The sequence below is a fragment of the Ovis aries genome, chromosome 6 (genome assembly GCF_016772045.2).
Source record: "Ovis aries strain OAR_USU_Benz2616 breed Rambouillet chromosome 6, ARS-UI_Ramb_v3.0, whole genome shotgun sequence".
Lineage (NCBI taxonomy): Eukaryota > Metazoa > Chordata > Mammalia > Artiodactyla > Bovidae > Ovis > Ovis aries.
In genome coordinates this window covers 89,537,920-89,665,589 of record NC_056059.1, presented here as the reverse complement: position 1 = coordinate 89,665,589, position 127,670 = coordinate 89,537,920, and the positions used below count along the sequence as shown (strand labels likewise).

At 39.1% G+C, this 127,670-nt stretch overlaps 4 protein-coding genes, 3 long non-coding RNA genes and 1 other non-coding gene across 12 annotated transcripts in view; 2 read left to right on the top strand and 6 right to left on the bottom strand.

Annotated features, from left to right (window-relative positions):
* Positions 1-726: 726 nt before the first annotated feature.
* Positions 727-2,036, bottom strand: LOC101104401 (platelet factor 4). The gene is made up of 3 exons (XM_027971072.2): positions 1,769-2,036; positions 1,338-1,506; positions 727-1,192 (listed from the first exon to the last, which is right to left on the bottom strand). Exons 1-3 carry the CDS (start codon positions 1,866-1,868, stop codon positions 1,105-1,107), a joined length of 357 nt encoding a protein of 118 aa, XP_027826873.1. The 5' UTR covers positions 1,869-2,036; the 3' UTR covers positions 727-1,104.
* Positions 2,037-8,685: 6,649 nt separating this feature from the next.
* Positions 8,686-10,514, bottom strand: PPBP (pro-platelet basic protein). Its single transcript, XM_004009905.5, has 3 exons — positions 10,325-10,514; positions 9,873-10,008; positions 8,686-9,750 (listed from the first exon to the last, which is right to left on the bottom strand). Exons 1-3 carry the CDS (start codon positions 10,443-10,445, stop codon positions 9,648-9,650), a joined length of 360 nt encoding a protein of 119 aa, XP_004009954.1. The 5' UTR covers positions 10,446-10,514; the 3' UTR covers positions 8,686-9,647.
* A 4,883-nt stretch (positions 10,515-15,397) lies between these two features.
* TRNAS-GGA (transfer RNA serine (anticodon GGA)) lies at positions 15,398-15,469 on the bottom strand. The gene has a single exon. It is a non-coding gene; the product is annotated as a tRNA-Ser (tRNA).
* A 13,638-nt stretch (positions 15,470-29,107) lies between these two features.
* On the bottom strand, positions 29,108-31,262 carry LOC101103238 (C-X-C motif chemokine 6). Its single transcript, XM_027971406.3, has 4 exons — positions 31,083-31,262; positions 30,810-30,942; positions 30,599-30,682; positions 29,108-30,247 (listed from the first exon to the last, which is right to left on the bottom strand). The coding sequence occupies exons 1-4, from the start codon at positions 31,186-31,188 to the stop codon at positions 30,232-30,234; spliced, it is 339 nt and encodes a 112-aa protein (XP_027827207.2). The 5' UTR covers positions 31,189-31,262; the 3' UTR covers positions 29,108-30,231.
* A 136-nt stretch (positions 31,263-31,398) lies between these two features.
* On the top strand, positions 31,399-73,856 carry LOC121819875 (uncharacterized). Of its 3 annotated transcripts, XR_006060255.2 has the most exons (6): positions 31,399-31,626; positions 46,263-46,403; positions 47,662-47,847; positions 48,296-48,416; positions 63,374-63,406; positions 70,249-73,856. It is a non-coding gene; the product is annotated as an uncharacterized LOC121819875 (long non-coding RNA). The 3 variants fall into 3 exon arrangements; XR_006060254.1 differs by lacking the exons at positions 46,263-46,403; positions 63,374-63,406 and having other exon boundaries at positions 70,249-70,477; positions 72,494-73,856; XR_009601064.1 differs by lacking the exon at positions 63,374-63,406.
* On the bottom strand, positions 48,452-86,043 carry LOC121819876 (uncharacterized). Of its 3 annotated transcripts, none has more exons than XR_009601068.1 (6): positions 85,910-86,043; positions 79,896-79,957; positions 75,057-75,114; positions 73,304-73,479; positions 71,391-71,479; positions 48,452-52,986 (listed from the first exon to the last, which is right to left on the bottom strand). It is a non-coding gene; the product is annotated as an uncharacterized LOC121819876 (long non-coding RNA). The 3 variants fall into 3 exon arrangements; XR_009601069.1 differs by lacking the exon at positions 48,452-52,986 and adding an exon at positions 65,988-66,740; XR_009601070.1 differs by lacking the exons at positions 79,896-79,957; positions 85,910-86,043 and adding an exon at positions 78,763-79,261.
* A 21,530-nt stretch (positions 86,044-107,573) lies between these two features.
* Positions 107,574-111,051, bottom strand: CXCL8 (C-X-C motif chemokine ligand 8). The gene is given in 4 exon segments (NM_001009401.2): positions 107,574-108,699; positions 109,136-109,219; positions 109,502-109,637; positions 110,906-111,051. Coding segments are annotated over 4 exon segments (306 nt in total). The 5' UTR covers positions 110,970-111,051; the 3' UTR covers positions 107,574-108,677.
* Positions 111,052-117,054: 6,003 nt separating this feature from the next.
* The window catches only part of LOC121819874 (uncharacterized), a 12,666-nt gene continuing 2,050 nt past the window's right edge, over positions 117,055-127,670 (top strand). The window contains exons 1-4 of the long non-coding RNA XR_006060253.2: positions 117,055-117,102; positions 117,377-117,504; positions 122,334-122,492; positions 125,979-127,670. The exon at positions 125,979-127,670 is cut by the window's right edge and continues 2,050 nt beyond it. This is a non-coding gene — a long non-coding RNA (uncharacterized LOC121819874). The remainder of the gene's footprint in view (positions 117,103-117,376; positions 117,505-122,333; positions 122,493-125,978) is intronic.

Genomic DNA, 127,670 nt, shown 5'->3' with positions numbered 1-127,670 from the left:
AGCCTGCCTCTACACAAACACTGCCACCTTAGGTTGAAATGGCGTTAGCTCATGAGGCAGAGGAACCAGAGATCAAATTGCCAACATCTGCTGGATCATGGAAAAAGCAAGAGAATTCCAGAAAAACATATATTTCTGCTTTACTGACTATGCCAAAGCCTTTGGCTGTGTGGATCACAGTAAACTGTGGAAAATTCTGAAAGAGATGGGAATACCAGACCGCCTGACCTGCCTCTTGAGAAACCTATATGCAGGTCAGGAAGCAACAGTTAGAAGTGGACATGGAACAACAGACTGGTTCCAAATAGGAAAAGGAGTACGTCAAGGTTGTATATTGTCACCCTGTTTATTTAACTTATATACAGAGTACATCATGAGAAATGCTGGGCTGGATGAAGCACAAGCTGGGATCAAGATTGCTGGGAGAAATATCAATAACCTCAGATATGTAGATGACACGTTCAGAGTTTTAACAACTGGGTTCCCAGGGAAGACACCAAGAACTATTTTTAACATTTCATTTTTGTGAAATATCAACATTATTAAAGGATCAATAATGAGTAAAATATTTTAATATCATGCTCTGGAATATATTTCCATTAAGTAGTAGAGAATTCTAGTCTCATTTTTATCAATTTTCTATCTTAGGGTGCAGTATAAATTTTAAGGTGATAAAAGCAGAGTCCAATATATTTAATTTTTTTTTTAGAAAAGCAGACCAGAAAGTTTAAGTGCAATTAATATTTATTGGCAAAGTTAATTGTGACATTAATAGGTAAATAAGTAGTTATTAAGAAATATAATCATGGAAATATGCAAATTATATCAGCCAACATATACTAAGTAAAATCAGTCTTTATTAAACCAAATCTTCTTTCAAAATATATTTTTACTTAAAATTCTGGAGATTTTTCTTCATATGAAATTATGATGTCAATGTTATTTCTTTGCTCTATTGAGGCATGCTATCAAAACTTCATTTCTTTTATTTATGTAGAGTTTCAAGGGTAATAAAAACATCAGATGATTTGTTTTCCACAAGTAGATTGAAAATTTAAAAAGAAGAAGAAACATTTTCTATAGCAACAGTAGGGATTTAGGCAGCTAATTCTTCAAAAGCCTCTTGATTATTTTCTTATACAGAGGATTCTGCTGGTCCAGGCAAATTTTCCTCCCCGTCTTCAGCGTAGCTCTGCCAGAGAAAGAAGAGAGGTTCGTTTCAGTCCTGGGGATTTGAATTTAGAATTAGGCTAGCGGGGAGATGGCGGGGTTTAGAGGGACGGTAGGGAAGGGGAGAGCAGAGGGTGGGCACGAAAGCAGCAAGTTCCAGGACTCACATCAGTTGGGGGCTGGGGCAGTGGAGCCCGGCTCCGATCACTTCCAGGCTGGAGATGTGCCTGGGGTGAATCCCCGAAGTGGTCTTCAGGCACACGCATTGCAGGTCCTCCTCCTCTCCACCTTCAGAGTCCGCCGGGAGCGAGACTGAGGCGGCAGGGAGTGACGACTCTGTGAATAGTCAGAGGGACCGTGGGGATCTTCTCACTGCCTTGCACCTTCATTTCCTCATCCACAAACCACATCCCTCTGAAAGAGTATTGCCGGCTAGGTGATCGAGCGCCCCGGCCAGCACGTGGCACCGCGCCTTCACACCTAGCAAGCGCTTGGGAAATCCTAGCTGGGATCCGGAGATTACGGACTCCGTTCCCGGGACTTCCCGGACTCTCTGCTGCCCGGGACCTCTCCCCGCCCTGCTTCCGTCAGCGCTCACCTTGGGCGAGGGCGATGGCCGGCAGGAGCAGCAGCCCCAGGAGCAGCAGCCCCGGGCTGGACCGCGGGCGGGAGGCGCGGGTTCCGACTGCCGGATTCATCGCGCTCAGCAGTGCCAGCCGGAGTCAGCAGGGCTGGGGCAGCAGGGCTGGGGCTCCGCAGACTCGTGGTTCCCCACCCTCTCCAGACCCGTTTTATCCCCGCCATCTGTCCACTTCTGAAGCTTGCGGTGGAGGGTGGGGAACCGCGGTGCGGAAACCGACACTTCTGTAGAATTTGGCTCTGGACAGACAAGATTAGGCCAGAAAAAAGAAAAAAAAAAAAAAAAAAAAGCCAGAGACCAGCAGTCTTATTGGGAGCTGGTGGCAGGATCCAACCCCTACCCTGAATTCACATACATTCCTACAGTTAGAAACAGTACTTGAACCTTCTGAAAATGTCTTTATTATTCATTTATTTATTGGCTGTGCTAAATCTTCCCTAACTATGTAGGGGCTTTTGCCAGAGCAGGGGCTACTCTTCCTTGCAGTGCTGGGGGAGCCTCTCATTACAGTGGCTGCTCTTGTTGGAAAGCACCGGCCCTAGACACGGAGGGGATGGGGGGGTGTTGAGCAGTTTCAGTGCACTGGGCGTAGTCGCCCTGCAGCATGTGGAATCTTCTGGATCATGGATGGAACCTGTGCCCCCTGCATTGGGAGGTGGATTCTTAACTGCTGCATGACCAGAGAAGTCCCCCAAACTGTCTGTTTTCTTTGTTATGTGCAATAGTAGAGTCACTTTGCAGTCGCTGTGTCGCAATTTGTGGAGCAGGAGTTTCTGTTTCCTCCTCCCAACGGCCTCCTCAAGAACTGCTCCTTCACTTCTGTTTCTTGTGGATGGCCATTGAGTTGAAGCTGACAGCTGTGTGCCTTCAAGATGTGCGTTTTGTCATGGTATTCTGCTGCTAAAAACTTGAATTTGGTCTCTAGGTGAGGACTTGGTTCCAGAAGTTAGGTGAATGTGGAAAGCTTCCTTAGACTCTTGAATGGGATCTCCCTAGCTTTATCAACCTTCAACCAATACATCCCAGGAAGCAAAATCTGTTGTCCTCATAAGTCCTCTTATTCTAAGAAGAATTGTACCATGAATATTTGGATTCATTCTTTCTGTAAAAACTTTACTGCCCAGGTATTTCTTCATTTTGCTCACCCTGGAAGAGAGACCAAGGAGAGTGTTCAGGTTTTCCAGCCCCTGCTGCCCCCAGGGACAGGGTGAGTTGGGCTGCACCATTGACAGGAGCAGTGGTGCTCTCAGGAGGACACAGAGCATCTAGGAGCTGACTGTGGAAAAGATGCACCAGAATCCTGCACAAAAATGTTCAGGGATCAATGTGGACTGATCTCTGCTGGCCTCAGCCTGCAGCAGCTTGAAGTAGGGTTTTGGTTCCCGGCCAGAAATTAAGGTCGGGTGGTGGTGGGGAGAGCACCAAATATTAGCCGCTAGACCAGTGGTCAGTGACAAGGCACTGGCTTTTCAACTTTGCACAAAAAAATTCCCACAAGGAGGAAAAGTAGTGAAACAAGTGAAGTGTTTCTTAGGAGGAAAAAAAGAGTAGAGTATGTGTGGCTAGACACACGGGTAGACTCAGTGAGCGAGTCATGCTCTCGTGGTAGTTTAAATCACTTACATGGGGCATTTCTTCCAGGTTTCTTTTGGCCAATCATTTTTATTTTCCTGGTTCAGAGTCTGTATTTGGTATATCTCAGAATCCTCCCATGTGTATGCATGCATCACTTAACCAACATGGATTCTGCTGAAGATGTCTATGGGTAGTGAGCATCACTTAATATGAAAGGGCGCCTCCTCCCTTTTTGACTTCCAAGGAGCTTTTCTGTATATGACTGTAGCTCAAATCATGTACTCCTTATTGCAAAATTCAGACTGAAATTGAAGAAAGTAGGGAAAACCACTAGACCATTCAGGTATGACCTAAATCAAATCCCTTATGATTATACAGTAGAAGTGACAAATAGATTCAAGGGATTAGATACAGTGCCTGAAGAACTATGGGTGGAGGTTCATAGCATTGTCCAGGAGGCAGTGATCAAAATCATCCTCAAGAAAAAGAAATGCAAAAAGGCAAAACAGTTGTTTGAGGAGGACTTACAAATAGCTGAGAAAAGAAGAGAAGTGAAAGGCAAAGGAGAAAAAGAAAGCTATATCCATCTGAATGCAGAGTTCCAAAGAATAGCAAGGAGAGATAAGAAAAACTTCCTAAGTGAACAATGCAAAGAAGTAGAGAAAAACGATAGAATGGGAAAGACTAGAGATCTCTTCATGAAAATTAGAGATAAAAAGGGAACATTTCATGCAAATATGGGCACAATAAAGGATAGAAACAGTATGGACCTAACAAAAGCAGAAGATATTAAGAAGAGGTGGCAAGAATACATAGAAGAATTATACAAAATAAGATCTTAATGACCCAGATAGCCATGATGCTGTGACTACTCACCTAGAGCTAGACATCCTGGACTGCAAAGTCAAGTGGGCCTTAGGAGGCATCACTATGAACAAAGCTAGTGGAGCTGATGGAATTCCAGTAGAGCTATTTTAAATCCTCAGAGATGATGCTGTGAAAGTGTTGCACTCAATATGCCAGAAAATTTGGAAAACTCAGCAGGGGCGACGGGACTGGAAGAAGTCAGTTTTCTTTCCAATCCCAAAGAAAGGCAATGCCAAAGAATGTTCAAGCTACTGCACAATTGAGTTCATTTCACATGCTAGCAAAGTAATGCTCAAAATTCTCCAAGTGAGGTTTCAACAGTAAGAGAACTGAGAACTCCCAGATGTATAAGCTGGATTTAGAAAAGGCAGAGGAACCAGAGATCAAATTGCCAATATCCATTGGATCATAGAAAAAGCAAGATAATTCCAGGAAAGCATCTACTTCTGCTTCATTGACTATGCCAAAGGCTTTGACTGTGTGGATCACAACAGCCTGTGGAAAATTCTTCAAGAGATGGGAATATCAGACCACCTTACTTGCTTCCTGAGAAATCTGTATGCAGGTCAAGAAGCAACAGTTAGAACTGGACGTGGAAAAACTGACTGATTCCAAATTGGGAAAGGAGTACATCAAAACTGTATATTGTCACCTTGATTATTTAACTTAAACACAAAATACATCAGCCAGACTAATGCCAGCATAATGCCAGACTAAATGAAGCACAAGCTGGGATCAAGATTGCTGGGAGAAATATCAATAACCTCAGATATGCAGACGACACCACCCTTATGGCAGAAAGAGAAGTGGAACTAAAGAGCCTCTTGATGAAAGTAAAAGAGGAGAGTGAAAAAGCTGGTTTAAAGCTCAGCATTCAAAAAATGAAAATCATGGCATCCAGTCCCATCACTTCATGGAAAATAGATGGGGAAAAAATGGAAACTGAGAGACTTTATTTTCTTGGGCTCCAAAATCACTGCAGATAATGCCTGCAGCCATGAAATTAAAAGACGCATGCTCCTTAGAAGAAAAGCTATGTCCAACTTAGATAGCATATTAAAAATCAGAGACATTACTTTGCTGACAAAGGTTTGTCTAGTCAAAGCTATGGTTTTTCCAGTAGTCATGTATAGATGTGAGAGTTGGACCATAAAGAAAGCTGAGTGCCAAAGAATTGATACTTTTGAACTGTGGTGTTGGAGAAGACTCTTGAGAGTCCATTCAACAGCAAGATCAAACCAGTTAATCCTAAAGGAAATCAGTCCTGAGTATTCATTGGAAGGACTGATGTTGAAGCTGAAATTCCAATACTTTGGCCAGCTGATGCAAAGAACTGACTCATTAGGAAAGACCCTGATGCTGGGAAAGATTGTAGACAGGAGGAGAAGGAGACCAGACAGGATGAGATGGTTCGATGTTATCACCGACTCAATACATGAGTTTAAGCAAGCTCCTGGAGTTGGTGATGGACAGGGAAGCCTGGTGTGCTGCAGTCCATGGGGTTGCAAAGAGTTGGACATGACTGAGCGACTGAACTGAACTGAGTTCAGGCAGGGCTCCTGAGTTAGAGAATGAGAAATACGTGGCCTCTCATCTTCTATGTGGGCAGGGCCCAGCCTCCTCCCTTCAGTGTTCTTGCTATTTTTATCTTGGGGTATCAGTCCACAGAAAACAAACTCCAACTCTTTACTCCGGGGCCCTTCTATCTCCTGCCTCAAGACCATCTTCCCTTTCCTTAGAAAGAATGACTTTGGTTTTGATTAGGGAAAAATACACCCTCATCTCAAAGCCAGAGGCTCTCTGTCATACTGATTAACTGTGGTGAAGGGCCTTGGAAGCCTACTGCGTGGACCAAGCTGACCTCTTCAGGCTCAACAGGACCTGACCTCTGCAGGACCTGCAGGGATGTGCGGTGGAATTCTTCGACCTGGAATGTGCTTTCTCTTACTCTCTCACCACCTGTTCTTTCTTCTAGCTAAGTTCTCCTCATATTTCTGACGTCAGCTGAAATATTACCTCCCCAGAGGGATCTTCCGTGACAGCTAAAGCAACTCATGTTCCCTTTTGTTGACATGTAGCACCCACTGCTTCTCCTGTTTGTCACAGCTCATATACACACGTGCACATGATACTCAACACAAGACATGCATATATATTTAAATGTGTTTAACATGGGTTCTCTTCCTAAATGAAAAGTTCCATGAGCTGTGAGATAGTATTGTCTATCACTATTACAACTCCTTGTTAAAAGGAAAAGTGAAGTGTTAGTCTCTGAGTCATGTCAAACTCTTTGAGACCCCTGGACTGTAGCCTACCAGGCTCCTCTGTCCATGGGATTCTCCAGGCAGGCATACTAGAGTGGGTTGCCTTTCTCTTCTCCAGCTCCCTGGTAGGGACTCAATATAAAGCACTACATTAGTGAAGATGATGAATGTTGAAAATGATAATGATGAGGTTTTGACATGTTCAAGTGCCGTTTCTTTGTGCAGTAGGAGCATACCTCTATACGAACGTGTGGTTGTAATTATTTGTCAGCCTGTCTGCGTCTCCCACCAGACAGTTATCTCTTCAAGGGCAATTACCCATGACTTACAGGTCTTTGAATACCCAGCATCTTCACAATGGCTAGTACAGCATGTGGTGTAAGTCATATATATTTAAGGAACTGAAACTCGAGATCCCATTTGGGTTAGAACAGAAGGAAGAGTGGGATAGAAGAGTGGTTTAGCATATGGATGGGCAACATACTGGATTTGTACAATCTGACCCCCAGATTTCAATATTTGCAGTGTAAAGAAACTCAGGGAGTAGTGGCAGTTAATTCATTCTTTCTCTGCATCTAAATAGAATAATTCAATATGTGCACACAAAAATAAAAGACCTATGCATAATGAAGGAGGTATTAGCATAGTGTAAAAACTATGTCATGTCTCAGGAGGTGGCCCTCCTGATTTCAGTAGGAGATCCTAGAGAAATGAATGAGATGCTGAGCTATTTTAAGTTATTGGTGAAAAACTGATGACCGTGAGCCCTTTACTTATTACATGTTTATTTATTTGTATTATTTGTTAACTATTACTTAATAAATGTGTTTATTTTGTACACAAAACATTTAAGACATTAAATCTATAATGATGAGAACATAATAAAAAGAAACCTAATAATGCATAGATTGTGAACTAAATGCTTCATACATGAGTGCTCCCTAAACTCCATGTGCAGGTTGGGGTAGATGAGCTGATGTCCACTATAATCAACATAGGATGTTTAGTATGCTATTTATGTATCAAGTCTTATTTTCTGTGTCAATAACATTATGTGAAACATAATCTCTTTATTAGAGAAAGAAAAATCAAGCAAAGTGTTAAGATGTTGTGGTTAATAGCACAGTTTCAAATCGCCCCTCTGTCACCTACTTAGTTATTTGATTCTAAGGCAAATTTCCTAATTTCTTTGAACTTCAATTTTCTTCTCTGTAGCACTGCTGCTGCTGCTGCTGCTGCTGCTAAGTTGTTTCAGTCGTGTCCGACTCTGTGCGACCCCTTGGAGGGCAGCCCACCAGGCTCCCACGTCCCTGGGATTCTCTAGGCAAGAACACTGGAGTGGGTTGCCATTTCCTTCTCTAATCCATGAAAGTGAAAAGTGAAAGTGAAGTCGTTCAGTCGTGTCCGACTCTTCGCGACCCCATGGACTGCAACCTACCAGGCTCCTCCACCCATGGGATTTTCCAGGCAAGAGTACCTGAGTTGGGTGCCATTGCCTTCTCCCTCGAGCACTGGGGATGCTAATTATAATAATAATAAATACTAACATTGGCCTATGGATTATTGTGTGTCATGGATTATTTTCAGCACTTTGAATTTATTAGCTCTTAATTTTCACATTAACTCCATGAGATAAGCAATATTATTATGCCATTTTAGAAATGAAGAAACAAGGCAGTTTATGCAACCTGACCAAAATTACACAGCTAGTAAGTGGTGGACTAAGTAACCCCGTTATTCTCTCTTTAGAGGATGTGCTCTTAACCACATCATAGCTATCTTATAAGAATTATTTAATTCTTTACAATTATTTAATTATAACGCATGCAAAACAATGATTTTCTCTGGGATATTAATATTGTTATTAGTATTATAACATTAATAGTTATTAATAAAGTTTCACTATTACTATAGTACATTAAAAACAGCACAAATCATCAACTAGTGAATTTTGTTGTCCATATTGTTAAATACCAAAGTTTTTTAAAAATAAAAAGATAATTAAGGCTTTTCCCCCTAATAATTCTGTTAAAAGTAATAATATAAGACAACAAAGCAATAATAAATTTGATTTTATGTGAATATTTCTGTAAGAATAGTATGGGTATATTTTAAAGGATTAGAGTGAAAAAAATTCTGTTGATCATAAAATAATAATGAGTAGTCTGGTAAAGTTTAAATTCTCTCTTGTTTTTATTTGCAAGGCTGATTCTAATACAGAAAATGTAACCATATAGATATTAAGTAAGCAAAAATGTACAGACATGTTGGGGTAAAATATTCAACACCAAGGAGAATCTGTTGTTATTATTAAAAACACTGTATCGTTAAAGATATATATGATATCATATGCAACCACATATTGTTTGCTCTACTGGTATTAAATGTGTCTCCTTTAAAGTAAATAACCACTGCTCACAAGACTCACATTCTACAGTTTTATTATTGTTAGGATTTGAAGGCTAAAGTAAATATTGGAAAAATCTTTCAGACAGTGTTTTGAAATAAGACATCCTAGGACTAACACAATGAAAAATCTATTAAATCCCAAAATGTGTTAATAAACATTGATTGAGCAAGTGCTCCATGCTGGGCTCTGTGTGGCTTCTAATATCACTGACCATTATGGAATCATCATGGTCATGTCCAGTCTATCAGTACAGTGGAGCATGATAAGTTAAGACAAATATATTTGGAAAGAAACTTTTAAAGAAAGAAATGCAAAATACATTACCACATTTAGCCAAGAGTTAGGGAGTAAAGCATATATTGTATTTTGAAACAAGCTTTGGTTACTTTCTTTTTTATTAATTTTTAAAATGTTTATACTATTTAAAAAGGTTACTTTCCATTTACAGTTATTACAAAATATTGGTTATATTCCTCCTATTATACAATACATCCTTGAGACTGTGTTACACCCTAGCCATGCTTACTTTTATCTTCTCCCTGTCATCTATTAACCAGCCATCTCAGAGCAAATTGTGACTTTTTGAGACAGAATGGAAAACATATCCAAAGTTTAATACAGTATGGCTAGGTATCCTGAATAAATAAAAACTCTAGAAAGCCAAGATTTCAACTTCTGTTCTTCTTGGGAGATAAAAAGGTTTGACAGAAAGTGAAAAAGATTAAGCAGCTGACCCACCATCTTCCAATATTTTCTGGACTATTTTCTTGATTCTGGGGGCTTCCGGATCCAGGCAGATTTTCTTCCCATTCCTTAGCACGGCTCTGGAAGAGAGAGAATTATCTGTGAGCATCCTGGCAATCATCGGAAGGGATCCAGCAGTGGTGGTAGGGAGGAGGATGGAGGGCTTCCTTAGCGAGGCAATACTAGAGAAGCAGAAACTTACAATACTTCGACATTGGCACAGTGGGGTCCAGCCCTGTTGACCTGCAAATTTTGGATGTTACTGGAATGAATGCCAGAGGTGGTCTTCAGACACAAGCAGCGAAGTTCAACATGGAGCAATCTCTCTTTGCTGCTAACTAGGGCAGAAGATATGATTCTATTAGTGGTCATGATTATCTCCCAGATCTTATCTATCAATGAGTACCCCCCTCACAAGGCCATTGTGAATATGATCGACCTGTCAACCTTTACTAAAGCACCAGCAGAATTCCTGGCACAGGTCAAGTGCCCACAGAGTGCAGCGTCTCCATTTGTAATTATTCATATAGTTCCCTTCTCTAGTCCCAGGGGCACTAAGGCAGTCTCTCCCCCAGACACAGCTGCAGCAGAAGCAGCCTCAGGTTAGGAGAAGCAGAGAGTCTACTATCCACCTCTCCCTAAAGTTTCTCTTACGTTTTCCATTGGTGGAGGGAACCAGCATCGTCAGGAGCAGTGACATCAGCAGCAACACCTGTAGGACAGGAAGTGGGCTGCGCACGGTATATGAGGAGGTGGTGTGGAGTCTGAGGCTCATGGTGGAAAAGACTTGAGTTAGAGTTGTTCCCAGAAAGGTGAACTGCTGCTCAAGAGTCCACAGCTAAGTGGTTTTCACAGTCGCCTGATGTCTTTTATACACCCTGCCTCAAGGCCAGTAAGGAAAAAAAGGATAGGGATAGGGGAAGTGAGGGTGTGTGGTAACACAAGTGTAAGAGTGGTCAAGTTGTGCCCAACCCAGATAAATGCCAGGCAAGTCAAATGCCTGCTAAATTTCATTTGCTGCATCCCTGCACATGCTCGCTCCCCCTTTCTTTCTCAATATCCATCTCCCTTACACATATTTAGGCAAGAACTAGACTGAAATATTACATATATTTTCTTTGAATAATTATGTAATATGCCCTGCCTTTCCTATAATGCAATTTAGAGGCCTTATAGATGTTTTAGGTATATCTGAAAGCATAAATGTGTGGCCCTCGGAAAAGAGAGTTATCTTCCTTTTCCAGTTGCCAAGGAAAGCATATGTTACTATCTTGGTTGTTGATAAGCACTGAGATTCGTTTGGAGTATGTGGATAAAATAGGAACCAATTATTATCAAAACAACTTTATGTATTTATGGACTCCTTTCTGTCTTCCAAATGTATTATCTTTTATAATTTCATCCAGAAACTAGAAGCAAACTCATCCTCCTTTGTGTTATAAAATAAACTTTTTACTTTTTTCTATCATCTGAGTCCACTTAATCTAACAGAGAAATGTATGATACAATTCACTATAAAAGATTTATAAACTGCAGATAAAATATGCAAGTTCCTCTTCATCATTGCTCCACATTCTGAGTCTCCAATGGTAACCACTGCTAAAAATTTAGCATTAGTTTTCTATTCTATCTACATATATATATATATATATATATATATATAGAGAGAGAGAGAGAGAGAGAGAGAGAGCCATATAATACCTAAAGATATACATATATAGAGATAGACATAGATCATTTTTTATACAGTTGAAATTATTATACAGCTTTTGTTCTCTAAAATTACATCATCATCCTTTCATGTTACCTCAATGTCACTTTTCTCCATTCTTTTCAATGTCTGCATAATGTCCTATAGATAGGCAATTGTCACCAACCTCTGTCCTACTGGCAACCTTGTAGGTGTTTCTGGTTTTGCGCTTATGGATTGCAGTAAAATCTTTATTAAAGTCTCAAACTCTAATTAAGTGTCTTGATCTCAAACCCCATGTGATATGGACAAAGCCTGGCAGATGTACAGGAGGGGCCCACAATGCACATACTGGCTGGTGTACGCTGTCATCTGGATCTCTGACTCATCTATGAGATTGCTTCTTCAACAGGTCTGTACAGTTTTGTGGTTTTTTTTTTTTAAGGTTTTAAAAAATGACATTTCTTAAAAGTTCAGTTCAGTCGCTCAGTTATGCCTGACTCTTTTCGACCCCATAGATTGTAGCACGCAAGGCCTCCCTATCCATCACCAACTCCCGGAGCTTACTCAAACTCATGTCCATTTGGTCAGTGATGCCATCCAACCATTTCATCCTCTGCTATCCCCTTCTCCTCCCAGCATCAGGGTCTTTCCCAATGAGTCAGTTCTTCCCATCAGGTAGCCAAAGTATTGGAGCTTCAGCTTCAGCATCAGTCCTTCCAGTGAATATTTAGGACTGATTTCCTTTAGGATGGACTGGTTGGCTCTCCTTGCTGTCCAAGGACTCTCAAGAGTCTTTTCCAACACCACAGTTCAAAAGCATCAATTATTTGGCTCTGAATTTTCTTTATGGTCTAACTCTCACATCCATACATGACTACTGGAAAAACCATAGCTTTGACTAGATGGACCTTTGTCGGCAAAGTAACGTCTCTGCTTTTTAATATGCTGTCTAGGTTGGTCATAACTTTTCTTCCAAGGAGCAAGCATCTTTTAATTTCATGGCTGCAGGCACTATCTGCAGGGATTTTGGAGCCCAAGAGAATAAAGTCTCTACTGTTTCCATTCTTTCTCCATCTATTTGCCATGAAGTGATGGGACTAGACGCCATGATTTTCAGTTTTTGAATGATGAGTTTTAAACCAGCTTTTTTACTCTCCTCTTTCACTTTCATCAAGAGGCTCTTTAGTTCTCTTTCTGCCATAAGGGTGATATCATCTGCATATCTGAGGTTATTGATATTTTTCCCGCCAGTCTTGACTCCAGCTTGGGCTTCATCCAGTCCAGCATTTCTCATGATGTAGTCTGCATATAAGTTAAATAAGCAGGGCAACAATATACAGCCTTGACGTACTCCTTTCCTGTTTTGGAACCAGTCTGTTGTTCCATGTCCAGTTCTAACTGTTGCTTCTTGACCTGCATATAGATTTCTCAGGAGGCAGGTCAGGTTGTCTGGTATTCCCATCTCTTGAAGAATTTTCCACAGTTTGTTGTGATCCACATATCAAAGACTTTAGCATAATCAATGAAGCAAAAGTAGACTTTTTTTTGTGGGACTCGTGTTTTTTTGATGATCCAATGGATGTTGGTAATTTGATCTCTGGTTGCTCTGCCTTCTCTAAATCCAGTTTGAACATCTGGAAGTTCACAGTTCATGTACTGTTGAAGCCTGGCTTGGAGAATTTTGAGTATTACTTTGCTAGTGTGTGAGATGAGTGCAATTGTGTGGTAGTTTGAGCATTCTTTGGCATTGCCTTTCTTTGGGATTGGAATGAAAACTGACCTTTTCCGGTCCTGTGGCCACTGCTGAGTTTTCCAAATTTGCTGGCATATTGAGTGCAGCACTTTCACAGCATCATCTTTCAGGATTTGAAACAGCTCAACTGGAATTCCATCACCTCCACTAGCTTTGTTCATAGTGATGCTTCCTAAGGCCCACTTGACTTCACATTCCAGGATGTCTGGCTCTAGATAAGTGATCACATCATCATGGTTATCTGGGTCATGAAGATCTTTTTTGTATAGTTCTAGGTATTCTTGCCACCTCTTCTTAATATCAGCTGCTTCTGTTAGGGCCATACATTTCTTAAAAGTTAACATGTGCATAATAGGAAACTGAAAAACACAAGAAACAAAAAACAGTCATCCATAATCACAAGCAGTTTATCGTTTGATACTAAGCATCCATTTTTATGTAAATAAGATCATGCAGTTATGTATCATGCTTTCTCACACATCATGAATACTTACCATTTCACTATCCAACAGTTATATGAGTGTTTTGATAACCAAGAATATACTATACCAACTCAATGCGGGAAAAGAAATGTAATCCTGCCTTGGCAACAAATATTTCATAAGAGACAAAAATAGCAACAGCTCTCTAGATAAAGATATTGGTTAGAGTTATGATTAAAATACTACATTCCCTTAGCGCTCGATTAAAAATGGGACATAGAGCAACAGAGTACATGAAGTATAATGCTTCTAAGAGGATTCATTATCCAAGCTAAACTATTAAAGTGTTAGCGAGGAAGTATGTTTGCATTGAATTTCTTAACAAAGTGTTCCTGTGATACAGCCTAGAGATGTACACACATCAGCGGTTATCATCTAAATACAAGTATGACACACTCATATACATCCTTCCTTTGATACTTCCTTCTGCTGCCGACCTAATGAGCAAGTCCTGACGTACATTTCTCAGAGATGGTTTAACCATTCCATATCCAAGATGATTTATTTTTATCAATTATAGCAAAAATATTTGAACTTCCCTGGTGGCCCAGAGGTTAAGATTCTGCTCTCCAAACATAGGGGCCAAACATAGGGGCCAAGGGTTCAATCCCCGGTCAAGGAAGATTGTGCATGCCTCAATGGCATGCCAAATATACACACACACACACACACACACACACATATATATATAGATATATATGGGCTTCCCAGGGGGCACTAGTGGTAAAGAATCTGCCTGCCAATGCAGGAGACGTAACAGACAGAGTTTCAATCCCTGGGTCAGGAAGATCCCCTGGAGGAGGACATGGCAACCCACTCCAGTATTCTTGCCTGGAGATTCACCATGGGCAGAAGAGCCTGGCAGGCTACAGTCCATGGGGTCCAACAGAGTGCAACATGACTAAAAGAACTTAGCATGTATATATATGTACATATATATATATTTGAAGTGAAAGTCGCTCAGTCATGTCCAACTCTTTGTGATCCCATGAACTATACAGTCCATGAAATTCTCCAGGCCAGAATACTGGGGTGGGAAGCCATTCCTTCCTTCAGGGGATCTTCCCAACCCAGGGATCGAACCCAGGTCTCCTGCATTGCAGGAGATTCTTTATCAGCTAAGCTACCAGGGAAGCCTATATATATGTATATATAATATACATTATATATATAATTATATGCATCATATATATAATACATATAAATATATATATACATATATATTTTCTTAAGTCACTGAGTTGTGTCTGACTTTGTGACCCCATGGACTGCAGCCCACCAGGTTCCTCTGTCCAATTCTCCAGGCAAGAAACAAAGATATTTACAGATTGGTTAATTCATTAGCTCTACTTTTTATCATACACTGTCACCTCAGGACATCTAAAAATCTTAGATGTTGCAAAATAATGAACCTTGTCCACAATAAACATAGGTGCTTTACAAAAATGAACATATAAATCTATGGTTACAACCTAAAACTGTCTTCGAGATATGGAAACGCCAGCCAGGAACCCTTCCCTTCACCCTTTCTCTTACCCCTCCTCCAGCTTTCTGGGTGACAGGGCTACATCTAGCTCCAAGGGGTGATTAACAGAGACACTCCCAGAAAATCTGGGCTTCGCTGGTAACTCAGCTGGTTAAGAATTTGACTGCGATACAGGAGAAAGTGAAAGTGAAGTCGCTCAGTTGTGTCTGACTCTTTATGACCCCATGGACTGTAGCCTACCAGGCTCCTCTGTCCATGGGATTCTCCAGGCAAGAGTACTGGAGTCGGTTGCCATTTCCTTCTCCAGGGGATCTTCCCAACCCAGGGATCGAACCTGGGTCTCCCGCGTTCCAGGCAGATGCTTTAACCTCTGAGCCACCAGGGAGGGTTGGGAAGATCCCCTGGAGAAGGGAATGGCTACCCACTTCAGTATTCTGACCTGGAGAATTCCATGGACTGTATAGTCCATGGGGTCACAAAGAGTCAGACATGACTGAATGACTTTCACTTTCACTCCCAGAAAACACAGCCCTTCCTAAAAATTAAGGAAAGGGAATCAGTTAAGGGGTTATTTTACTACCTCTGCTTTTAATATACTTTGGGCATTAGGGCTTACTTATTTTTTAATTCACAGCAGTATTAACTAAAACGCACAAGTAGAACAATAATTACATAATCTGAATGTCTGTGACTCGTGAGCACTGACAGACCCTTCTCTGTCCACTTTTGAATGCAGAGGCATGTGGAAGATTTCTTTGAATGCCTCGTGTATCCTGTAGTGTGTAGGATAATGCAATGTACAGTAGGTCATAGCTAAATAGTGTTAGTGAATAAATCAGCTATTCTCATTAAAGGAAAGTTTCTCTTTCTTTTCTAATCAGTCACAGTTCTCAAACTAGACTTCACATGAACCCAAAGTGCAAGTGGTATAAAAAAGTGATTTGGAAGAAAGGATGGGCCCCCAGACACAGGTCATCTTCCTCTTACAGCTTTGTAGAAATCTGATACAATATTCAAGCTTCCTATTTTCCTTTCTGCTTATTTATTTATACCTTCAAAATTCTAGAAGAAACTCTTAAAATGTTAAGTGTATAAAATTACCTTTTATCATAAGAATGATTGTGTAAATAATTTTTCCAACTTAAAAAAAAATTTTAAGCCATTTTTTCCTGTTTATCAGTTCCTAACTATGTCTATTAAGTTCTTAATTCCTGCTTTACAATGTATTCCTTATTTTTCTCCACCCTAATAGTTTTCTTCTTATAACTTGCAGTCTAACAGTAGAACATATTAAATTAACATGATTTCCCCCCTCTTCCAACCCCCAAATTCATAGTCTAGCAGGTAAACTCAAGGAAAATCTTAAACTGAAAATAAGTATTCTTCTAAGAGGGACCATGTGAAGTGAATTACAGAGAGAATTTCAACAGGAAATAGGACCAGGGGAATAAATTTCCTTCTAGTTCTTCCTGAGTGATGACTGTATGACCTTTCCCCATTATTGTGATTAAAATGTTGCAATATTCACAAATACTGTGAATTAAAAATAAGACGCAAAGCAACCGAATACAGACTATATTGCCTCTAAGAGGATTCATTATCTCATCTAAATTGTTAAAGCGCTAGCAAGGAAGTATGTTTTCAATGAATTTCTTAACAATGTATTTCTATAGAGCAGTCAAGAGACGTGCATGCCAATGCGCCTGCACTGACTCACAAATCAGATCTATCTGTATTCAAATGTAAGTTCAAAACCATTTCCAGAGTAAGACATAAAAGGTTTTGGCATTATTCATAGTCTTTCTTTTTCTGTCCTTCTCATCTCTTCCTTCCACAACACATGCTGTTTACTCTTCTTTTTAGTTTTTGTGCTTCCCCGGTGGCTCACAGTGTAAAGCATCTGCCTGCAGTTAAGGGAGACCTGGATTTGATTCCTGAGTCGGGAAGATCCCCTAGAGAAGGAAATGGCAACCCACTCCAGTATTCTTGCCTGGAGAATCCAATGGACGGAGGAGCCTGCTGGGGTCGCAGAGTCAGACACAACTGAGCAACTTCATTTTCTCTACTTCTTTTCCTCTTACGAATACTAACCACATTTCCCTCCTTGTTCGCTTCGATTAGTCACAAGTTCCTAATCCTTTGGGGGAAACTGTATGGAATGTCTTCTGAGCTAACAATGCTACTTGAGTTAGTTGATACCAGGAAAGAGGTAGCATGTAGCAGAGGATCGTCAGCTCGTTGTCTTGATCAACAAGTGTATTTTGTCACAAAAGACACATTGTCAGCAAGGTTTGTGAGGCAGGATGAACATATTTCTTGAGTCACTAAAATTTCACAAGCCTATTAGTCAGCATTTGAGGTAAAATGCTTTCAGCTAGTTTTCATTTATTCAATAAATATTAAGTATCTGTTATGTGCCAGACAAAAAATGAGACCTCAAATATTTGTGCAAAGCAATGGGATATAAATACTAATTTACTACTGCTACTATACACTGCTACTGCTACTATTGCTAACTGTTCTTACTATTGTGTGCATAACTTTTTTAATTTCCATGAGGAGAAACAATACTGACACTAATAAGTGGACTGTACAGAAATGGGTAAAAAAATATTTTAAATAAGTTATTTAAGCAGAAGAAATTAGCTTATACAAAGTTACAACTTAAAAGAATGCTAGAAAATTAGTGTCACAGGTTCTTGTGTTTAAAAATAATTTGACAGCTTTTTATGAAACTTACTTTGTCACCCTGTTTGTGTGTGTGTGTGTGGTAACTTACTTTATCTCTTTTTCCTTTAAGCCATTGTATTATAAATAGCGGTGTCATTCAGGAAATTAGCAAGGTTTCTAAGACTCAAAACAGAACTTATCTGTTAGCTATTTTAAAAAGAAAATATCTAAAGACACTGGAGGAACATTAGTCTTTAAAATTAAGACGTATGTTATTTCTGCTTTATGTAGACTGTTTTACACTGACATCTCCCAAGTATGAAGGGAATAAGCTATCACCTACAAATTAGTAATAAAACAATTGATACAGTAGATCTTAAGAAATGAGAAAATGGAGAGTCAGTCTGTTAAAGCACTTAATCAATAAGTTGAAATACTAGCCAACAAAATATTTCCTCTAAGTGCTGAAATCTAATACGTTTTCTGTATAACTTTAAGTGGACAAAAGTGATCCAGACCTCAAATGTTGTTGTCTTAGTCAACTAAGTTGTGTCCGACTCTTCTGCAACTGCATGGACTATAGCTCAACAGGCTCCTCTGTCCATGGGATTTTCTAGGCAAGTATACTAAAGTGGGTTGCCATTTCCTTCTCCAGGGGAATCTTCCTAGCCCAGGAATCAAAGCCACATCTCCTGCACTGGCAGGTGGACTGTTTTGTTTTGTTTTGTTTTGTTTTTTACCACTGAACTGCCAGGGAAGCCTTGACTTCAAATACTCTGGCACTAATTTAATTGAGGCAATTTCCTACCCAGGGGTGGTGAGGCATGGGGTAGGAGTGGAGGGAGAGGGGAAGGTGAAGAAGTGGGAGGCGGAATATCTTCCTGGGTGCTATTACACAAGAACATTGCAAACTTCTGCAGGCATGTAGATTTTTAATGATGTTGATTGCTGCCATTTGTTGAACATTAGATACATGATGATCATTTTTCAACTCCCTTTCACTGCATAACAAGCCATTCCCAAACTTAGTGGCTTACAAGTCTGTCATTTCTGATAATTCTGTGTGCTAATGAGAGGCTGAAGAGCTGACTCATTGGAAAAGAGCCTGCTGCGGGGAAAGACTGTGGAAGAGGGAAAGACAGAAGAAGAAGAGGGTGGCAGAGGATAAGATGGTCAGATAGCATCACTAACCCAATGGCTTCCCAGGTGGTGCAGTTGGTAAAGACTCTGCCTGCTCAGTGTAGGAGACACAGAGATGCAGATTCAATCCCTTGGTTGGGAAGATACCCTGGAGGAAGAAATGGCAACCCAATCCAGTATTTTCACCTGAAAAATCCAATGGACAGAGGAGTCTGGCAAGGTACAGTCCATAGGATTGCGGAGCCTGACACGATGGAGCATGCGTGCACCCTGCACCAACTCAATGGACATGAACTTGAGCAACCTCCAGGAGATTAGTGGAGGACAGCAAAACCTGGAATGCTTCAGTCCCTGGGATCCAGAGTCTGACATGATTTAGTGACTGAACAATAACAAGAAGTACTTTTGCTTTCATCTTGCCTGAGTACACTTGAGTGGGGGTGGTCAGAGAGCAACCGGAAGGGCTGAAAAGTCCAAAATGGCCTCATTCACTTGGGAGGTGGTTTGTCCTGGCGACTGACTGAGATTTCTGCTTCAGCACCTGGGTCCTCCTGTTCCTCCTTCTATAGGTAGTATCATGATATTTCTCAGGAATAAATGAAGGAGGAAGGAAGGAAGGGAGCAGGGGAGAGAAGTGAGGGAAGAGAAGAGTAGGAAAGGGAGAGGAAGGAGAGAGAAAGAAATAAAAGACAAGACTGCGACTTCTTTGGTGGTGCAGTGGTTAGGAATCCATGTTCCAACGCAGGGAACTCGAGTTCAATTCCTGATGGGGAAGCTAAGATCCCACATGCCAAGGGATAACTAAGCCCACATGCTGGAATTACTGAGTCCATGTGCTTCAACAAGAGTAGCTAGTGCACCTCAGTGAAGACCCAGTACAGCCAAAAAAAAAAAAAAAACACACAAAGAAAAAGGACAAGAGCCTTCCACTCTCCTCCCCTTCCCATTGCCTCTCCTTTCTCCTCCTCCTCCTGCTCCTTCCTCATGAAGAACGTCCAGCATGCCTTTTCAGGATCCTCTGAATGGCGCACCATGGCTTTTTTCCGTATCTGTGGTGGCCCCAGATAGCACAGAACAAACATCCTCTCTGGGTTCAGGTCACCACTTGAGGACACTGTCTTGCCCAAAACTATGCCCACTCACCGCAGGTAGCCCACATCAAATGGCTGGCCAGTGGGGGGATTCAGAGGTCTGTCTGCCTGCCACAGTTCAGAATAACTCTACAAGGCCATCCCAGCTCCAGAGCTTCTCATAAGCTCCCCCTGAATCTTCTGTTACAGCAGCAGTTCTCCATCTACCCACTGCTGCTTCCTTACTTCCTAAGAGACGTTGCTTTTTAGAGCAGTTCTAAATACATTTCCCACAGGGAGATCTCCTCTCAGAGTTTGATTCTAGGCAATGTCACCTAAGATGCTATTTTTCTCTTAAAAAAAAAATCTAGTTCCTAAAAAAAAATCTAGTTCCTTTTCCTTCAACTTTCAAGAGAAGCTTTGTCAGAGAAAACAGTATCTTTGCTGCCAAAGGACCTTAACTAAGGTTGAGAGCTTCTCATCTTTGTAATCCTAGTATCATAAGGATCCCATACAAGGTCTGGTATGAAACAAGATTATCAATAAATGTCAATACTGATGTTTCATTGATTTATCAATGATAAACATGGATAAACATTCAATATGGATGAATGTTTATAGAAGGGAAATACATCATACATTTTTTAAATGTCGTCACATCATTGACAGAAAATATGTAGCATTGTTTTCAGAGGCTTTCTGAGAAAGACTGGTGGAAAAAGAAAAGATTTCTTAGAAGCACTAAAAATTAATCATTCACACACAGGTAGAAAGGATAGCAATAAATATGAAAAAAATTTTAAAATTGAGCTTTCAGTTTTCTCATTTAAAGAGGAATTTGAATTAGGACACTCAAGAAAGGAACTAACATTTATCAAAAAATGACTTTGTTCCAGGTTAGTCTTCATTGCCTGAGAGATAGATATTATTGTACTGATTTTACAGATGAGAAGACTGAGGGATGCAGAGGTTAAATAAATTGCCAAAGTCAGATAGCTAAAAATACAAACTAGACTTGAGATACAATTGTTTTGACTTTGCTCTTCATCACAGACTACAAAGAAATATCGCTGGTCTCTCTTACTGGGAGTGAATCAAATCAACTGTTTTTCTTTTTTTCTTTTTTCTTTTTCAACTGTTTTTCTCTTTGTCAAATCTGAGAAGTGGGTCAGAAATAGTCATCATACATTTATGTGGTAGTGGAAACACATCCATTAAGAAAATGGATTTTTCAGAGGGTGGGGGATGTTTTCCCAATTTCTCAATATTCAGGAAATTGGAATCTATAGGCTTTGTAGAAGCAAAGTTTTGAAACTAAACTCCATTTCTCTGTGTCATTATTTCACTCTACATATCTGAAGTATGAGCAATCCTTTTCAGGAATATATTATTAATTTTTTCTGACTAAAAGCCACTAAGGACCATCAGTCAAAATCAGAATCACATGCATGCTCCTTGTCTTCCGTGACTTAGTCAGTGAGGCAAGTTGAAATCCCCAGATGCTTCTGCTGCCTGGTAAATTTCTCAGTTTGTAACATCCAGGAAAGAGTTAGAAGTTATGAACAACATGAGAATTAACCACAATAACTCTTTTCCTTATGCAGGAATTAAAACTATGATAGAAAAACTAAACCACTAGTCATAGTTTATCATAGACCTTGTCATATCTTCAGGAATTGAAGGATTATGCGAATGTGACACACCCAGAGGCAAACAAGAAAATCTGGTAGAATGAGCAGCATCGATTGTACACTGAAAACTGTCTGGATTGGGGGAGTAACATACAATATATTTTAGCTGAGCATTTGTTCAATTCCCAGTGATTTCATATATGACAGTGAATTTCAGAGGGATAACAGAGTGAACATAGTATGTAGAGACTTGGAGGGAAATATAAGGTATATCCTTAGAAGACATATATTAGATTAATTTCCCCTGTATGTGTTCCAGTATTCTTGCCTGGAGAATCCAATGGACAGAGGAACCTGGAGGGTCCATGGGCTCACAAAGGGTCAACACGACTAAGCGACTTAGCATGTGCATATGTTATTTTTGATTTTGCTAGTGTCTTTGATTGTCTTTGTTTTTGATTTCTGCTGGTGGCAGGATCAAAAGTAGCAGCAGGGTTGATGAGCAGTAGCTGTCACTGAGGTTCTTGTGTAGATTATACTTTGGTAATATACTGTGATCAATTTTATTTGTAGAACGGCCAGTTATGGCAAGCCCATAACAAATACAGCTTGAAGAATATTGCAATGAGGTCTTAGTCTATGATCTATAAGCAAACTAAACTTTTAAATCTTGCTGCTGGGGAAAACAGATCTTGAATTATGATAAAGAAGTAATTAGTAATGTTTATTTCTTCACATAGCTTGTGTTTTATCCATTCAAAAGGAATTTAATACACTTTAATTGGCCATGATCAAGCACCTAATGAGTATTTTGGAGCTGATATAATAAATGAGGGATTGTTTAAAACACTGAAATTTATAATTCAAACTTTTATAGTGACTTGGTGTGAGTTTTTAGTGTTTCCTTAGGATAATGATATAAATCATGGATTCAAAGGAAAAATGCTATTTGAGAGAGCAATACAATACTACAAAAGTTTAATTTTTTTTAATTTGAGGTATCTTGTGCTTTTTAATATTGCTGAAAAAAATTGTCAGCAAACTCATCTCTTTGAATCTGCTCTAGGTGTTACCATGTCTTTCTATCTCTGCTTGTCTCTTACATACACTCTATTATATAGATATATTGATATGTAATCATACAAGATCTGTTAACCTAATTGATATTTTATATATATGGAGAGATGGAAAGATATAGAATTACTTAGGTGAAATATGGGTATATTAATAATATATTAGTATACACTATTAAACATACATACATGTTAATATAAGCATCAGTTCAGTTCAGTTCAGTCGCTCAGTTGTGTCAGACTCTTTGCAACCCCATGAATTGCAGCACACCAGGCCTCCTTGTCCATCACCAACTCCTGAAGTTTACCCAGACTCATGTCTATCGAGTCGGTGATGCCATCCAGCCATCTCATCCTCTGTCATCCCCTTCTCCTCCTGACCCTAATCCCTCCCAGCATCAGGGTCTTTTCCAATGAGTCAACTCTTTGCATGAGGTGGCCAAAGTATTGGTGTTTCAGCTTCAGCATCAGTCCCTCCAATGAACATCCAGGACTGATCTCCTTTAGGATGGACTGGTTGGATCTCCTTGCAGTCAAAGGGACTCTCAAGAGTCTTCTCCAACACCACAGTTCAAAAGCATCAATTCTTCGGCACTCAGCCTTCTTCACAGTCCAACTCTCACATCCATACATGACCACTGGAAAACCATAGCCTTGACTAGAAGGACCTTTGTTGGCAAAGTAATGTCTCTGCTTTTCAATATGCTATCTAGATTGGTCATAACTTTCCTTCCAAGGAGTAAGCGTCTTTTAATTTCATGGCTGCAATCACCATCTGCAGTGATTTTGGAGCCCCCAAAAATAAAGTCAGCCACTATTGTCACTGTTTTCCCATCTATTTGTCATGAAGTGATGGGACCAGATGCCATGATCTTCATTTTCTGAATGTTGAGCTTTAAGCCAACTTTTTCACTCTCCTCTTTCACTTTCATCAAGAGGCTTTTAGCTCCTCTTCACTTTCTGCCATAAGGGTGGTGTCATCTGCATATCTGAGGTTATTGATATTTCAATATTTCAATATTGATTCCACCTTGTGTTTCTTCCAGTCCAGCGCTTCTCATGATGTACTCTGCATATAAGTTAAATAAGCAGGGTGTCAATATACAGCCTTGACGTACACCTTTTCCTGTTTGGAACCAGTCTGTTGTTCCATGTCCAGTTCTAACTGTTGCTTCCTGACCTGCATACAGATTTCTCAAGAGGCAGGTCAGGTGGTCTGTATTCCCATCTCTTTCAGAATTTTCCACAGTTTGTTGTGATCCACACAGTCAAAGGCTTTGGCATAGTCAATAAAGCAGAAATAGATGTTTTTCTGGAACTCTTTTGCTTTTTCTATGCTTTTTTTCAGCGGATGTTGGCAATTTGATCTCTGGTTCCTCTGCCTTTTCTAAAACCAGCTTGAACGTCAGGGAGTTCACGGTTCATGTATTGCTGAAGTCTGGCTTGGAGAATTTTGAGCATTACTTTACTACCATGTGAGATGAGTGCAACTGTGCAGTAGTTTGAGCATTCTTTGGCATTGCCTTTCTTTGGGACTGGAATGAAAACTGACCTTTTCCAGTCCTGTGGCCACTGCTGAGTTTTCCAAATTTGTTGGCATATTGAGTGCAGCACTTTCATAGCATCATCTTTCAGGATTTGAAATAGCTCAACTGGAATTCTATCACCTCCACTAGCTTTGTTCATAGTGATGCTTCCTAAGGCCCACTTGACTTCACATTCCAGGATGTCTGGCTCTAGATTAGTGATCACATCATCATGATTATCTGGGTCGTGAAGATCTTTTTTGTACAGTTCTTCTGTGTATTCTTGCCACCTCTTCTTAATATCTTCTGCTTCTGTTAGGTCCATACCATTTCTGTCCTTTATCAAGCCCATCTTTGATTGAAATGTTCCCTTGGTATCTCTAATTTTCTTGAACAGATCTCTAGTCTTTCCCATTCTATTGTTTTCCTTGATTTCTTTGCATTGATCGCTGAAGGTCAGGAACGGCAGCAGTAAGGAGATACCCCTCATCCAAGGTAAGGAGCAGCGGCTGTGCTTTGCTGGAGCAGCCGTGAAGAGATACCCCACGCCCAAGGTAAGAGAAACCCAAGTAAGATGGGTAGGTGTTGCAAGAGGGCATTAGAGGGCAGACACACTGAAATCATACTCACAGAAAACTAGTCAATCTAATCACACTAGGACCACAGCCTTGTCTAACTAAATGAAACCAAGCCATGCCTGCGGGGCAACCCAAGACGGGCGGGTCATGGTGGAGAGGTCTGACAGAACGTGGTCCCCTGGAGAAGGAAGTGGCAAGCCACTTCAGTATTCTTGCCTTGAGAACCCCATGAACAGCATGGAAAGGCAAAATGATAGGATACCGAAAGAGGAACTCCCCAGGTCATTAGGTGCCCAATATGCTACTGAAGATCAGTGGAGAAGTAACTCCAGAAAGAATGGAGGGGTGGAGCCAAAACAAAAACAATACCCAGTTGTGCATGTGACTGGTGATAGAAGCAAGATCTGATGCTGTAAAGAGCAATATTGCACAGGAACCTGGAATGTCAGGTCCATGAATCAAGGCAAATTGGAAGTGGTCAAACAAGAGATGGCAAGGGTGAATGTCGACATTCTAGGAATCAGCGAACTAAAATGGACTGGAATGGGTGAATTTAACTCAGATGACCATTATATCTACTACCGCAGGCAGGAATCCCTCAGAAGAAATGGAGTAGCCATCATGGGCAACAAAAGAGTCCGAAATGCAGTACTTGGATGCAATCTCAAAAACGACAGAATAATCTCTGTTCGTCTCCAAGGCAAACCATTCAATATCACAGTTATCCAAGTCTATGCCCCAACCAGTAATGCCGAAGAAGCTGAAGTTGAACGGTTTTATGAAGACCTACAAGACCTTTTAGAACTAACACCCAAAAAGATGTCCTTTTCACTATAGGGGGACTGGAATGCAAAAGTAGGAAGTCAAGAAACACGTGGAGTAACAGGCAAATTTGGCCTTGGAATGCGGAATGAAGCAGGGCAAAGACTAATAGAGTTTTGCCAAGAAAACGCACTGGTCATAGCAAACACGCTCTTCCAACAACACAAGAGAAGACTCTACACATGGACATCACCAGATGGTCAACATCAAAATCAGATTGATTATATTCTTTGCAGCCAAAGATGGAGAAGCTCTATACAGTCAACAAAACCAAGACCAGGAGCTGACTGTGGCTCAGATCATGAACTCCTTATCGCCAAATTCAGACTGAAATTGAAGAAAGTACGGAAAACCACTAGACCATTCAGGTAGGACCTAAATCAAATCCCTTATGATTATACAGTGGAAGTGAGAAATAGATTTAAGGGCCTAGATCTGATAGATAGAGTGCCTGATGAACTATGGACAGAGGTTCGTGACATTGTACAGGAGACAGGGATCAAGACCATCCCCATGGAAAAGAAATGCAAAAAAGCAAAATGGCTGTCTGGGGAGGCCTTACAAATAGCTGTGAAAAGGAGAGAGGCAAAAAGCAAAGGAGAAAAGGAAAGATATAAGCATCTGAATGCAGAGTTCCAAAGAATAGCAAGAAGAGATAAGAAAGAGTTCTTCAGCGATCAATGCAAAGAAATAGAGGAAAGCAACAGAATGGGAAAGACTAGAGAGATGGAAAGATATAGAATTACTTAGGTGAAATACAGGCATATTAATAATATATTAGTATACACTATTAAACATACATACATGTTAATATAAGCATCAGTTCAGTTCAGTTCAGTTCAGTCTCTCAGTTGTGTCCGACTCTTTGCAACCTCATGAATTGCAGTACACCAGGCCTCCTTGTCCATCACCAACTCCTGAAGTTTACCCAGACTCATGTCTATCGGGTCGGTGATGCCATCCAGCCATTTCATCCCTTCTCCTCCTGACCATAATCCTTCCCAGCATCAGGGCCTTTTCCAATGAGTCAACTCTTTGCATGAGGTGGCCAAAGTATTGGTGTTTCAGCTTCAGCATCAGTCCCTCCAATGAACATCCAGGACTGATCTCCTTTAGGATTGACTGGTTGGATCTCCTTGCAGTCCAAGGGACTCTCAAGAGACTTCTCCAACACCACAGTTCAAAAGCATCAATTCTTCAGTGCCCAGCTTTCTTCACAGTACAACTCTCACATCCATACATGACCACTGGAAAACCATAGCCTTGACTAGAAGGACCTTTGTTGGCAAAGTAATGTCTCTGCTTTTCAAAACACTGTCTAGGTTGGTCAGAACTTTTCTTCCAAGGAGTAAGCGTCTTTTAATTTCATGGCTGCAATCACCATCTGCAGTGATTTTGGAGCCCCCCAAAAATAAAGTCTGACACTGTTTCCACTGTTTCCCCATCTATTTGCCATGAAGTGGTGGGACCAGATGCCATGATCTTCATTTTTTGAATGTTGAGCTTTAAGCCAACTTTTTCACTCTCCTCTTTCACTTTCATCAAGAGGCTTTTGAGTTCCTCTTCACTTTCTGCCATAAGGGTGCTGTCATCTGCATATCTGAGGTTATTGATATTTCTCCCAGCAATCTTGATTCCAGCTTGTGCTTCATCCAGCCCAGTGTTTCTCATGATGTATTCTGCATAGAAGTTAAATAAGCAGGATGGCAATATACAGCCTTTGCATACTCCTTTTCCTATTTGGAACCAGTCTGTTGTTCCATGTCCAGTTCTAACTGTTGCTTCCTGACCTGCATATAGGTTTCTCAAGAGGCAGGTCAGGTGGTCTGGTATTCCCAGCTCTTTCAGAATTTTCCACAGTTGATTGTGATCCACACAGTCAAAAGCTTTGGCATATATAACATATTAATGTAAGCATATATAACATATTAATCCAATTGGAGTTTGTGCGTATGTATACTAATTGGATTAGTTGCTCTCTTTTGTTTTCTTGCTTTTCTTCAGAATGAGCTATTTATGTTAAAGTGCTATTTCAATACCAGCGAGACAGTGGGATTTGCTTAGGTCACTAACCTGTTTAAGCCCTACGTGTTACTATGCGTTAGTCACTGTCTTAAGAACAGAAGCGAATATGATAAATATAGTCTTCCTCTTATAAAGTTTACAGTGAAGTTGGAATAGACACTAAATAAATGACCACATGTGTATAGTCTCCATAGGCTCTACAGTCATGTTGGTGACAAAATATTATGAAGAAAAAGAACAGTCATATGACAGGATATAAAAGGGGCTTTAATCTAAGTGGGAGAGAAGGGTCAGAGAGGCCGTGACAGGTAAACTGCCTTTGGAAGAAGGATGGGAGTTAGTCAGGTGAGAGTGAGGGTTCTGTGTTATAGGTTGAAGGGACTATACTTACCAAAGCTCTCGTTGGATTATTTGTAGACAAGACAGGAAAAAGGGTAAAGGAATTACAATTTATTCAGCACTTACAATGAGCCAGGTGATTGATTTTAGGATACTATCTACAATCTGAGTTCCAAGATAACTTATTTAATTAAGTCAATCTGTATCAGGTATTGAAGATACAGAGATGAATGAAATGTGGCAGATGCTCTGGGAGAACTCTAGTAGAGTAGGGTAAAAATCCTTTTATGCAACTAAAAGCAATGTAATATTGGCTATTCCCGTGAATTCAAATACTTAGAAGACACTATGGGAACATCAAAATGGAAACCATAAATTCTGCTGGTAGTGCCAAGGAAAACTTCATGAAGGAAGTATTGTTTGAATAGAACTTTGAAGGGTGAATAAGCTTCCTTCTAAAGATAGAAAAAGATGAAGGCCTTTCCAGGGAGAGGTCCTACCAAAGGCATAGACCTGGAAGGAACATGCCCAGTAGGGAAACTAAATTCTTGACTGCAATTATGCTACTGAAAAATGACTCTGAAGTAGTAATCAGGAGTCATAAGACAGAACCTGGTTTGTCATGCTTTGCAACTTGTATTTCATGTTTAGGAAATAGGGAATCAGTAAAGGATTTAAGGTAAGGAAGTCTTACATATTTGTGTTTTCTAAAGAGCCCAAAGGTTGTTGGTGCTATGAAGGAACTGGCAGGGAAGTGAGCCTGGAGATAGGCTGAACTAACACAAGGACATTGGGAAATGAGGGTCCTGTCTGCTAGTCAGAGAAGAGCATGGTTAATTTTTACAATTTGGTAATGTGGAACTGGGGGCCTCCCCAGTAACTTAGCAGGTAAAGAATCCACCTGCAAGGCAGGAAACACAGGAGATGCAGGTTTGATCCCTGGGTTGGGATAATCCCTGGAGGAGGGCATGGCAACCTACTGCAATATTCTTGCCTGGAAAACCCCATGGACAGAGGAGCCTGGCAGGCTATAGTCCAAAGGGCCTCAAAAAGTCAAACATGACTGAAGTGCCTTAGCAAGCACATGTGCAAAGTAGAATTAAGGAGGAATGGCATTGTTGTAACAGTACAATAAACTATGAACTTGAATAAATTTTATAAATCTTTTATTTTTTTCCAAAGGACAAAAGAAGCACTATAAACCATTGAGATACATTTAAAAAGTACAATTTTAACATAGTAATTGTGATGCATATGTAATTCTTTGTAACAAAATGGTCGAATACTTAAAAAGATACAGTACATGTGTCTGCAAATTTTAGCAAGGCTGTGCATTTTTTTTAAACTACATAATGAGTTTATATTCAAAGACCTTGAATACGTTTTCAGAACTTTCAAAGTATGGATCATTGTTAAGATTACCTTTACTCTTAAAAAGCTAAAGGGATGTATTTCTATAAAAACTAGAAATAAGGAATTTACCTAGTTCCTAGCTTCTTTATTAATCCAAAATACATACTTAGTGGCTAGAAATATAATACTTCTAATAAAATAGCTAATAAATACCACATAAAATCAAAGGTTTAATGAGTAAGTCATGACATTATGCCATACTAGGAAGACATCAAATGTCTAAATTTATAGAACAAGAATATATTAGTCCTTATAGAACTCATATATTTAGAAATTCTAAATAAGGAAATATATTCTACACAGATAACTGTAAAACACTCAGATTTCTAATGCAGTATAACTTAAATATCTTCCCAGGGTCAAGAGTAAGAAAATTCTCTAATATATTCCCCAAAAAACAATACTAAAGTAGTTCCTATTTCATAAGAGAGTGAGGATAACAATATATCTCCATATACAGCATTCCAGTCAAATTCCATTCACTCTCACACAGCTTTTCCCATGGCAGTATAAGAACTACATTCTAGAAACAACAGTAGTCACCTTGAAAGGATTAACAATCAGTGATTCCTTGATTCACAATTTAGTCAACTCTTAAAGAATTCAATAGCATAGCAGTTAAAATAACAGCAAATAAGGAGCAGAAAATACTATGCTAAACAGGACATAAACTGAGCAGAAAGCTGCAAGAACAAGCATAGATTCCCTCTTCCTTTGTCTCTTTCATAGTGGGGAATTCATACAGAAACCTAACTCATTGGAGAAAATGAGCTCTTGCTTCTTGTCTTCAGTGGGTCCAGAGGTCCCCAGAAAATTCTGCTGAAGAACTGGGCAATTCTTCCAATGCACGGTCCTTTCTTTTAATTGTTCTTTCCACTGTTGAAAAAAGAATTATATCAATTTAACCAAATTTCCACACATCTGTCTACCCCAACTTGTTTTCAAACCAGGGTTTAGGATCAATAAAAAGCAGACGGTAGAGTCCTTAACAAACAAAATACATCTCAGTAGTGAGTTCTGTGTAACCTCTTAGGCAATTCATGTTGAGATTCATGATAAGAGTTTTCCCAGGACTTTGGAGAATAACTTTCCCTTCTCCGGAACATCCTTTTTATTTTAAACATGGTCTGGAATGTGGTCGCCAAATCTCAGACATAGGGTAAGGACTTTGACAAATCCACACTCCAAGATAGATTAAGAAACCAGAAAGAGCAAAGTGACAGATACCTGTCCAATATTTTCTGGACGATCTTCTTGATCAAAGGAGCTTCTGGGTCCAGACAGACTTCCCTTCCATTCTTCAAGGTGGCTCTGCAGAGAGAAAACGAAGATGCCCCCATGAACGTGGGGGCTGAAGACTAAGGCGGGATGGTGGGGTGGGGGAAAACCTTCCTTCTTGCAAAGGTCACGGTGGACAGCGCCGCGCACTAGGACTTACACCACTTCCACCTTGGAGCACTGCGGTCCCGCGGCGGTCACCTGCAGATCACTGACCATTTTGGGATGAATTCCCGGGGTGGTGGTTAAACACACACAACGCAGCTCTCTCACAACGGCCGCGACAGGACCAGCTGGGGTAGGAGAGACACCGTTATAGGGCAGGTTGCTGGGAGAGCTCTTTCCCGGTCCGCCCGCCTGGGACACTTCCCCACGCCCGGGACGCCGCTCCGCTCCACCCGCCGGGTGCGCTCGGCTGGTCTCGCGCTCTCACCGCTGGCGAGGGGCACGGGCGGCGTCAGCAGCAGCAGCGCGAGCAGCGCGCACAGGGAGCCCGAGGGGCCGGAGAGGCGGGCGGCGCGGCTGGATAGCAGTCTCATAGTGGCGAAGAGAGGACTGCGGAGGGTTCCGAAGGAGGGAGAAGGCGCGGGATTCGAAGCTCCAGAGCGCTTGTGACTGCCTCGGGTCTTCAGCATACCTTTTATATGCCCTGGCCCCTTCCTCCAGGCAGGAAACTCAACCTTTAGGATGCTTGGGAAATTCCCTGAACTAAGGGGGGCGGGGAGAGGGGGCCGGGTGGAGTGGGGGCTGGAGGAGCGGGGTTTGAGGAGGGTGGTTGGGAGGAGCAGCCCGCGGTGGATCTGTTAGGTCGCCCAGCGGTGGCTGGAGTGGATGCTGCTTTCGCTGGAAGTAAGAAGCAATCCTGCGGAGATTTTGTCCACCCGGGCCAGCCCGGGCTAGCGAAAGCCAGTTTCTCCAGGATGACAGGTGTCTTTTCAGAGATGCCCCTCATCTTCATCTAAACAGAAAGGCACAAAGTAAGCCACTGGAAGTGTTCTTTAGGGGGAGAGGGGTTGTTTTTGTTTTGTTTTTCTTTCTTTTTTCTTTTTTAAAATTAATTTGGCTCTGCCCAGGGCGAGGGGGCGGGGGTGGTGGGGCGGACATGCGGTATCTTTGTTCCGCATCAGGGATCCAACCGCAAGCCTGCTTTGGCAGCATGGAGTCTTAACCACTGAACCTGCAGGGAAGTTTAGCTGACAGGTTAGATTTTAGAAAATTTTCTGAACCCTTTTCTAATTATTATTATAACTGTAATAATTATTACTATTCAGTTAATGTAAGCTGTGTCTCAAACTACACCAAACTGAAAAACCTTTCACTCCTGCTTGCCGGCAAACCATTCTAGCTTCCTCAGATTAGTTTGTAATTCTCTGGACTTCAGCCAGCAGTTAGAAGCCAAGATAAGATGATGAAAGTATCTGTACTCCTACTTGAAGTCAGTGGAAGGAATAGGCTGCAAAAGCAAGTCCACTTTCTGGGAATTTTATACATAGTTTTGCAAACATGCATGTCAAGGTGGTTTAACAAAAATCATCCAAAAAATCACCCACCAAATTGCCCTGGGAAAAAATGCCTTGCTTTCAGCAGTTCAGTACACTGTGGAATTGGAAGACTCTGTGGTCTTGGTTGGGGGTGGGATGAGTGCAGATTACAGCAGTGCCCCAGAGACCATCCTCTTGGTATGGCTCCAGACCTAACCAGATGTGTAATTGACCCAGTTTGGAGAAGCCCTGGAGTCTGATGAGTTTAAGGGGCTCATCTGGAAGTTTGGTTCTAGGGATCTGAATCAGTTTGGCAGTGAGATGGCACCCACTCACTTCACTCAGCTAACTTCATGAGATGGGAGGATGACTCACACACACAGGCTTCTGGAACCATCCAGCTTCATAATCAGTGGTGTGACCAAGCCTGTTTCCACAATCCTGCTCTAGTCCCAGTGAGCCTACAGCTGCTCCCTGAAGCTGTGGGCGAGGTAGCTTTTTATCTCCTCTGTGGAAGCAGTTAGCTTTTTTGCTTGTTTTCGTTTTTGGCTGCACCATGTGGCATGTGGGATCTTAGTTCCCTGACCAGGGATTGAACTCATATCCCCTGCACTGATAGTGTGGTCTTAACCACTAAACTGCCAGGGAAGTCCATAGAACTCTGAAGTTTTAATGGCTGGGTCTTTCACATGTTCAGTTTCATAGCAGGCATGGCAACAATATTGGAATGGCGTGTAGACTTCCTTTCATGGAAATCTCACTAGATCCTATTCTGGATTGTTCTCAAGACTTGTGTCCTCACAGTTGGCAAGCCAAGGCAATCAGGGAGCATGATGACAATCAGAAACCAGTCATGGAACAAAATTCTTTTCCTTGTCTCCCGTGACCCTGGAAAATTTTCTTCACACCTCCACACATCTTCCTTGGTAGGCTATCACTTCCATTGGTGAGCAGGGAGGAGGTGTCATAGACTTTTAGAACTTTTAGTCTGGAAGAAAACGTAGGAAATTCCATAGTTAAGGAGGGCTGAGAAGTTTGACCTCATTTTGTGGGAAATTAAATGAGATCTTCTCTATCCTGTGTAGCTTCCTGATCCCATCAGCATTATACCTGACTCAACTAATGCAATCCTTCGTCCTTCTAGGGAGTGGTGATCTGGGAAAATAGCTTCAGACTTATTATATTGCCTTTTTAGACATTGTGTGTGTGTGTTAGTCCCTGTTTTTTCCGATTCCTTGCCACCCCATGGATTGAAGTCTGCCAGGCTCCTCTGTCCATGAAATTCTCCAGGCAAGAATCTGCAGTGGGTTGTCATTCCCTTCTCCAGGGGATCTTCCCCACTCAGGGATTGAATCTGGTCTCCTGCATTGTAGGCAGTTTCTTTACCATCTGAGCTACCAGGGAAGCCCTTTTAGACATTCAGTTCAGTTCAGTCATTCATTTGCGTCCGACTCTTTGCGACCCCATGAACTGCAGCACGCCAAGCCTCCCTGTCCATCACCAACTCCTGGAGTTCACTCAAACTCATGTCCATCGAGTCTGTGATGCCATCAGACTGTACTGATGTGGATCAGATAAAACTTCAAAAATGTAATTAAAAATCTTGGATAATTAAATGCAACTTAACCACGGGGGGGGGGAGGGGGAACACAGACAGTATAAGATTTTGTGGGAGGAAATTGTTTAATGACTCAAATAGGTTAAAAAATGTACTTATGTGTGTGTGTGTGTTTCAGATCCAAATAAGCTGTTTTAAGTATAAAGGAACATATGAATTTGTTTTGGCATCAAATGGTAAGATCATAGAAGGGTCATGAGATATAATTTCCATTTCCTCTGAACACTCTTACAGATTGTATGCTTCACCTGGTTTGCACCCTGAATCAACTTACCTTGAATTGCTTTCAGAGTATAAGGCAAAAATAAATATTTCTATAGCTAGAAAGTAGGTAATAGGAAGTCCTCACTAGAAATTGGCTGTTGGGTTGCCAAGAAGCAGCAGGTAACTTAACCTAAGTTCTCACTGAAATCATTCAGGCGCATTGCCCATTCTGGCTCCTGTCTAGGCATTCCTGATGTAGACCTTGTGCAAAGGCAGATGGGAATGTGGCTGGTCTGAAGACTCCCTGCAGTTGACAATGACATCCAGTACCACAGGAGGCAGAGCTCTTCAAAAAGTAATTGCTTCTTTATTGTGAATCTAAAGGGAAGCCATTTTGGCCTGCCTGCACCCACGTGCAGGTAGTAGAGAAAGACACTGAGTTACTTTTCTCTCAAGGTATAACAAAACAATCCACAAAATGACATCCTGATAGCCTGAAAGGTTGACTGCTGGTCAAGACCAACCTTTAGTCCTAACACCACAGAGGTATGTGAGAGGAATTAAATCATTCTTAATGGTTTGCAGCCCTCAAAACACATTCATGATCTTTTGAGCCTCATATTGCTTCTCAGAGGCAGGTAAGAAATATTTTCTTATCATTTTTCAACTTGGGATAGAAAGGCCAGAGAGTTAAGAAATAGAAAATTTAAGATTGGAAGTCAAGCACTAGAGAACCCATCTCACGAAAATTTTAATAGTTTCCAGATTACCAAGCACTTTCTTCATAGTACTGGCAAACACCCTGTGGCTCTCCACATCTGGTTAACCTCTTTACTTTATTGCCCAATAATCACATTTTAAGCTGTTGAAATCCACAGTTTATCTACTCCTGAGGTCACAATGATGTCAAACATCCAAGAGGCTTTCAGGCTAACCAGTCAAAAACTGCTGCCTGCTTTCTAAGTCCTTTTCTTTCTTCATGACCAGTTCAAAGTCTTAGCTTCTCAGAGAAAGTTTATATGACAAAGCCAATGGAAATGTATTCCTTCCACTTTTGATCTTTGAACAATTAATGTACTTATAAACCTATCTCCTGAGACAGAGTTAATTATTAATTATTCCATAATTTTTCTCTTGTCTCTCCCAAGTTAACCATAAACTTTAAAATCAGCCCTGATGTTTTATATTTCTCCCATGACCTCCTGTAAGTTCCAAGTTCAGTAGCAAGCAGTCTATGAACATTTGATGGCAAATATTGATAACTTTTAAATTTTGTAGTGGTAAGTTACAAGTAGATCTTAAAGTTAATGAGGAAAGAATAGGGTGGTTTACTGTCATTAATCATTTGAACTTATCTATTTGGAATTGGCTTTTCTCGATGTTGGAAATTGTTTCTGCTTAGAGACTGTACAGATGGTATTTTCAGTCTTTGGACTCCGAACTATTCAAAAGAATATTCAGAAACGAGCAGGATATTTGATATTAAAAGAAAAAATATACTCAACAAAAGTATTGACCAACATACATGTTTTGTGTAGCTTAGTGATTGTTGGAGATAAGTGATCAGGGAAGATTCTGACTAGATTATACTGTGTTGAATGTTAACAGTATTTGGATTTTATTCTAAATTGATCTCTTCCAACAAATCAGAGAGGTCTTTAATGATTTAGTATATGACCTAGGCCATTTAGTTTGTGACAGGCCATTTCACATATTTTTCTAAGTTTCTATTTTTTTTAATGTCTCCTATTCTTTATATTACCTTTGCTAAGTTATTTCAGTCATGTCCGACTCTGTGCAACCCCATAGACGGCAGCCCACCAGGCTACCCATCCCTGGGATTCTCCAGGCAAGACCACTGGTGTGGGTGGAGTGGGTTGCCATTTCCTTCTCCAATGCATGAAAATAAAAAGTGAACGTGAAGTCACTCAGTGGTGTCTGACTCTTAGCGACCCCATGGACTACAGCCTGCCAGGCTCCTCTGTCCATGGGATTTTCCAGGCAAGAGTACTGGAGTGGGGTGCCATTGCCTTCAGAAATGGTATATACTGCAGTAAGAAAAGATGTAGACATATCATTATCAAGTTAAGCACATCTAAGATATCAGTTTATCAATCAGTAAGAGCTGAAGTGGAAAATAGAGTTACTTGTTTGCACGCAAGTAACAAAAGAAAAGGAAAAGGCCAGGTACTTTGGGGTTAACTTGGCAATATCAGTGCAGTTTGTCTCCTTCCACATTGGGCTTGACAGACCAAGGGAAAAGGAGCATCATTTAGGGATTAACTTGGCTTCAAAGTTGCCCCAGAATTACTGTAGGTCAAGAATGTTTTTCCTACTTTTGTTCATTATATAATTTTCCTGCTACCCATTTACAATTAAATCTGCTTGAGAAAGGAGTAAATGAGTACTGAATTTTGATTGAGTCTAGACTAAGCAAGGCGCCAAGTAACAGTAGGTGGGCTTTTCCTTGCCACCTCCTGGGCATATCGGGTAGCTAGTTATTTTTGTTCAGCCTTGCAATCCTGGCCTGCCAGAAATTTCTTTGACAAGAGATGACCACACAGAAAATAAAGAAAAGATAAGCATTAAAATGTTAAATGTTGTCAAAAGCTTTGGGCTTCTCAGAAATGGGAAGTTTTCAGATATTTGGTCTGGGCTCAGTAAGAAAAGAAAATCTTAGAAGGGATCATCTAGTTTAAATAACTTCCTTTTTTTTTTTTGATACTACAGAGATCCTTTGTGGAAGTTAGACTTCTAAGATTGCAGTTAATAATGGTCATGTACTATACTGCTTTTGCCCACCATTATCTTCGTAACATTTTTAAGGAGAACATCCACTTCTGCATGAACTTACAATATCATTCATTCTTATTTAATATATATTAGAACAAATTGATTGCTGTTTTAATAAGAATAATTGTGATGTGCTTATATGTGTGTAATTTATGTACTTCCTAGAGAATCAGAACTCTCTGTTGGCCTCCCTTGTCACTACTTGAACAAATAGTGAAAGACTCAACATTTGACAAGTAATACTTTGGCCACCTGATGCGAAAACCTGACTCATTTGAAAAGACCCTGATGCTGGGAAAGATTGAAGGCAGGAGGAGAAGGGGTTGACAGAGGATGAGATGGTTGGATGGTATCACTGACTCGATGGACATGAGTTTGAGTGAGCTCCAGGAGCTGGTGATGGACAGGGAGGCCTGGCGTGCTGCAGCCCATGGGGTCCTAATCCTGAATATGATGATATTAGGAGGTCAGATCTTTGGAAGGTGAGGAGAGCTGATCTATCATGAATGGGTTTAGTGTGCACATAAGAGAGGCTCCACACCACTTCCTTACTCCTTTTCATTGTGTGATGATAACACAATGAGAAGGCACCATCTATGAACCAGAAAACAAGATCTCACCAGACACTGAATCTTTTGGGACCTGGATCCTGACCTTCCCAATGTCCATAGCTGTAAGCAATTTCTGTTTTTTATGAGCTACCTAGTCTATGGGACTTTGTTATAACAGGCCAAAGGGACCAAAATGAACAGTAGCAACACCAACAAAACAAAATTCAAAACAGAAAACGAGGAATGGACTATATAGTGACGTTTACCACAAAATTTTCCATAAACCTTATTATAAATAACCACTTTTATGAATTTTTGAAATATTATTTTCATAAGAATTGGGAATTAGGAAATTGAGCCCAGTGACATAAGAGGTGTTGCAATGCCAAACCAAAAGTCACAAAATCCTAGAAATTCTGGCTAATTATGGACTATGAGTAGCTTACTAACCTGTTGGGATTTTAAAGCATGGCTTCCTCTGGAGAGTAAACTGACGAGACCATTAATAAAATGTTTTGCTTTGAATCATTTTGGTTTAAAAAAGTTTTTCAGTTTTAGTAAATCAGATGGAAGTAATTTTCTTTGGAACAGAATGTTCCTTGGGAACAACTTTTATTTTTCCCTAGTTTAAATTTGAGAACTAAACTGGTAAATGCTATGACCAAGGACTATGTCATAGAAAAGAAAAAATAATAGTGGCTAAGATATTAGAAATAGACTAAAGCTGGTTTTGCTTACAATATGATTATGCATAAGTAATTTTTTAATAACAAATGAAAGTTTTGAAAGTTTTATATGAAGTATATCCAATTAGCTTTCCATGATGGTTTGCAAATAAAATCATAACTTAGATTGAGGGAGTACAGTTAATGAAGGGAAGAATTGACAATCTGGACTTCATTAAAATGAAAACTTTCTTTCTGCAAAAGATACTACCAAGAGAATGAAAAGTCAGACCACGGACTAGGAGAAAATATTTGTGAAAAACATATTTGATGAAAGACAATTGTCAAAAATACCCAAAGAATTCTTGAAACTCAAAAATAAGAACACAAATAGCATGATTAAAAAATAGGAAAAAAGATATTTAGAAAAACTTTACCAAAGAAGATATACAGATAGCAAATAATATGATACTAAATATTATTAAAAGATATTCTATATTGTATATCCTCAAGGAAATGCAAATTAAGACAAGAGTGAAATACCACTACACATCTATTAAAATGATCAAGATCCAGACACTGACACCACCAAATGCTGGTGAGGACGTTAAGTAACAGGAACACCCGCTCATTGGGCTTGGGAATGCAAAATGGCATAACCAGCTTGGAAGATAGTTTGACAGGTTCTTATAAAACAAAACATATTCTCTGTTTACAATCTCTCAATCATTCTCCATTACCTAAAGAAGTCAAAAACTGTCTACACAAAAACTTGCACACAGGTATATACAGCAGCTTTATTTGTGATTGTCAAAACTTGGAACCAACCAAGATGTCCTTCAATAGGCAAATGGATAAAGTATGATATAGACAGACAATGGAATATTATTCAGTGCTTAAAGGAAATTATCTATCAACCTACAAAAATAAGGAAACCTAAATGCCTATTACGTGAAAGAAGCTAACCTGAAAACCCATGCATACTGTATATTTCACTATAAGATATTCTCACTGGAGAAGAAGGCAAACCATCACTTCATGACAAATTGTTGTTGTTCAGTTGCTCAGTCGTGTCTGACTCTTTGTGACCCCATGGACTGAAGCACACCAGTCTTCCCTGTCCTGCACCATCTCCCAGAATTTGCTCAAACTCATGTCCATTAAGTTGGTGATAACATCCAACCACCTCATCTTCTTTCACTCCCTTCTCCTCCTTTCCTCAATCTTTCTCAGCGTAAGGGTCTTTTCCGATGAGTTGGCTCTTTGCATCAGGTGGCCGAAGTAGTGGAGCTTAGCTTCAGCATCATCCCTTCCAAGGAAATCAAGGGGTTGATTTCCTTGAGGATTGACTTGTTTGATCTCCTTGCTGTCCAAGGAACTCTCAAGAGTCTTCTCTAGCACCACAGCTCAAAGGCATCAATTCTTCAGCACTCAGTTTTTTTTATTGTCCAGATCTCACATCTATATATGACTACTGGAAAAACCATAGCTTTGACTATATGGACCTATGTTGGCAAAGCTTTTTAACAATGTCTCTGCTTTTTAATATGTTGTTTAGGTTTTTCATAGCTGTTCTTCCAAAGAACAAGCATCTTTTAATTTCATGGCAGTGATTTTGGAGCCGAAGAAAATAAAGTCTGTCACTACTTCCATTGTTTCCCCATTTATTTGCCATGAAGTGTTGGGACCGGATGCCAGATCTTCATGTTTTGGATGCTGAGTTTTAAGCCAACTTTTTCACTCTCCTTTTTCACCTTCATCAAAAAGCTCTTAAATTCCTCTTTGCCTTGTCATAAGGATGGTGTCATCTGCATATCTGAGGTGATTGATATTTCTCCCAGTAATCTTGATTTCAGCTTGTGATTCATCCAGCCCAGCATTTCACATGATCTACTCTGCATATAAGTTAGATAAGCAAGGTGACAACATGCAGTCTTGATGTATTCCTTTCCCAATTTGGAACCAATCTGTTGTTCCATGTCCGGTTCTAACTGTTGCTTCTTGACTTGCATACAGGTTCGCAGGAGGCAGGTAAGATGGTCTGGTATTCCCATCTCTAAGAATTTTCCACAGAATTTCATGGCAAATTGATGGGGGAAGTGGAAATAGTGACAGATTTTATTTTCTTGGACTCTGCAGCTTTTAAATCACTTTGAATGGTGACTGCAGCCATGAAATTAAAAGACGTTTGCTCCTTGGAAGGAAATTATGACAAACCTAAACAGCATATTAAAAATCAGAGACATCGCTTTGCCAACAAAGATCCATAATAGTCAAAGCCATTGTTTTTCCAGTAGTCATGTATGGATATGAGAGCTGGACCATAAAGAAAGCTGAGTGCTGAAGAACTAATGCTTTCAAATTGTGGTGCTGGAGAAGACTCTTGAGAGTCCCTTGGACTGCAAGGAGATCAAACCAGTCAAACCTAAAGAAAATTAACCCTGAATGCTCATTGGAAAGACTGATGCTGAAGCTGAAACTCCATTACTTTGGCCACCTGATACAAAGAGCCAACTCATTGGAAAAGACCCTGATGCTTGGAAAGATTGAGGGCAGAAAGAGCAGGGGTGACAGAAGATGAGATGGTTGGATGGCATCACCAACTCAATGGATGTGGATTTGAACAAACTCTGGGAGATGGTAATGGACAGGGAAGCTTGGCATGCTGCAGTCCATGGGGTTGCAAAGATGACTTAGCAACTGAACAACAATATTACATTCTGGAAAAGACAAAACTATGGAGACAGTAAAAAGATTAGTGGTTGACAGAGGTTGAGGGGCTGGGTAGGGATAAATAGATATAGCATAGAGGATTTTCAGGGCAGAGAAAATACTCTGTATGATATTGTAGGGATGGATACTTATCATTATGCATTAGTCCATACCATAAAATGTATTTAATACCAAGAGTGAATCTTATTGTAGACCAAGAATTCTGAGTGATAATGATGTACCAATGTAAGTTCATCAATTGTAATAAATGCACCACTCTGATGGGAGAATTTGTTAATGGGGAAAGCTGTGCTTGTGTAGAGGCAGGAAATTTCTGTACTTTCCTCAATTTTCTGTGAACCTGAAACTGTTTAAAAAATAAGCTTTTTTATTAGAAAAAAAGTTTTGAACAGAAAAAAGTGTTTTTTAACCATGATTGTTGCCCTATCTAGATTCTACTTATGTATCAATGCCACTAACTTTCTGTGACATCTTAACTTATCTTCTTTAAGTGAAAATACCAAGACCATCTTTTTCTTCATATGACTGTTGATAAGAAGAAAGAGGGTAGCTCTTATTTTGTATATTTCTGTGTACTATCACGTAAGAAAAAAATCACCAGTCTATGTTCAATACAGGACACAGGATGCTTGGGGCTGGTGCACGGGGATGATCCAGAGAGATGATATGGGGTGGGAGGTGGGAGGGGGGTTCAGGATTGGGAACTCATGTACACCCGTGGCTGATTCATGTCAATGTATGGCAAAACCAATACAGTATTGTAAAGCAAAATAAAGTAAAAATAAAAATAAAAAAAATTGAGATAAAATTTACATGTGAAATGCATACATCTTAAGTGTACAGTTCAATGAGTTTTGAAATATGTAGAGAAGTAATCAAGATATAGAACATTTCATCACCTCAGAAAATCTGTGCTCTTTTCTGTTCAGTCTCTCTTCTTCAGAGGAACCCATTACTCTTATTTTTAGTTTGGTTGTACTTAAATTTCACACGAATGAAATCATTCAATACATATTCTTTTGTGCCTTGTTTCTTTTGCTTGACTTAATATTTGTGATATATATCTGTGTTATTGTCAATATTAGTAGCTTATTCCTTTTCATTCAGTTGGATGTTCCTTAAATAATTCAAATGAGATTCAGGTGTACAAATATACCAAAATTTGTTTGCCCATTCATCTGTGAATGGACAACTGGGTCATTTTTAGTTGGAGTTAACAATTTGGCTTTATGAGTAAAGTGTCCATCAGTTCAGTCAGTTCAGTCTCTCAGTCGTGTCTGACTCTTTGTGACCCCATGAATTGCAGCACTCCAGGCCTCCCTGTCCATCACCAACTCCCAGAGTTCACTTAAACTCACGTCCATCGCGTCGGTGATGCCATCCATCCATCTCATCCTCTGTCATCCCCTTCTCCTCCTGCCCCCAATCCTTCCCAGCATCAGACTCTTTTCCAATGAGTCAACTCTTCGCATGAGGTGGCCAAAGTATTGGAGTTTCAGCTTTAGCATCATTCCTTCCAAAGAACACCCAGGGCTGATCTCCTTTAGAATGGACTGGTTGGAACTCTTTGAAGTCCAAGGGACTCTCAAGAGTCTTCTCCAACACCACAGTTCAAAAGCATCAATTCTTTGGCTTTCAGCTTTCTTCACAGTCCAACTCTCACATCCATACATGACCGCAGGAAAAACCATAGCCTTGACTAGGCAGACCTTAGTCGGCAAAATAATGTCTCTGCTTTTGAATATGCTATCTAGGTTGGTCATAACTTTCCTTCCAAGGAGTAAGCGTCTTTTAACTACATGGCTGCAGTCACCATCTGCAGTGATTTTGGAGTCCAAAAAAATAAAGTCTGACACTGTTTCTCCATCTATTTCCCATGAAGTGATGGGACCAGATGCCATGATCTTTGTTTTCTGAATTTTGAGCTTTAAGCCAGCTTTTTCACTCTCCTCTTGTACTTTCATCAAGAGGCTTTTAGCTCCTCTTCACTTTCTGCAATAAGGGTGGTGTCATCTGCATATCTGAGGTCACTGATATTTCTCCCAGCAATCTTGATTCCAGCTTGTGCTTCTTCCAGCCCAGCATTTCTCATGATGTACTCTGCATAGAAGTTAAATAAGCAGGCTGACAATATACAGCCTTGACGTACTCCTTTTCCTATTTGGAACCAGTCTGTTGTTCCATGTCCAGTTCTAACTGTTGCTTCCTGACCTGCATATAGATTTCTCAAGAGGCAGGTCAGGTGATCTGTATTCCCATCTCTTTCAGAATTTTCCACAGTTTATTGTGATCCACACAGTCACTGTATAAATAATTTTGTGTGTTCTTAGAATAAAGATGGTCATAAATTACTGCTGTTTCTCTCATTTTAATATGGCACCTATTTTTCATACCTTTGAATCTGAACTGTTTCTGTGAATGCTTTGGATCAATATAATTTGGCAGAAGTGTTGCTATGTAACTTGTGAGTATTTATCTGCTGTGTCCACCATTGTCTTCTGGAAAGTTTCCTCTATGAACTCAACCACTCTGCTGTGAGAGGCTCAAACTATGTGCAGAGACCACAGGAAAGAGAATCCAGGCACTCCAGTTGATGCCCACAGTTGGGTTCCCAGCTAAAACAAGCACCAGTTGACATCCATATAAATGATTATCTTATGCATTTCAGCACAGCCAAGTTTCAGAAGACTGCAACTCCACCTATATGGAGCAAAGAACTACCTGATTGAGTTCAATCAGCTCAGATAATTCTGAGACAAAAAGCACCTATTGTTTGAAGTCATTAGATTTTGATTTTTTTTAACACAGGAATAGATGAATAAAATAAATGTTTTTATTTTTTGAATTGGTACATAGGAGTGGAATTGCTAAGTCATAGGATATGTATATAGTCAGCTTCATAAAAAACTTCTAAATTGTTTTTTATATTCCCACCAGTAAAGTAACAGTGTTCTGATTATTCCACATCCATATATATATTTTTTAATTTTAGCTTCTGGTAGAGACATTAATTAATTTTTATTTTTTATTAAAAAAGTATTTTGATGGTGCCACAAGGCTTGTAAGATCCTAATTTCCCCATCAGGGATTAAACCTGTGCCCTTGAAAGTGAAAGCATGAAATCTCAACCACTGGACTGCCAGGGAATTTCCTGGGAGAGACATTTAATGGAAACTCATTGTATTGTTAATTACTATTTCATGATTATTAGTGATGCCAAACACTTTTCCAGGTGACTTGCTACTTGTAAGTTTTCATTTGTGCAATATATTTTTGAATATTTTGGCTATTTTGTTCTTAACTAGTGTGTCTTTTTATTATTCATTTTAGAAGTTAATTATATATTCTAGTACAAGTCCTTTGATTGATCAATATAATGTGACAATTTCACCCAGTCTACAGTTTAAGTTTTTATTTTCTTAAGAATGTCTTTAAGCGACAGAAATTTTAAATTCTGATGAAATTCAACTTAACCATATTTTTCTTTGTGTTTGCCTGCTCAGTCATGTCTGACTCTTTGTGACCCCATGGGCTATAGTCCGCCAGGGTCCTCTGTCCATGGATTTCCAGGCCAAAGTACTGGAGTGGGTTGCCATGCCCTTCTCCAGGGGATTTTCCCTACCCAGGAATTGAACCCGTGTCTCCTGCATCTCAGTTGCAGGTGGATTCTTTACCACTGTGCCACCATTTTTCTTCAACGATTAATAATTCTTTGTATGACCTCTCTAAGAAATCATTATCACTCCAAGGTTGAAACATATTCTCCTGTGTTTTCTTCTAGAAGCTTTACCCTTTTAGCATTTTTTGAGTATAACTGACTTATAATGTTGTGTTACCTTCTGCTGTACAAAGTGAATCAATTATACATATGCATATATCCACTCTTTCTTAAGATTCTTTTCCAATATAGGTAATTACAGAGTATTGAGAAGAGTTCCCTATACTATACAATAGGTCCTTATTAGTTATCTATTTTATAAATATTCATGTTTATATGTCAATCCCAATCTCCCAGTTTTCCCTCCCTCCTTTCCATCTTGGTGACCATAGATTGTTTTCGATATCTGTTACTCTATTTCTGTTTTTTAAACCAGTTCATTGTACTATTTTTTAAAGATTCCACCTATCAGTTCAGTTCAGTCTCTCAGCCGTGTCCGACTCTTTGTGACACCATGAACCACAGCACGCCAGGCCTCCCTGTCCATCACCAACTGCCAGAGTCTACCCAAACTTGTCCATTGAGTCGGTGATGCCATCCAACCATCTCATCCTCTGTCATCCCCTTCTCCTCCTGCCCTCAATCTTTCCCAGCATCAGGGTCTTTTCAAATGAGTCAGCTCTTCTCATCAGGTGGCCAAAGTATTGGAGTTTCAGCTTCAACATCAGTCCTTCCAATGAACACCCAGGACTGATCTCCTTTAAGATGATCTGGCTGGATCTCCTTGCAGTCCAAGGGGCTCTCAAGAGTCTTCTCCAATACCCCAGTTCAAAAGCATCAATTCTTCTGCGTTCAGCTTTCTTTATACTCCAAATCTCACATCCGCATATGACTACTGGAAAAAACCTAGACTTGACTAGATGGACCTTTATTGGCAAAGTAATGTCTCTGCTTTTTAATATGCTGTCTAGGTTGGTCATAACTTTCCTTCCAAGGAGTAAGCATCTTTTAATTCCACCTGTAAATGATATCATATTTGTCCTTTTCTGTCTGATTTACTTCACTCAGTATGACCCATCTCATGGCCCATCCATGTTGCTGAAAATGGCATTTTCTCATTCTTTTTTGTGAGCTTTTATGTTTATGTATATGGACCAAGTCAAATTAAATTTTATGAATTGTTCAAAGTAGTGGTTGAAATTTATTGCTTCAATTTTGCTCCCACGTAGATATCCATTTATTCCAGCAAGTTTTTGAAATGTTTTCCCATTGAATTTCCTAGGAACCTTTATCAAAATTCAATTAGTGGTATCTATGTGTGTCTATATTTGTATGTATTTGATTTCATGGACCTACTCCTCTTTCCTTATACCAATCAAAGTGTCCTTATTAATGTACTTTTGTAAGTCTTGAAATCAAATAGTGTGATTCTTTCAACTCTGGCCTTCTTTTTCATAATTGTATGGATAGTGATAATTCCTTTACTTACCTACATAAATATTATAAAGGATATGTCATTTTTTCAATAATGAGCTTTTCAGAATTCTTGTTTGATATTATACTGAATATATGTGTCAATTTTGGGTTAATTTTTATGTCTACAACATTTAGTCTCCTAATCTGTGAACATGATATTGACATCTTTTCAGTTTTTAGATCTTTTCTTCTATGTTTTATAATTTACAGTACAGAATTCTTATATATATATTGCAAAATTTATTAAATATTTTATTGTAAATGATATTTAAATTTTGAATTTATAATTATTTGCTACTGGAATACAGAAAAATAGATTTAAACACATTGACTTTGTATCCTAAAATCTTACTGAATTCACTCATTAGTTCTGGTAAATTTTGTAGTTTTCTAATTCTATTTCTCTTTTTTCTTTTCTTTTTTCTGTATATTAGATCTTTCATATTTATCTTGTAACTGGAAATTTGTACCCTTTACCAACATCTCCCCACTTCCTCCACCCACCCACCGAAACCATGATAACCACCATTCAACTCTCAGTTTCTCTGAGTTTGGCTTTTTGTAGATTCCATAGGGTAAGTGATATTATACAGTATTTACCTTACTTTGGCCGACTTATTTCACTTAGCATAATGTTCTTGAGTCCTTCCATGTCACAAATGGCAGAATTTCCTTTCTTATGGCTGAATAATACTGCAGTGTCTGTGTGTATGTACGTATATATCACATTATATATCACATTTTTTATCCATTCTTCTGTCAGTGAACACAAACAAGCCGTTTCTATATCCTGGCTATTACGAACAATGATGCAGTGGACAGGAGTTATGCAGATATTTCTTTGAGATAGTGATTTCATCTCCTTTGGCAGAACTAGGATTCCTGGATCATATGGTAGTTGTATTTTTAACGTTTTGAGGAGGCTCCAAACTGTTTTACATAGTGGCTCCATCAATTTACATTCCCACTAATAGTATGAAAGAGTTCTGTTTTCCCAGATCCTGCTAATACTTGTTATCTTTTGTCTTTTTGTAATAACCATTTTAGCAGGTGTGAAGTGATAGCTCCTTGTGGTTCTTATTTGCATTTCCTTGATGATCAGTGTTGTTAACCATGTTTTCATGTATTTTTTGGCTATTTGTATCTCTTATTTGGAAAAAAAAATGTTTATTCAAGTTCCCTGCCCATTTTAACATCAAATTATTTATTTTTTTAGTTGTATGATTTTCATGTATATTTTAAATATAATAAATTGTGTTTAGTTTTTAACTGTTTCTGGCAGAACAGTAGCTCCATCATGGCTAGGAAAGGAAAGCTTGGAAAGCTTTTTATAAAGAGCTAAGTAGTGTAAACTATTATCTCTGATTACTTTATGTTAGTAAAGTTGCATAAGGTGATATTTAAGAAAGAGTCTTCCAGGGTAACTTCATGGGTTCAGAAAGTTAATATGTTCATTCATCTGGGAGTGTACCTAAACATTAACTATTTTTTACTCTCTGTCCCTTTCAGCCTTTTTATCTCTCAAGTTTGTTTGCCAGATTCTAGAAAGACTGTCTCATTTCCTTAACTTAAAACTTGTTAATTTTACTTCTGTCAGTGGCAAGAGATTTTCATTATATGTATAATTATGCTCATTTCATTTTTTTCCTCTTCATTGTATATTGATAATATGCCACACCATGTCATGACTAAGGGTGAAGTTTTCCCATAGTCAGCTCTTTTATGCCTTAAATTCTATAACTGTCCAGGGTACAAATATTGAGTTTTACTGAGGAAAGAAAAATTGCTGTGTCATTTTGTAACAGTGTTGGATTCTGTTGGAACCATCTTTAGGTCTTAAGAAACAAAACCACAATGGATGGCCTTGTAAATGTGGAAATGTAGAAAAGCAGACAGTTACAAGAAGAGGAAAAAACACATTTCTGAAAGGAAGTTGGAAAAAGATAATCTCTAAGTTTAAAGGCAATCTCTAAGTGAAAAGGTTCAAAGACATCTCCATCTAACCTGAACATCCACTTGGTGAGTGATTTTTTGGTCTATGGTGATAGTAGAATAAAAAATGTCTAGATTTCTTAAGCTGTCCTTAACACTCTCTGTGATCCAAGACTAGTTATAGGGCAAGTTTATATATAAAAAAGCAGTCTTCTTTGTGGAAGAGATTATCCTAGGGAAAAAAATTCAGGACCAAGTTATAACTTTTTCTTCTATATTGCATCTCTGAGCATGTTTTTATGCTAGCCTGATAAATAATCAGAGAAGCTGTTTGGGATATAAAAATTTGATACAGAATATTTGAATCTAATCAAATGTACTATAGAATTCTCTATTGACTCAAATCTTAGAATATTAATCTGCTTTTAATAAAACATTGTAAACAAAGTTTTTTTTAAACCTTTCAAGTAATTTGCCTAGAAAACAAAGATTTTGTACCTTGTCAAAATAATTTTCTGTGTTTATTTTTTTTAAGGTAAGAAATGGATTCATTTAGAGAGACACCGATTTTATACACAGAGTGTGGTCCATTTCAAAAGAGGAGAATGGCCCTGGGAGAAACACACTCCACAGACAGATATGGGTCATCTCAGAAAGTGAGAGGCTTAATTTCCTGTTTCATATTAAGTCTTTGATTACTTAAACAAGCTAGGTCTTACAATTATGTAACTGTCCGTATTTGCCTACAAAGTCTTTATTATCATTTTGGTTAAATGAATGACAAAGTATTATTTGTACAGTGACTCATGATCTTATCTGACCAGATGTCTTGATATTTTTGACAAAATTCTTAAAATCAATTTTTCCTTATAAAAAAGGAGATATTAAACCAATTAGATGGATTCAAGAAATTACCTGAGAAGTATTGTCAAATAAGAAGTCATACTAAGCATTCTGATGTCTTATATGGATTTATAAGTGCTCCAGAAATTATGTAAAATTCCTGGAGAATCTGATGTGTCTTAATATAATGTTAACTTTGACAAGTACATTTTCCCTGATAACTTTAAGATCATAAAACAGAACTGGGTAAGGATTTTGTGAACTGTTAGAAAAATTGGATTCAAGCAGAACAACAATAATACAGGCCTGAATAAAATAAGGAACCTAAAGATAAGTGCTAAAACTGTATAATTCTAGAAGAAAACTGAGATTCCCAAGGTGTTAGTCTTTATGTTCTTGGATTAGGCAATGGCTCCTTAGATAAGACACCAAAAGGACTAACAACCAAAGAAAGTAGACAAAGTAGATTTCATTAAAATGAAAGCCTTTTGTGTTTCAAGGGATATATTAATAAATACAATGAAAAGACAGTCCATATAATGGGAGAAAATATTTGCAAATTATATGTATGATAAGCATCTAGTAGACAGAATATTCAAATAGCTCTTACAACTTAATGATAAAGAGACAAATAATCCAATTAAAAGTGGACAAAGTATTCAAAAACACATTTCTTTAAAGAAGATATACAAATGGCCAATAAGCACATGAAAAAATGTTCAACATTGTTAGTGCTTTAAAAAAATGAAAACTAAAATCTACAGTCAGTTCAGTTGTTCCGTCGTGTCCGACTTTTTGCGACCCCATGAACTGTGGCATTCCAGGCTTCCTTGTCCATCACCAATTCCTGGAGCTTGCTCAAACTCAAGTCCATTGAGTTGGTGATGCCATCCAACCATCTCATCCTCTTGCCCCCTTCTCCTGCCTTCAATCTTTCACAGCATAAGGATCTTTTCCATTGAGTCAGTTCTTCACATCAGGTGGCCAAAGTAAAGGACCTTCAACTTCAGCATCAGCCTTTCCAATGAATATTCAGGACTGATTTCCTTTAGGACTAACTGGTTCGATCTTGCAGTCCAAGGAACTCTCAAGAGTCTTCTCCAACACCGCAGTTCAAAAGCATCAATTCTTTGGCACTCAGGTTTCATTATGGTCCAACTCTCATCTACATACATGAATACTGGAAAAACCAAACCTTTGACTAGATGGACCTTTGTCAGCAACGTAATGTCTCTGCTTTTTAATATGCTATCTAGGTTGGTCATAACTTTTCTTCTAAGGAGAAAGTGTCTTTTAATTTCATGGCTGCAGGCACTATCTGCAGTGATTTTGGAGCCCCCAAAATAAAAGTCTCTCACTGTTTCCATTGTTTCCCCATCTATTTACCATGAAGTGACGGGACCAGATGCCATGGTCTTCGTTTTTTGAATGTTGAATTTTAAGCCAGCTTTTTCACTCTCCTCTCTCACTTTTATCAAGAGGCTCTTCAGTTCCTCTTCACTTTCTGCCATAAGGGTGGTGTCATCTGCATATCTGAGGTTATTGATATTTCTCCCAGTAATTTGACTGCAGCTTGTGTTTCATCCAGTCCAGCATTTCTCATGATGTACTCTGCATAGAAGTTAAATAAGCAGGGTGGCAATATACAGCCTTGACATACTCCTTCCCCAATTTGGGACCAGTCTGTTGTTCCATGTCCAGTTCTAACTGTTGCTTCTTGACCTGCATATAGATTTCTCAGGAGGCAGGTCAGGTGATCTGGTATTTCCATCTCTTTAAGAATTTTCCAGTTTGTTGTGATCCACACAGTCAAAGCCTTTGGCATAGTTAATAAAGCAGAAGTAGATGCTTTTCTGGAATTCTTTTGCTTTTTCTATGATACAACAGATGTTGGCAATTTGATCTCTGGTTCCTCTGCCTTTTCTAAATCCAGGATAGGCAAATCCAAAAGACAGAAATATTAGTGGTTTCCAGGGACTAGGAAAGGGGAGAAAGGAAGAGTGACTGCAAGTGGGGATGGAGTTTCTTTTGGGGGTGATGAAAATATTTTGGAATTAGTGGTGATGGTTGCACAAGTTTGTGAACATATTCAAAACCACCAAAAGTGTACACTTGAAATGGATGAATTTTATAGCACAAGAATTTTATGAAGTATATCCCAATAAAACAATAAGTAAAAAAATTCTTGGGCCCTGCCCTAGAACTATTAAATCAAAATGGGGCACATGATGGGGGGAGGAGTTGCCATCAATCTGTATTTAACAAACTTCAGGAGATTTCTGTGCATACTGTTTGAAAAGTACTCTTTAAAAATACTAGATAACAAAAAAGAGACTCTAGCTGACTCATGTTTGGAATGGCTTTTTGGCTTCTTTCACCAAGGATTCAGAGAATCAGTTCAGTTCAGTCCATTTCAGTTGCTCAGTCGTGTCCGACTCTTTGCGACCCCATGAATTGCAGCACGCCAGGCCTCCCTGTCCATTACCAGCTCCCGGAGTTCACTCAGACTCGTGTCCATTGAGTCAGTGATGCCATCCAGCCATCTCATCCTCTGTCATCCCCTTCTTCTCCTGCCCCTAATCCCTCCCAGCATCAAAGTTTTTTCCAATGAGTCAACTCTTCGCATGAGGTGGCCAAAGTACTGGAGCTCTTTATAGAGTTTCATAATAATAAAATATCAGCCAAGAACAATAATAAAAGTAATGGCTACTATATATGCTGATGATTTTCTTGATGGCTAAGTGAGTAAAGAATCATCTGCAGTGCAGGAGACGTAGGAGACAAAGGTTCAGTTCTCAAGAAGATCCCCCAGAGAAGGAAATGGCAACCCACTCCAGTTTTCTTGCCTGGAGAATTCCATGGACAGAGGAGTCTGGTGAGCTACAGTGCAAAGGGTCACAAAGAGTTGGCCATGACTGAGCGACTAAGCACACACACACACCATATGTGCTATGCAGATTTTTTTGAAGTCATATAGCCATTCAGATGACAGCACCCCGCATTCTCCAAGTTCTTTCTGCTGACTAAATGCCATATAAAAGCTTTTGTTTGTTTGTTTATTTATTTCTTTATTTTTGGTCAGCTCTTTCTACTGTTCCCCTTCAACAATAGTTTGAAATTTCCTTGGTTTGGTCTCTTTGAGTGTTCTTTCTCTCTTTCTCTCCCTGGTAGAAATTTTCTCAATTCAGATGTCCCTGTTTTCAGATACTTATATTTGTACCTGACTTTGTTTACTTCCAATTTGTTCATCCATATACTCAATTTGTGTTTGTTGAAAACCTTCACTGTACTACGAGTTTAACATATAGTGATGAATAGGGCTGGTCAGTTTATAATCTAGTAGGAGAGGTTAAAATAAAAGAGACAAAGAAACAAGATAGAGTTTGTGATAGATGCTGTAACGGAGGTTGAGTAAATTTCATAACTTGATAAAAATAATATAGACTGGGAATATTTATATTAAAATAATGGGCATCAAAGTGTTAACATTTAAGCTGACACCAAAAGCATAAAAGTGACACAGTCCTGTAACCAATCAACAGAAGAGGACTCCAAGCAGAAAGAGCAATAAGATCAGAGGTAGGAAAGAACTTGTTTTTTTTTTTTAAAGAGGACGCATGTATGTCTATGGCCAACTCATGTTGATGTATGGCAAAAACCATCACAATACTATAAAGTAATTATCCTCCAATTAAAATAAATAAATAAAAATTTTAAAAAGGTTGTTGGTGGTTGGAGTTTAGTTATAAAGGGAAGATCACTATATGTGAGGTCAGATAGATAAACAAGTGTCAGGTCATGCAAGAATTTCTAGGCCAAGGTTAAGAGTTTATATTTTATTTTACTTGCACTGAAATGTCTTTCAAGGATTTTATGTGGCAAGAAGATATGATCTGCTTTATGTTTTTACAAACTTTTGGTTCCTGCATGGAACCATAGTAGCATAAAATTTGGACACAGAACACAATTTGAAGGTAATTATAACAGTTTATGTAAAAGGTAGGCAAATTATCGTCCATGGGCCTGCCTCCTGTTTTTTTTTTAAATAAAGTTTTATTGAAACACAGTCAAGAGTAACTTTTTGCACGGGCGGCTGCGACAGCACACAAGTGCAGCCGAGAGGAGCTGCCCGACGTCCGAGGTTAGGGGCAGCGGCAGAGAGTACCAGGCTGCCACAGTGCAGGAATGGCCGAGAAGAGCTACCCCACACCTGAGGTCACAGGCGGAGGCCGAGAGGAGCAACCCCACGTCCAAGGAGCGGTGGCTGCGTGGACACAGGAGAGCAGAGAGGAGCTACTCCACATTCAAGGTCAGGAGGGGCGGCGATGAGGAGATACCCCTTGTTCAAGGTAAGGAGCAGTGGCTGTACTTTGCTGGAGCAGCCTGTGAAGAGATACCCCACATCAAAGGTAAGAGAAACCCAAGAAAGACGGTAGGTATTGCAAGAGGGCATCAGAGGGCAGACACACTGAAACCATAATCACAGAAAACTAGACAATCTAATCACACTAGGACCACAGCCTTGTCTAACTAAGCCATGCCCTGTGGGGCCACCCAAGACAGGTGGGTCATGGTGGAGAGGTCTGACAGAATGTGGTCCACTGGAGAAGGGAATGGAAAACTACTTCAGTATTCCTGCCTTGAGAACCCCATGAACAGTATGAAAAAGCAAAATGATAGGATACTGAAAGAGGAACTCCCCAGGTCAGTAGGTGCCGAATATGCTACTGGAGATCAGTGGAGAAACAACTCTAGAAAGAATGAAAGGATGGAGCCAAAGCAAAAACAATACCCAGCAGTGGATGTGACTGGTGATAGAAGCAAGGTCCGATGCTGTAAACAGCAATATTGGACAGGAACTTGGAATGTCAGGTCCATGAATCAAGGCAAATTGGAAGTGGTCAACTAGGAATCAGTGAACTAAAATGGACTGGAATGGGTGAATTAAACTCAAATGACCATTATATCTACTACTGTGGTCAGGAATCCCTCAGAAGAAATGGAGTAGCCATCATGGTCAACAAAAGAGTCCGAAATGCAGTACTTGGATGTAATCTCAAAAATGACAGAATGATCTCCAAGAATGTTCATCTCCAAGGCAAACCATTTAATATCACAGTTATCCAAGTCTATGCCCCAACCAGTAACATCGAAGAAGCTGAAGTTGAACGGTTTTATGAAGACCTACAAGACCTTTTAGAACTAACACCCAAAAAGATGTCCTTTTCATTCTAGGGGACTGGAATGCAAAAGTAGGAAGTCAAGAAACACCTGGAGTAACAGGCAAATTTGGCCTTGGAATGCGGAATGAAGCAGGGCAAAGGCTAATAGAGTTTTGCCAGGAAAATGCTCTGGTCATAGCAAACACCCCCTTCCAACAACACAAGAGAAGACTCTACACATGGTCAACACCGAAATCAGATTGATTATGTTCTTTGCAGCCAAAGATGGAGAAGCTCTATACAGTCAACAAAAATGAGACCAGGAGCTGACTGTGGCTCAGATCATGAGCTCCTTATTGCCAAATTCAGACTGAAATTGAAGGAAGTAGGGAAAACCACTAGACCATTCAGGTATGACCTAAATCAAATCCCTTATGATTATACAGTGGAAGTGAGAAATAGATTTAAGGGCCTAGGTCTGCTTGATAGAGTGCCTGATGAACTATGGAATGAGGTTCGTGACATTGTACAGGAGACAGGGATCAAGACCATCCCCATGGAAAAGAAATGCAAAAAAACGAAATGGCTGTATGCGGAGGCCTTACAAACAGCTGTGAAAAGAAGAGAAGTGAAAAGCAAAGCAGAAAAGGAAAGATATAAGCATCTGAATGCAGAGTTCCAAAGAATAGCAAGAAGAGATAAGAAAGCCTTCTTCAGTGATCAATGCAAAGACATAGAGGAAAACAACAGAATGGGAAAGACTAGAGATCTCTTCAAGAAAATTAGAGATACCGAGGGAACATTTCATGCAAAGATGGGCTCGATAAAGGACAGAAATGGTATGGATCTAACAGAAGCAGAAGATATTAAGAAGAGGTGGCAACTACACAGAAGAACTGTACAAAAATGATCTTCACCACCAAGATAATCACAATGGTGCGATCACTCACCTAGAGCCAGACATCCTGAAATGTGAAGTCAAGTGGGCCTTAGAAAGCATCACTACGAACAAAGCTAGTGGAGGTGATGGAATTCCAGTTGAGCTATTTCAAATCCTGAAAGATGATGCTGTGAAAGTGCTGCACTCAATATGCCAGCAAATTTGGAAAACTCAGCAGTGGCCACAGGACTGGAAAAGGTCAGTTTTCATTCCAATCCCAAAGAAAGGCAATGCCAAAGAATGCTCAAACTACCACACAATTGCACTCATCTCACATGCTAGTAAAGTAATGCTCAAAATTCTCCAAGACAGATTTTAGCAGTACATGAACCATGAACTTCCTGATGTTCAAGCTGGTTTTAGAAAAGGCAGAGGAACCGCAGATCAATTTGCCAACATCCGCTGGATCATGGAAAAAGCAAGAGAGTTCCAGAAAAACATCTATTTCTGCTTTATTGACTATGCCAAAGCCTTTGACTGTGTGGATCACAATAAACTGTGGAAAATTCTGAAAGAGATGGGAATACCAGACCACCTGACCTGCCTCTTGAGAAATCTGTATGCAGGTCAGGAAGCAACAGTTAGAAGTGGACATGGAACAACAGACTGGTTCCAAATAGGAAAGGGAGTACGTCAAGGCTGTACATTGTCACCCTGCTTATTTAACTTCTCTGTAGAGTACATCATGAGAAACGCTGGGCTGAAAGAAGCACAAGCTGGAATCAAGATTGCTGGGAGAAATACCAATAACCTCAGATATGCAGGTGACACCACCCTTATGGCAGAAAGTGAAGAGGAAATAAAAGTCTCTTGATGAAAGTGAAAGAGGAGAGAGAAAAAGTTGGCTTAAAGCTCAACATTCAGAAAATGAAGATCATGGCATCCGGTCCCATCACTTCATGGGAAATAGATGGGGAAACCGTGGAAACAGTGTCAGACTTCATTTTGGGGGGCTCCAAAATCACTGCAGATGGTGGCTGCAGCCATGAAATTAAAAGATGCTTACTCCGTGGAAGAAAAGTTATGACTAACCTAGATAGCATATTCAAAAGCAGAGACATTTCTTTGTCAACAAAGGTCGGTCTAGTCAAGGCTATAGTTTTCCAGTGGTCATGTATAGATGTGAGAGTTGGACTGTGAAGAAAGGTGAGCGCCAAAGAATTGATGCTTTTGAAGTGTGGTGTTGGAGAAGACTCTTGAGAGTCCCTTGGACTGCAAGGAGATCCAACCAGTCCATTCTGAAGGAGATCAGCCCTGGGTGTTCTTTTGGAAGGAATGATGCTAAAGCTGAAACTCCAGTACTTTGGCCACCTCATGTGAAGAGTTAAGTCATTGGAAAAGACTCTGATGTTGGGAGGGATTGGGGGCAGGAGGAAAAGGGGATGACAGAGGATGAGATGGGTGGATAGGATCACCGACTTGATGGACGTGAGTTTGAGTGAACTCTGGGAGTTGGTGATGGACAGGGAGGCCTGACGTGCTGCAATTCATGGGATTGCAAAGAGTCGGACACGACTGAGCAACTGAAATGAACTGAACTGATTTTCCAACTACGATGGAAATATTTGGATAATTGTGATAGGGACTGTTGACCTGCAAAGCGAAAATATGTACTGTTTTATCCTTTATAGAAAAAGTTTGTCAATGCCTGGTCTAGGTGAGAAATATTGATGGGTAGACTAGGACGTTATCAGTGGAGATGTAGAAATGTCAGAAGATAATGAATATATGCTTCATGTATATACTTCATGAGTTGGATACAGCCAACTAAATTGAAGAAGAGCTAAAGAACCTCTTGATAAAGGTAAAAGAGGAGAGTTAAAAAACTGTCTTAAAATTCAATATTCAAAAAATGAAGATCATAGCATCTGGTCCTATCACTTCATAGCTAATAGATGGGGAAAATGTGAAAACGGTATTAGATTTGATTTTATGGGCTTCAAAATCAACACAGACCATGACTACAGCCATGAAATTAAAAGATGCTTGCTCCTTGGAAGAACAGTTATAACACACCTAGACAGTATATTAAAAAACAGAGATATCACTTTGCTTGCAAAGGTCCATCTAGTCAAAGCTATGGTTTTTCCACTACTCATGTATGAAAGTGAGAGTTGGGTCATAAAGAAGGCTGAGAGCCAAAAAATTAATACTTCTGAATTGTGGCAATGGAGAAGACTCTTGAGGGTCCCTTGAACTGCAAGGAGATCCAATCAGTCCATCCCAAAGAAAATCAGTCCTGAATATTTATTGGAAGGACTGATGCTGAAGCTGAAGCTCCAATACTTTGGCCACCTGACATGAAGAGATGTCTCACTGGAAAGAGATGACTCACTGGAAAAGCCCCTGATGCTGGGAAAGGAGAAGGGGACAAGAGAAGAAGAGAAGGTTGGGTGGTGTAACTGAGTCAATGAACATGAGTTTGAGCAAACTCAGGGAGATAATGAAGGATAGGGAAGCTTGGCATTCTGCAGTCCATGGGGTCACAAAGAGTTAAACATGACTCAGCGAATGAACAAACAAAAATTCAAGAATTATTCCTAGTGGTTTAATGAAAATAACTGAGTGTATTGAGATGCCATTTATTGATGGGGAAGGAACTGGGGAAAGATTGGGGAAGGAACATGTTTAGATGGTAGTAGAATTAAGAATTCTCTCTTAAGCAGAAAAAATTCAAATACCTGTGAAATATCCAAGTGGAATTGTCAAGGAGGTAGCTGTATATCAGTGTGGAACTCAGGGAAGTGTCTGTGCTGTAACTGTTGTATGGGAGACATCAGCACAGAGAACTACGTATGGAATCTACCTGGTGAGAGATCTGGAAAGAAATCATGGTCCAGAACAGTGCCTTGAGGACCCCAATATACAGTGGTCTCTGGTGTCAAAGTACTGGATTTATCCTCATGTTTTTTTGTTTTGTTTTTAACTTTAAACACTTATTTATTTTTTTTTTGGCTGCTCCACCTGGTTTGTGGGATTTTTAGTCCCCTGACCAGGAATCGAACCTGGGCCCTCGGCAGTGAAAGCATGGTATTCTAAATGCTGGACCACCAGGGAATTCCCTTATCCTCGTATTTAAGTCATTTCCTTCTTTCTGCATTACCCAAGCTTTCTCATCTTCTCTAGAATCTGGCACATTAGTTCATATCAATTTTTAAGTAATTTTTATAATATCCTGCAAAACGAATGCTACTATTCTCTGTACACCTAGAAGGCAAAAAAAAAAAAAAAAAAATCCCAGAGTGATCCTAACATCTTGCTGAAGATAATAATGTCATTAGTTACAAAGAACAAATCACAATATAAGCAAAAAAATAAATGTGTTGAAAAGATACTGGGAGGTAACAAAATTTCTGGCAGGATCAGAAGATGTTCGTCAAGAAGAATATCCTAAACACACAGCAGCATGGGGCTGATGAAGACAACCCAAGCTTCCTCTCTGGTCACAGACACCATGGCTTTCATTGCTGCCACCCACTTGCCATGCTGAACAGTGGATGCTTTTATGAAAACTACTGCAGTTGAAGCAAGATATGTCTGCTTTCACTGCCCCTACGTGTTGCTTGGGTTACAGTACCTCCTCTAGCTGGATTTCACCACAAAGCACCCAGTTCATGAGGTGCTGAAACCTACTGAGGCCTTCTGATAACATTTCCTGAAACATCTATTTAAATGCAAAAGAAATTCCACTGAGAAGACAAAGTGGGTTTCCCCTGTTTCTTATCACCTGTTGGTGCACGCATGATAATACTGTCTCAAGTATGAACACCAATTTTGTAGCAAGTCAAAACATTAGCTTTGCTTGACATGGGGGACAGCTTTTTACTCAGCTTTAGATAGACAGTTAACAGAGTCAGACTCAAAACTTTCCTAGTGGTCCAATGGCTAAGACTCCACTCTCCCAATATAGGGGGCCCATGTTTAAAAGCTACTTGGGGAACCAGGTCCCATATGCCACAACTAACAGTTCCCACAGAACAACTGAAAAAAAAAAAAAAAAGATCCTACATGCCATGAGCTTCTCAGGTGGTGCTAGTGGCAAAGAATCTGCCTGCCAGTGCAAGAGACATAAGATACACGAGTTCAATCCCTGGGTGGGGAAGATCCCCTGGAAGAGGGCATGGAAACCCACTCCAGTATTCTTGCCTGGAGAATCCCATGGACAGAGGAGCCTGGTTGGTTACAGCCCATAGGGTCGCAAAGAGTCAGGCACGACCAAAGCAACTGAGCATGCACTCACCCACATGCCCACAGCAAAGACTGAAGATCACTTGTGCCACAACTAAGACCTGGGACAGTTAAATAAAAAACATTTTTAAGAAGAGTATCATACTCAACAGACATTCACGTGCCTTTTTCCAGACTTCTTTTTCAGTTAGTGAGGCATTGGAATGGTGGGATCTTATAACTCTTCTAGCTGCCTGATGGGCTACAGTCCATAGTGTTGCAAAGAGTCAGACATGACTTAGAAACTAAATAGCCTCAGCAGCTAGGCAACTGTTAGCCAGCAACTTTTTAACAGATATTTTAAATCATTAGTCTCTAAGCAGTTATCCAAGATTTCTATTAACACTTCCATGTGTCATTTAACATTTTGATGTCTTATTTGCCTTGCGAATAGCCAACATTCATTTCATGTACTGAAAGTACAGTAACCCTTGTCATGAATTTCCCTTCAATATACCCCACTATCCACAGGTAATGAAGCTTCCTTAATTAAAAACTGTTTAGACTCAATTTGAGGGGCCTTCTATAAAGATATTCAAGATAAAATGGAATTATTGACACTTTTCCTTTCTCCTCACCTCTAACTTCTAGCAGCCAATGTGATTACTTTTTTCCTTAGACTACTCTGGTGATATGGTATCAGGACCTTAGAGAAGATAAAAATAGTCTTGTCAATGTCGTTATAGTTCACATTGAATTCCCTTGCAATGAGGTACCCATGGCCATCTCTTCCTTTAATGTTACAATTTTACAATTTCTTCAAAGAATTACAGTCTCTCTATAATGTACCCTCCCTTGAAAAACACCAGAGCTCAAACCGCAAAGGTCTATTGTTGCTAATTTATTAATGCATTATACAAACATTTTGATCACTACCTTTGTATGAGAAGCAAGACTGTTCCCTCATAATTTTAATGATAGGAAGGGAAAAATCAGGAAAGGTCCTTCTATCCTCTGTTTGCTTTTTAACTGATAGAGGCATATAGTTAGAGTAAAGACTTTAGTGGTTCAGAGTCTAATTTGTCATTAGATGAAACCTTTTCTATCCCTATGGCACCTTTCTAACTGTTTCTGAGAGGCCGTGTTCTTAGTTCTAAACAGTGGTTCCTCAGATAGATAACTAAGTTGCTTTGTGGAGTTAGCAGAGACACAAGCATGCCACTGGATTTTGGTCTTTCAAGAACTGAGTATATGTACCCTCCATTTAGGGAAGGAATCCTGGTTACCCACAACCCTCAAAGCTTTTAATGTGGAAGGCATGCCTTCAACACGCTGTCATGACTTCAGAACCTATAACCAAGATATGAGCTGAGATCCCAGGACTGATTTTGTGGTCTTCTTTAGTCCCTATTTTAAGGGTCTAATACTACTTCCCCTCTTGCTTCTCCCAATTTCTAATTACTCCTGCTGAAGAACAGAGAAACGGGATGGTCACTCACATTCTCAATTCAAGTATGTCTCCAAAGAAGCGCTTAGCTGCTGCTAGCATCTGATCTCATATTTTCTTAGAGAACTTTATCTACCAGAATCTGCTTTGTTGCTCCTCTCGCCACTATCCTCAGAAACAGCTTTTTCAGTATCCACTCCTAAGAGGTTTCTACTTCTCCCTGATATTTAGTGAGTATTTTAAGAATTAAATATCCATATCCCTTCTTTTGTTCACTTTCTTTCTCTTCCATTTTCTTTCCTTCTCTTCTCCAAATTCTAAATATCCAGGCCAGAGTCTCAGAGGTATTGATAATCTTTGGTCACTGAAAAACTTCTATCAGTTCAATTCAGTCACTCAGTCATGTCCGACTCTTTGCAACCTCATGGACAGCAGTATGCCAGAAAATCTCTGGTCACTGAACAACTTCTATAGGAAGACATTTGCAACAGATTCGCATCAGTGTCCTTCTCATTTAATTATTCTGCCTGTATTTCTCTAGGATGATTGAACCAGTGAAGTTGCTCAGTCATGTCCAACTCTTTGTGACCCCATGGTCTGTAGCCTACCAGACTACAGACCATGTAGGCTCCTCCATCCATGGGATTTTCCAGGCAAGAGTACTGGAGTGGGTTGTCATTTCCTTCTCCAGGGGATCTTCCAGACCCAGGGATCGAACCCAGGTCTCCCACATTACGGTCAGAAGCTCTACCGTCTAAGCTACCAGGGAAGATTGAGCCCCTATCTGAAAGATATAATTCTATAACTACCAGTACAGTTTTTGATACTTCAGCAATTCTGCCATGAATGTTAAGACCTATCCAATTACTGAACCTGAACTATAGCCCAAACTTCATAGAAGCCTACCTGAAAGCTAAGAAAAAGCTGAGGCTTCTAGCTAGAGAAAAAATTTCCTCTTTGGGGTTTGCTTTTAAAATTTGGTGATCACTGGCCCTGATTTATAGGTTAGCCTAGGGATCTTCCTCCCCTGATATGTTGGACAGTTCCCACAAAACCTAGTCTCCTTATCTTTTAAATATATATTCCTCTAAGGGCTCTGATGCAGGAAGAAAGGTGGTTTAAGAGATGCCCCATCATCTCTTGGTGGTACTGTCAAGACCAGCAGATATAGGATGGGTCAATATGACCTTTTGCTTCTCTCAGTTCATAGAACCTCTTATGTTACAGTGTGGCAGCCATGGGAAGGATGCTCCCACTAATGCTACCAACAGATAGTATATCTGAGATGGGGAGATGCAACTCCTCTCTTATGCCTGAGACATCATGTGAGCCCCTGTAATACACAATGTTGAAAATCTTCAACATAAGCATCAAGGCTATACTAAGTTAGGTAGGCATTTGGTGTATTAGATGCTATTAAGTTACAAAATCTGCTATTCCCTAGAAATGACTGATGAATTTACATCATCCTTCACCGCTAAACCATTTTCGGATGTGTTTGTCTCCAGGCAGTTAAGTTGCCCTGGTTATATTTGATTTATCAGGATTCGGAACAGCACTGTATAAAGATAATGTGCTGTGGCAGTGTGTTTCATGCTAGCCTTTTTCTTGTTCTTCCTCAGTGTCTAGGCCAACAGTTTGCTTTGTGTAAGGAGTCAAAAAGGACCAGAAAATTTCCTCCTTATTTATCATTAAGACAGCCTCATTCACTTCTTTCTTTGTCCCTTCTTATCTCAGAAAGACCTTCCTGAGGTGCTGGTCCACTTAGCTCTAAGGCTGGTTCCAGACTTCATCCTGGCCCAGCGCCTGTTGGCTGATGGCTCTTTTATGTAAACTACAGCAGCGCATCTCAAGATGGGGTGGTAAAGGCCCTCTTCCTCTATGGTGGACATGCTTAGAGGGAGACTTTCCATGAACTTCATTCCAGCCATCTTCAGAGGGGAGACATTTCCCTGGAGTCCCATAGCTGATGTGATTTAAAGGTTGAATTTTACAATGAAAAAATTGTTTCATGTCCAACAATCAGTATTTTTGGCTTCAGCGTCTGACTTAAGGATTCCTTTGTTACTCATCAACGTATCTAGCTATTGGGGTTTGTAGAAAACCCCTGGCACTTAATGAGAGAGGTAAGAATGGCCTATCTGTTGACTTTGTAGTATGAGATGTTGCAGCGCCAAATCATAGAGCCCCAATTCAAAACAACATTAATGCCCAATTGCACATTTCCGTGTCTGTGATCAGCCATTTCTGAGAGAGTTTTCACCAATCTGATTGCCTTGATCATATTGATACCTATGATATATATTTTAGCATTTAATGTTTTGATACATATTAAAATTGTGAACTGGCTCTAAATCTATTTAAGCATTCTTTTGAATCATGGAAACCTTAAATGATACCACTGGATATGAGCTAATAGGAGATTTGCATGTTCAGTCTCTTAGTCATGTCCGACTCTTTTTAACCCCATGGAGTGTAACCTGTCAGGTTCTTCCATTCATATAATTTTCAAGGCAAGAACACTAGAGTGGGTTGCCATTTCTTACTCCAAATTAGGAGTTTTAAAAATCTATTAAAGGTGCCATATATTGGGGTAGAGAAGGCAATGGCACCCCACTCAAGTACTCTTGCTTGGAAAATCCCATGGATGGAGGAGCCTGGTAGGTTGCAGTCCATGGGGTTGCGAAGTCGGACACAACTGAGTGACTTCATTTTCACTTTTCTCTTTCATGCATTGGAGAAGGAAATGGCAACCCACTCCAGTATTCTTGCCTGGAGAATCCCAGGGATGGGGGAGTCTGGTGGGCTGCCATCTATGGGGTCACACAGAGTTGGACTGAAGCGACTTAGCAGCAGCAACAGCAGTATATTGGGGAAATAAGAAACGAGAGACATAGCAGAGTTAGTATATAAAAACATCTTACAGAATTTTGGGTCTTTTTATTATTGTGATTGAATGTAGAAATAAAGTTCTGTATCTATATGATGCTATAATCCATCTATCATTTCTCTGAATGCTGGTTATCAAGAGATTCCTTGCTTGTATTTTTCTAGCTCATTTGATGGCCATATCGACTAAAGCAGAAGGTGCTTGTCCCTGGCAATGGTTGCTGATGTCGAGTAAAATTAGTCTTAACTGTCCTTGTGCTGCTGGGATACATGATACTGGTTAACAGCCTACAAAAATAACAGGATGTGGTGTAACATGACGCACTAAATCCTCTGCTAAATCAGTTTTTTTGTTTTTCTCAACTACCTTCCTCTTTTCATCTGACATTTGAACTGATTGTACCTTCCTTACCTCTATTCATGAAATCTAAAGTTCTCACTAGGTCAACACTAGAAAGATTGTGACAACTGGTGTTTTATTCAAAACCTCTTACTTTAAATAAGCATTTTAACAGGTGAGAAAGACTTTTCTTATCTAAATATCTGCTACAGAGTAAGCCCAACATCTTGAATCTTCTGATCCTCTTTGCTCTTTCTTTCATTATCCCACCACTCACTAGCCCCATTCTACTTTTTTACCATATGATAATGAACAATAGTTACTATTTGAGGATAACTTCTTTGTGCCAATACAATGTATAAATTATCTTCACTTAATCCTCTCCTCAAGAATTCACGTAGTTCCTTTAGGGGTAAGCGTCACACTTTATTTTTTTGGGCTCCAAAATCACTGCAGATGGTGACTGCATCCATGAAATTAAAAGATGCTTACTCCTTGAAGGAAAAGTTATGACCAACCTAGATAGCATATTGAAAAGCAGAGACATTACTTTGCCAACAAAGGTCTATCTAGTCAAGGTTATGGTTTTTCCAGTGGTCATGTATGGATGTGAGAGTTGGACTGTGAAGAAAACTGAGTGCTGAAGAATTGATGCTTTTGAACTTTGATGTTGGAGGAGACTCTTGAGAGTCCCTTGGACTGCAAGGAGGTCCAACCAGTCCATCCTAAAGGAGATCAGCCCTGGGTGTTCATTGGAAGGACTGATGCTGAAGCTGAAACTCCAATACTTTGGCCACCTCGTGTGAAGAGCTGACTCATTGGAAAAGACCCTGATGCTGGGAGGGATTGGGGGCAGGAGGAGAAGGGGATGACAGAGGATGAGATGGCTGGATGGCATCACTGACTCAGTGGACATGAGTTTGAGTGAACTCTGGGAGTTGGTGATGGACAGGGAGGCCTGGTATACTGCAATTCATGGGGTCGCAAAGAGCGACTGAACTGACTGACTGACTGTATACAGGTTTGAAGAGGTTGGGTGACTTGATTAAAGTCACACAGGAATGTGGTAGAACTGGAGTTCAGGATCAGACTGTCTGACAGCAGAGTCAATACAGGTAACTCTACCTGATAGTCTTCCTTGTCTCTCCTAAAGTTCAGTTTGCATATACACAACCTTGCCTGCCAAGGAGGATGGGGGTTGACCATTTCTAATGGCAGGCAGGTGGTCCAGAGATGCCTCTGTGAACATTGCATGCTCTTGAAACCTATCTCCATCCACTCCTCCATGTCTGTCTCACTGTCTCTTCTTTTTCTATGCCATTCATTCATTCCTCAAATATTTATTGAGATTCTACCAAGAAATTCTCCTGTTACTGAAGATACAGCAATAGGCCAAAGTTTCCCTCTCAAGGACCAGTCACTATTGAGAGTGACTGTTGACAAATTATATATATGTATACATACATATATAAATATGTTAACATAAACAAATATATACATAATCGACAAGTTTATGTATATAAATATACATAAACAATATGTATACATATTGTTTACACAATATACATAATGTGTATATATACAAATTATATAGAGTGATTTAAGAAGGAGTCTATCATAACTATATTTCAGCAAAACACTGAAAGAAGTGACAGACAAATTTTGCTAGTCAGGTGCAAACATCCTAAGACAGGAGTTCTATGACATATTTAAGGATCAGTATGGCTGTAATTACTAGTAAAAGCAGTTTGAGATGGTGAGGTTGAAAGGTTTGTGCCTTGTAGGATATGAGAACTTTGAATTTCCTCTAGCTGAATTATAAAGCTATTTGGAAGATTTTTTAACAGAAGAGTTAAATTACCTGTCTTTTTCAGGGTTTACCCTGCACAGTGTGAAATAGAACAAACAAAGATGAAAGGAGACCAGTGCATAGGATTTTACAACAGTTCAGGCACGAGATAATGATGGTTCCATTTGTAGTGGAAGCCTTGAAGCTGGTGAAAAGTCATTAGGTAAAGGTGTCTTTGAAAGGTAGAGCTGACAAGACTTGCTAGTGAATTGACTGTGTGGCAAGAAATACATGATATACTAAGGATGGCTCTGAGAGTAGCTTGATCAAGTGGAAGCATGGAGTTACCATCACAGAGACAGGGAAATACAGAAGAAGACTGGATGGGAAGTGGCTTGGGATTTAAAGTTTTATGTTGATCTTTCTAAGGTTATAAATTCCAATTGGATCACCCAAGTAAAGATGTAAAATATTGAACAGCTGCATATAGTCATATGTAGTTCAACAGAGAAGTTTGGCTTAAATTATATAAATTTGGGATAGCATTTACAGTTAAAGAACTGGATTGGGTCACTCATGGAAATGAGTATAGAATAAAGAAGAGAGGCATCCCCTTAATAGTTCTATTAATATATCTTCACTGCACATCAGAATTTCCATGGGACTTTATTTTTTTTTTCAATTTTAGTTTTTTATTTTTTAAATTTTAAAATCTTTAATTCTTACATGCATTCCCAAACATGAACCCCCCTCCCACCTCCCCTCCCCATAACATCTTTCTGGGTCATCCCCATGCACCAGCCCCAAGCATGCTGCATCCTGCGTCAGACATAGACTGGCGATTCAATTCACTTGATAGTATACATGTTAGAATGTCACTCTCCCAAATCATCCCACCCTCTCCCTCTCCCTCTGAGTTCAAAAGTATCGTTATACACATCTGTGTCTCTTTCCCTGTCTTGCATACAGGGTCGTCATTGCCATCTTCCTAAATTCCATATATATGTGTTAGTATACTGTATTGGTGTTTTTCTTTCTGGCTTACTTCACTCTGTATAATCGGCTCCAGTTTCATCCATCTCATCAGAACTGATTCAAATGAATTCTTTTTAACTGCTGAGTAATACTCCATTGTGTATATGTACCACAGCTTTCTTATCCATTCATCTGCTGATGGACATCTAGGTTGTTTCCATGTCCTGGCTATTATAAACAGTGCTGCGATGAACATTGGGGTACATGTGTCTCTTTCAATTCTGGTTTCCTCGGTGTGTATGCCCAGAAGTGGGATTGCTGGGTCATAAGGTAGTTCTATTTGCAATTTTTTAAGGAATCTCCACACTGTTCTCCATAGTGGCTGTACTAGTTTGCATTCCCACCAAATATGCACGCATTCCAGATTCCTAAAAAAAATCATCAAATCAAGATTTTTGCAAGTAGAACACAGGAATCTACATTATCAATAAACTTCCCTAGGTGTTTGGGAATTAGAAATATAAGCATCTGTTTATGTTACATTAGGAATTACTTTTTAGTGCTAAAAAGATACTTCTCTCCATATAAACTGCCATCTACTCAAATGTAAGCTAAGGTTTTCCCTCACCCTAAGTGTTCTACACATTTTTTGCACAGTTAGCTCATACAATATTTTCAAAGAATAAGTCTTCAATGCCATCATATTGTTCTCGAAGGCAACAGTCCACAGCATGGCTTGAAGGATCCTTTTTGGTGTTGGCCATCTGTCTTTCCACATCATAAGGCAACAGTTCCCTTCACAAGGCACTGCAACCAAACACTGGCTTTCCTCAGTCCCAAGTACACATCCACTTCCTCTTGCCCCTTGGTTTTGCACTTGCTAAATCCTCTGATGACTCTTTTTTCCCTTCCTTAACCTAGCTAACTCTTACTCATCTGCTGACCTCAGCTCAATCATCATTTCCTTAGGGAAGAGTTCTCTAACTTTTCTGGCTAAGCCAAATCTCCCCATGGTAGTAGGTTATGAAGTAAACATAGGAAATTACAATCAGCATTTTTTTAAAAAAGGAAATAGAATGGGAACAAAAATGTCAGAGTGGTTTGCACATGGTAAAGGTAAGTATTGTCTTTTAAACTTTTGTTTCTTGTACATGCAGAAGAAGATGTGTTTTCCTTACAATACTTTAATAGTTGCAATATGTTGTGTGTGTTATTACTAGCTTCAGTTCAGTTCAGTCGCTCAGTTGTGTCCGACTCTTTGTGACCTGATGAACCTCAGCACGCCAGGCTTCCCTGTCCATCACCAACTCCCGGAGTTCACCCAAACTCATGTCCATTGAGTCAGTGATGCCAGCCAATCATCTGATCCTCTGTCATCCCCTTCTCCTCCTGCACTCAATCTTTCCCAGCATCAAGGTCTTTTCAAATGAGTCAGCCCTTCACATGAGGTAGCCAAAGTATTGGAGTTTCAGCTTCAACATCAGTCCTTCCAATGAACACCCAGGACTGATCTCCTTTAGGATGCACTGGTTGGATCTCCTTGCAGTCCAAGGGACTCTCAAGAGTCTTCTCCAACACCACAGTTCAAAAGCATCAATTCTTTAGCACTCAGGTTTCTTTATAGTCCAACTCTCACATTCATACATGACCACAGGAAAAACCATAGCCTTGACTAGATGGACCTTTGTTGACAAAGTAATGTCTCTGCTTTTTAATATGCTGTCTAGCTTGGTCATAAATTTCCTTCCAAGAAGTAAGTGTCTTTTAATTTCATGGCTGTAATCTTTTGAGGGGGAGAGGGGGCTTTATTACTAGCTTGCTGACTGACAAACTGTGAATCTCATGACTGTGTCCCAAGTCCCAAAGTGTCTTGGAAGACTGTGTCTGCTTCCATTTCATTTTATCCATTGTCCTTGATCAAATGGCTAGCTCTTAGGTAAGCAATCAAAGTACATTTGTGGGAAGGAGGGAGAAAAGAAGACAGATGTGGGAATTGATATTAGGAGTGGGGTAAGCTGGAACCATCACACTTTGTAGTACGACCATAACTAACTGCCAAGGCAAATTGTGGGCTTGTTGATTTCATATGTGAAAACCATAATATGTCTCATAATGTTTATTTATTTTTTTAACGTTTAAATAAACAATGAAACACCTTCTTTTACAAGTATAAAGTGAAATGGGAAACTCAGCAAATCTGATATTGTTGTAGATTACATTATTTCATAAGAGGAGATTTAGAAACCCAAGTCTTCCAGAGAACTGCAGTTAAGATCTTTTTTTTTTTTTACTTTGGAAATTTATGGAAAACTTAAAGATAATATCAGGCATAATGAATGGGTGCCTTATTTCTGCCTGGGAATAATTTCTTCTTCCCCTTGGCATCTCTTTTACTCACCCCTATAATCACTGTTTCCAGCTTTCCTACTCAGTTATAATTTATCTGTTTTATGTGTCAGAAAATTCAACCGAACTAACTTCCTGAGAAAAGGGAATTTATTTGCTGCTTAACTAAATATCTCAGTTAAGAGTTAGTGTCAAGTCTAGCCGAACCCAGGACCCAACCGCTGTCAGTCACCAAGCCTGGTTTCTTGGCCCCACCCTCCTGGTGCTGGCTCCATTCTTGGGTTCCATGTACTTGCAAGTTGATGGCCAGGTGATTTCACTTCCTCTATCTTCCTAATTTCATCCAGTGTATTTCCCAGCAAAATTTCCCTTTTTGTTCCATTAAGGTTCAAATATGTCCCTGAGTCAAGCATTTTTGCAGAAGAACGTGAATTCTGATTGACCAGACTTGTCAAGTGCCTAGAGTGGATTCAACTTTCATAAAGTACATGGACTGAGAATGGGGGTTGGAGCGGGGTTGAAGTGGTTTCTTAGAGGGAAATCAAGGTCTGGTTATCAGAAGGAAAGTGAATAAAGGCAATAGCAACCATTAAGCCCCCCACCTACCATGACTCCCCCTCTCATTTTTGGCAAATGATCTTCATTTTTACCTCAAGAGACCATACAGTTAACTGCCCTTTTCTCATCTCTCCATCTAGCTATACCAGCCCCTACCCTTACTTTATTTCCTGTCATAGCAGGGATTTGGTATCTGAAACACCATCCACGTGGGTAATTTTTAACTTGAATCCTGTTCTTTAATTTCTCTGGGACTTTACTTCATCAGTTATCTTAGTTCTCCAATTAATTTATTCCTTGCTTTTCTCACGTAAATCTATTCAAAGTTCCATCTTTACCAAAACTCCTCTTGACCCTACAACTCCCTTTGGTCATCAGCCAGTCTTGCTCCTTCCCTCATAACCAGTTTTATAATGTTTTTTTCTCTATCAATTTCTCTTTCATTTGCTCCCAATTTTATGACAATATGACTTCTGTCTTTATTAAAATTGCTATGGTTAACATTACCAATAGCCTTAAAAGGGAACCAAGGCATTTCCTTTTAGTCTCTCTCATTTAGTTTTTATTGATCTCTCAGAAGAAACAGATACCAACGTACGCTTTTCAAATCTCCTCTCCTGCATATTTCCACTTCCACTGCCATTCAGGATTCTATCATCCCTCCCCAAAGATTTCTACAGTTTTCAACACATGATTTTCTTGCAATCACCTCTCCTTCCTTGAGTACAGCTGACTACCATCACCAGTTAAAATTAAAGAACTAAAAGTGATCATCTTACTTCCTTTTTAAAACCTTATATCGAAACCCACAAGATTAAACAGCTTTCTACCCTCCCATTAGATCAAGGTGTCAATTGTGATCAGTGGTGAGATAAGGCAAAGTAATTTGTTACCAATAAAACATCTAATACTGATAAAATATCTAGTTTTCTCTTTTTGCCCTTTTACTTTTGAATTAAAAATATATCTCAAAAAATAGATGTCAAGATGATAATTTTACTAAAAAAACTAACTCCCTTATTTGCATTCTAGAGCTTCACAACCCAGTTAATCACGATGGTGTGATCACTCACCCAGAGCCAGACACCCTGGAATGTGAAGTCAAGTAGGCCTTAGGAAGCATCACTATGAACAAAGCTAGTGGAGATGATGGAATCCCAGTTGAGCTATTTCAAATCCTCAAAGATGATGCTGTGAAAGTGCTGCACTCAATATGCCAGCAAATTTGGAAAACTCAGCCGTGGCCACAGGACTGGAAAAGGTCAGTTTTCATTCCAATCCCAAAGAGAGGCAATGCCAAAGAATGCTCAAACGCACAACTGCATTCATCTCACACACTAGTAAAGTAATGCTCAAAATTCTCCAAGCCAGGCTTTAGCAGTATGTGAACCGTGAACCGTGAACTTCCAGATATTCAAGCTGGTTTTAGAAAAGGCAGAGGAACCACAGATCAATTTGCCAACATCTGCTGTATCATTGGGAAAGCAAGAGAGTTCCAGAAAAAGATCTATTTCTGCTTTATTGACTATGCCAAAGCCTTTGACTGTGTGGATCACAATAAACTGTGGAAAATTCTGAGAGAGATGGGAATACAGACCACCTGACCTGCCTCTTGAGAAACCTATATGCAGGTCAGGAAGCAACAGTTAGAACTGGACATGGAACAACAGACTGGTTCCAAATAGGAAAAGGAGTACATCAAGGCTGTATATTGTCCCCCTGCTTATTTAACTTCCATGCAGAAGTACATCATGAGAAACGCTGGGGTGAAAGAAGCACAAGGAATCAAGATTGCTGGGAGAAATATCAATAACCTCAGATATGCAGATGACACCACCCTTATGGCAGAAAGTGAAGAGGAACTAAAGAGCCTCTTGATGAAGATGAAAGAGAGAGAAAAAGTTGGCTTAAAGCTCAACATTCAGAAAACAAAGATCATGGCATCTGGTCCCATCATTTCATGGGAAATAGATGGGGAAACAGTGGAAACAGCAGAAGACTTTTATCTTCCGCTCCAAAATCACTGTAGATGGTGATTGCAGCCATCTGTCCCTGCTAATACCCTAGCCACACCAATTGTTTTTTTTAACAGTTCCTAAGATGTTGTACATTCTCCCATGACACTGTTGATCCCTTCTATTATCAATGCACTCACATCACAAATTCCTACTTACCCCTTGAGATTCTGTCTAAATGTCACTTCCTCCATGATGCTTTCTTAGCCTCTCATGAGGTGTCTCCCTTCTGTCAGGAAGGCAGGAATCTGTGAGCCACAGGACAAGAGAAACTGAAGAATTAGTAGTACATTCTCAGTTTCCATGTATTTGCCTTCACCAAGTTGAAAGCACAACTTAGCGGTGGACCAGCTGATATGGGAAAGACTAGAAACTGAACCATCTTAGAAAGTGAAGGTGCAAGTCATTCAGTCGTGTCCAATTCTTTGTGACCTCATGGACTATACAGTCCATGGAATTCTCCCAGCCAGAATACTAGAGTGGGTAGCCGTTCCTTTCTCCAGGGGATCTTCCCAACCCAGGGATCAAACTCAGGTCTCCCTCATTGCAGGCAGATTCGTTAAGGGCTGAGCCACTAGGGAAGCCTGAACCATCTTAGAAGGTTGACTCAAACTGTAAACCTAGCCAATTCATTGACCTGTTACTGGGCTTTCGACCCAAATTAAGAAACAGGTACACTTTGGGGGCTACCTGACAAGCCAATTTTGCTAATGAGTTATGCCCCTTCAATTGCTCATCTGCATTGCAGACTCTTCCAAAATTAAAGTAGAGTAAATCAATGCAAGGTGAATGGGAGAAAAAATTCAGTCAGAGAGAGGGGTGGAAGCCTCAGTCATTTATAAGTTGCATAAACAGGAAAACTCTCTGTTACATCTGTAGATAACAAGCCCTTTGTGTGCTTTATTCAATGGCTTAGAAGCTTTGGATGCTGGTTCTTTCTAGTAAAAAAAAATGTTTTCTAACTTGTATTGGTGTATGCTAAAGTGTATTCTGTCCTTTCTATTCTTCCTAAAACCATTTTCTTTTGAGGTTGAGAATTTCCTCAAGGATATCTAAGTATTCAGCAGCAGAGACGTGACCCTATGTGTTATTGTTGGTTGTTATGGCAACCATCAGCATAAACAAAACCACCCCCACAACCTCTATTCTTAATCCATTCTCAAAAACAGAAAAGATACATTAGGGGCATAGCCATACCTAATGTGAGATTAGATGTACTAGGGGCTGGGAGCACTAACAAAGATCTTTACTGTCTCTTTCAGATATAGCAAATACAACTGACTCTCCTGAATAATCAGATGGATAGTCTTACCACCAGAACGCACAGAGGAATGGCCCCAAAATTGTACAGATGTACATGTATCTGTTTTAAAAAATAATTCTGCATTTTTAAAAAACAATAGAAAACTGTAAAGTGAAAATAAAGGAACACACAAAAATAGGAGTTCCTATAGCAAGTCTGGCACCCTGGTACACAATGATCTTTTCTTACTGTCTGGCTCACATCTCACAATTTCCCTCAGTTTTTCATAATTATTTTGCCGTCTTGACCATGCAACAAAACTGTCTTAACATCAAAGAAAATATACTATTTGGTGTTCTCTTTAAAAACACAGATGAGAAAGCAGTATATAAAAATGTTTAGATATTTCCACAGGTTTCCACTCCCTTCTAGGGTCCTATAAAAATAAGATTCTCTACCTTAATAGCAAGGGAATGTATGGAAAAGAGAGACAGCCAAAAGCACCAGAAATGAACTTTTAGGAATTATCAATTATTTGCCCCTGTTGCAGGATCATAGAGAAAGCTAAGTGACTTCTACAAGAGCAATATTTCCCGGAACTCTGTACTGGGAATTAGCCTAAAGGAAGATATCATTACTTAAGGAACCTATTTCCTGTAAGTTTAGTCAGTATAAAATATAATGTAAAGCCACACCTGTGTATTCTATCTGCTTATCTCTTGTTTTGCACAGGATAATTAGTGGGTAAAGTATGTTTGCCTTTTGAAATTCTGGTGACTTCATCTGATACTATATATAGATCTATAGATAACTAGCCATATGTTCTTACATGAAAACATGAAGCATTACGATGAATCCAAAGCAGTGGATGGCCACAGAAGTTAATAGTCAAGGATGTTTAAGAGCAAGCTGTGAGGAGGAGACTTTGTCTTCCTCTTCAAACTGTCTTCTCCAAATCTCTCCATTTTCCTTCTAGCATGTTCCTTTTATTAAAATACTTTTCCTCTGAAAAAAAGAAGCCTGATCTCAGTCACACACATCTTTCTGTAAAAGTTTATATCTGGTTGGGTGACAGAAATACTGTTTTTGGCATTTTAATCCAATTGTCTAATGGGGTCAAAGGGCAGTTATGCTCACTAAAGAATTTCAGGCATAAGGGAGTATATGGGGAATTTGAGGGAGGAAAAAGGTACTTTCCAGTCACAGTCTAAAATTGCAGCAATCCTGCTCATAGAAAATTCTCGGTGCCTATGCTGAGAGGAAACCTAGCCCAGTTGGGGTTGAACACTTTGAAACTTCAACTACACTGCTTTGTGTCTTAGTAAGTTTTCTGTTAGGCATACCAGTATCATTATACTTAATTAAATTCAACTGCATAATTATTTTATGATTAATGTGTGTTTTTATTTTCCAAATGACATTTATTTGTTATTCATACAGAAAAGCAGGAAACCATTCAAATGATAAAAAGTCCCAGTTTTCCTCTGATCACAACACACTTCTCTCTCTTCTTTCAGCTCTTAAGTACGATCCTTTAAGTTTTGTTTCCTATTTCTACCACCTTCAAAATAGTTGTGTTTTATTCCTCTGTCTTAGCATCTCTTCCTATTGATACTAGATTATCAAACTCCTTTAGCCCTCTTGTTTTCCTGTAAACTCTAGTATAATTTTTTGACTACATTACTATGTGGTAGTAGTATATTCTCCCTTAAAGAGCTATTTCTATTTTTTCTTATTCCTCTTATGTCCTCTTTATTATAAGCCCCGTATGAAAAAGAGCTCTGTCTCATCTCTGTATTCTAAAAAACTTGCACCATGAATTTTTAAATAGTTTCCCACTATATCTAGATTTTAATTAATTAAAGATTAATTATGAGGCTTTTTAGGGCTTCCCTTGTGGCTCAGCTGTTAAAAAAAATCTGCCTATAATGTGAGAGACCTGGGTTCAATCCCTGGGTTGGGAAGATCCCCTGGAGAAGGGAAAAGCTACCCACTCCAGTATTCTGACCTGGATAATTCCATGGAGTGTATAGTCCTTGGGGTCACAAAGAGCTGGACATAACTGAGTGACTTTCATGAGGCTTTTATGACTTATATCCCAAACATACTAAGAACTCTTAAAACTCATCAATAAAAAAACAAGTAACCCAATTCAAAAAATGGGCAAAAAAAAAAATCTGAACAGACATTCTAATATAGAAGATATAGAGATGACCAATAACCATAAGAAAAGATGCTCCACGTGATATATCATTGTCACAATCATTCCTGTTGTTGTTCAGTAGCTAGGTGATGTCTGACTTTTTGTGACGTCATAGACTGCAGCACACCAGGCTTCCCTGTCCTTCGCCATCTCCCAGAGTTTGCTCAAATTCATATCCATTTGAGTCCATGATGCCATCCATTGCAAATTAAAACAACAATGAATACCACTATACACCTCTTAGAATGGCTAGAACTCAAAACACTGGCAAAGATAAGGAACAGGAGGAACTCTCATTCATTGCTGGTGGGAATGCAAAATGATACAGCACTTTGGATTACAGTTTGCTAGTTCCTTACAAGGCTAAACATAGACTTACCATATTATCCAGCCATCACACTCTGAGGTATTCACCCAACTGATTGAAAAACCTATGTCTTAAAAAAAAAAAAAAAAAACTTGAATGTTTATAGCAGTTTTATCTATACTTGCCAGAAATGGAAACAAACAAGAAAGCTCTAATAGGCAAGCGCATAAATAAGCTGATGAATCCATTTGATAGAATACTATTCAGTGATAGAAAGAATGAGCCACACAAGGACATGGATGCATTTGACAGCCATGTTGCCAAGTGAAAGAAATCACTCTGAAATAATACTGTATTATTTCTATTTTCGTGACATTCTGGAAGAGGAAAAATAAACAGTAAAAAGAGCGGTGTTTGCCAGGGGCTTTCTGTGGGGAAGGTGAGTGGTTTCAATAGGTGAAATACAGGGGATGTTTTAGGGTGGCGAAACATGCTACGTGGTGCTGTAGCATGCTGACACATGTCACAACACGGGTGAAACTTGAAGACACTATGCTAAGTGAAATAAGGCAGTCACAAAAGGGCAAAAATGATATGATTCCACTTAGACAAGGTATCTAGATTAATCGAGTTCATAGAGACAGAAAGGAAGCATCTCCAGGGACTAGATGAAATGGTGAGTTGCTGTTTCATTGGTACAAATCTTCAGTTTGGGCCGATAAAAACATTGTGGAGATGGATAGAGGTGATAGTTTCACAATAGTGTGAATGTACTAATGCAACTGAACTTTACACTTAAAAATGGTTACACTGGTAAATTTTATGTCATGTACACTGTGCACACACACACAATTTTTCTAACTTTTTGTTCTGAAAAAATTAGTGAAAACTCTTTGCAGGTAAAATAAGACCTTATTATAAGTATTTAAGAACTAATACTTCAAATATCATGTAGTTCTTGCCTTAAGTAGGATAGCAGGTAAAGCACCTAGCATACTGCCTGGTATAAGGTGGAGTTTAATAAATGATTAAGCTGCATGATTATGGCTATCTAGCGTATGGAGTTTTGAAGTATGTTGTTGCTGTAAGTGTGATCATATGGAGTTTGGTGGCTGTATGGGGTGGGTATATATAAAGCTCTAATCTCTTTTGGTGCCCGTTGGGTCCACCCATTTCTCAAACAGAGAACTGTAAATGGGTGGGAAATAATTTTGTGGACTACTGACTGGGACTCTGTCTCTTCGGTTTGACAATGCAAGGTCAAAGTGCCTCAGGAAGAATCCTAGAGATTAGGCCACAGGTTATACCCAGCCTTCACCTAGAGACAGATCTACTGTAGGGAGTAAGAAGTTCAAGCAAGGGTGTCTATGGAGTTAAATAAAACTTTATGAACTAATGTGTTTCTGGAACATTATTTCCTATGTGTACTTTTTCTTTGTTCTATTTGATAACTTTTAAAAATGTGTCAGTAGATCTCAATTATATTAAGGAAAACACAAAAATAGGGGTTTTCCATGTAGAGATCTAACATAAAAGGAAGTTCCATGAACTGAGGAAGCCAGCTTGACAGCACTGGTGGGAGTCAGTGTGAGAAGGATGCAGTAAGGGAAACTCAGGAAGACAGGGTCAGGCACTTGGAATCAGATAAACCCCTCTTTACTCTTTGATTCCTAACATCTGGCCAAAGAGGTTCTGTGCTTTGTTTTAAGAGAGGCAATAGGGCTTCCTACGTGTCTCAATGGTAAAAGAATCTGCCTACCAAAGCAGGAGATGTGGGTTTCATCCCTGGGTTGGGAAGATCCCATACAGTAGAAAATGACACCTCAGCCAGTATTCCTGCTTGAAAAATTTAATGGGCAGAGGAGCCTGGCCAGCTGTAGTCCATGGAGTTGCAAAGAGTCAAGCATAGTTATGCATGCTCACAATGTTTCCTTTTGTTGTTCAGTCACTCAGTCATGTCCAGCTCTTTGCAACCCCATGGACTACAGCACACCAGGATTCCCTGTCCTTCACCATCTCCCAGAGCTTGTTCAAACTCATGTCCATTGAGTTGGTGATGCCATCCAACCATCTCATCCTCTGTCATCCCCTTCTCCTCCTGCCTTCAATCCTCTCCTGCATCAAAGTCTTTTCCAACGAGTCCGCTCTTCCCGTTAAGTGGCCAAAGTATTGGAGCTTCAGCTTCTTCATCAGTCCTTCCAATGAATATTCAGGGATGATTTCCTTTAGGAGTGACTGGTTTGATCTCCTTGCAGTCCAAGGGACTCTCAAGAGTCTTCTTCAGCACCACAGTTTGAAAGCATCGATTCTTTGGTTCTCAGCTTTTTTTATTGTCCAATTCTCACATCTGTATATGACTACTGGAAAAACCATAGTTGTGACTATACATATAAGTTTACATACCTTCCTGGACAAAGTAGTGTTGCTGCTTTTTAATATACTGCCTAGGTTTGTCATTGCTTTTCTTTCAATGTTTCCTTACATAATACTTTATCTTTGAAAGAGGAAAGTTTTCGAAATGCTCTGGTCTGATGTTTAAACTTTTTTTTTAATGTATTTATTTGTTTGGCTGCATCGGGTCTTAATTGTGGCACACAGGATCTTTGTTGCATCACATGGGTCTTTCTTTGTGATGTGTGGACTCAACTGTGCCTGCTTCAGTAGTTGTGGTGTCCAGGCTTGCTTGTCTCGGAGCATGTGAGATCTTGATCTAGGACCAAGGATCAAACCTGCATGCCCTGCATTGCAAGGTGGGTTCTTAACCACTGGACCACCAGGGAAGTCCCCTGATGTTTACATTTTTGGATGCATATATTTCAAAGAAAAGTAGAAACTCAAATGAAAAAACACTATGCTGTGCCTCTTACAGGCTTTGCCAAGTCAAATTTGCTTGTAGTACGATTTCATTCCACACCATACACACACAACAAAAGCTTCTTGAAAATGATTATCTAAGGGAGTATGACAACTCAGTATCTTGATTTCATAGAAGGAAGTCAAACTGAAAATTCAAGAATAAAAGAGAAATCTCAGTAAGAAATCTCTCAGTTTCTTCTCTTTTTGCGAAATTCTCTGGAATGGCTTCTGATATTCCAACTCCTCTGCTTTGATTTAGAAGTTTGCAATCCTAGAGTCAGAGAGGGACCAGCTTATTCAAAGCATTTGAAAGGCCATACTACTTCTAGAACACCAATTTCATTTATTTGTTCTGAATGTTTGATCATCTGAATCTATTTTGAACTGATTATCTTAACCTATTAGACAAATATACACAAAACAGAAGAGATAAACTGAAATGAGCATTTTTAAAGTGAGCAATCTATTCTGGAAATTCTGAAGTGAATATTTTTGGCTAGAAGCTCTCATAGGAATTGCAAAGAGTAGATTTATTCTCGAAAAAGGTAGATTGTTTGGTAGGCTTCTTGTTTTCCTTTTACACGTGTGTAAAAAGTCAATTTGTTGAAGTGTGAATGTTTTCCAAAAGTTATAGAAAGAATTCAAAAGACTTGTGGCTTTTTAAAAAATCAATGTAGAAGTGATTTCACCAAAAAGACAGCCTAGGACACCCCAGCCTCCCTCCCACAAAATTAAAAATTCAGCAGCTAGTCACAAATTAAAACAGCTCTGGGGGAGCCCTGGAGTCCGTTTAAGAAACTTCGACAAACACAGTGGAACAAACAAGGAGAAGGAAGACAGTTTTGCTTTGCCTGCTTTTCCCCATCTCTCAAGCTGTCTCAGGGCCAAGAGGGACCTCCCCAGTTAAAAAATTTCCCCTCACCAGGAAAGCACAGTGAGCAACCAGCTTCTCCAGCTTTTGGGGCTTGGCACAAAGGTCCCACTTCCGTCTTACTCCACCCAGACCGTTAATGCTGAGACATATAGAGACGGCTAGGAACAGGAAGAAAAGCAGAGGCTGCCAGTAGCAGCCCACAGAGGGAACAATCATAGTTCACAGTGACCTGTTTTGCAGACAAACCCAGCATCATTTACCGCTGGGAAAAAACCAATGGCCAGGAGAACTGTAGACCTCCTGCAGAACTTACCAGCATTTGCAGCACAAGTATTTGTGTTCACTGGTGCCAGTCACCTAAGGCCCTTCCTGCTCTCTCCCTACTGCCCCTACTGGAGCCCAGAAACCACACTGGCAGCCAACCCAGTCCTCTGAATCTGTGAGAATGGAAGACACCAGCTTAGAACCCCATAACAGACCTTCTTCATGGTGCATGTACATTTATGCTCTTGTACACCACTGGCCTGACACCTACCGTCAGATTCCACTGCCATGTGCCTGCCTGGGGAGAGACTGTAGTGCCATGAGAGACCATGTCAACAGCTAGGGTCCCCGAGCTGTTTGGGGGCCTGGATCAAGCCCTGTCTTCTGTCTCTGGGCAGCATCACTGTGCTCATCATCAGCCAGCAACTTCACCTGTGCACGTGCATGCCCTTAGCTTGACCTTCATCGTTGGTTTTCATGCCATAAACCCATGGGGAAACCCAGTAGCCATGGTACTGCTTACTGACAGCCAGGGTCCCTACATCTGTCAGTCTACCTGCAGTTGGCCTGGGCCATTTCTGCACGCTCCGGTTCCCACCACTGCATATGTGTTTGCAACCACTCCCTATCACCACAGAGGCATCTATAGCACACCACTGGCTCCAGCCACTACTGCTGCCTACTCTGGTCCCTGTATGTGATTGAAGTTCAATTGTTATCAGCATAAAATAGACTACTATTTACAAGATGCTTTATGTAATACTTTTATAAAATAAGAATTTACTCTATATAAAAGAAGATTTTTAAATGGATTAAAAAAAGAGATAAACCACTACAATATTGTAAACTAATTATCCTTCAATTAAAGTAAATTAATTAATTTTTAGAAAAAGATAGAAGGGAATCAATGCACATACCACTATGGAAATTACCAATCCAGAAAGGAACACAGCAAGAGAGAAATAAAGGAACAAGGAACCTATAAAACAATCAGAAAGCAATTAATATAATGAGATTAGTAAGTTTTGAGCTGTCAATAATTACTTTAAATGTAAACAAATTAAAATTCTTAAATCAAAAGACATAAGTGTGGCTAGATGGATCAAAACAAAGACAGTTGCACGCTGCCTACAGGAAATTCACTTCAGTTTTAAGGACACACACAGACTTACAGTAAGGGGATAGAAAAAAATATTTCATTCAAGTGGAGCCCTAAAGAGAGCAGGAATAGCCATACTTATATCAGACAAAATAAACTTTAAGCCTAAAATAGCAATAAGAGACAAAGGAGCTCATTGTATTGATATGATGACAAAGCACTCAGTTCATCAAGAAAGTATAACAATTGTAAATATATATACCCCAGCATCGGAACACCTAAATATATTAAGCAAATTCTAAGAAATCTGAAGGGGGAAATAGACAAAAATATAGTAATATTGTGAACTTTAATACCACACTTTTAACAATCGATAAGTCATCCAGACAGAAAATCAATAGAGAAACATTGGATTTGGACTATACTTTAGGCCAATTGAGCCAAACAGATATAAATATAGAACATTTTATCGAATAGAACATACATTCTTTTCAAAGTCATGCAGAACATCCACCAAGAGAGATCATATTGATGAGTCACAAGTCTTAGAAATTGTAAGAAGGTTGAAATCATACCAAGCAAGTTTTCCAACCACAATGGTACAAAACTAGAAATCAGTAACAGGAAGAAATCTGGGAAATATACAACTACGTCCTCATAGTTGTATAAAAGTGCGTTAAACAACACACTTTTGAGTAAACAATGGTTCAAAGTAGAAATAAAAGGAAAAATCTAAATATATCTTGAATCAAATGAAAATGAAATACCACATGTCAAAACAAAGGGGAAAAATTCTTGGACGTTTGTCTTGACAATGATTATTTTTAATATGGTACCAAAAGCACACGAAAAAAAGCAAAAACAAATCAATGGGACTACATCACAAAAAAACAAAGTAGTCTACAAAATGAGAGAAAATATTTGCAAATCATGTATCTGATAAGAGGCTAATATCCAAAATATAGAAAGAACTCAACAATAGCAACAAAATAATCATTTTTTAAAAACTGGCAAAGGACCTGAATAGACATTTTTTCCAAAGAAGACATACTAAACGCCAACAGGTACATGAAAAGGTTCTCAACACCATTAACCATCAGGGGAATGCAAATCAAAATGAGAATGAAATATCACCTTATACCGATTAATGTGGTTATCATAAAAAAACACAAGAGGTATCAAGTATTGGCAAGAATCTGGAGAAAAGGAAGCTCTTCAAAAAATTAAAAATAAAGCTACTATATTATCCAACAATCCTATTTCTGAGTATATATCCAAAGGAAATAAAAATAGGATCTTTAAGAGGTACCTGCACTTCTATGTTAATTTCAGGATTATTCACAATAGCCAAAATATGGAAACAACCTAAAGTTGTTTCATTCATTCAGGATGAATGAATAAAGAAGATGTGGAACATATATAATAGAATATTATTTAGCCATGACAATTGCCATTTACAACAACATGGATAAAACTTGAGAGCATTATGGTAAGTGAAATAAATCAGGTAGAGAAATACAAACACTGTGTAATATCATTTCTATGTGAAACCTTAAAAAGCCAAAGAAACAGACTAGAGTGGTAATTACCAAGACCTGGGATGGGGAAAATGGGAAGATGTTGATTAAAGGTACAAATTTCTAGTTATAAGGCAAATAATTTCCGGGGATCTGGTATACAGTATGGTGACTATAGTTAGTAATACTGTATTATACACTTGAGGGGGCTTTCCAGGTGGCTCAGTGGTAATGAATTTCCCTGCCAGTGCAGGAGAAACAGGTCCCACCCCTGGGTCGGGAAGATCCTCAGCAGAAGGAAATGGCAATCGAGAAGGAAATAGTATTCTTGCCTGGGAAATCCTAGACAAAGGAACCTGGCTGGCTACATTCCATGGGGTCACAAAAGAGTCGGAAATGACTTAGAGACTAAACAGTAAGAACATTATACACTTGAAAATTGCTGAAAGTGTAGATCTTAAATATTCTCATCACAAGAAATGGTCATTATGCTGAAGGATGGCTGTGTTAGCTAAAGCTATGGTGGTGATCATTTTGTAATATATAAGTATATCAAGTCAACACATTTTACACCTTAAATGTTTTATGTCAATTATATCTCAATAAAGCTGGAAAAAAAATGAAAGTCAATGTATTAGAGTTCAATGAGTTATGGTCAGAAGATCAAATGATTTGGGTTCAAGGTTCTGCTCTGCCACTAATGTGTAATCTTGGGTAAATTATATTACTAAGACCTCTGATCTTAGCTCTTAGCTTTTATGCCTGGAATAAAAAGAAAAAGTTCACTCAAGATCACCATGATATAGAACTGAGACAGAATTTAAACTCAGAAAGTCTAATTCCTAGGAATGAGTTCTTAACCTTTAGACCAACTGATTTTCTGCAGATGCTAAAGTAACTCCATAAATTACCTTCTTTTCAATAAATGGTGCTGCAACAACTGAATGTCCACATGGAATAAAATGAATATTGTTTTTTGCTTCACACCAAACACAAAAATTAACATAAAATGTCATATACCTAAACATAAAAGCTAAAATTATCCAATTTCTAGAAGAAAACATAAAATAAATTTTTCAGACTTTGGATTAGGCAAAGGTGTTTTAGGCAAGATTATAAAAGTACTAATATGAACTTTTGAAAAAATTGTTCAGTTTGACCCTATTGAAATTCGAATCTGCTGCTTTTCAAACACTTCTAAGAAAATGAAAATTTAAGACATAAACAGGGAGAAAGCATTTGTGTTGCATATATCTGGTAAGATTCATAATTGAAATCTTTAAAAACTCATACAGCTCAACAATAAGATCATTTAATAACAAAAAGGGACAATTTTTGAACAAGTACATCATAGAAGAAAGTATATAATTGGTCAATAAGCACGTGAAAAACACACTCAGGATCATTAGTGGCTAGATGGGCTGATAGCTTTATCAAAACTCATCCAAAACTACACTTTATAAGGGTGCTTTTTACTGTGTGTAAGATAATTTGGATTCATCTGCTTTTTCATATCCTTATTCAAATGGAACATCAGTATGACAACTTCCAGGATTTGTTAAAAATGGGAAATAGTGTCATCTTCACTTCAAAATGACAGGTCTTAAGTATGGAGAAGAAGCCAACACCCTTTTGGAGCCATGAGTATACCTCCGACTCCATCTGTTGCTCGGATTGGAATTTCAACAGATTTACAGACAGACTCCTACAGGAGAAGCTGTAGCACCCTCAGCTGATTCATTTACTAGGTCATCCATAAATTGTGGGGCAATTCTACCACTTTGCTTCATCATCTGAGGCTCAGATGACTCCAAGTCTATCTGAAATTTTCATTTATGGGAGGGAGGCTCAACAAATGGTATGAAAATTTCAAAAGTGGCTAATACAGACCCCTCTCTTCTAAAAACCATAATTTGAGTAAAATAATTTTTAAAAGTTCTTAAACTTGTCATGTTTTAAAGATAAATAACATGGTTTATAAGCAAGAAGCTAAAAAAGAAAAGAAAGACAAATTTTAAAATACTGACTGTACATTTTTTTTGAGTTTTTATAGCAACTTTGTTCTTTTTTTATATAAATTTGTTTTTAATTGGAGGATAATTGCTTTACAACATTACATCAGTTTTTGCCATACATCAACATGAATCAACTATAGGTATACATATGTCCCCTCCCTCTTGAACCTCCCTCCCACCCCATCCCACCCCTCTAGGTTATCACAAAGCACAGATTAAATAAAGATGCATTATTAAATAAAATTTTATAAATTTAAAATATAGAAAAAATAAAACATCATCATTTATGATGTTTTACCACTTGAAGTTAAATACTATTCAGAAGCAAAAGTTTTATTTGTTTTGACTCAACATGTATCGTTCTTGGTGTTTAGTCACTAGGTCTGTCTGACTCTTTTGTGAACCCATGGACTGTAGCCTGCCAGACTCCTCCATGGGATTTCCCAGACAAGAGTACTGCAGTGGGTTACCATTTCCTTCTCCAAGGCATCTTCCTGACACAGGGATTGAGTCTGCATCTCTTGCTTGGCAGGTGGATTTTTACCCCTGAGCTACCTGTGAAGCTGATATTCAAAAAGCAAAAGTAGTACGTTTTTAATGTTTCTCTAGTGATTTGAAAGCACCCCACTCCAGTACTCTTGCCTGGAGAATCCCAGGGATGAAGGAGCCTGTTGGGCTGCCTTCGATGGGGTCGCACAGAGTTGGACACAACTGAAGTGACTTAGCAGTGATTTAAAACAAATTGCTAAGCACACTCATATTTCTAATTTTTTATTTTTCAATGATTTACTAGAGTAGTTAACAAAATCAACTACATTCAATTTCTAAAGGCTTTGTGAAAAAATATATGAAAATGAAAAATAATTTTCAGGAGCATTTCTTCAATCACAAGTACTTCAAATAATACAAATTAGATATTATTTTTATGTCTGCAAAATCATACTTTTCATGTTTGTTTAACGTAACTATCATGATAAATATGGAGGAAAATTTATTCAATCTCATTAAAAGTACAAGACATTGTACAGATCATAAGATTTTACAGGTGGAAAAAAAAGCCTTGGTTTTCCATCCCAAGTGCACGCTTGGACACACTTATGCCTTTAAGAAAATTTCCATTTATAAAATATAAATTTATTGTATAAGCCAAAAAACTTACATTAGCATGCACTGTACCATCAGAAATAGCAACCTGGCTGACTTCCTTTGTCTTATAAACAATGAGATAGCCACTCAGAGTAAAAGTGTGAAAGCAATTTTGAAAAACTTGGGAACAAGTAAAAGCAGTATGTGAAAATAATTATTAATCGCAGGAGAGCATCACACACACTCTCAGAATGTTTCCACTCTGGTCCAAGCGATGGCTGGGACAGGGCTAGTTTCAAGGCCAACATTGGGGATGACATGAAGGATCACAGACTTGGTGACCTGTATGGCATTTCACCAGAAGCTGTGTTAGCATAAAAATGCTTTGGCTTTTCTCTTCAGCTGTGCCAGAGAAAATAATTTCCTCTGAGAATCTCTAGCTTAGAATCTAGGTTAATGGAAGGTTTTTTTCTAAACCAGCCAAATTTTCTTTTTCAGAATGAAACCACAGAAGTAAATATGGTTTGAGGTTAACTAAATCCCATAACGAGGAAGAAGGAAGTTTGGCAAATAAAAGCTCAAAGGGATTTTTGATGAAAGAATTACTTAAATTCCCTTCTTTTTCCCCACTAAGAAAAAGAAATTCCACAAGCATATTAAGCCTTCACACATTCAATTATAAAATCTTTAAAAATGAAAGTAAAAAAATAAACATGTAACCATTAACTATCTAATCACTTCTGAAATTAAGCAATATTAACATATTATATTAGCTTTAGACCTTTTTTTTTTTTTAAACTTTATTTTACTTTACAATACTGCATCGGTTTTGCCATACATCAACATGAACCCACCACGGATGTACATGAGTTCCCAATCCTGAACCCCCCCTCCCACCTCCCTCCCCATACCATCTCTCTGGGTATTCCCAGTGCACCAGCCCCTAGCTTTAGACCTTTTTTAATGTAAAAAATGATATAGGTACTAAAATCCTACTGGGTAATCCTTTTTTCCCTTTCACTGCCAAACTCCTATAATAGTGTCATTCTCATTAATGCTCTGAACTAATGAAATAAAATCCCTATGTTAAGGCAAGACAAGAAAAACTTAACATAAATTTTTTTCTCTGCCCATTTCAGTCTCCTCCCTCCTCTCTAGTGTGCGTTATTCGTCTGGCTTATGCATTAACCAGACCTCCCCAGTAGCAAAAATACCTGCTCAGCCACAAACTTCCACTTTTCTTCTTCTGGCACCAGCCATGTAACTCCTTTAGAAGATAACATTTCTTTCTCAGTTTTACAAAGGGTCACAATGACCCACCACTCGCCTTCTATGCTCAAACCTCTTTGGTGAACTTTGGTGAACAATGCCAATATATCATTTCCTTTAAAGATAGTGGTTGGTGCGAAACAGACTGGTCAGACGGGAAGTTCTTAGTGTCAATACGTATGACCTTATTAATACTACTAGCTTTACTGTTAGTATTCTGCCTACTTTATAAGATTATTGCTTCTTGCATTATCAAAATTTGTGACTAAGCCTCATATGAAATTAATGTTAATTTGTTGTTATTTAGATGCTAAGTCATGTCTGACTCTTGTGACCCCATGGACTGTAGCCCACCAGGCTCCTCCTTCTTGTCCATGGGATTTCCCAGGCAAGAATACTGGAGTGGGTTGCCATTTCATTCTCCATAATGTTGATTAGGTGACTTGAAATGATTGATCAAATATATAGTCCTGTAAGGGTCTTTTCTGGTAGCTCATCTGGCAAAGAATCCGCCTGCAATGTAGGAGACCCCAGTTAGATTCCTGGGTTGGGAAGTTTTCCCGGAGAAGGAAGGGATAGGCTGCTGCTGCTGCTGCTAAGTCATTTCAGTCGTGTCCGACTCTGTGCGACCCCATAGACAGCAGCCCACCAGGCTCCCCCGTCCCTGGGATTCTCCAGGCAAGAACACTGGAGTGGGTTGCCATTTCCTCCTCCAATGCATGAAAGTGAAAATGGAAAGTGAAGTCACTCAGTCATGTCCGACTCCTAGCGACCCCATGGACTGCAGCCTACCAGGCTCCTCCGTCCATGGGATTTTCCAGGCAAGAGTACTGGAGTGGGGTGCCATTGCCTTCTCCGAAGGGATAGGCTACTCACTCGGTATTCTTGGGCTACCCTGGTGGTTCAGATGGTAAAGAATCCACCTGCAATGCAGGAGACTGGCATTGGGAAGATCTCCTGGAGGAGGGCATGGCAACCCACTCTAGTATTCTTGCTTGGAGAATCCCCATGGACAGAGGAACCTGGTTGGCTACAGTTCATGGGGTCACAAAGAGTCGGACATGACTAAGCAACTAAACACAGCACAACCCAGCACTGAGATAGATGATAGTAATAATGAAACTCTAGGTATGGGAAGAAGCAACAAGAGGGGGCCTTTTCCTGGACCATAATAGACTAGGAAGACAGGCAGTCCAGAGAATTTTGGCTATAGTTAACAGGGCTTAGAGCAATAATAGCACACTGGGTCACTATTAATGAAATCTTTGCCTGACCTGGGGATAAGCATTCCAGCACTGTGAGACAAATTTGGCACAAAATGCTTCCCAAACCTCGGTTGAAATTAAAACCAGAAAAAAGGGTTGTAAAATAAATAATGTTGCCCACCCTCCAATTCTCTAAGAAGCAAGTCACTAACCACTGTGGTCACTGAGCTACAGTAATCCTGAAAGCAATTCATGGTGAAGATCAATATGAGGCACTTTGTGTTTTAGGAAAACTGGCAGAACAGGACCTCAGACAGATATTTTCAGAAACAAGTATCCTGCATCTTTCCAGACTAAAACTAAAACAGTATAACTATTAGCTAAGATGTTCCTTGCAAATGGTAGTAACTTTCTACCAAGATATGAGCTGGATTGCATACACACCTTCATCAAAATCACATAAATAATAGCCACCCCTCTTATGTTTTCAGAACAGTCATCAGAGTTTTCTGAAAGATTGTCTCTGGATTAAAATCCTAAGGTTGGCTTCTATAAAATTTTCCATTTCTATTTTAGATTGGTTATTGATTGAATTTTCTTCAACAGAACCTTTCCTGTAATGCATATTTCTAAATAATAGATGCAATACCATTATTTGGAGCCTTAACATTTACATGAAAGGCATTGTACTGAACATATCAGTTTTTTAATTCAAAAGTCTGTTTTAATCCAAATTAATCCAAGTATTTAATAGAGGGAGTAGTTACTCTGTATAATGGCACTGTTTATTATTGAGGGACAGTAGTTGTCTCCACCTTTTACTAATAGGAGCAGTGTTTTAGGAGCATTCTCATACATCATTTCTTATGTACATGGCTGAGAATTTTCTTAAGGCAGAAAGAAATGGTAATACATATCTTCAGTTTCAACCCAGTATTGCCAAAGTGATTTCCAAGATGATTCTGTACATTTACACTCCCTTCAGTGAGGGGTTTAGTTGTGTCTGACTCTTTGCAACCCCATGAACTATAGCCTGCCAGGCTCCTCTGTCCTTGGAATTCTCCAGGCAAGAATACTGGAATGGGTAGCCATTCTCTTCTCCAGAGGACCTTCCCAATCCAGGGATCAAACCCAGGTCTCCCCACATTGCAGGCGGATTCTTTTACCATCTGAGCCACCAGGAAAGTCCACACTCTGTTCAGCCATTTCCAAGTTCTCATTTCCCCACATCCTCACTAAAAGTCAGTGTTCCCAGTTTTACCAATTTGGGACCCACCTGATGGATATGAAATACTATTTCATTGTAGTTTAAATTTGCTTTCCTTTGATAACTAATGAAACTAAATATCTGCTAAGTTTCTGTGAATTACCTATTCACGTTCTCTTTTATTTTTCTATTGAATTGCTTGTCTTTGTCTTATTGATATATAGCATTTTTCTATATTCCAGATAGCAATTGCAGAAGAATGAAACTTTTATTGAGACCATTTGCAAGCACTAGTTTCATTTTAACTTCAAGTGAATCTTAGTAGAAAAATTTTACAATTTGTTTCACTTCTAATTCTCAAGACTTACTCCTCAATATTATACACATGTTTATTTACCTATTCTAAAACACCTTGAAATATAGATGGCAGAAATGCTAAGTTAGACCCTTTCCTAGGAGAGGCAGATCTTTGACAGGTGACTTTGACTCTAAGATTCTGCAAAGACCTTACCAAATTTCCTTTGCCCAACACTACAGTCCAAAATGCCTCCATCAAACATACCTGCAATTCCCCAAGTCACCCTGGATCAGACCTGCACATGGTGTGATGACCCTCCCCGTCTCCTTCAGCTCACTCCGTTTTCTCTCAAATGCATTTAGCCTAACAAATTTCTTGCATATCTAACCCTGACTACATCTGCTTCTCAGAGGATCTGAACTAATATACACGTTTATGAGCACATCTTCAGCTGTAGCCCACATTGCTATCTCTGAATTAAGACACTGTCACGTAGTTCATCATCCCTTCCACATACAGTAACCCTCAATTCTATTGCCTAGGTCCACATTCCACAGTGAACTCTCTTCCCTTTTAATCCTCTTATTCTGTACTTCCTCACAGAACGTTTACTCATTATTGTTTAAAGATTTTTTTATTGAGGTGTAACATATGTACCAAAAAGTGCACATATTTATTACCAAGTTTAAACTGAACTAGCTCCCAGATTAAGCCACGGAACATTACCAGTACAGAGTCTTCTTTCATGCTCCCTTCTAATTACATCCTGTGTCTCAAGGGGTATCGTAATTCTGACTTCTAAAAACGCACATTGCTTTTTGCCTATTTTTATTCTCCATATAAGTGCAATTGTTTAGTATATAGGTTACTGTGTCTGGTTTTTTTTAACTCAACAAAAAATATAGCTGTAAGATTCATCTATATTTTTGTGTATAATTGTATATTTTCAATGCACTAACACTGTAGAATATGTGAAAATATCATAACTGACATGTATTTTATGGCTATAGACTTATCAATAATTTCCAATTTAGCACTGTTACAAATAGTATTGCTGTGAACATTCTACCACATCTTTTTTTTTAGGAACACATGTGCAAAGTTCTATTGAGGTTACCTAAGACAACATTTATTGGGTTATGAATCATGTGTATGTCAGCTTTAGGAGATGCCGTCAAACAGATTTTCAAACTGTGCCATTTATACTTCCATCAACGGGGTTTGAGCATTCTAGCTGCTCCAAATCTTTACCAAGACTTGGGCTTCTCCGTCTCTTTATTTTTGCCACTCTGATGGCTGTGTTCATTGCTTGTCTGTACTTAGATGGATCTCCTATTGCTCTGTTTCTGAACAGTTATACCACAGAGAGTGATTGTTATTGATTTTTATTCTGTTCTTCTACTAAGTTCCGCTTGGCCTGTGGATGAGAAATGTTGCTAATTTTGTGTCTTTCTGGTGAACAGAATGAATAGAATAATAGTTATCTTCCATTCCTCCTCCAGTTCTTTGCAGACATTGATGAATAAGATGACTATTTCCTAAAGCAGCGCTTTAAGTGACAGATCAGTGATACAAATTTTAACAACTTACAATAACCTGAATGCGTTCTTGGAAATGATCTGCTAAGGGAATTCCTTGCACTTATCATCATAGCTACCACACCCAAGGTGGCAGAAGTGCTATATTCTCCTACTCTTTTGCCCTGAGGTTTGCCAAGATCAGAGTCTCTTCCAGGTGGTTTCCAGTTCTATTGGCTTTGCGAAGACAGGTGGCTTCTCTCTCCTCTTCTTTCTACCTTTTTTTTTTTTTTTTTTTTGCTATCCTGGAGTGTAGAAAATGGCAACACACTGCAGTATTCTTACCTGGAGAATCCTGTGGACAGAGAAGCCTGGTTGGCTACAGTCCAGGGGGTTGCAAAGAGTCGGACACCACTGAGCAACTAACACACACACTAAATGCACCCAGCTTTGTTTCCAAATAGACCCAAATTCATTTTATTTTTTCAAAAACATCAAGTAGCAATAGAACCTTTATTTAGAATGTATTATTATCCCCAGCATTTGAATTTTATCTCCAGAAATGAAAGACTTTCAGAAGTCTCTTAAGTGAACTAGTTCTGCTTTTTCTTATCATCCAACTGATCTCTAATTCTATATGCCTTTATTTCAGACCAACAAAGGCAAATTCTGCCTTTTGACTAGAGTTAGCAAAAAAGAATACCAAGAAAAAAAAAAAAAAGAGGAAGTGTAGGTGTTCCTCTTGGTTGCATAACTTGTTTTCATGATCCCAAAGCCATAACATATACTAATAATCAAATCATTGCAGACTAAGTCCTGCTCTTGTCTCAATACTTTGTTACCCACAATCACCTTTACTACTGCTGTAAACATAGGTTATTGCTTAGAGAGGATTTACGCAAACACACAGGAAGAATTATCTTAGGCTGCCACAAGTCACACTTCCCAAGCAAGAGACAAATTATTTGCAATTTTTAGAGTTTCGTTTCTTTTGATTGTTTTTCCAAGAACAAGTGACTAGACGATTATTAACAACCCTCTCAACTCTGTATCTCCATGACTCAATGCTTGGCAAAATCTCTAAAGGATGTAAATATATGTTTTGTTTATTTTATGTGCTTTGTAGCCCTCACACAGAGAAGACAATGGCAAGCCACTCCAGTACTCTTGCCTAGAAAATCCCACGGACAGAGGAGCCTGGTAGGCTGCAGTCCATGGGGTCGCTAGGTGTCGGACATGACTGAGCGACTTTACTTTCACTTTCATGCATTGGAGAAGGAAATGGCAACCCACTCCAGTGTTCTTGCCTGGAGAATCCCAGGAACGGGGGAGCCTGGTGGGCTGCCATCTATGGGGTCGCACAGAGTTGGGCACAACTGAAGTGACTTAGCAGCAGCAGCAGCAGCCCTCACAACATTTGGCACATGTCATGGGCTCTTAATATATTTCATTCTAGTTTCTATTGTAAGCAAATAGTTATTACTACTTAAGAACTGAATTAGAGACTGAAAATTCTCTTTAAAAATAACACCTAAAGACGTTATAAAAGAAGTCCACACTTTCAAAAGTGATTTAGTAAAACAGAATATCAATAGATAATAACCACCACAGTCACTGCCACAACAATAGCAGTAAAATATGATCTTGACCTGTTTACCATATAATTTCATTTCTAATAGTTACACCAATTCCTAATGACATTCCATCATAATTAATTCCAGTACTTTCCCATAGATACTAGTTATAGACTGTTGAGTATGATTATGTTGCAGTTAAATGAAATATTAATTTTCTCATTTGACATAAATACACTGTCCTCAGACAGTGAGGATGAGGGAGAGAGAAAGAAAGAAAGGAAAATATAGTGAAAACAAAATATTTTGCTTACCAGGATTCCCTGTAAAAATAAAATTGTAATTTTTGACATAAACACAAATAGAAGATGAGCAAACAGAAGCATAGCTGAGTTTTCCAAATGGTACTAAATGTGAGTGAAATTATTACATGTGAGAAAGCATAAAAGCTTGAAAAGAGAGAGGGAAAGAGAGTGGAAGAAATGAAGCAGTGAGATGTAGATGACTACATAATCTTCATTGGGCCCCTTCCCCCCCTGCCAAGTATTACTATGTATGATAGATTTCTAAGTATAGAGATGGTATGGAGCTTGAGGGTGTATGTTTGGGGATGTAATCTGGTGAGGACTTGGAGTTTTCTCCCCAGTGAACACAGCAGAATGAATAAGTTCTGGAATCTCACAAAATTGGTACAGTAGATTCTGGACTCTAACAAAGTCTTGAACATTGTATTTAGGTTAAGTTTAACCAGATGCCCAAGGACAGGAGGGTTCTAGCTGACATCTGGTTATAAAGGTAATGGCTACAGTCAATTCAGTCAGTTCAGTTGCTCAGTTATGTCCAACTCTTTGCAACCCTGTGGACTGCAGCACGCCAGGCCTCCCTGGCCATCACCAACTCTCAGAGTTTACTCAAACTCATGTCCATTGAGTTAGTGATGCCATCCAACCATCTCAGCCTCTGTTGTCCCCTTCTCCTCCTGCCTCAGACTTTCCCAGCATCAGGGTCTTTTCAAATGAGTCAGTTATTCATATCAGGTGGCCAAAGTATTAGAGCTTCAGCTTCAACATCAATTCTTCCAATGAATATTCAGGACTGATTTCCTTTAGGATGGACTGGTTGGACCTCCTTGCAGTCCAAGGGACTCTCAATAGTCTTCTCCAACACCACAGTTCAAAAGCATCAATTCTTTGGCACTCAGCTTTCTTTATAGTCCAACTCTCACATCCATGCATGACTACTGGAAAAACCATAGCCTTGACTAGACAGATCTTTGTTGGCAAAGTAAAGTCCCTGCTTTTGAATATGCTATCTAGGTTGGTCATAACTTTCCTTCCAAGGAGCAAGCGTCTTTTAATTTCATGGCTACAGTCACCATCTGCAGTTATTTTGGAGCCCCCCAAATATAAAGTCAGCTACTGTTTCCACTGTTTCCCCATCTATTTCCCATGAAGTGATGGGACCAGATGCCATGATCTTAGTTTTCTGAATGTGGAGTTTTAAGCCAACTTTTCACTTTCATCAAGAGGCTCTTTAGTTCTTCTCTGCTTTCTGCCATAAGGGTGGTGTCATCTGCATATCGGAGGTTATTGATATTTCTCTCTTCAATCTTGATTCCAGCTTGTGCTTCATCAAGCCCAATGTTTCTCATGATGTACTCTGCATGGAAGTTAAATAAGCAGGATGACAATATGCATCCTTGATGTACTCTTTTCCTGATTTGGAACCAGTCTGTTTTTCCATATTCAGTTCTAACTGCTGCTTCCTGACCTGCATACAGATTTCTCAAGAGGCAGATCAGGTGGTCTGGTATTCCTATCTCTAAGAATTTTCTATAGTTTGTTGTGATCCACACAGTCAAAGGCTTTGGCACAGTCAATAAAGCAGAAATAGATGTTTTTCTGGAACTCTCTTGCTTTTTTGATAATCCAGCCGATGTTGGCAGTTTGATCTCTGGTTCCTCTGCCTTTTCTAAAATCAGCTTGAACATTTGGAAGTTCATGGTTCACATACTATTGAAGCCTGGCTTAGAGAATTTTGAGCATTACTTTATTAGCATGTGAGATGAATGCAATTGTGCATTAGTTTGAGTACTCTTTGACATTACCTTTCTTTAGGAATGGAATGAAAACTGACCTTTTCCAGTCCTGTGGCCACTGCTGAGTTTTCCAAATTTGCTGGCATATTTAGTGCAGCACTTTCACAGCAGCATCTTTCAGGATTTGAAATAGCTCAACTGGAATTCCATCACCTCCACTAGCTTTGTTCATAGTGATGCTTTCTAAGGCCCATCTGACTTCACATTCCAGCATGCCTGGCTCTAGGTGAGTGATCATACCATCGTGATTATCTTGGTCATGAAGATCTTTTTTGTATAGTTGTTCTGTGTATTCTTGCCACCTCTTCTTAATATCTTCTGCTTCTGTTAGGTCTATACCATTTCTGTCCTTTATTGAGGACACTTGACTGTACTTATGGCAAATAACAGTGGCTGTAGCTACTTTCTACCCAATACTTTCTAAGAAAATAATTGCATCTTCAGTTCAGTTCAGTTCAGTCGCTCAGTCATGTCCGACTCTTTGCGACCCCGTGAATCGCAGCACGCCAGGCCTCCCTGTCCATCACCAACTCCCAGAGTTCACTCAGACTCACGTCCATCGAGTCAGTGATGCCATCCAGCCATCTCATCCTCGGTCGTCCCCTTCTCCTCCTGCCCCCAATCCCTCCCAGCATCAGAGTCTTTTCCAATGAGTCAACTCTTCACATGAGGTGGCCAAAGTACTGGAGTTTCAGCTTTAGCATCATTCCTTTCAAAGAAATCCCAGGGCTGTATCTTACTCACTCATAAATAAGATTACCTAAAGTTTCCAGCACAGATATTAATAATAGATGTTTCATAATGAATTCTTGTGAAAATGATTTGAATGAGTTTAATAAGATCTTGTGATGTAATGAAGATAGAGGATTGACTTAGGGACTAAAAGACCTAAATTCAAATCTTGGTTTGAGGTAAACTTCAGCAAGTTTCTTAGACTTTCTGAATTTTAGTCTTGTCAATTGAAAAATGATATTTTATTACCTTTTCAAAGTGTTGTATTAGAATGAGATCATAAATTTACCAGTTAGATAAGATCTAATTGGTAATTTATTAATTTATTCAATTAAGCCTTTGAATGCAACACATGTGCTTAATTTACATTCTATTGTGAGGACTGCAAAGATTGTAAGCCTGTTACACTAAAAATCCATAGGGTAAGGACTATCTTTCTTATATTTTGAACAATCATTTTGCTTAATGCTATATGGACCCTGGGCCCCTGTGAAAAGAGGTTCCATGGAAACTTAATGTGAAGTTTTCATTATAGTTTTTAGTATATCTATATACAACTTTTAGTGGCCATACACTTATCTCTGAGTAGTGAAGTAGCTAATAAATACACATGGTTCTTTTTCAATGTAAAATGAAACACAACAATTACTATCTTTGGAAGAATAAATAGTTATTTATACTGAAAGTAAGCAAATATTTTATTAAAAACAATATTTTCACTAACTTTTGCAATAATACAGTGCTCGCATAAAATATCTGGCATTATTTGTTCTCTATTTTCACAGAAATTTGGAATTCAGAAATAACTTTAGCAGTACATCCTCTCAGTAGCTACGACCTCTTTAAGCTTCAAGAGGAAAAGCTCAGCACTGCAGAATCCTGGGAAATTTTATGACTATTGCAATGTAGACTTAAGAATAGGTTCATTCTAAGCGCAACTCAAAACTGTAAATGCTTTTCAAATCTTTATGTAGGTTAATACCCATTTTTCTGTGGCTTTTTTTTTTTTTTTGGATACTCTATTCACAACTGGGCTTCCCTTGTGGCTCATTTGGTAAAAAATCTGCCTGCAATGTGGAAGACCTGGGTTCGATCCCTGGGTCAGGAAGATCCCCTGGAGAAGGGAAAGACTACCCACTCCAGTATTCTGGCCTGGATAATTCCATGGACTGTATAGTCCTTGGGGTTGCAAAGAGTCAGACATGGCTGAGCGACTTTCACCTTGTGTTTGTGGCTCCTACCAACTTATTTGTTTATTTATTTATTTATCACAGTGATTCTTGGGAGGGGAATTTCAGGAGAGACTGAGCCACTCAGAGAGCTCATTTAGTAATTCAACATTCTTCTTATGAGTCCTGGGACTTTGTATCATATAACATCCATTCATGAGTAAGAAAACAATCCCCACATGGATCCAGGTATTCTTTGCATTTTGACTCTCAAGATTTTGCTTCTTCATAAAAGTATATTTCCCTTAAAGTCAGAACATCAGGTAATATGAATCCTTTAAATCAAATTGGGGAAAGATCTAGTATCACAAAAGTTATAACACATATGATACCAAAGGCACAAACAACAAAATAAAAAAAGAGGTAATTGGATTTCATAAAAATTAAACACTTGAGCATCTAAGAACACTATCAACAGAGTGAAAAGGAAGCCCATGGAATTGAGAGAAAATATTTGCAAATCATGTATCTGATAAACAGTTAATATCTAGGTTATATACAGAACTCTTACATCTCAACAACAGTTAAAAAAAAAAAACTCAATTTAAAAATGAGCAAAGGACTTAGACATTTCTCCAAAGAGAATAATGGCCAATAAGCACAGGTAAAGATGCTCTATATCGTTAATTGTTAGGGAAATTGAAATCAAAATCAACCTGAGATATCCTTTCATACTGATGAAGCTGGCTACAGAAAGAAGAGGGGAAAGAAAGAAAAGAAAAAGAAAGGAAGGGAGGGAGGGTGAAGGAAAGAAAAGGAGAGAGAGAGAAGAGAAAGGAAAAGGAAAAAGGGATAAAGTACGGAAGGAAAGGAGGGGTGAAGGAAAAGAAATTATGGATTGGTGAGAATCTGGAGAAACTGAAATCCTATGCATTGCTGGTGGGAAGGCAAAATGGTGCCACTATGGGGAAAAGCTGTTGGGTGTTTCCTCAAAAGACAGAATTGTCACTGGATCCATAAATTCCACTTCTAGGTATATTCCCTAAAGAATTGAAGGCAGGAACTTGAACAGGTACACCAACACTCATAGCATTATTCACAATTTACATTCATAGGATTGTTCACAATAGCCAAAAGGAGGATGTGACCCAATGTCCATCTATAGATAAATGTTTGAATAAAGTGTATGTACATACAATGGAATATTATTCAGTCTTAAAAAAATAAGAAATTTTGACACATGGTACAACAGAGATGAACCTGTGGAGATAGTGCTAAGTCACAGAAGCCAGTCACAAAGGGCAGATATTGTGTGATTCCACTGATGGTAAGCACCTAAAGTCGTCCAATTCATAGCAGTGGGAAGATTGAATGATGGCTACCAGGGGCTGGAGGAGAAGGGCAAATGGAGAGTTACTGTCTACCAGGTACAGAGTTTCAATTTGGGAAGATGCGATTGTTCTAGTGATTATAGTGATGATGGTTTCACAATAACATGAACACACTTAACGCCACTGAACTGTAAACCTGAAAATCGTTAAGATGGTATACTGTGGTATATTTTATCATAAGAAAAAGTAAGTTTTAACACAATAGGTAATACAGGTGACCCATGATGGATAAATGACAGATAAATAGCAGAGTAGATAGATAGGTAGGGGACTTTTAGAATTACTCAGAAATGTCCTAACTTGAATACAAAGGGTAATAAACACATATAGGGCAGCTCTGAATTTGAATTTCTGTTTTGTAAGTTGTGGAATCCAGTACAGCTTACCCAAATTCCATTAACTATTCCTCACCTATGTCTACTCAACATAGACTCAGACTATCTTAGACTGTCTCTGTCTTGGGTTGTCATGTTCTTTGTTTTTTAGGGTCCAATTAAAAAAAATTCAAAGTTATGTTAGAATTAAGCTGGAGGATGTTCTGAAGAGTCAAAGGTAGACACAATACAAGGGGAAAATTAAGGAGGTACCTAGAAATTCAATCTGAGTTAATACATATAAAGAACAAGTTGGGGAATGTACTTGAGAGGAAAAGGAAATGACCAGAAGCTGAGGTTGCCAACAGAATGCAAGGCGAGAGAGTATGTGGTTCAAGAAAAGTGCTTTGTTGGTTTGTTGCTTATATTTTTATTCATCCTGCCAGTATTAACTTGAAAGCTTGGAGAAACTGAAGCTCAGGCTTAGGGCACTCTTTGAGCCACTTGTAGGTAGCTGGGGAAAATAGAGCAGAAAGGAGGCAGTTACTAACACTTTATTCTCTTAATTTCTTCAGTCCTAGCCTCTGGGCTTCCCAAGGGGTGCAGTAGTAAAGAATCTGCTTGCCAGTGGAGCAGACTCAAGAGACATGGGTTCTATCCCTGGGTCAGGAAGATTCCCTGGAGAAGGAAATGGCAACCCACTCCAGTATTCTTGCCAGGAAAATCCCATAGACAGGACAGAGGAACCTGGAGGGCTCCAGTCCATGGGGTCACAAGGAGTCAGACATAACTGAGCAAATGAGCACACGCTTTGCTTCTCTTTTGTTACATTTCTTTTTATTAATAATTGGGCATAGTGTAGAAGTGAAGAATAATTTGACTTTTAAATCATGTTTATTGAAAAGCATTTTATTTGTATTTTTCAACTTTCTCCACCATTCCAGATACAAAGAAACAAAAACACTGTTAACTGATCCAGCATTGATTATCCAATCTGAATCTAAGGCAAGTAGGCGTGAATGGAACCATGGAATTAATTAAAGCAGGAAAGCCTGCAATGGAATTGATTAAAGAAGAAATACCTGTAGTGCCAGATTTAACTATCAGATAAAAAATTCCTTTGAGCAATTAGTTTTTATCAGTCAATTCTGCAGTCCAAACTGCCAGCCAAAAATGTTTCACTTGACAAGTTCTGTGTTTAAAGATGATTTTAATTGTTATGACTCCAGGCAGACCATGTGTTTTTCAGTTCACCACAATTCCTAGAACCTCTTACTGATGGTACTAAGCTATTACATACATTTTTCTAATGTATTTCAGATATGGCAGGTTCTCAAAACATAGCATTCTTCAGTAACAGACTTCAAGGAAGGGAAGACAAAACTATATATGCCGGGGGCCAGCGTGAGGAATTCCGCCCATGGCAAAGGTCATGAGGAAGGAGGCTTGGCATACGCAAAGGCGTGATCAAGCCTCAGGAAACCCCCTGTTCCTGAGCATCTAACCCCAAAACCAGAGTCTGTTTTATGCTCTCACCTACACCTCTGACTTTACGGGGGCTCTCCCCCATAACTGTTTCTCTCAGAGAAGGAGTAAACGTGCAGCTCCAAGGCAATAAAAATTCCTGGGTGTGACAAGAGTGTTTCAGCTTATGGACTCCTCTGAAGGTTATCTAGCCCACCTGTATAGGTTTGTCCGGCCACAGGTGATTGTTTACAGCCTCCCAATCTGAGAGGCACGAGATGTTTTAGACTTACTAAAGGCGAATTCTTTTGGGGAGTTAGAAATTATTAGTATAGTGGGTTGGTTAGGAATTATATTGGTGAAGGGTTTTTCATTTGTTGTGTCAATAATTGCTACTAATTCCCTGCTCTGGGTGGGACAAGGATGTCTCAGGTCAAACCTCTCTGCTGACAGACTAGCTTGTGTGACAGGATTATCCATACTCCTGCCACATGATTGTTTACTACCTCTCAACCATAAACAGCACAGAGTTTTGGAGTATTTTGAGAGTCTTAATTAGCATAGGACTTTTTCTTCTTGTTGAGTCAATGATTGCCGCCAGGCCTCCATTATCCTTAGGCACTTGGGAATATATTAATTAATGTATTTGGAGTATAGCAAAGGAAATATAGTAGTTTTTGATGTTAGCAATACTAGACTTTTTGAGTTAATGGATTTTCTCTTTTGTAATAGATCACTGTACTTTGTTTTAAATCACTGTGTCCTTGCTGTGTAAGAATGTAACTTTATCATATCTTAAGACTAAATAGATCTTAAGGGGAGCATTGGTGAAAGGATTTTCATTTGTTGGGCTGATGTTTGCTGCTAAATCTCCATGTTCCCTACTTTTATAATGAATATAACTAGCATATAGGAAGAAATAAGTATTAACCTTTAAGCATATAGGAGAAATAAGTATTAACCTTTAAGACTAATCATGTTAACCTTGGGTTAAATAAATTCCTTTCATGATTGTAACTCACTACACCCTCACCTTTTAGGAATGCAACTTTATTTGGAGGGTGGTGCCTGGTTTAAGAAAAAACACCCTTGGAAGAAATAAGTTTTTGGTTATCAGAAAGAAAGGATCATAAAATGTCAGCAGGTCTCACTCATGGCCAGAAGATGATGTAATATTCCTAAGACCTTTTTTTTTATACATTTATGTGAAGCACCTGATTTTGATAAAGGTCAGGACTGCTGACCCCCACACGACTCTGTATTCATCCCTATGTGTAACAAAAGGTATATAAGCAAACCCAAAAATAAAGAAATCGGGTCAGTTTCCGGAAAGACTGATTCCCCCATGTCGCTTCTTTCTTGCTCCCGTTTTTCTGGCTGAATTCCCATCTGGAGCATGGATGCTATTCCACGTAATCCAAATTATTCAGCCTCCTTTTCTCCACTAATCTTCCTACAACACTATCCATTTCTAATCTCTCTATATCTGTGATTAAATATGTATTTTTCCAAAGACGCCAACTCCGTCCCCCTGCCTTCGAATCACCCTGGATCCACCGGGGCTGGACCCCGGCATATATGGATCCGGTTAATGGTCAATTTAGTTCCATCATTGCATAAGGGACATGATTCCCACACACCAGCTTCAAAGCCCAAGTTCCAAGTTCATTTTTTATTGGTAAAGAACTACAATTTACCACAGGCTGTAGGTTTTTAATTTAATTTTTGGTTCCCTTCTCCCCACTTATTTTGTTTAAATAAGCATTTTTAAAGAACAGCTTTAGATTTACAGAAAAATTGAAAAGATATTACAGAGAGTTTTTCACTTCCCATATATCCCATACTGTTTCCACTATTATTAACACCTTTAGGTTAGTAGGGTACATTTGTTACAATTAATGAGCCAATATTGATACATTATTGTTATGAACTGAATGGACTCCCCAAAATTCATATGCTGAAATCTTAATCTTCCAGTGAAACATTATTAAGAGGTGGTGCCTTAGGGAGAAAAATAGGTATCAGAGTAGAAGCCTCTAAATGGGGGTTAAGATTATCCTCATGAAAAGAGCTTGCTCAGGCTCTTTGCTTCCTGCCATGTGAGAATACAAACAAAAGTAGTCAGACTGCAAAGAGAAAGAAGGTCCTCACTAGAACCCCATCATGCTACAGAGATTTCTAGCCCCTAGAGCTGTCAGAAATAAATGTCTGTTTTTTTATAAATGACCAAATCCACGGTACTTTCTTATAGCAGCCTGAACTAAGACAATTAATATTAACCAAAGTCTATACTTTACTCATACCTTCATAGATTTTACTGAATGTCCTTTTTATGTTCTAGGATCAACCCAGGAAACATTACAGTTAGTTGTCATGCCTTCCTAGGCTCCCCTTAGATGTAACAGTTTCTCAGAATTTCCTTTATGATGACCTTGATGGCTTCGAGGAGCACTAATCAAGTATTTTGTGGAATGCTTCTGTCAGAATTGTCTGTTTTTCTCATAATTAGACAGGGTTCAGGGGTTTTTAGGAGGAAGATCACAGAAGTAAAGTGCCATTTTCACTACCCCATTGCATTTTATCAACATGCTTTATCACTGTTGCTGTTGACTTTGGTTGACATTGTGCTTTTCAGATTACTTTACTATAAAGTTATTCTTCCCCACCTTTCATGTTGCATTTTTGGAACTAAGTCACTATGTGCTGATAACGCTTCAGGAAATCATAGTTATTTATCACCTCCTTGGGGAAGAAATGTCTATATAAATTCTTTGAAATTCGTCATGAGAGGTTTGTCTTCTCCGTTTTTAATTTACTCAACCATTTATAACAGTATGGACTCATGAATAGTTGCTTTATGATTGGGGTTATAATATACTACTTAATTTGTTCTCAGTTTGCTCTAGTTCAAGAATTGTTCCAGCTGTCCGTTGGCTCCTGTTACCTTTTGACATAGACTTATCAGATTTTTTTTTTTTTTTTTTTTTTGGAGAAAGGCATTGCCTTATTCTCTGATGCTAGAAGATGCTCAGGGCTCATCTTGTACACTTCCTTTCCAGTCCTATGAGCAAGGAACTTTGGTCCGTTGTATTGGGAAATGGTTTTAGTAACCAAGATCTCAGTGCTCAGTTGCTGTTACTAGAGCATCAGTGCTTCTAGGTCCTTTTGTCTAACAAAGGAAGGAAACGTGTTTACTAGCACATCTGTATACACATAACTGTAGGTTCTTCTATATGTAGCCACCTGTTTCTATAATATATTAAGCTAAACATGAATTCATACTGATATCTCCAACTTTAATTCATTACGACATGGGTGACGTTATTCTCTTCCTTTTAGCTTAGCTGAAAATTTCCACTGTTACAGTGAGGAACCTGGCTCCCATTATCAGTCATCCACTAACTTAACTATTCAAGTAAATTGTTAGGTACCAATGTAATAGTATCAGAATTGTCAATCCATACCCTCTCTGACCATGGATATTTTCAGATGTCAAAATTTCAAAAGCTAAATCTCGAGAAACTGATGTATTATATTGTGTAAAAAGAATTAGTCCCTCAGCTGTGTTCAGTTCTTTGTAACCCCACGTACTGTAGCTTGCCAGGCTCCTCTGTCCATGGGATTCTTCAGGCAAGAATATTAGAGTGGGTTGCCATGCCCTCCTCCAGGGGATCTTCCCAACTCAGGGATCATACCTGGGTCTCCCATATTGCAGGCATATTCCTTACCATCTGAGCCACCAGAGAAGCCCGTATTATGTATAAAGCAAGTATAAAAATGGCATTTACTCTATTCCCGATAGATCCACACAGAGCATACCATATTTTAAAAAGAAAGTTCATGTATTTTTGTTCATTATGAAATCTGGCCAAATTATTAAATAATTGGAAAAGATATGGATTGAAAGACTACACATAGCTTATATAAAATCAATAGAACATTACATGTGAAAGGTATCATTTGAATTTCAGTAAGTAGATATTACTAACTTTTATCTCTATAAAGAAAGCTGAGTGCCGAAGAATTGATGCTTTTGAACTGTGGTGTTGGAGAAGTCTCTTGAGAGTCCCTTGGACTGCAAGGAGATCCAACCAGTCCGTCCTAAAGAAGATCAGTCCTGGGTGTTCATTGGAAGGACTGATGTTGAAGCTGAAACTCCAATACTTTGGCACCTGATGAGAAAAGCTGACTCATTTGAAAAGACCCTGATGCTGGGAAAGAGTGAAGGCAGAAGGAGAAGAGTATACCGGAGGGTGAGATGGTTGGATGGCATCACCGACTCAATGGGCATGGGTTTGGGTAGACTCTGGCAGTTGGTGATGGACAGGGAGGCCTGGTGTGCTGCGGTTCATGGGGTCACAAAGAGTTGGACATGACTGAGTGACTGAACTGAACTGAACTGAACTGAATCTCTATTTTTGATCAGTTCAGTTCAGTTGCTCAGTCATGTCTAGCTCTTTGTGATCCTATGAGTTGCAGCACATCAGGCTTCTCTGTCCATCACCAACTCCCAGATCTTGCTTAAACTCATGTCCATCAAATCAATGATGCCATCCAACCATCTCATCCTTTGTCATCCCCTTTTCCTCCCACTTTTAATCTTTCCCAGCATCAAGGTCTTTTCCAATGAGTCTGTTCTTCTTATCAGGTGGTCACAGTATTTGAACTTCAGCTTAAGCATCAGTCCTTCCAATAAATATTCAGGATTGATCTCCTTTAGGACTGATTGGTTGGATCTCCTTGCAGTCTAAGGGACTCTCAAGAGTCTTTCCAATACAACAGTTCAAAAGCACCAGTTCTTGGGCACCCACCTTTCTTCATGGTCCAACTCTCACATCCATACATGACTAATAGAAATACCGTAACTTTAACTGTACGGACGTTTGTCAGCAAAGTAATGTCTCTGCTTTTTAATATGCTGTCTAGGTTTGTCATAGCTTTTGAGATAAAACAAAACAAAATTGTATTCAGCTGGGAGAGTGAAAAAAATTCCTTCAGAAATAAAATATAGTGCTAAACAAGGAAGAAGAAGTCTTTTCATATTAGCACAGGGGCCTCACTCAAGCTTTACAGGAGGATTTTGTAACCATGAGATTTTAAAAAAAAATCAAAGTATATAATTTGATGGAAGGAAAGCTATGATAAACCTAGACAGAGTATTAAAAAGCAGAGACATCATTGTTGACAAAGGTCCATCTAGTCAAATCTACAGTTTCTCCAGTAACTATTTATGATCAATTCTAAAGGAAATCAATCCTGAATATTCATTGGAAGGACTGATGCTGAAGTTTGGATACTTTGGCCACCTGATGCAAAGAGCTGACTCATTGGAAAAGACCCTGATGTTGGGAAAGATTGAAGGCAGGAGAAGAAGGGAATGGCAGAGAAGACGTTGTTGGATGGCATCACCAACTCAGTGGACATGGGTTTGAGCAAGCTCTAGGAGATGGTGAAGGACGGGGAAGCCAGGAGTGCTGTAGTCCATGGAGTCGCAAAGAGTCAGACACAACTGAGTGACTGAACAATAATAAATGTACAACCATAAGAGTTGGACCATAAAGAAGGCTGAGTGCCGAAGAAGTGATGCTTTAGAATTACGGTACTGGAGAAGACTCTCGAGAGTCCCTTGACAGCAAGGAGATCAAACCAATCAATCACAGAGAAAATAAACCCTAAGTATTCATTGAAAGGACTGTTGCTAAAACTCTAATACTTTGGTGCCAAAAACCCAACTCATTGGAAAAGACTGATGCTGGGAATTATTGAAGGCAAAAGGAGAAGGGGGTAGCAGAGGATGAGATGATTAAAGAGCATCACTGACTCAATGGATATGAATTTGAGCAAACTTTGGGAGATAGTGGAGGACAGAGGAGCCTGGCATGTTGTAGTCATGAGATCACAAAGAGCTGGACAAGACTTAGCAAATAAACAACAAAAATATAATTGTAAATAGAAGGAATAATAACATTTCACTTAAAAACATTTTGTAACGAACTGTTTACTGGCATGCCTGGCATATACTAGAGAAGAATGAAACAAGTGTGGATAGTTGATGGGGGGATGATTCACATGCCATGAGGAGATTGTTAGAGACCTCTAAGACCTAAGAAGAAAACATGGGCTTCCCTGGTGGCTCACAGGGTAAAGAATCTGCCTGCAATGCAGGAGACCGGGGTTCGATCCCTGGGTCAGGAAGATCCACTGAAGAAGGGCATGGCAATGCACTCCAGTATTCTTGCCTGGAGAATCCTATGGACAGAGGAGCCTGGCAGGCTATAGTACATAGGGCTGCAAAGAGTCAGACATGACTGAGTGACTAACACACAAAGGATTCCTGTATGGGGGCATGGTGAATACCTGTGGAAACATAAGGAGGTAAATCTAGAAAGTAAGTAAATCTAAATCTATGTTTAGAATGTTTTCTCATAAACTTGTTATTTAGGGAAACACTGGAAATACAAATGTGAAGGTATTTTGAAAAGCATGGGATGAATGCCAGACAATTAATTTAGGATGTGGACAGTGGAAATGATCAAATCAGAACATGTTTAAGATGTGAGCTAAACCATGCCCTATGAAATTGAATCAATAGACACATTAAAAGCTTATCTTTAGCACTAGTACCACGATCTTTTACAAACCCATTAGACTATTCCTCTAGATAAAATCTGAAGAAAACTTAGAGTGGAAGTATCTATGAATGCTTCCCCATTTTCCAACATGTTATGATTTTAAGTCCATCTATCATTTTAACCATATAATGTTTAAGTCTTGAAACAATAATATTTCTTCAACATGATTTTTATCTATGGGAATGCAAAGAGTATAGAAAACTATCTTTCTCTACTCATCAGGAGTTGGGTTCTTTGACCCTTAAGTAATCTTTCAGAGAATTTCTGGTTGCTCCATCTGTAACTCTTGCGGTAAGTAATAAGCCTGCTATTTACTCTGTTACATGGAAAAATTCCCCATTTGTTGTCTGATCTCTGCTCTGCAAATTCAGCAGATGGTTACCAAACTTGGGACAATTGCTGTCGGACCATTTTTTGAAGTGGGTAATGGAGAAATCACTATCTAAGCTTTTTTTCGTTATTGTAGGGTTAATACAATCTTAGGCAATTTTTAAAGTTATGTTACTACCACAAGCAAAAATCAAAGCACAAGTTTTGCATCTTTTCTTCTGAAGTTTTCAAACATAGCCTGGATGCAAAATAGACATTTTACAGCATCTAATAGTTATCTAATTACTTACTAAAACATTGAATGAAAAATTTTGCTTAGGTGGCTTCAAACTATGAATCTGTTTTCTAATGCAAAAAAGGGAAATTATGAAAATTACTTCATTTGCAGGTTGGATGTACAATATATGTTACAGTATTTTGCACTTAATTCAGTGTTAAGGTGAACACTTTATCTCTCCATACTTTTTAAATTGTGTGTACCTCTATATTTACATTTGTATTTCTAACTTGGAAAATCTTGATTTGTAATTTCTAATCCACACACGTGGATTAAATGCATGGGATATTTTTTTTCTAATTTTGCAAAATATTTTATTGTGAGTATATCATACAGAGTAAAGGTGTATAACTATGTAAAATAACAAAAATAAAAGGAACAACCTTGTGCTTATCAGTCAGGTTAACAAACAGAACATTACTAATACTTTTGAAGGCCACTGTATGGGCTTCCCTGGTGGCTCAGAGGTTAAAGTCCAGAATGCGGGAGACCCGGGCTCGATCCTTGGGTCGGGAAGATCCCCGGAGAAGGCAATGGCAACCCACTCCAGTACTCTTGCTTGGAGAATCCCACGGAGGGAGGAGCCTGGTAGGCTACAGTCCATGGGGCCACAAAGAGTCAGACAGGACTGAGCGACTTCACTCTCACTGTATGCCTATGGGGCAATCAATTGTATGCTGAACTTTATGTTTAAATCTGTGTCTATACATATAAAACTTGTGTCTATATACATATTTTACTAATATAATTGAAACAAAGAAAAACAAAATTTTCAGTTCTGCAAATTTACTGGCTTTTCCTTCTAGTTCTCACATCCTCTCTTACTCTTTTTCATTTTTCCTTTTTGACTTGTTTATATGGTGCCTAATCTTCAGTTTGATCCAGTTAACTACCTTTTCAATGGAATACTTTGTTGTCTTACAGACAGTGACAATATAGATGAGAGAGTGAGGAAAATCATTTGGCGTATTTTAAAAGTGATTAAAAATGAAAATAAAGAAATAGATTTTTTAAGTATTCATTATTAAGATTCACCAAATTGGTTAAATGTCTGCACTTTGCCTTCAGGGTTGTACATTTGTCATATTAAGGGTGTGTACTTAACACATTAAGAGGTTTTGTAGAATGTTGAGAGTATTTTTGATAATTCAGCCCCCAAATGACATTAAAAAAGACCCCAAGAGCAGACTTTGGGTTGCTTTGTATGACTTCCCATGACTACTTATTGTAATCTATCTCTGGAAAGCAGTTATGTTTATCTGCAAATATATTTCCCACATAATATATAAAATATTAAGGGTAAGTATTTATGTTTTTTTAATTGAAACATGATTTGTAATATAAATGAATAAAGCAACAAATCTTAAAACTACCAAAGAAAAACAAAGACAAACTCCTGATGACTCTTGACAATGAATTTTATTTTAAATGTCTTATAGTCATATTCATATTTTCATACTATCAAAACCAGTAGAAAGAACTGTGAACACATGAAAGCATCTTAAAGACAAAAATAAAGTTGATGTTGGAATATACAATAATTTAAAGAATGAGAATCTAATTGTTCAGAATAAATAAATAAATAATACAAAAAATTACTTAATTCATATTGCCTGGTAAATTGTTACAGATTTAAGAAACATAGTCTCAGGATTCACATGATTCAACACATCATTGCATAATAAGGGCAAGACTAGGCCAGGCATCTCAAAAGTAGGACTTCCAGTTCAATTAAAGTTTCAGATAAATAGTTATATATTTATATACTAAAAGTTATCCATTGTTTATCTGAAAGAAAAATTGACTGAGAGTCCTTTCTGTTTGTGTGTTTTAATTTGCTAATCTGGTAACTATGATTACAATATAACAATCTTGATCAAAACTTAATACATAAAATAAGTATAAATTTTCTACCATCATTAAACTATCTTATCAATAATACTTGTTTCCCATTTCTCCAAATTCATGCACAAACATTATTGTATTTGAGACTTAAATAAATATATAAATAGGTAAATAAGTTACACTTGAAAATAATTTACATGACCAAATAAAAGTTAAAGTGCTTCCACATGTCCTCACATCTCTGTGAGGTAGAAAGATGACTGAGATATTTTTCTCCAGTGAAGAATAAAGAAATCGAGGCACAGTTGAACAGGAACTCGTGAATCCTGGCCAGCAGTCTAGGGTTGCAAGATTAACAAAAAACAAAAACAAAAAAGCAGGATTTCCAGATAGATTGGAACTTACAATATACAATGAATAATTTCTAAAATATAAGCATGTCTTACATGGAACAATGTACATGTGACACTGAAAAAATATTCATTGTTTTACTTAATATTCAAACATAACTGGACATCCTGTATTTTATCTGACAACCCTACACCAGACCCACACAGTACTCAAGGCACTGAAGTAGATTTGTTTTGAAGTTTCATTGGCATCTTTACTGAGGAATTCTTGGAAGCAATGGAAAAAGGATTTTTGGTTGTTTTTTCTTTTTCATGGATCTTGCTTCTCAGCTCTGAAAATAAATAAAATAAAACAAAAAGTTTAAAAATTAGCCAATGTCCTAATAAGGAGAAAGGTATGGTTCTTAAAAATACACTTAATATAGAAATTAAGAGGGTCATAGATATTCATGTGTTAGAAATGCTCTATATTTTCAACTATAGATAGAGAGATCAGGTAAGTTATCTAAATCAGAATATTTCTGAGATTTATAGGGAGCTCTACTAATGACAGAGGACACAGGCATATACCCACACTTCTCTAGATAAACTGAGATATATGATCTCCCAGTCATGAGTACAACAAACACACTATTGCTGCTATTTTTTTTTTTAATCAAAGAAGCAATTACTTAAAATAATTTTCAGCAGCAGCAGAAAATTTAAAGGCTTACTTTTGGAGTAAATGTCACAGGCTAAATGAAGAACATGAATTCAAGAAAAACTTACCTCTTCAAAAATGCCTGCACAACCTTCTGCACCCACTTTTCCTTGGGGTCTAAGCACACCTCTTTTCCGTTGGTAAGCTTAACACTGAAATGAGAGAGATACTATTAAAATCAATATTTAATGGGTTTCAAACACCACCTTGCCATTCAAGTCATGGTTCTTTGAGTACAGGCAAAGAATGGAAGTCCAAACGAATTTTTAGCTATGAGTCATGGAGAGTCCCATATTTAAATGCCATGGAGACAAAGAATCTTTCCTTTCTATTTTTCTCCCTATGTACTCCTAGTACCTAGAACTCTGTTGGATTCTTCCATGTCTCAATTCTAGGCTGACTAAAGTAAAATACTCACTTTTGAAATTACTTACATGATTTCTGAATTTTCGCAGTGTGGCCCACTCTCAATAACTCTCAGTTCTTTGATAAATTTGGGGTGGAAAGGTGTGGAATGTGTTTTTATGCATTGGCATCGAAGTTCTGTACTCATTCTTGACAGAACTGCAGCTGTGGAAAAAAATTAAGAATTTATTTCATCCGTAAGCACAGCTTGACTAGCTTCGTGCTTATTAATTGCAATGTGATCATTTGGTGAGTATCTGTTTGGTAAACATCACATCTTCAGCAAACTTATCCCTGAAATCGATAGCTAGATATTCCCCCAGGCTCTAACTTCAGTTTTTCTCTGTTTTAAAAAGAATCATTCCTAACAACATTGAATGGTGTAAAGACTTAGAGTTGTCTTTGGAGAATGTTGACATCTGCATGGTACATTTTCTCCTCCTCCTTACATAATCCTCTGTGACACCACAATGTTATTAACGGCAGGCAAACTAAGATTCACCTAAAGGGAAACTGCCTTCAGGAGGAATTAATAGAAATATATGTGAGTTACCCAGAGATTGTGCTCTTATCTTAATAAAAATCCTTAATATTTTAAAACATATATACATATGCCATATACCATATATAATGTTTATGGTACATGCCATAAACATTTTAAACTGTATTTCATAAGAGGGCTTAAAGACAGATTACAAACTTTATTGGGATCCCTCTTATGAAATATAGAATTCTCCAGGCCAGAATACTGGAATGGGTAACTTTTTCCTTCTCCAGGGGATCTTCCCAACCCAGGGATTGAACCCAGGTCTACCCACATTGTAGGTGGATTCTTTACCAGCTGAGCCACAAGGGAAGAGCAAGAATACTGGAATGGGTAGCCTATCCCTTCTCCAGTGGATCTTCCTGACCCAGGAATTGAACCAGAGCCTCCTGCATTGCAGGTGGATTCTTTACCAACTGAGCTATCAGGGAAGCCCAAACATTCTTAACAGTATTTCATAAGAGGGATCCCAATAAGGTTTATAATCTGTCTTTAGGCCAAAGAACAATTGATAGCTGCCTGAAGCTCGTCAATTAAATAGTACATGGAATAAAATAACCTGAGTTACCTTACTCAATATTAATAGATAATTTGGGCAAATGTGGAGTCCAATAAAATATACTGTAAATTATAGATTTATGTTAATTATTTGTATGCTACAGAGTATGAATGATGATAGGAACAGAATGTTTATATAAATCAAACTTTCTAAATATATTGATACAACCTAAAAATTTAAAACTTCAATTTAGCAGTAAATGAGTGCAAAGATGGTTTTCTCTTGCTGAATAAAAAGGAGGCTTGCTATCCAGGCATGAAGGATAATCTTGCTATCTGAGCATCACGTTTAGACACAGGAAACTTCTGTAGATTAGAAGAATATGCTTACCTTCACACAGAGCTGCAGAGAGCAGGAAAGCGGCCAAGAGAGCAACAGCCAGCTTGGAAGTCATACTTGAACAAGAGGCTTTTTGTCAGGTTTCTTCTGGCTCTCGTTCTAGATGCTTGTGAGCTCTGCTGTCCCAGAGGACTTCTGTTGGGCAGAGCACTCCTGTGGCTTTTTATATCATCATAAGAATAGGGAACAAGTGCACCATCATGCTTGCATCATGTCAGAGGAAATTCCACAATATGCAACCATCCGCCCTTGAGAGCACATCTGAGTCATCTGACTCCTCTAGTGATTGGTTTCTTATCAAATTTTCTGTGTGACCCAAGCTTTATTTGATCTTTCAAATAATTTTATTGATTTTGTTTAAAACCATGTTTCTTTTAAAACATTAAAAAAAAATGTTTAAAGTCAGGTTTCTCAGTTTGATACATTATTGTCAATGGTAGTCCTTTTTATTTGAGAACTTTATCATGATCCCATCTGGCAGCTGTTAGAGTAAGGTCATTTGTGATTGTTCTTTTATGGCACCACCATTTCTTCAGGTAAATTATATGTGCTATAATGATAGATAAGGCAACCTAGTCTACTACTTTTAATGGGGACACAATTTACAAGAAGTCCATGTCTAAGCATTTAGGAAAGTTTCCAGAAACAATTACCGCTCTCAAGGAGCATGTTACAACTTTCCAAAAGATTTGGTTTTCTAATATGTGTTTAGCAGAACAAAAGGGAATATCTTTCACAAATATTTATCAGTTCCACAAATATTTATTGAGTAACTTCTGAGTAATGTGGGAATCTGGAGACAGATAAGATTAAGTACTTGTTTTTAAAGAATATGGTCTATCGGAAGAAGAAAGCAATATAAGAACCGGAATATATTACAGAACAGACAAGTGGTACCAAGATATTTATTCCAACAAGAGCACAAGGACAGAATTTTCCATAAGTATATAGAGCAGGGTATTGAAGTCTGGAGGACTCTAACAGAGAAGGATGAAAGAGAACACCTTCTAGAGAGGGACACTGTTGAAAGACTCTCAGGTGGTGAAATAAAGAATTGTTTATGTTCCAAGATGTGGTTCAAAAGGAGTTACTTGGTTGGGGTGGGATGAGGTGATGTGTAATGGAAAGGTAAGCAGTATACGCTTAGTGGAAAGAGTATCTGGGTTTAAACCCGGGATCAGGCCCCTACTTTTGTGTAGCTTTTAAACTTTCTGAGTTTCAGTTTCCGTATTTATCAGTTCAGTTCAGTTCCGTTACTCAGTCATGTCCGACTCTGCGACCCCATGAACCACAGCATACCAGGCCTCCCTGTCCATCCCCAACTCCTGGAGTCCACCCAAACCCATGTCCATTGAGTCGGTGATGCCATCCAACCATCTCATCCTGTCATCCCCTTCTCCCCCTGCCCTCAAACTTTCCCAGTATCAGGGTCTTTTCAAGTGACTCAGCTCTTTGCATCAGGTGGCCAAAGTATTGGAGTTTCAGCCGCAACATCAGTCCTTCCAATGAACCCCCAGGACTAATCTCCCTTAGGGTGGACTGGTTGGATCTCCTTGCAGTCCAAGGAACTCTCAAGAGTCTTCTCCAACACCACAGTTCAAAAGCATCAATTCTTCGATGCTCAGCTTTCTTTATAGTTCAACTTTCGCATCCATACATGACCACTGGAAAAACCATAGCCTTGACTAGACTGACCTTTGTTTGCAAAGTAATGTCTCTGCTTTTTAATATGCTGTCTAGGTTGGTCATAACTTTTCTTCCAAGGAGTAAGCATCTTTTAATTTCATGGCTGCAATCACCATCTGCAGTGATTTTGGAGCTCAGAAAAATAAAGTCAGCCACTGTTTTCACTGTTTCCTCATCTGTTTGCCATGAAGTGATGGGACCAGATGCCATGATCTTAGTTTTCTCTGTTTATAAAATGAGTTAATAACATCCATTTGTTTCATAAAGTAAATTTATGTAAACTACCTGGCTTAACTTCTAAACTGGTAAATTCCCATCTACCTCAAGAGCCCTGGATTTGTATTTCTCATTTTTGTCAAATGATTGACTTTCAGACTACAAAGATACTTACCAAAACATTATTTCCTAAAAAATCTTATTTACCTTAAAGGATCTTGATGAAAGATTGGCTTTTGAAATGCCAAGCTGAATCATATTACAGTATATAATGCAATAATAGAATAGAATAGAAACAACATCAGTGTGAGTTATGATTTACTAGAATGTAAAACTTGAGATCAAAATCTGTTTGTATTAGAGAGCAAGTGACCATTTCAGATTGAAAATCTGGAGTACAGAGTCTTAATGTCTATGGAATGCCAGAATACTTGAAGAAATAACTAGTTTAAATATTTACATAGGATTTAAGTTAAATTTTTTGATAAAGAGTTGTTGAAAATTAGACCAAGAGTAATGATATTTCATGGAGAAGGCAATGGCACCCCACTCCAGTACTCTTGCCTGGAAAATCCCATGGATGGAGGAGGCTAGTAGGCTGCAGTCCATGGGGTCGCTAGGAGTCAGACACGACTGAGCGACTTCACTTTCACTTTTCACTTTTCACTTTCATGCATTGGAGAAGGAAATGGCAACTCACTCTAGTGTTCTTGCCTGGAGAATCCCAGGAATGGTGGAGCCTGATGGGCTGCCATCTATGGGGTCGCACAGAGTCGGACACGACTGAAGCGACTTAGCAGCAGCAGCAGCAGTAGCAATGATATTTCAGAATGGGAACATCTATGGTTTGGGGAGAACACTTCCATTGCAGAAAGTTTTGTTTAGTGACCCCAACTACCTTAAGTATCACTTCAATTTTCTTGATACCAGAGACTGTGTTTATGTGTTTTAATCACAACAGTAGGACAAGTAATAATGTCCTCATTTTACTCATGAGGAAACTCAATAACATCTCCATGTTCACATATCTAAGTATTAGTGGAGCTGATAGTTCTGGTCCTGGTCTAAAGGCACATTTACAAAAGGGAGTTGAAATGACTTTTCTTCAGAACACTGGGACACAAAACCACCTTTGTATGACTCAACGACATGTCTTCATCCCTCATGAGTCTTGATTAGTTTAGACTTCCTTGGGAAGAGAAACCTAAGGAAGGGAGGATACAGTAGGGAAAGTCTGCCCACCTCTGGGCAAGTACATAGCTTATAAAGAATGCAGCTTAATTCAACATCTTCCTTCTTTCCTGGGAAGCTTGATAGAGCAATGAGCTTGTCCACACAAGTGTGTGTGGAATAGTAATGCCGTGTTTGAGGGCTTTCCAAAGAGGTTATTAGATTTCTGAACAACCATGTTTCTTTCTTTTTCCTCCAACAGACAGAAGACTAGAAGACAAAATAGAACCTTACATCAACTTCTGTAGCAATGCAATCTTTACTGTTTTTAAACCTACTATTTTAGGAACTTGATTGTTCCCTTACTTATTTAATATATACTGATTATCAGCCAATGCCAGTCTTGTAGTAGGAGATGCGACTATTTTGTAAATAAGATATAGTCTGTGACTTTGAGGAGTCTGTGGTCTAATGTAGAATATGGACAATTGGCTACGTAAGCCAAGTACAATACAGTGAATGGCTACTACAATACAGATAACTATAGGAAGCTCAGAGAGCAAACAAATAGAAACTTTGATGCAGTTTTAATGAATGGAGTTGTCTGAAGAAATATCTTTGAAACCATGACCTAGTATTGGTGATGAGTAGCAATAAGACAAACAGAGTGGGGAGAAAGGGTGACTGCTTTGTTAGTGGAGGCAAAAGCAAATACAAGGTAATGAGAGGTAAGACAATATGGCCCAGTCAGGTTCCTGAAATTGGTGAGCATAGTATAGAAAACATTTATGGAGTGAGGAAAGGAAAAGTTGGGGCCAGATATGTAACAACAACCTGAATTTTAAAGAAAATTCACAGTCTCTTTGCTTCAGTAATGCTGATTTCTTCAGCAAGGAAATATTCTCATATAGAAGGATCCTGAGGTGACTGGTTCTATACATCATCATTAGGACCCAATTTTACCAGAGGTACCACCAAGACAGTGCTTCCCTGGTGGCTCAGATAGTAAGGAATCTGCCTGCAATTCAGGAGACCCGGGTTCAATCCCTGGGTCAAGAAGATCCCCTAGAGAAGAGAATGGCTACCCACTCCAGAATTTTTGCCTGGAGAATTCCATGGACAGAGGAGCCTGACGGGCTACAGTCCATGGGATCACAAAGAGTCTGACATGACTGAAGCAACTTAGCACACATGCTTACACTTTCCTCAGAATGGAGCATTCATTTATAAAGCAAAAGGACATCTTTACAGATGTTGTTGATCTCTCATAGAGTAACCTGGATGCATTATGTCCTCAGTCCATCTATCAGAGACAAGGATGGACAAAGAAAAAGTGACGAGATGGGGTATAATTCTGGTCTTGTCCCTCTTCTGTAAAGGTAACTCTATGAGCCACTACATAGTAATTAGAAGGTCTAAATTGGGTCCAATAGGGAGGAAGAGGCTAATTAGCTTGTTTGAGGAAATACTGCTTCAAATTAGAGCAAAGTGAAAAATTTAAATGAAGAGAAAAGCTGCACATAAATACAAGTGACATTTTGTCTTCCTCTAGGAATGAAGGGCTGGAGAAGGCAATGGCACCCCACTCCAGTACTCTTGCCTGGAAAATCCCATGGACAGAGGAGCCTGGTAGGCTGTAGTCCATGGGGTCGCTAAGAATCGGACACGACTGAGTGACTTCACTTTCACTTTTCACTTTCATGCATTGGGGAAGGAAACGGCAACCCACTCCAGTGTTCTTGCCTGGAGAATCCCAGGGACGGGGAGCCTGGTGGGCTGCCGTTTATGGAGTCGCACAGAGTCGGACACCACTGTAGTGATTTAGTCGTAGTAGCAGCAGGAATGAATGCAGAGGTCATGGGACTCCTGACCATTGATCTGTTTATGTAAGTTCCACCCAGCACAGAACAAAGAGCCTCCAGAGATCATCACCATAACCATGGGACCAAGTCCATCATCCAAGAAAGGGAAGAGCTAAACAAAGAGCCAAGACAGACAAAGATGGGCATGTACTTTTTCCACCTTGACAAGAAACTCTTTTTTCATCCAGCTCTTCACAGGAAAGCTGAATGTGTTTGATGTGTTAAACACTTTATGTCCCATCCACCCTCTTCACCCTACTCCCACTTCAAATAGGTATTTTAGAATTAGGGCTTTTTCGTATGCCTAAACTAAGTTGTATTCATAAAATAAAGCAAAATGTGGTGAAAAGAACATGGATTCTGAAGTGAGATGAAATTGGGTTTGACTATTTTCCCCATTGATTAACCAAGAGACTTTGAGCAAGCTGATGCTATGCTGGTATTGCATCTGCTACTGTTAAAATCTGAACCCTCTTTCCCAAAGCCCATACTAAAGTCTCAGCTTGCACCTGGAATTTTTTTTCTTCCCTTAAGGAAATTAATCTCAGCTCAACAATTCTCAAGGTTAAGAGAACCATAAAGTGAAACTGTTATTCAGTCAGCCGTGTCTGACTCTTTGTGACCCCTCTTTGTGACTGTAGCTTGCTAGGCTCCTCTGTCCATGGGATTTCCCAGGCAAGAATAGTGGAGTGGGTTGCCATTCCCTTCTCCAGGGGATCTTTCCAACCCTGAAATCAAATCCAGGTCTTATACATTGCAGGCTGACTCTTTACTGTGTGAGTCACCAAGGAAGCGATTTAAGAGAATCATAGACAAATGGTAAATACATATCACTCAATTTGAATTACAATGTTGTTAATGCTAAGATCATAAACATAAAATACCTGCCCCCTGAAGCTGGTTGTGGAAACAGACATTTATTATGGACAGATCAGCCTGTCTTCAATATGAAAAAAGTTAAATGGAATTGTTTACTTGTAGTCATTTCTTTGTTAGATTTGTGAAACAAGAGTTTTAGGATTATTTACTCCAGTGTTTATAATAAAATATCCATCTTTGAAATAACAATCATATGTTATTTGGCAGTAGAATTTCTTTCGTGTGAAGGAAAGGACACAGGAAATGAAATCATTTGGAAAAAAGGGAAGTTGCTATATTAGAAATGAGTGGACTTCTGCATGTTTTAATTATGTCTTCTCATGCAGTTGAGTCAAACGACAGTTGGGAAAAAAAGCTTTAAAATGCCGATTCAAGGTTGTATAAATTTATATCACTATTTTCCCTCTTTCTTTAAAAGTTTCTTTATTATTTTGACCTTTTGTTTTTATAGATATGTGAATTTTTTAAAAAACTAATTTGAGATGAAACTCAGCAATTTGATGAAAGCAGTCGACGTGGGAAACAGATCTTATGTTGCAGTTTCTGTATTTTTCTCTCACAACTCTCTTTCTTAAACCTTTATTTTGAAATTTTTGTTTTAAAATATGAGCTTCACCTTAACTAGTTCTTTCCCCTACTTTGGCCTTAGGGATCACTGGAAGTATTTAAGACACAATTTGATTGAAATCCAAACATCATGTCAGATTCTGTTGAAGAGAGCTCAGCCCATCTGTGGGATTGATGATATAAGACTCACCTGACTGGAAATTCCACAAGGTCAGAGACCACATCTGCTTTGTTCACACCATGTGCCAGCTTCTGGCCCAGTGCTTGCAACAGACAAATGCTCCACAAACATTTCTCCAATGAAAGTAAAAATTCCCCAGTTCCCAGAGTTTTCCCACCAAGAGCAGTATCAACAAAAGGAAGTAAAGATGTTTGTCTTTGTCTATTTTTGCTCTCCCACAGGGACAACTGTGTTATGTACATGAACCCAGAAGACTCCAGAATGGAAACTAGAGTTCTGGCTCATGCTCTCATTTAACAGTGAACAGATAAAAGAGTAATCAGTTCAGCAAGGCAGCAATTTTCCCCTTTTGTGAATTAACCATCCAACACCTTATAGGCTGATACCAGGCTGGGGTAAGAGGTAGTACATAGGAGGCAGGGTGAGGGGTGGAGAGCAGTATGCAGGGCCTGTAAGTGTTTAGCATCCTTTAATGGAGGGCTCTGCTACTTCCTTCTTCCCATTGCCTTTGTTTCCAGACCTTGGAGAATCCAGAAGTCCCCACAGACAGTACTTCCAGAAGCCAATGAATGAGCTTGAATGGTGACCCATGGATTTAATCTAATTAACCTTACACACACTAAGACTAAACAGATTAGCTCCCCTTGTGGGTATCACAATAGTTCCTGTTTTTCAGTCACCAAGTCATGTCTGACTCTTTGCAACCCCATGGACTGCAGCACTTCAGGCTTCCCTGTCCTTCATTATCTCCCTTAGTTTACTCAAACTCATGTGCATTGAGTCAGTGATGCTATCCAACCATTTCATCCTCTGTTGTCCTCTTTTGCTCCTGCCCTCAATCTTTCCCAGCATCAGGGTCTTTTCCAATGAGCCAGCTTTCCGCATCAGGTGGCCAAAGTATTGGAGCTTCAGCTTCAGCGTCAGTTCTTCCAGTGAATATTCAGGGTTGATTTCCTCTAGAATTGACTGGCTTGATTTCTTTATTTTAACCACTTAATCCTTTGAAAATGTAATGAAAGCTCTCTGCCCTCTCCTTACCACTAAATCCACTTAAGCCTAAATGTACGAAGTTGTGTCAACAATTTTCAGGAATTCACTGATCTCTGTTAAAAAGTCTTAAGAAGTAAAGCCAATAAAGGGGATACTGGAGGTAAAAACCTGAAGAATAATGTAAGGATCCTGAGTTTACTGTCTTTAAGTCAAGTCAACTGAAAGAGAAATGATATTTTCTGCCTGCTGCTTGCTGTCCCTGCATGCATTCAGGACAGAGGCTTCAGGAAGAAATTTGCGATGTTGTCAAAAGAGGAGGTAGAGATTGGATAAGGACAAGAATGAGAGAGAGGAATAGAATCTTCATATTCAATAAAGATACGAATGACCTATAGTTTTCTTATTGCCCCTAAGAGTAAACCCAAATCAGTAAAAATGGTGAGTGCTGCTTTCAACTGATGCTAAAAAGGAACACCAGGGGCAAAAGGCAGCTAAGATAGAGAATGAAAGTTGATTCCTTTCATAATTCCCTTCAGGTTGCCAAATATATACAGAATTTAAGAAAAATCTATGTGTTTTCACATAAAAAGAAAACAAAATTAGAAAATAATTCAGATTGTCTATGGGTTTAGAGATGTGAGCCAGTCTCTCAAAATTCCCCAGATTTATGCAAAATTAGGATATAAAACTTCTTTATCCATCTCCTGCCATCTGATGCCTTGTGTTATCTGATTTCCAGATTTGTGACCCTTTTGTCTCTAAGCTGTTTATTTTCTAATCTAACATAATTTACAATTTGCTTCATCTAGAGTGTTCTTTTTCTTGACCATATCATGTTACTCATCAAAATTAAATCCCTGCTTGTGGTCCCTAGACCAGGAAGGAGGAAATCAGCACCTGCAGAATCTAGTGGAATTTTGAAACAAAGGAAAAACTGTCCACTCCAAACCCAAACCTGTTGGATGAACTTTTCATGCACTTTCTTTCCCCAAGCTGTGGGGGGTGAACTTGGAAAACACCACTGACATCGTTCCTTGTAAAGTTGGAGATAAAAGCAAAACGAGCAAAAGAGAGAAGAATCAGACAAGAACACACCCAATCAGAAAAGCAGGGCCTTGCAAACACACACTAAAGAGACCCAAAGAGAAATGAAGCAGGCATTGGAGAGCCAAGGTTAACAGAAAATTAAAATGGCACATTTCTTTTCTGAGCTTCACTTACTTAGACCTTAGCAATGAGTGCAGAGAGTTCTCACTCAAGAATAAGTGTATTAATAGATTATTAGTATAGCACATTAGTCATAATAACCCTATATTTCTGTATTACATATTCCCATTTAACAGATGCTAAATGAGCCTCAAAGAGATTAAGCAATTTGCAAAAGGTCACCCCAGTAAGTAGGAGACAGAATCAGGAGGATTTGAACCTAAACAAGTCCAGAGATTCTGAGCCATCTCGACAGAGTTTCTCACATGTCTGTATGTCACACAGACTTTGTTTTGAGCATATTTCCCTTCTTTTCCCCACCATTTCCTGCCTGAAAGGAGTTAGAAAGCTGAAGAAGAGGAACTTGATTCAGTGAGGGGAGGTGGACACATTAATCTAATAAAAGAACAAGTTCCTCCTTCTGTCAAGACTTTGGGTTTTCATTTGTGAAATGAGGAAATTTGTCTATATGGTCCCTACTGTCTGATGCTTTATTCTAAGAAGCACAGTATATGCGCAATACATGAATTGTCCCTGGGAAACTTGAACACTTTTGCCAGGAGAGGACAGTTGCCAAACCTGAGATTTTGCAAATCTTGCAGAGAATTTGCGCTTGCCCTTAAATGTTGTTAACTAAAAAGTGCCGGGAGCCAGCGTGAGGAATCCCGCCCATGGCAAAGGTCATGAGGAAGGAAGCCTGACAAAACGCAAAGGCGTGATCTGGCTTCAGGGGTTCCCCCTGGGTTTCTGGGTTTTCCTGAATATCTACCCCTCAAAACCAGAGTCTGCCTGCTTTATTGTACTGTGCTTTCCACTCTTCTGACATTCTCTGGAAAAAGTTAACTCAGGGCTTCAGTTAACAGTCTCCTGCATATGAAAAGAATGTTTCAGCTCAAACCCCTTTGATGGCTCTCTAACTTGCCTAATAGCTGGGGACTTTTACAAACTTGTGAATTGCTTACAGCCCCCCAACCATGAGAGGCACAAAGCTTAAAGCATCTTAAAGATACAGAGCCTTTTCTAAAAAGCTAAAAATTATATTGGTGATGGGTTTCACTGTTGAGTCAATGACTGCTGCCAGGCCTCCATATTCTTTATCTTTTAGGCACCTGAAGGATATTAATCAATGTAATTGGGATATAGAAAAGGGAATATAGTAGTTTTGATGTTAGCAACACTAGACTTTTGAGTTAACTACTTTTCTCTTTGTTATAAATCACTGTACTTCTTTCATTGTTATAAATTGTGTCTTTGCTATGTAAAAATGTAACTTTATTTAGTGCTTTCTGAGAGTGGCACCAGACTTTGGGAAGAACAACACTTTTAAGACAAATAAGTCTTCTGGTTGACAAACCCTTATCAGAAAAGGGCCATAAAATGTTAATTGGCCTTCTGACCAGAAGATGATATAAATCATCTAAGACTTGTGTATACAACTAGGTATGCAGAGAGAAAGCCTGGTCTCAATAAGAGTCAGGGTCACTGACGCTGCATAATTTTATATTATCCATTAATCTCTATGTACAAAAAAAGGTATAAAAGGCCTTTCCGGACAATAGAGGATAGGCCAGTCACTGGACTGATTTCCCCCGTGCCTTTTCTTACTCTATTTTCTGGCTGAATTCCCATCTGGAACAGGGAGTCTCACCACATCTACTTACTTGCCCTGGCTTCTAAGATCCGTGAGAGAGGGAGCCCAAGGTGGGGCACCCTCCGATATTCAAACGGGCACTGGTGGCCCAATGTAGATGGTGCAAATCTCTTGACCTGAGGTTTTATTAGCTTTCCCTGTAAACCAAGTTATTCAGCATCTTTTCTCCAATAAATTTTCCTACTATACTATTTCTTCTTAATTTCTTTTATATTTCTAAATAAATAAGTTTTCCTCACCTATGCTGTCTCCGCTTCGAATTACCCTGGATCCACCGGGGCTGGACCTGTGCAAAAAAGTGTTTCTTGCAAGATTCTCATCAACTGAGAAGAGCCTAAATCTTAATGATTTTAATGAAGAAAGAGCTTAGAATTGGGGGTAACGGGGATAGGGAGTTTTACCACCAGACTCCTACCTATCCCTCCTGGGCCTTCTGAGATGGCTCAGCACGTGAAGAATCTGCCTGCAATGCAGGAGATGCAGGTGACAAGAGATCAATCCTTGGGACAGGAAGATCCCCTGGAGAAGGAAATGGCAACCCACTCCAGTATTCTTGCTTGGGAAATCCCATGGACAGAGGAACCTGGCAGGCTACAGTCCCAAAGGGTCACAAAGAATCAGACATGACTGAGCAACTGAGCACACACACACACCTATCCCCTCAACCTTCCAAGAATGAGAGGAAGTGCTTCCTGTCTCCTGACACCATTTCCTCTTGGTTTCCTCATGACTTCGTAGATCAGTTGCAACTGTTGACCATTTATTGCGAAACAAGTAATGTGGTCGGAGTTGGAAACATTTTTTGAAGGAACTAAAGTCCATTTGATTTGTTGGAAAGCAAAACATCAATTTAATGACTATTACTTGAAAATATATGCAAAGGGACCTCATTTCCTCATCATTCATCCATTTAACAGATATTTTAAAAGTATCTTCTATATTTCAAGCCCCTTATTCTAGTTGCTTGGGAAAGTGAATAACATGAATAGAAATGACTATCTTTGGTTTTAGGGCTTCCCAGGTGTCTGCCAGACAGGAGACACAGGTTTGATCGCTGGGTCAGGAAGATTCCCTGGAGAAGGAAATGGAAATCCACTCCAGTATTCTTGCCTGTAAAATTCTTCTTGCGACAATTCTTGCTTAACAGAAGTCTTCCAACTGCACCCTGAGGTGAGTTCCTCAATTACATCCACAGTTGCATGGAGTGGTGGCAATAGCTTGGTAGTGCAAAGAAGACAGGCCGTAAGGAGGTGGAAGTGAGGGATAGATTAAAATTCACTGTGTTTCAGTCACTATACTAGGTTCTTTTTTAAAAAATAAAAATAAAAATTAGGGACTTGCTTGGTGGTCCAGTGATTAAGAATCCACCTTGTAATGCAGGAGACGTGGGTTAGTCTATGGCCAGGGAACTAAGATCCTACATGTTAAGGAAAAACTAAGCCCATATGCTGTAACTACTGAGCTTGTGTGCCACAACTAGAGAGTCTGTGGGCCACAAGAAAAGATCCCACATGACACAGGGAAGATCCTATGTGCTTCCACTAAGACCTGATGAAGCCAAGAACTAAACAAATATTTTTTAAAATTTTGTGTACAATATGATAATTTGATACACAAATGCATAGTGAAATGATTACTGAAGTCAAGCTAATCATCATATCATTACCTACAATGTTTTTGGGTAATAAGAATACTTGAAATCAACTCTCCTAGAAAAGTTCTAGTGTTCTATACAGTATTATGAACTAAGTCACCATGCTATATATTAGATCACTAGATATATCCAACCTACACAATCTGTACATTAAATCCCTAGAAGCATTCATCCTACATATTTGAAATTTTGTACCCTTTAACCAACATCTCCCCATTTCCCCCACCCTCCCACGCCTGGTAACTGCTGTTCTATTCTCTACTTCTATGTATTTAATTGCAAGATCTCCTTTTCTAAGTTTAAATAATATTCATATTATGTATATACATATATATACACATATATATGGGCTTCCCTGGTGGCTCAGTGGTAAAGAATCTACCTGCAATACAGTGGGTTTGATCCCTGGGTGGGAAAGATTTCCTGGAGAAGGAAATGGCAAGCCAGTCCAGTATTTTCGCCTGGGAAAGTCCATGTACAGAAGAACCTGCTGGGCTACAGACCACAGGGCCACAAAGATTTGGACACAGCTTAGCAACTGAACAACAAAAGCAAATATGTACATAAGGCAATTTCTTTTTTTCTTCCAGCTTTATTGAGATATAAATGACACATAACTTTGTATAAATGTAATGTGTACAATATATTGATTTGATCCACTCATCCATTGATGAATGCTTGGACTGTTTCCATATTTTGGTTATTGTGAATAAGTGTACAATAAACATGGGAGTGCAGATGTCTCTTCAAAGTACTTATTTCACTTCCTTTGGATATACATCCAGAAGTGGGATTGATTGTTGGATCATATGGTAATTCTACTTTTAGTTTTACAAGCAACTTTCATCCTGTTTTCCACAGCTGCTACATCAATTCATATTCCCACCAGCAGTATACAAGGGTCCCCCTTTCTCTACATCATGCCCAACAGTTAAATTATCTTATATGGTTTCATTTTTGCTTTATAAAAACTTCTGTAATAGCCATATCAACAAGTATGAGGTGATGTCTCCTTGTGGTTTGCATTTTCCAGATGATTAGTGATGTTGAGCACCTTTTTATATACCTGTTGGCCATTTGCATGTCTTCTTTGAAAAAAACAGTCTACAAGTCCTTTGCCCATTTCTTCATCAAGTTAGGTTTTGGGTTTTGTTGCTGTTGTATTGCTACTGAGTTGTGTGAGTTTCTTGCATTTTTGATAGTAACACCTTATCTCTTATATGATTTGAAAATATTCTCTCCCAATCTCCAGGCAGACTTTCCAGTTTGTTAATTGTTTCCTTTGTTGTGCAGAGGCATTTTAGTTTGATGTAGTCCTACTTGTTTATTTTTTCTTTTGTTGTCTGCACTTTTGGTGTCATATCCAAAAAAATCACCTCCAGGGATGATGTCGAGGATTGTTATTCTTACACTTTTTCCTAAGCATTGTGTGACTTTATGTCTTACATTAAGTCCTTAATTCATTTGGAGTTGATTTTTGTGTATAGTGTAAGATAAAGACCCAGTTCCACTCTTTTGCAATGTGGATACCCAGTTTTCCCAATACCGTTTACTGAAAAGACAGTTCTTTCCCCATTGTGTATTCTTGGTGCCTTTGTTGAAAATTAATTGACTGTATATACTTGAGTTTACTTCTGGGCTCTCCACTCTATTCCATTGATCTATGTGTCTATTTTTATGCCAGTACCATATTGTTTTGTTTACTATGGTTTTATATGGAGAAGGCAATGGCACCCCACTCCAGTACTGTTGCCTGGAAAATCCCATGGATGGTGGAGCCTGGTAGGCTGCAGTCCATGGGGTCGCTGAGGGTCGGGCATGACTGAGCGACTTCATTTTCACTTTTCACTTTCCTGCATTGGAGAAGGAAATGGCAACCCACTCCAGTGTTCTTGCCTGGAGAATCCCAGGGACGGGGGGGCCTGGTGGGCTGCCCTCTATGTGATCGCACAGAGTCAGACATGACTGAAGTGACTTAGCAGCACGGTTTTATAAGATAATTTGAAATCAGAAAGTGTGGTATCTCCAACTCAATTCTTTATTTTCAAGATTATTTTGACTCTTCTGGGCCTTTTCTAGTTCTACACAAATTTTAGAATTTTTTTCCCATATCAGTGAAAAAAATACCATTGAAATTTTGATAGGAATTGAATTGAATCTTTATTTAGCTTTGAGTATACTGAATTCTTTTTATAAGCTAATGTATTTAATTCTCAAAAACAAATGTATGCTTTTGGTGCTATCATCTTCATTTTACAAGTGAGAAAGCTGAGGCTAAGAGAGTTAAAATTGTGTACACATGGCAAACGAGCAGCTGGGCTCAAATCTGAGTTCATATCTGAACCTCAGTCTCTCTGATCCCAAATCCCGGGCCATTTCCTCTCTGCAGAAAGAAGGCCAGGCTGGGTGTGGATCCAGCAGACTGGAGAGAGTTTACACCTCAAAGGCCTAAGTTCTGAAAAATGGCAAAAGATCATTTTAAGATTAGAAATTAAGGGTTACAATAATATATATCAGGAAAAACTACTGACAGGTCTGAAACTGCTTAGAGGAGCAAAAATGCCCTGTCACCACCCCTTCCGTGAATCTATTTGATAACATCTCTGGTTTATAAGCAGAGTTTATCAACAGGGTGGAGGTAAGGAATGGAAGTATATTTGCCTGGAGTCTTCCATTCACAAAAACTCTTAAAGCTTGTCTTTGATATTATCACTGAAAAAGGTCATCCTGTCATTCACAGAGATACATTGATAGGATTGAAAACATTGGATAGTGTTCAACTTTGAACTGTTTATCCTATCCTGGACACAGAACCTGAATGAACAATGAAGTGCTTACATTTTTAATGACCTGACTACTGCAATATATTTGTGCAATCTTAACGGTATCATTTATTAAATATAATAAGTTGATTTACTTTAAGAAGTCTTATAATCCTGTTTTAATATTTCTTTTCCTTCTTCCTCTTCTTTCTTCTCCTCCCCTTCTCTTTTTCAATAAAGAATACTCCACATTACCATCAAAGAGAGAAAAAGAAGGAATGGCTCAGGTTCAACTTGACCTTTTAAGGGATTCATTAAGGAACCCTACAGCACAGTAAAGCATTTCCTACCATCACAAATATACCCTTTTGAGGGAAAAAGAGATTCTGATAAAAATAAGGTATTTTATCTTTCCCTGTTAAATAAGTGCTCCTGATGCAAATCTTAAGCGATGCACAAATTTCACCCTGGGAGCTTTCAGAATCCTGTTGACTGTGTGGATCACAACAAGCTGTGAAAAATTCTGAAAGAGATGGGAATACCAGACCACCTAACCTGCCTCTTGAGAAATCTGTATGCAGGTCAGGAAGCAACAGTTAGAACTGGACATGGAACAGACTGGTTCCAAATAGGAAAAGGAGTACGTCAGGGCTGTATATTGTCACCCTGCTTATTTAACTTTTATGCAGAGTACATCATGAGAAACGCTGGACTGGAAGAAACACAAGCTGGAATCAAGATTGCTGGGAGAAACATCAATAACCTCAGATATGCAGATGACACCACCCTTATGGCAAAAAGTGAAGAGGAGCTAAAAAGCCTCTTGATGAAAGTGAAAGAGGAGAGTGAAAAAGTTGGCTTAAAGCTCAACATTCAGAAAACTAAGATCATGGCATCCGGTCCCATCTCTTCATGGGAAATAGATGGAGAAACAGTGGAAACAGTGTCAGACTTTTTATTTTTGGGGGCTCCAAAATCACTGCAGATGGTGATTGCAGCCATGAAATTAAAAGACGCTTACTCCTTGGAAGAAAAGTTATGGCCAACCTAGATAGCATATTCAAAAGCAGAGACATTACTTTGCCGACTAAGGTCCGTCTAGTCAAGGCTATGGTTTTTCCTGTGGTCATGTATGGATGTGAGAGTTGGACTGTGAAGAAGGCTGAGCATCGAAGAATTGATGCTTTTGAACTGTGGTGTTGGAGAAGACTCTTGAGAGTCCCTTGGACTGCAAGGAGATCCAACTAGTCCATTCTGAAGGAGATCAGTCCTGGGTGTTCATTGGAAGGACTGATGCTAAAGCTGAAACTCCAGTATTTTGGCCACCTCATGTGAAGAGTTGACTCATTGGAGAAGAGTCTGTTGCTGGGAGGGATTGGGGGCAGGAGGAGAAGGGGACGACCCAGGATGAGATGGCTGGATGGCATCACTGACTTGATGGACGCAACTCTGAGTGAACTGCGGGAGTTGGTGATGGACAGGGAGGCCTGGCATGCTGTGATTCATGGGGTCGCAAAGAGTCGGACACAACTGAGCTACTGAGCTAAACTGAACTGTGGACTGGTAAGTCAGTGTATAGTAAGCTACTGTTGGTTGCCCTTAATCATATCTGGGTGGCACTGTAGAAAGGTTGCTAGATGTAAAAGGCCAACACAAAGAATCCTTGAGCTATTCAGTCTGTCCCAGTACAAGCCCCACCTTGTGGTCAGAAAGCAGCAATATCATTCTCTTGTCTACAAAAGAATTACCAAGAGTTGGGACTCAGAGAGTTTCAGGAAATGCAGCTAAGCCTGTCTAGGCAAGCTTGTCATCTTCTATTTCTCAACTTTCTCATCTCTCTGGAATTGTGCTAGTTCACTTGTTTACTTCCCAGGGGCATGTATGTGCATGCATGCGTGTGTGTGTGTGTGTGTGTGTGTGTGTGTGTGTTTG

Excerpts from the sequence above, each read along its gene's own strand:
- LOC101103238 (XM_027971406.3), bottom strand. The coding sequence starts at position 31,188 with ATGAGACTGCTATCCAGCCGCGCCGCCCGCCTCTCCGGCCCCTCGGGC. Across the intron at positions 30,943-31,082 it reads GCCCGTGCCCCTCGCCAGCG|CTGGTCCTGTCGCGGCCGTT; the intron begins GTGAGAGCGCGA and ends CTCCTACCCCAG. Across the intron at positions 30,683-30,809 it reads TGCTCCAAGGTGGAAGTGGT|AGCCACCTTGAAGAATGGAA; the intron begins GTAAGTCCTAGT and ends TTCTCTCTGCAG.
- PPBP (XM_004009905.5), bottom strand. The coding sequence starts at position 10,445 with ATGAGCCTCAGACTCCACACCACCTCCTCATATACCGTGCGCAGCCCA. Across the intron at positions 10,009-10,324 it reads TCCCTCCACCAATGGAAAAC|TTAGCAGCAAAGAGAGATTG; the intron begins GTAAGAGAAACT and ends CTTCTGCCCTAG. Across the intron at positions 9,751-9,872 it reads TGTGCCAATGTCGAAGTATT|AGCCGTGCTAAGGAATGGGA; the intron begins GTAAGTTTCTGC and ends TCTCTCTTCCAG.
- LOC101104401 (XM_027971072.2), bottom strand. The coding sequence starts at position 1,868 with ATGAATCCGGCAGTCGGAACCCGCGCCTCCCGCCCGCGGTCCAGCCCG. Across the intron at positions 1,507-1,768 it reads GGCCATCGCCCTCGCCCAAG|AGTCGTCACTCCCTGCCGCC; the intron begins GTGAGCGCTGAC and ends GACTATTCACAG. Across the intron at positions 1,193-1,337 it reads TGCCCCAGCCCCCAACTGAT|AGCTACGCTGAAGACGGGGA; the intron begins GTGAGTCCTGGA and ends TTTCTCTGGCAG.